The sequence below is a fragment of the Acomys minous genome, assembly GCF_964271855.1.
Source record: "Acomys minous genome assembly, chromosome: 10".
NCBI lineage: Eukaryota > Metazoa > Chordata > Mammalia > Rodentia > Muridae > Acomys > Acomys minous.
Window position 1 is genome coordinate 34,702,132 of NC_140491.1, and position 136,000 is coordinate 34,838,131.

At 48.4% G+C, this 136,000-nt stretch overlaps 4 protein-coding genes across 5 annotated transcripts in view; 2 read left to right on the top strand and 2 right to left on the bottom strand.

The window, feature by feature from the left end:
* NKX1-1 (NK1 homeobox 1) overlaps positions 1-2,238 on the top strand; it is a gene marked incomplete at its 5' end in the record, with an annotated part of 3,508 nt that extends 1,270 nt beyond the window's left edge. Inside the window, one exon of the mRNA XM_084798632.1 lies at positions 1,241-2,238. Coding sequence (XP_084654758.1) covers positions 1,241-2,097 — 857 coding nt within the window. The 3' untranslated portion in view covers positions 2,098-2,238. The remainder of the gene's footprint in view (positions 1-1,240) is intronic.
* Positions 2,239-14,126: 11,888 nt separating this feature from the next.
* Positions 14,127-14,430, top strand: LOC311607773 (small ribosomal subunit protein eS28-like). Its single transcript, XM_084799818.1, has one exon. It carries the CDS (start codon positions 14,134-14,136, stop codon positions 14,341-14,343), a length of 210 nt encoding a protein of 69 aa, XP_084655944.1. The 5' UTR covers positions 14,127-14,133; the 3' UTR covers positions 14,344-14,430.
* A 3,845-nt stretch (positions 14,431-18,275) lies between these two features.
* Positions 18,276-56,015, bottom strand: UVSSA (UV stimulated scaffold protein A). Of its 2 annotated transcripts, none has more exons than XM_084799259.1 (14): positions 55,840-56,015; positions 55,252-55,351; positions 45,766-46,096; positions 44,946-45,066; positions 43,531-43,926; positions 42,812-42,924; positions 42,470-42,598; positions 31,566-31,671; positions 24,999-25,170; positions 24,430-24,552; positions 22,751-22,934; positions 22,164-22,275; positions 19,805-19,979; positions 18,276-19,333 (listed from the first exon to the last, which is right to left on the bottom strand). In XM_084799259.1, the coding sequence occupies exons 1-14, from the start codon at positions 55,865-55,867 to the stop codon at positions 19,240-19,242; spliced, it is 2,184 nt and encodes a 727-aa protein (XP_084655385.1). In that variant the 5' UTR covers positions 55,868-56,015; the 3' UTR covers positions 18,276-19,239. The 2 variants fall into 2 exon arrangements, with proteins under 2 accessions (XP_084655385.1, XP_084655386.1); XM_084799260.1 differs by having other exon boundaries at positions 55,594-56,005.
* Positions 56,016-61,337: 5,322 nt separating this feature from the next.
* Positions 61,338-97,464, bottom strand: MAEA (macrophage erythroblast attacher, E3 ubiquitin ligase). Its single transcript, XM_084797817.1, has 9 exons — positions 97,325-97,464; positions 75,506-75,688; positions 73,382-73,585; positions 71,279-71,401; positions 69,737-69,813; positions 65,922-66,030; positions 64,092-64,225; positions 62,845-63,040; positions 61,338-62,361 (listed from the first exon to the last, which is right to left on the bottom strand). The coding sequence occupies exons 1-9, from the start codon at positions 97,391-97,393 to the stop codon at positions 62,266-62,268; spliced, it is 1,191 nt and encodes a 396-aa protein (XP_084653943.1). The 5' UTR covers positions 97,394-97,464; the 3' UTR covers positions 61,338-62,265.
* Between the last annotated feature and the right edge of the window lie 38,536 nt (positions 97,465-136,000).

Here is a 136,000-nt window from a genome sequence, read left to right on the forward strand (position 1 = left end):
AGAGCAGTTCCCCACAGGCAGCAGTTGAACCCCTCCGACTATCCGGCTATCCGACAAGGAGCTGATCTATCAGGAACCCGAGGCTGCCTGCTGGAACTGTGTAGGCAGCGAGTGAGCGCTGCACAGTTGATGAGGGCAGCCAGGCAGGGTTGGGGCTTCTTGGATGGCTACGGGTCACCTGAGGAAATAGTTGCCCTGCCTGGGAGTTGAGGACAGGACACCAGCAGTCCTCGTGTGTCCTGGGTCTTTTGAGCTGGGAGTATTCGCGAGGAGCGAATTTATGCTCTGGTATGACGGCGCCAGTTCGGCCTGAGAGCAGAACACGGGGCAGTGGGTTGGAAAACATGGAGGCCCTCCTCTGGCATGTAAAGACCACCTGTGGGTGAGGTCATGAACAGTCTTCAGATTCCTGCATAGGAGACAGACAGCCTTCCCAATTTCAGAGGCAAAACTGCAGTTCTGGAGGCAGCTTCTCTCTGGATGCTGCGGGACTGGTGCTCACACCACCTCCCAGGCTCGTGCGTAGAGGCTCACAATGCTCTTTCCCCGCCTCCAAACTCCAAGAGCTCAAGGGAAGCTGGAGTCTCGCTTAAGACGTTGTCGCGGGGGAGCTAGGTAATGGGCCCCAGCGGCCGGCAGGAAAGCCAGCATTTCACGACGCCTAGCTTTCAGGGCCTGGAGCTTTAGGTAGGGACAGCTCCAGGACAACTGATTTTGGTCTCCAGAAGTGGCCTCCTCACAGCAGGCGGACCCCACCCCAGGTCTCTAGCCCCTCCAGCTATTAAGTGTACGGTAATTGGCTGGCCCCGCGCCCGCTGTAATTGGAAGATAATATACGCCGAAATAAATTAAATGGACTTTAACTAGTTTGTACATTGCACAAAATGAGTTTAATTAAGTTTGTATCTGCCCCGTGAATCGATCGGAGCTTTTTCTCCGCTGTACACTCCGAAGGCTGCCCGCGCACCGCAGACCTAAGGGCAGAGGCGTGGACAGCGGATGGGGCAGCAAATGCAGCTGGGCACCGAGAGGGTCCTTCCGAAGGAAGGCAGAGAGGAAATGCAAGAAGCCAAAAAGAGGAAAGATGCCAGGAAGGGAAAAAAAAGAACATCTCTGGGGAAGGGGCAGACGAGGAAGAGGAGAAACCTAACGATTAAAAGAGAATCTTCCGGAGAAGGAGCGGGCAGGGTGGCTGGGCGCGGGCCTGACCTTCTGTTCTCTTCCTTTCCGCCTCCCGCAGGTGCTGGGGACTCTTACAGAGTGGAGGAGGCCGAGGCCAACGGCTACAGCAGTGGCAGTGGTCGCAGCCCGACCGCGGACAGCGAGGATGAAGCGCCCGAGGACGAGGACGAGGACGAAGCGCCCGAGGTGCAGGATGCTCAGGGCACCGAGGAGGCTCGGGGAGGCAGCGGCGGCCTCGGGGCCCGCGGGTCGGGCTGCCCCGGAGCGGCTGAGGTCGAGGCTTCCCCCGTGGACGAGGCCGCGGCCCCAGGGCCCCGCGGGAACTCGCCCGGAGCCCCGGGCCCGCCTGCAACAGCTGCGGGAGCGGGGGTCGCGGGGAGCACCCCACAGGGCACCGCCGTGACCACCAAGCCCAAGCGGAAGCGCACAGGCTCGGACTCCAAGTCCGGGAAGCCGCGGCGGGCGCGCACCGCCTTCACCTACGAGCAGCTCGTGGCTCTGGAGAACAAGTTTAAGGCCACTCGCTACCTGTCGGTGTGTGAGCGCCTCAACCTGGCGCTGTCGCTGAGCCTCACCGAGACGCAAGTGAAGATCTGGTTCCAGAACCGCCGAACCAAGTGGAAGAAGCAAAACCCAGGCGCTGACACGAGCGCGCCGACCGGCGGCGGCGGGGGCCCCGGCCCAGGAGCAGGGCCCGGCGCAGGGCTGCCAGGCGGCCTCAGTCCGCTCAGCCCCTCGCCGCCCATGGGCGCGCCGCTCGCCTTGCACGGCCCGGCGGGGTACCCGGCGCACAGTCCGGGAGGGCTGGTGTGCGCTGCGCAGCTGCCCTTCTTGTCCAGCCCCGCGGTGCTCTCGCCCTTCGTGCTGGGTTCGCAGACATACGGCGCGCCCGCCTTTTATGCGCCCCATCTCTGAACCTCGGTGCCAGGACCCAGCGGGGGCCGCACCACGCGGCCTCTCTCGGCCAGAGGACAAGACGAGGGCGGCTGTCTCTTTTCTAAGGTTTCAGTCGTTGGTCCTGTATATAGCCGGTTCCTACGGAAGAGAAATTTATAAACGAATGTGCCCTGGGGCCAAACGAAAGGCTCCCATGGCCTGCTCCAAGCACTTTGCAGAACTCTTAATAAACCACAGGAAGCCATGCGGGCGTTTTCCGAGGGTTCTGCCGCCGCAGGATGCCAATCCTGCCTTCTTGGGTTCTTATCCGTTTGTGTGTCTCCCTGAGCAGGGACTTCAAAGCTGTCAGCTCTCAGTTTTTGTTTTTGTTTTTCCTGTCAGCTTTAGTGTCTAATGGTCAGCCCTCACTCTGGTAACTTGCACCCAGGTCCCCTTCTTTCATGGCACTCGCCCTGGGAGCTAGTCCAGCATGAGTCAGTCCCCTCCCCACTCTCTCCGAAGTGAGGCCCTTTCCCTCTTTCTTGCAGCTTGGCGCTGCTGAGCTCCAAATGGAGTGGTCCACAGTTGCTCATTGTCTTCCATACCCCATCCCATCAACTGCGCCCTCCCCTTCCCCAAGTACGCTACTTGGGGAGATAGGAAAAACATCCCACTGGCTTCCCATAGGAGGAAGCTGGGCTCAGAGGGTTGAAGTTTAACCACCTGCCAGATAGTCTAATAGCCAGACTGGAAGGCCAATGACCTTTTCTGGTGTGTCACTCTTCTGGAACAATTGTATATACACACCGACCGCAAGGAGCCCCAGGGGTGGCCCAAAGCTGTGGGCTGCACATACCCAAAGCAAAGCAGACACTGAACCATCTATGGCTACAGGGAGACTCGAACTATCTATGGCTACAGACCCTGGAAAGGCAGCCTGTACCAGCTTTGGAAGATTTTGCAGACCCAGTAAGGGTGGAGACTCAGGATGGGAAAGGGATGGCATGATGGGGCACGGGGAGGGAGAAGCAATGGTGATCAGGTCTTTTCCAGGGTCCCTGACTGTGGGCCACTATGGGGCCTGGCTTCTCCTTTTGTATCCGTTTTTTTCTGAGCACAGTGAGCTCTTGGAGAAGCTTGACTGTAGTCAGCTAGCTACCTTTGGGGGTCGGGTTGATACTGAACTGCACTGGAGGAGAGTGCTCAAAATTGGCTTCCTAGGTAAGAGCAGTGCATCTGGTAATTGTCAGGGGCAGAAGCCCTCTTGCCCCTTAAAGAGACCCAGTGCCTCTAAATCCCCTCACTCACCCGCAGAGACCTGGTGCCCGACTCCAGCCAGCCTAATTTCTACTTCTGGATCTCCTGGGACAGTCCCTGGTTGAGCCGCAGCTCAGCCTTCTAACTCAGCTGGACAGCAACACGCACATGCCAACACACAGGATGCAAGGGAAAGCCCTGCATCAACTGGGATAAATGTCACTGTGAGCAGTGGTGGTTGGGGACATTGCTGGCCTTTTGCTAAGGGCTGGGCCTCACAGACATAGGTAGCTGACAGAGGAGTCCTAAAAGGCTCTGGAAGATTCCAGAAGATTCTTGGAATCAAATCAAATCATTGCAGGCTTTGCATGTGCAGGGGCTGCCCAGCCAGAAGCTACAGCCTACCTAAATAGGAGAGACCATACCAGCGGCCTGTCCCATCCAGCCCCCCCCCCCCCAAAAAAAAAAACTCATGGAGATCTCTGACATAGCAACACAAGCAGTCTTAGCCCACACAGCAAGATGCCACACGGAGCAAGGGTGGGAGTGGCCTCACTGTAAGCTTCCTCTGTGTTTGTGCTCAGGGGTCCCTGTGTAGGAGAGCTGCCAGCTGACCCTGGAAAAATACCTAAGGCCCCCCCCCCCCCCATCCTCACCGGTTTCCTTATGCCAGCCCTGCTGGGCTCAGCTGGGAATACTGAGACAGTGCAGGACTCACAAGGAGATGACTAGGTAGAGCAGGTAGCTGTACCCCCCTGGAGCCTAGCTACTCTGCAAGGTGGAAATGAATTTCGGCTGGACAGGACTCTTTAGTATCCAAGTAAGGTTCGGGAGTGGGGTCAGTTCATCTGCTGAGGCTCAGTCCCAATTAGGGAGGGCTACTTAACTCAATGGGACTTCCAACAGCTACCCCAGGCTTTGGGACTGGGTAGAGAATGTGGGTTAGGGGCTACGAGGCTGGGAAGCATTGGGCCCATCACACACAGTACCTCCCTTCTGTCTCCAGGTTCACAGTCAGCTCCTCACTGGTATAAAAGAGTAGAGGCTACTTCCTGGCATTCCCTGGGCTCCTATAGTCTTTCTTACTGGGCTCTTACTGTATATAGAACCGTTTACCTGTGATAGAACGTTGTGGGACAAAATGACATTTCTGAAGAGCTGTAACACACACATCTACTCATCCCCAGATAGAGATTCCCAAGACAAAGCAAAGTACAGGTACCACCAAAGGCCAACTTGGGTGAGCCAGTGAGCTGGTTGGTATGTGTGTTTCAACATGGGGGTTTCTCTGTGTAGCCTTGGCTGTCCTAGAATCCACTCTGTAAACCAGACTGGCCTCAAATTCCGAGATCCGGCTACCTCTGCCTCCCAAGTGCTGGAGCTAAATGCGTGCGCCACCATCGCCTGGCAAGCCAATGACTTTTATTGGGGTTACTTACAGGAATATGGGTGGGGGTTATTTACAGGAGCAGAAATCGCTCAAAGGTGGCTGCATCACCGAGGCCCACCCTGGCATAGATGGCAGCTCTCAACAACTGGGAACCTAGAACACACTGCACAGCCTGCAGACAGCTCCACAGGTCGAAGGGTATCCTTTCCAGGCGCCTTCAGTTGGTCTAAACCTCTTCCTGGAAGCTTAGCTGGTTTAGGCTTCTTCCAAGCAGCTGGACAGGTCTCAATTTCCAGCTTGGCTTCCCTGACTTCTTAGCAGCTCAGCTCCTCTGAAGAGCTTACTCTCAGCATTTATTGTCTACTCTGGGGCGGGGACGGGGGGGTTAGTGAATCTGGTCCATTTCAGGAACTTCCTGAAGCTATTTTGAGTTGTTTACCTTCTTGTTTAAATGGCTTCCTGAAGAATGGAATGGTTCAACCTGTTCAGGCTGTTACACAGCACAGAACCATGCTCATCTGTCTGTGACCGAAAAATAGGTCCAGAGGGTAGGAAGCTTCTGGGCACAGGGCTTAGGAGGAGCCAGCTAAGTTTACCCAGGTCTGGCCTCTCAGCTGGCACACAAGTGGCATCTGATTGAGTTGTGGGGTGCAGATTCCACTGGCTGTTTCTGGGGAGCTCTCCAGTTGGTCCTACAACTCTGCTTTGGGCAGGGTCATGAAAGTACACCAGTTTGCCTACTTCTTATCCAGGCCTTGGGTGCCCCGTTAGACTGGAGCCTCTGAACTTTGATCTTGCTGACCCTCAACACACCCCTTTGGTTTGGGGTTGAAAAGCTGCCTTCTCCTCCTAGGCTAGGTCTTCTACCCAGAATGTGCCCATATAATCTTTTTGCCTTAGACTGGGTCTAATTAGATAGCCCAGGGTATTCTCAAACACAAAGCAATGTTCCTGCTTCAGTCATGAAAGTGTTAGGAATACAAGTGTGTCCTGTGACACCCAACTGCCTGTCTTCCACATGTGGTAGCTTCTGGTGGCAGAGGCTTGTTAATAAGAAGGCAAGCATGAAAGCAAAGCCAAACAGGACAAGTACCCTACTTCACCCACACCCAGGCTCCCTTCCCCACAACAGTGAGGAAGATCCCAGTGAGGACACACACACACACACACACACACACACACACACACACACACACACACCTGGCACCACCAGACCTGCTTTTGTGCAGGTCATGCCACGGGCATGAGTTAAGACTGTGTGAGTTAGCGTATGAGAGAAAGTTCAAGTAAAGAGGATTTGAAAGGAGACTGCTTCTCATAAGAGAATTCTGGCCAGTGTCAGCCTTGGGCAGACACCCTCACAGATCCTGGTCAAGCTCAGCTGTACCAGCCTCTCTGTGGCTCACAAAACCAGGTGAGCTCCAACTGCCGAGTCCTTATAGGAGCAACAAAGGGCAAGAAAGGAAGGATGGCACTTCCTTATAAAACACTTTCCCACGGGGCAGTGGTGGCACATGCCTGTAGCACTTGGGGGGCAGAGGCAGGTGGAACCTTGTGAGTTCAAGGCCACCCTGGTCTACAGAGAGAGAGAGTTTGAAAGTTCAAGGATAGCCAAAGCAACACAGCAAAACCCTGCTGGGGAAGGTGGGGGGACAGGGACAGGACAATGACAACAGGACAGGACATGACACTTTCCCAGAAACCCAGGCAACACAGCTGCTTTTGCTTCATTGGCTAGAGCTTAGCCATGTGGTCACTGAGGGAGGCTGGAAAATGGGGTCTTTCCCAGGGTCAGGCCCAATATAGAGACAGATGTGGGTTTCCTGGGGCCACGGACCTGCACCTTAAACCTGCCAGCCTTGGCCTTCCTGTGTCTGCTCGCATGGCTCCTCTGTCTTGTTCACTGTCCGCACTAGTTATTTGCACTTCTCCCTCTCTTCCCTTGCATGTCCGTGTGTTCATTCTTCCTCTTCAAAGCCCCAAGGATGTTCACCTCACCTGCCTTCCTGCTCAGGGAAGCTGTGGCCTCACCCGCTGTGGCCGCACCCCACTCAAGGTGTCCCCTACGGCCAGTGGCCTTCACTGTTGATCTCAGGTGTCTACCTTGTGCCACAATCCCTAGCCCCAGAAATGTCCAGGACCCAGCACCTCCTCCAGCTGTGCCACCCGGAGCCCAGCTCTGCCTGACACCGAGCTGACCCTGATAAAGACTGCCTGTGGTTTCAATGGCCTGGTGGCCCTCCCCCACCCCCCCCCACCCCCCCACCCCCGTTTTGTGTTTTCTTTGCCATCTGAGTGCTTCCTGCCTCTGATGGCTCATTTCCTACTGGCTGTGACCAGGGCCTATGCCAAGCTCCCCAGAACTCCATTCTGGGTCACCTTGGGTCAGGTGAATCAGAGGGACCTTCCTTAGCCCAAGGATCAAGGATAACAATTGGAGGTAGGAGAGCCAGACCCAGCACACAGCACAGGGCAGAGGAGGTGTCAGCTGGGAAGCAGGGCACAGAGAAGGCAACCAGGGAGACCACAGAAGGGAACAGCCAGTGAGGGGAGGGAGCAGGATCAAGGCCTGCCCTGCCACCACAGGGTGGGGTCTATTCTGTGCCCCACCCCCAGCATGCCTCCCTGCTCCCTACCCCAGCCTCACGCAGTTCCACAAGTGCAAATCTGGTGTGTTTTGCTGTCTCCTGGGAAGTCCTGCACGGCAGCCACCTTCCAGAACAGCACTATGTGTTCCGATGGCTTGTTCTCTTCCAGGGAAGCTGGCCACACCCTGGAACGATCAGCACATCCGGTGCTGGTGAGCAAGCTCAGTCGGTAGAGTGCTTGTCCGGCAAGCATAAGGCCCTGGGTTCAATCTCCAGTACTGTTTAACCTGGACGTGGTAAGGTCACGTCTGCAACTGCAGGCCTCACAAAGCGGAGGCAAGCCAACTAAAGCTCAAGATCAGCCTTACTTAGCTACATGGTGCATTCGAGGCCAGCATGGGATATGTGAGATTCGGCCTCAAAAACGAAACAAGACTGACCCAAGTTTTGCTTCTCAGAAGGGCTGCTGGGCACTGTGGCTAAATTCTGGCCACACAGAGGTGTGCGTGTTGGACAGGGCGCCAGGAGGTGACTCATGTCAAGTCTAAGCAGATACTCCCTTTTCCGTCTGTAGACAGTGCGGTGGCTGGAGCCCAGCTCCCTCAGACTGTGAGGTAGCCCTGGAAGATGAAGCCTGCATGCTTGCCAGCTGCTCCACAACCTGGAAAGAGATAAGATCCTAACGATGTTGCGTGGCCTCCTCAAGGCCCAGTATGACCTCTGACAGAAACATCTCAAACCTTACAAGCTACTATTTAGTTTTCAAATGGATTCTGATATCTGTTTTGTAGCAGTGTCTGCCTTGCTCTTCCTGTGGCCTAGCCAGTTGGGGCTGCATCAGCCCCAGCACCTCCAGGCAGCCACTCTACTAGCAACGCCCCTATGACTGGGCAAGGCCCGGGGCTCAATGCGGCCCTTGAAGGCTGGGTCCCTTCAACTCTACGCACAGCCCTGATGGGTAGCGTCTCAGAAGCCTGCAGCTGGCACTGGCACACCTTCCCAAATGCCTGCCAGTCCTGCCTCGTCCCCTCTCTGCCATCCACCCCCAAGGCCCACAGCCTTGAGTGCTCCGAGACGCTGTTGAATCCAGCCCAGCAGCTGCCTTTCTCCCAGCTCTGAGCCTTCCCTCCCCCCACCACCCCACCTTGGACGCAGACAACTCTAACCTGTTCCTCCTGGCTCAGGGGCCTAAACCGCAGCAAGTACAGTGAGACTGGGTGCTGGGTGTTGTAGAAGCCCTGTGTTCAGGGCCCAGCTGAGCGGGACCCTTCCTTCCCCTTGTCCTACCCACTGCAGCCCTGCGCTGCCAGGCACACTGGCAGACCTTTCTGATAATAAAGTCAGAAAGATCCACTGGAAAACAGGACACTAAAGTCACCGGGCTAACTAACCAGTTAGTCTTGAGTCACACTTTGCAGACACTCTCTCCTTCTACCCCATCCCCGATGTTGCAGCTCCTCCTCAAGACTGAAATACACAGGAGGCCTTTGACCTACAATCGCATCACAAAGCTGCACAAATAAAAAAGGCTGTGTGTATCTCACTCCGCAGACAGCTCAAGTGCCAGACCAGAGCCACTGCAACTGGAGTTTTAACACATAGTGCCGGTGCTCTTTCAGACCTGAAAAAAAGGTGTGCAGGGACAACCAGCCAGCCGCCTACATTGTAAAAATGGTATTTCCTAGTTCATATGTTTTAGGTCAGTGATTTAAAGGTGAATGTAGACGCACAAAAGTAATAGGAGAAAAAAAATAGGGATAATCACTCAAACCCCTGGGCTCGGCAGCTGCGGTTCCAGGTAGGTGTGCACATGCATTAGAAATGGGAAAGACCCCAGTGCAGGGCAGAGCCTGGGAACAGCCCTGCCGTCCTGTGAAGAACAGCACGTCCATGGTCACAACAGTGTCCTGCAGGGAGATCCTTCTAGAAGGGAGAGGGAGGACTGCCGAGCACAGCAGTGACCAACAAAAACAAACTTCCAAGCCTGGAAGTTAAAAATCACAACCCTGCCTGGCAGCACACACCTGTGATTCCAGCATTCAAGAGGCGTAGAGTGTCCTCAGAATTCCAGGCCACCCTGAGGTATTTGTACCAAGACCTTGTCTCAAAAACAAAAGGAAACAAACACCAAACAAAACAAAACAAAACAAAACAAACAACAACAACAAAAATCCAAAACCCAGAAAGCGAAAGGAAGCCCCCAGCCAGTTCTGTCTGACGCCCGTGAATGCTTGGTCCTCTTTGGCTTTCATGCTCCTACTGTCTTCTTCTTCATTATATCCCTAAATTTAAGCAAAGTGGCAGGGAAAGGTGTTCTCCAGCTTAGTAGCTGAAAATGTCTAATGTGTTACTCAGTACACAGCTGCCTAAACAAAATACACTTTCCAAGGAGCTAGTTGTCAGTCACAGATGAGAAACACTGGAAGTTAAGTGTCGCACACCAGCACTGAAGAGTTACGTTGTAACTCTAGAGCCGTGGCTTGTGGTTGGAGACCATGGTACCAAGTGCTGGTTGGGGTTCCGACTCCAGGATCTTGTGGAGGCAGGGGCTTTGCACTTAGGAGAGAAACATCATCTATTTTGTTTACAGCCAAAAGAGAGGTTATAAGGAATCAAACAGTTATTTAACACAACACAGAAATACAGGAAACAGTAGGTAAAAGTTCATGCCTATCAGCGATACCAGTAAATGTAAACAAATTAGAAACTCCTGTCAGAGCAGGCCGTGGTGGCCACACCTGCAACCTGAGCACTTGGGGAGGCAGAGGCAGGCAGATCTCAGTGAGTTCCAGATCAGCCTGGTCTACAAAGTGAGTCCAGGACAGCCAGGGCTACACAGAGAAACCCTGTCCTGAAAGATAAACAAACAAACAAACAAAAACTCCTCTTAGGCTGCAGAAGTGTACACTGTGGACAGGCAGTGAAGGAGAAGGAGTGGGAAAAGGTGGAAGAGAATGCGCTCTGTGAGCAGTCATCCAGAGAGAGCCGAGTGGCTACACTGTTAGCAGAGGAGGGAGACTTGGGACCAAAGACAAGGGTCCGTCCCTTAGGAAGACATGGCAGGAGGAGAGCTTAACACAAGCCCCCAAAGACATGATGCTGACGCTAACAGAGTGAGTGTCGACAGAGACAACAGAGGAGGAGCCTCATCCCATGTCAGAGGGCAATAGGCTGGCCAGCACGCCAGGTAGGCGGAGTTAGCAGACACTACAGAGCCGGCCTGGAACTGAATAGCGGCTGGTTCCCTGACACATGGCCAGCGTGCTCAGGATGACTCGAAGTCATACAAAGAACATTCTTCAGTAAGAATAAAACGTCACTAGCACAAGGGGTGCCACATGTTTGTGGGAACGAAACATCAAACTCCTAATTGAGAAAACAGTAACTGAAAAACTAGAAAGTTGTTTGAAATTAAAAGAAAGAGTTCTGGCCGTAGTGACGCCCGGCCTTTAATCCCAGCACTCGGGAGGCAGAGGCAGGGGGATCACTGTGAGTTCGAGGCCAGCCTGGTCTACAAAAGAGTCCAGGACAGCCAAGGCTAACACAGAGAGACCCTGTCTAAAAAAAAAAAAAAGAAAAAGAAAAAAGAAAAAGAAAAAACAAAAACAAACAAACAAAAAACCCAGAAACAGAAGAGTTTCGGATTTGGAGGCACATATCTGGCATCCCAGTGCTTGAGAGAAAGAGGCAGGGTGGGCCTCCATCTAGTGAAGGCTAGCCTGGGTAATGTAAGACCCTGCCTCAAAAACAAAACAAAAAATTTAAAAGACAAAAATACAACATGAAAAGACTTAAAAGATGAATGTAAAATAATGCTTAGATCAAAACTTGTGGCTATCAATACCTCTACTAAAAATAAAGATTTTTAAATCAATAAGCTAAGCATCTAATTCAGAAAGTAGGAAAAGAGAAAATCATATCCAAGGCAACCCAAAAGAAAGTCAGAGTGGAAATATGTAAAATAATAATAAAATAAGATAAATGGAAAACTTAAACCAGGCGTGGTGGTGTACGCCTGTAATCTCAACACGCAGGGAGGTGGAGGCAGGTGGATCTTTGTGGGTTCAAGGCAAGCCTGGTCTATAAAGTGAGTTCAGAACAGCCAAGACTACACAGAGAAACCCTGTCTCCAAAAAAAGAAAAAAGCCAAACCGTAAAACACTAAAAATATCCTCCCTGACAATGGGCAAAGAGACACCAGGAACCACGTGGATGTCCAGGGACTGTGCAGAACTGGCTCCACCCCTCACTGGCTGCAGCAGTGCTACCTGAGGTAGCACTCTGGAGAGCAGGCCCTACACCTTGCCCAGGCAATGCAGTGGATGTGGCCCTGGTAGCAGGGGTATGGGTGAGTGGGGGGGGGGGCAGAGGGGGAGGGGTGCAGATATAACACCCTGTCAGGAAAGCTGACCACAGGGTCATGAGCTAAGAAGAGCTGGCCCTGTCCCTCACCAGCAGCAGCACTCAGGTGAGCGAGCTCTGCACCTCACTTGGACAGCACAGTAGTTCTGGCCCTGGTTGAGGGGATGTGGGTGAGCCACCCCAGAGGGTAAGAGTGTAGGAGAGCTGGCCTCTCAACACCTGTGGCAGTCAGGAGAGCTGCCCTCAGGGCAGGAGAGCAGGAAGGCTATCCCTGCCCTCTCACTTGGCTGTAGCACTCTGAAGAGTGGGTCCTGCACCTTGCCTGGAGAGTACAATAGAGCTGGTCCCGCAAGCTGCAGCACTTGGGAGAGGGAGGGCCTGTGCCTTGAGTTGACAACACAGTGGAGCTGGCTGTAGAGGCGTGGGTGAGGGTGAGCGAGACAGAGGGAATGAAAGCAGGAGAGCTGATCCTGTCTCCTGCTGGAGGTGGCATGAGGTGGCTTAAGAGCCGCGGTGGTACATTAGCCAGCTCCACTGCCACCCAGGCCCAAATCCAGGGCTCTGAGGTTTTCATCGTCTGTGAATAGTTGGGCCATGCCTGTCCTGCTGATCCAAAGCTGCAGCATCTCCATGACACAGGGAAGCAACAGGACAACTGGGAGGAGTCAGGATGAGGATCCAGTATTGATGGTGTCACAGAAGCCAGAGACCTCGAACCAGACCAACGACTCATTGCAATGAACATTTTCAAGTGAAGATGTGTTTGTGTGGTTTTATTTTGGGGGGAGGTTGCAAGGGCAAATGGCAGATATGAGGGGATGGGGAGCTGAGTGGGACTGGGGTGCATGATGTGAAACTCACAAATCAATAAAAAGTTTAAAGTAAACTAAAAATAAATGACAGCTCAGCTAGATGGAATGCTATCAGAAGTTCCTGAATCCCAACCTGCCTTCAGAGTCCTCCCGTCCTATTTGAGTTCCTGCCTTGATTTCCTGTGTTGATCAACTATGATATGCAAGTATAAAGCCAAATAAACCCTTTCCTCCCCAAGCTGCTTTGGAAAAAAAGGTGGTTCTAGCCATTATGACTTGGGTAGATAAAAATCTCAAAGTATTTTAAATTTGCATTTCCTTAATGGTTAAAGATAGTGAACACTTTTCAAAAAGTCATTTAAAAACCTTTTTTACTTGTTCTGAGAACTCTCTAGATCTGCATAGCTTCTCCCCCCCCACACTTTAGAAAAACTAGGTTGTTAATTTTGAGTCTTTGGGTTGTTTTTTTTTTAACGTTTGTTCTGGATATTAATCCTCTATCAGATGTGCAGCCAGCAAAGACCCTATCCCAGTCTGTGGGCTTACTCTTCCATGTTTCCTTTGATGTCCAGAAGCTTTGTGGACTTATACGGTGCTGTTTGTAAGCTGCTGGTGTAATCTGAGCAAATGGAGTCCCATCAGGAAGTCTTCCGGCGTCTCGAGCCTGGAGGACAGTGCCTACGTCTCGGGCAGTTTCAGCACTCAGGTCTTTGATCCATTGGGAGTTGATTCTTGTGGAAGGTGTAATTCTTGTACCCGTGGACATGCAGCTTTCCCTGCCCCACTTGTCTCTCTGGTGTGTATGTTTGATGTTAGATGGCTGTAGCTAGGTGCACTCATGTTGGAGTCTGTTTTGTTCCGTGCATTGCTGTCACTCTGTAAAATAGCTTGAAGTTTGGGATTTCTTCACGTTTTCCATCTAGGATGATGCTAGCTGTGGGATTATCACATATAGCTTTTATTATGATTATGATTGTTGTTGTTATTATTATTATTATTATTATTATTATTATTATTATTATTATTATTACTTTATTGCAAAGCTGGGAGGTGATGGTACATGCCTTTAAGCCCAGCACTTGGAAGAGACAGATGCAGGCAGATCTCTATGTTTAAGACCAGTCTGGTCTACAGACATCCAGGGCTGCACAAAACTAAACCAATAACAACAACGTCAAAAACAAAACAAAACAAAAAACCATTTACAAAAAAAAAAAAAATCACACAGTGAAATTAACCAGACTCAAAGTTTACCCACCCCTGTAAGCAGCTGTGGGACTTCAGGTTGGATTTTACATTTTCACTATCAAACACATTTTTATGCACTTAACTACCAACAAAAAGAGCACTAAATTAAAAAAACAACTAACTTTAATTAACTTCTTTGTGACTCGGGGCTCATTAGCTACATTCAGTCCTGCCTTGGGCGAACTTTTTGATACATGCTCACATTCAGTTCTCAGTATTTTATTGGGGAGTTTTGCATCTGTGTTCATCGGGGATATTGGTCTATAGTTTTGTTGCTGTTGTGTCTACATGGCTTTTGGTAGTAAAGTAATACTGGCTTCATAGAAAGAATTTGGAAATGTTCTTGTTTTTATTTTTTAATTTTTCTTCCTTTTAATTTAAGAAGTACTATCTGGCTCTCTGCCAGATTGCCACCATCATGGACAGGAGCCGCGTGCATCCCATAAAGCTGGCTAGGGTAACCAAAGTGCTGGGCAGGACCAGTTCCCAGGGACAGTGCACACAGGTGCATGTGGAATTTATGGATGACACCAGCCGCTCTATCATCCGAAACGTCAAAGGCCCCATTCGAGAGGGTGATGTGCTCACCCTATTGGAGTCAGAAAGAGAGGCTCGAAGGTTGCACTGACCCTGCTGCTGGGCCCTGGATATCCACCACTTAACCCATGGAATAACCTGCAACTGTTAAATAAATCATTTGTATTTTTAAAAAAAAGTACTGTCTGTAGTTCTTTGAAAGTCTTGTGTAATTTTCCTGTGAATCCATCTGGGCCTGGGCTTTTTTTATTTTTTGCCAAAAGGCTAATAATATTGATAAAGAAACTGTGGTTCATTTACACAATGAAATACTACTCAGCTATTTTTTTTGCTGTTGTTGGTTATTTTTGTTTGTTTGTTTGTTTTTTGAGACAGGGTTTCTCTGTGTAGCCTTGGCTGTCCTGGACTCACTTTGTAGACCAGGCTGGCCTTGAACTCACAGCAATCCACCTGCCTCTGCCTCCCGAGTGCTGGGATTAAAGCACTCTTGAAATTCATCCATTTCTTTTTATAAATTAAAAAAAAAAGTACGAGAGCTTTGCTTGCATGTGTGTGCAACATGTGCATGTTTTCTCTTATTTTAAAATTTCTAACTTAATGGAGAATAAGGTTTCTTTCTTTTTTTTAATATTCCTTTACAGTACTCTGAATTTCAGCAGTGTCTGTTGTGATGTTTCCCTGTTAAACTCTTAATTGTATTAACTTGAATCATGTCTTCGGGTTTCTTGTTTTTGGTTGGTTGCGCCAATGGTTTGCTGACAGCTTGTCAAAGAACAAGCTCTTAGGTTTGCTGATTCTTTGTATCATTTCTTTTGATTTCATTTATTTATGCTGTTTTTACTATTTATTCTTCTCTACTAGATTTGGGTTTTGTTTTTCAAAATCATTGAATTACATCGCTAGGCCTTTGATCTGTACTTTTTCTGAGTTTTTAATAGGTACTTGGAGCTAGGTCAGTCTTCTTAGACCCATGAAGTGCAGAGGTTTTGCTGCATTATGTTTTCAGTTTCATTTAACTTTAGGATTAAAACTTTTTCTTGATTCTTTTTGACCCACTCATTATTTAGCAATGTGTTGTTTAATTCCATGAATTTGTTTAACTGACAGAGATTTGTTTGCCGTTGATTTGAAACCTTATTGCACTGTGGTTAGAGAAGATACACAGATTTATTTCAATGTTCCTGAACCTGTTAAGATACGCTTTGTGCCCAATTATGTGATCACTTTTCTTTTCTTATTTCTATTTTTTGAGACAAGGTTTCTCTGGGTACCCCTGACTAGCCTTGAACTCACTCTGTAGACCAGGTTGGTCTCAAACTCAGAGATCTGCCTGCCTCTGCCTCCCAAGTGTTGGGATTCAAGGCGTGCGCCACCATGCCTGGCCAACATTTAAGAGAAGCATCCATGGCCTACTGAGTAGATTGTATATTCTCAGGTGTTTGGGTCAAACATCTCTGTACATATTTGCTAGGTCCATTTGATATATGGTATAACTTAATTCTAATGTTTCTGTTTATATTATTGTTGTTGTTGTTGTTGTTATTATTATTTTTCCCCCAGATGACCTGTCTACTGGAGAAAGTGGGGTACTGAAGTAATCCTCTAATACTGAGTTGGAGTAATCTGTGTCTTTAAGCTCCGTGGTATGCCAGAGTTTGGTGCATACAGAACTGTGATGTATTCTTGGTAGACTGTTCTCTTGATTAGAATGCAGTGTCCTTCTTTATCTCTTCTGATTAATTTTAGCCTGAAATCTATTTTGTCAGCCATTAAAACAGCAATACTGGCTAGGCAAGACGGCGCATCTTTAACTCCACCACCTGGAAGGCAGAAGAAGCAGGAAGATCTCTGTGAGTTCAAGGCCCACCTGGTTTATAGCAGGTCATGACTACATAGAGAGACACTGTCTTTAAAAAAAAAAAAAAAAAAAAAAAGGTAGTAACACCTAATTGCTTCCTGTTCCATCATTTGCTTAGTTTACTTTTTTCCATCCTTTCACTTGAAGGTGACCCTGATCTTTGAAGTTGAGTTCTTTTTTGTTTGGTTGGTTTTTGAGACAGGGTTTCTCTGTGTATTCTAGGCTGTCCTGGACTCGCTTTGTAGACCAGGCTAGCCTTGAGCTCACAGAGATCCACCTGCCTCTGCCTCTGCCTCCTGAGTGCTGGGATTAAAGGCATGCGACACCACACCCAGCTTGAAGCTGAGTTCCTTTTTTGTTTTGTTTTGTTTTTCAAAATAGGGTTTCTCTGTGTAGCCTTGGCTGTCCTGGACTCACTTTGTAGACCAGGCTGGCCTGGAACTCACAGTGATCCACCTGCCTCTGCCTCCTGAGTGCTGGGATTAAAGGTGTGCGCCCCCATGCCTGACCTCTTTCTAGGATTTTTATTTATCATGAAACCATATTGGATTTTGTCAGAGGCCTTTCCTGCATCTATTGAGATAATCAAGTGGTTTTTGCCTGTAAGTACATTTATATGATTTATCACCAAAGCCAGAGATTATCTAACAAAAATCCAAGTGCTTGAATGGAATTTTCCCTCAAGTTGTTAGCCAGGAGGTAAGAGACTACCAAAATAAGATAGGCTAATGCTGGTGCCCGTGGTTGCCTTTCAGAACTTGAAGGTAGGACCTCACTGCTGAAGACAACACACACTTCGGACACAGGTCTTGGAGCAATCAAAATGGGCCTGACCTAGAAGCCTCCTCCCTGAGAATTAGTTCTGGTCACATCTGAAGGTGCCACACAAGTTTGCAGAGGAGAAAGCCAGGCAGCAGCCTAGCCAGCTGTAAAGCCTACACACCACAGCAATCACCAACATGGCCAGATATCCCCAAGGATGCAACTGTATCTGGGGGTAACCAACAGTTATCTAACCGGATATAAGGGTCTCTCAGTAGGAGCAGATTCATGACTCACACTGCAGACCTTACCTCCTACTTGTGGCAGGTGAGGTCATGGGCTCTAGATAAGAACCCACAACTTCCAATTTCCTAAGCCAAAGTTTTGGTTTCTTTAAGAGCCCAGTTATGTTATGTGATCGCTTTTGTTTTAATCCCAGGAGTGGGGCAGGGGCTGCTTCAGATTGTCCACAGCAGCAGATTTTTTGCTCATGCATGTTCTGGCAGGGTGTGAGTCGGCCTGCTGAAGATACTTTAATTCTGGTATAAAAAATCCAAAAGCCCAAGAGAGGGGCGCGGCTGTTCCTCCCACTTGTTCCTGCTCCTGCTGCTGTTGCTGGTTTGTCAAGTGGTCATGAGAAAAGAGACAAGAAGAAGAAATTGGAGATATCCTGCAAGGCAAAGATTGCGCTTCCCCCAAGGCACTCAACACACCTAAATCAGCAGAAAGTAGTCTAAAAAAGATCTCAACGCCCCCTCTCCCCACTAACCTTCTGTTTCTCCTACCTGGTGTGGGGGTGTTGGAAGGGATTGGGGTGGAGAAGGTTAGTAGATATAGGAGTTCAAATAAAACAGATAAAATACGCCAGCATAAGCGAGTATCATTTCTGACTGTACCATAAATATGCATGATTGATTATATCCACAAGTGCAGCTCTACAGCCCTCAGCACACAGTCTTCTTACTGCAGCAGAGACCATTACAGAAATCCGCAGCTGGCCACAGTGCAGAGAGCAACTGACTGGACAGTGCCCACCCCCACCTGATACGTTTACAAGCCCTAAACCTAGGGCTGAGGGAACTCGAGAAGGGTGGAAAGATTTTAAGAGCGAGGGGCCCAGAACCTCTGCAGTGAGATACGATCTTATATATGACAGGGAAACTGCACCCAAGAGATCTCAATAACGTTTACCAAAACTAAACAAGGCCTGCACATCGACAACAGCAGCTGACATGCCCACGGGATGGGAAACTCTTACAAGGCCCCACCCCTTGATGAAGAACTCTAGCCAATCAATGGCTGCAGAGAGGACCAATCTGTCTTCCCCAGGCTCCATACTACTGATAGGTTATCAAATCTCAAGCAGTCAGCCCTTAACACATAGACATATGAGCAACACTAAGTGGATTCAGCAGGCTTTATTTATACATACATATGTGTGTATACATACATATATGTGTATGATGATTAAAAAAGGAGAACCTAGATTTGAAAAGGGGCATAGGAGAATTTGGAGAGAGCAGAAAAGGTGGAAATGGTGCAAATACAGTATTCTTATATAGAATTCTCAAAAAAGCAAAAGTGTTTATGCAGGCTGTGGTGGTGCACTTCTTTAATCTCAGCCCTTGAGAGGCTGAGGCAGGAGGATCTCTGTAAGTTTGAGGCCAGCCTGGTCTACATATTGTGGTGTGGTTGTATGTGGACATGTGTTTGTCTATGTAGGCACATGTCTATTGGGTTGTAACTGGGTGTTTCCCCAAATTGCTCTCCACTTTATTTACAGAGGCAGTGTCTTGCTGATGTTGGCTGGTCTCCTTACCCAGCTTGCCCCAGGGATCCTGTCTCCCCCACAAAGGCCAGGACTACAGGTAGGCTACCAAAGCACCTGGCTTTTATTTGGATGCTGGGAATCCTGACTGAGTCCTCATGATTGCACAGCAAGTGCTTTATCCACTGAGCCACCTCCCTAGTCCTCTGCTGTGATTTTTATGTGCAAAAAACAGGAATAAAGTATTGGTGTGCATCACAACATGGAAGGACTTTAAAGCAAAAGGAAAGAAGCCAGAAACAAAGGGCCACACCTTTATGCCTTTAATTTCAGAACTCAGTCCTGTTTCTGTCTCCCAAGTGCTGACACTATAGGTGTGGTGCCACATGCATGGTTACACTTGTTGGGTATCAACCCCTGACCTCACCACTGAGCTATATTCCCTGGCCTCGTGCAGGCATCATTTTCCATTGTTACATACATAAAAAACAAATTCTGACTCTACCCAGCCAGAAGCCTATCCTCCTATCCTAGTTAGCTGGTGAAAGGAAAAGAGCTGATGGCCAAAGGGCACCGCAGCACACTCAGCCCACACCCTTTCAATTCAGTGCGTAGTTAAATTGGTTTGCAAACTTCTCGTGTTTCTTCTGGTCCATCTGGTTCATGGCAGCAACTACTCTCTGCACAGCTGCCCTGTGGGGAGAGCAAAGACATGCCTGAGGACCTGACAGGACTCTGGGGGCCTAGGTTGGCCTGCTGTCCTGGGCCTCATAGAGGCTCCCAGTGGGCACTGAACGTCTCTCAGGTAGGGCTGGGACAGAGTACGGCTCACTGGTTTGAGCTGTACCCCAGCCCTGAAGGCAGGTGCAAGAGCCCGCGCTTGCTACTCTGTGGCACAACTGAACACGGGCTGCAGGGCAAGGCATAAGGGATTCATAAGGAGGGTTGTAGGACAGAGCAGGAGGCCTATGTGGCCAGTGCCACCCCACCCACGGCTGACCAGTACAAGGCTGCAGCTCTGACCCCAATGGTTCTTGCCGTGATGGCTGATCCTGGTTACCTCCCTGGCTAATTCAGTCACCAGAAGCTCCCAGCAACTCAGTTGCTCTCCCCCGACATATCCTACAACAAAGCCTGGGGCCTTGGACAGTAAAAAGCTCTTACTTGGCAAAGACCTTCTTTTCCAGGCGGGCCCGGGCGGTGTTGGCACGCTCCCGCAGGTCGGTGAGGTTGGGGTGTTTCTTCTTCCTTCCCTTGCCCTTCTTGCTATACTTGGAAGACCCGAGGTCTACCCCTGTGGCTGCCTCCACGTCCTTCATAAACTCAGGGTCCTGCCAATCTGAGAAAAACTTTAAGATTTCAAAAGGTGCCCAGCACCAGCCCGGGGTGACCCTTGTGGTTTCTCCCTGATGGAGGGCTGGAGCTTGGCTGCTGCATGCTCTGGTACCATAGTCTGAGAGGGTCTGTGCCAAGTGGCATGGCCACATGGAGCATGAGAGCCACCCAGAGCCACCTCTTTTCACAGTCCCGCCTACTCCTCCTTCAGCCATTTAGTCCTCTAGTATCCCAAGGGTCCCCACAACTTGAATAGGCTAGAAAGATCCAGGAAGGCCCAGCTCTACTACTCTTGACATTCCTGACCACTCAGGTGGACAGTACTCAAGGTCACTGTCCATGCAGTCAGTGTCTACAGGCTACTGCCCAGTCTACAGGCCTGACTACGGACAACCAGGCCAACTGTGGTGCTTTCAGACATATCTGCTACCTAATAGGCATGAGAGGCAAGGGTATCCAGAGCTGAGGTACATGGCAGGCTAGGGATGGGTTCTCTGCTTCACAGGAAATGTGGACATGGGCCTCTAAGTGCAGAGCAGAGGTGTTCCTGCTGTGAGCTGGGCACTGTCTGTTGTAGGAGCCATGAGGGTCTGTAGCACGTGAGGAGAACTGAGCAGCACCCAGTCCACCAAGCAGCCTCATCAGTTGCAGGCCAGATCCATGGCCGGATCATTGCTTATATGTAGGGCTCTGAGACTGTAAGTAAGCACTGGGCCCTTCTGGGGGCCAGAGCCTGGGACTCTTGGGTTCCCTACTCTGATGGCTCACCTCCACAGGCCACCCTGAGCTCTGCTGGGCATGACACTGGTCCAGCCTGGCTTGGGAAAGTCAGCCTAATGAAGCAGTAAAAGGCGAAGTAAAGCTAACTCTTCTAGACATGGGGGTGAGCCTAGCAGGACACTGGGCATTCCTTACTACAGAGGCACCCAAATGCCAAAGAGGTTCCATGAGCTGGGGCAGAGTGGCTGGAAACGGTGGCAGCAAAGCCAGACTGCGAGAGGGCACGTCCATTGAGGGAGAAGCAAGCACGCCAGACAGACAGATGGCGTGGCCTCTCCAAGCTGATTTTTTTTTTAAGTGAAGGAACTCAGGACTGCACGATTCAGATACAGGGACGATTAATCCAAGATTAAGGAAAACTGTCTAAACAGTTTATCTCCCAGTAATAAGAAGGCGTCACAGTTTAGGAACCTGGTGAATAGAGCAATTGTTTAAACACAACGAAAAAATGCCGGCATCCAGTGGAGATGGAATGAGCACCTCAGGAAAATGAAGGAGCAATTTAAAAGCCTTTGAAGAAAATCAATAGACGCTGGGGCTGTGCGGCCTTCCTGGGCGCTGAAGGGCCCTGGAGCACCGCGTGCATTGTCACTGAGGTTAGCACCAGGGAAAAGAAAATTGCCCCGTGTGCGAGGGAGGCGGGATCAATACTGCAGTTAGTAAAGAGATGCTATTTCACATCTGACTGGCCAGCACCGGGCTTGGCCCGTGGCCTGATACCTGTTTGTTAACAAGCCACCGAGGGCTGGAAAACTAGATACTCTTCAGGGTTGACACAAAAATAGGCACTTAATTTGCTCCTGAGTGTGAGCCACCAGGGAAGGTTTCTCCTGCAGATGACCAGGTCAGGCCCCCCCGCACTGCTATACAACCCAGACATGCCTCTGGGCACAGGATGAAACAGGCATTTGTGTCTCATGACTACAGGGCAAGAAGCCATGAAGGGGGCTGTAGACATGTCCCCTTCACAGAAAGGCCTTCCATGGGCTGACCACCCATGTAGCTAGTGAAGTGAGTTGGAGCTGACCACGGCGAGGCAGATCCGGCAAGCAGACCACCTAGACTGCAGGTGCAAGAACTAGCGTGGATGACCGTATCAGGAGAGACAGACTGCTGCAACTCCTTCATCTGCTCAGGAAGCAAGAGTAAGAACCAGAACCTGGGGGACCGCAGCGCAGTGGCCCAGTGCTTCTCTAGCACGTGGAAGACTCTGGCTCAATCCCTCTGTGCAGATGCTGACTTGGTGTATGGAGCCAGGAGCATCCACACTCGCCTTGAAGATAAACACCTCATTAGCCATGTGTACCCAAGCTTGCCCATGGAGCCCCGACCTGTTTCTCAGTTACAGATGGGGGCCACAAGCTCCAGGGCTGTGCCTGCAGCCTCTCTCCTGCTCCCACACACCTACCTGGCTGTGCCTGCTGCTGCTGAAGCTGCTGCCTTTGCTCACGGGCTCTGTCTTCTGGGTTGAGAGGCTGTCCCTTGTCATCTCTGGGGATGATCTTCCCATGGAATGGGCACTATAAAACAAACACAAAGCTGGGACATAGCACAAACAGCTCTAGGGGAGGGTGCCACAACCAAGCCCTGTGATCATGCGCCCTCCTCAAGGAGAGATCTAGGGAGAGATAGCAGTAGAGTGTGAGAACTGAAGTCTGTTTGTCCAAAGCGACTTCTCTCTATCCTGCTACCTTCTGCATGCACGTATGCACCTCCCCCGCTTCAGGCTCCAGCTGCAGAACAGCGCTCTGGCTGTTAGAGATGGTCTCTCAGAAGTTAATGTCAGGGCCCAGGGCAGAGAAGATCAAACACAAGGCTCTGAGGGCTAAGCAATTGTGACACTGCTTTAAACCCTCTTCCACGGGGCTCCCCAGAGCTCACAAGTATCCCTGGTCAGGATGGAGGAAGAGGGCCAGCACTTCCCCAGGACACTGGTGGCCTCGCCTCTCCCTGGGTAGGCACAGCTTCATGCATGACCTTGCCTACTGGCCTTACCTTCAGCCGATCCTGGCGCTCACAGAGGCTGCCATTAGGCTTCAGGGCCCGGCACTTGTGCTGCACAGGCTCAAACTTCCCTGAAAAAGTAATGTGTCGGCTGTGGAGCATCTCAGAAACATGGGCACTGTCCACCTCCTCCTCCACCTCGCTGGGTTTCCAGAAGCGGTGTTGAGAGTCAGATCTGAAAGGTAAACCAGAGACCCTCAAAAACTCTGGACTAGAAGAGGGGGGCTATCCCAATCCCATACACCACAGTTACCCCTCAGCCCTGAGGAAAGCACTGGCCCCTGGTGGCTTTCCTGGACTAGAGAACATGAACACTCCAATTGGGCTCTAATCCTGATGTTCACAAACCAGCCAAACATGGTAGGTATTACCACTGGCCCGAGGTTCAGATTCCTCTTACAAAGCAGGGCAGCAGCTCCAGGGCCCTCAGGCCATGGCTTTGAGAATAACATGAGCCCATGTCAAGGGTCTCTTTGCCATTGAGTGGGTGAATATAGGCTGACATCAACATGGCACCAATGCCCCAGAGGAAGACGTGTGTATAAACTCATACCTTCATAGTCTTTATGCAGTGCTAAGGGGTCCAAAGGATGGAGCTTTTGCTGTCTGGCTATCACCAAACCTTGTTTTCTTTTCTTCTCTTTTTTTCCTGGCAATCCTAGGGACTGAACTTAGGGCCTTATGCATGCTAGGCAAGCACTATGCCACTGAACTACAGACTCAGTGCATCACCAAAGTCTGTTAAAGCCACATTTCTCTGGATGCCAAAGAATGGGGCAGACTTTGTCACTCTGTGCCCCCTTCCATCAATACATGGCTGGATTCTTCAGGCTCTGCACATGGATGCCAGCTGCCGCAAGAGCTGGCTCCTCTATGGATTGCTCAGAGATGGTGGGGCAAATGGTGGGCAGAAGAGTGATACAGCCCAGGATCCTGACTGTTCTTGGCTGTGTTTCAGAGCAACAGCATCTGCTGACAGGAACTGCGATGGCAGCAGCAACACAGGAGAGCTATGACTTCAACTTGGGGAAGTTCCTCACTATAAGCCTAACTGCACCAATACTTAACCTCATGAAGCCTCAGAGCAAAACCCTGAAGCAGATCCCTCACATAGAGACCTGACTCCATTTCTTAGGCTTCCAGGGGTCCCAACTCCTGCCACGTAAGCTTAGCACCCAGGCAGCCCAGCCTGAGGTCCACACATCATTAGTTTTCCTGATTTTTAGACTCCCAGCTCTAGCTCTTAAGCACAGTGCCAGCAAATGCAGCCTGGGCCCTTCCCGCCACCCTGACTCCCTCTTCCTTCTAGATGAGTTTTACCTGCACTCCTAGGTGTGTCTTGCTCCCCTCACCTTCCCCTAGCCATCTGCAGCCTGGGTTCTGCTGGGGTAGTGTCACTCAGAAGGTTCTTGGGGAACAAGAATCCAGCTTCTGACCCTGTTAACACTGTGCCATCAGCCTCCAGCATCTTGAGGAGCCACACCTGTCAGGAGGATCTAGAACTGAGCTTGTTTCATTAGCTATCCCTTCACACTGAGTAATGGATGCTCTCACAGGTACCTCCTGAAGAAGCAATAATAAGGCTCAAGTCCCAGTGTCCTATGGGCCAGCGGACAGGTATATAAGGCCAGGCTGTGCTGAGTCCTGGGAACCAGATACTTTAGACTCACTTAAGGATCTTTCCAGCTCTTAGCTGCTCCTGGCCCCAGTAGCACAGGTCTACTCCGAAGGGTACAATGGGTGCTCGGTCTCGCTCTGCTTGCTTCTGGGCCTCCTCTGGCCCTAGAAGTACCCTGAAAACAGATTAGCACATGTGAGCTGTCCATTCCTTGTATGGCCACTTGCCTTTCCCTCCCACACTGCAATACAGACCTGGAGTCAGCATGAATACACAGCGTTGAGCCTGAGCTCTCAGAGTGGCTGCCAAGGTCCAGCAAACAACCTGGCCCCAATGAGTACTGGCTCTGATCTGTGATATGAACCTGCCTGGTAGGGAAGGTCACCTGACATTTCCTTCAAGAATGTGGCCTGCCTGCAGGACCTCCAGAGGGTTGCTGCAGGCTCAGCTGAGCACCATGGCCACATCAGCAGGTGCTACTTGGCTAGGGCTATACATACCCCAGGCTACCTCTCAAGGGAGGGCATTTATTTGGGCAACCTGTTCAGGCCAGCCAGTGCTCAGGACAAGTGGTGGCAGGACTAGGCAGTGGGCCCAGCGGCATGGGACATCTAAAGTCACCTGGTAGAGGAAGGTGAGGTGGGTGGCAAGCTGTCCTGGAGCCGCAACAGCTGGGCAGCTGCTGAGGTGGGGTCTAATGCCTCCTCTTCCCTTCTCATCCTTGTCCTCTCCTGTCGGCTACACACAGCTGTGCCTTTCACCAGAGTCTTCAGTGGGGCCTTTGGCTCCAGCCCTGAAATGACACATGTCCATTTCTGACATCACTCTACAACCCAGGGAAGACTAGGGGAGCACCATGTTGTCAGGCATTAGATGCACCCACACATGACAACATTCATGCCTCCAAGAGCACAAGAAATGCCTGTCACCTCAACTCCTCAGAAAGGGGCCATACTCTTATGTAGGGGATACAGGGCAGAGGATCTAGGCAGCTGTAGCCTACAGGGACTATCACCAGGAGCCTACTCCAGCTGTTCACAGTACTGACTGACAACACGATCCCCTTTGCCCACAGCTTCCCACAGAGAGAGAATGGACATCGACATATGAAACCTGTCATGCTAAAGGGAGGCCACCTACAGTGTGGACACACAGCTCCCTTGCCCCTAGCAGGGGCCCTCCCTTCACTGAGCAAGGAGCAGAGAAAACCAGCCTTTGTGTGAGCTGACAGGTGATTCAAGCGGAGCTCAATGGCACTTCTCCCCTGTGCTATCCTCAGAAGAAACACCCACCATGGCTGTTCCCAACTTCTGCCCAAACTTTAAAAGCCAGGGGGTGGCTAGGCCTGTGGGGCAGATATCAAGACCCTGACTACAGGATAACACCCTGAACCAGCTGTCCTACCTACTACCTGCTGGAGGGGGTTCTGATGCTGACACTTCACACCAGGATTCTCTAGACTGTAACAGATGGCACCAGCCTTAGCCCACTATTCATTCTCACATCTCCAACGGCACAATTCTGGCACCTGGTTTCCCTTCTTGCTCACTCTTGGGTCTGGTTCTTAACAGGCTGCATGTAGGGCCCAGTCTGACCCTTGCTGGCTCCAGAGCACAGTCTGAACTGGGAATCCAGAGGCACTACTACATGTTAGCCCACTTCTCACATTCACTGCAGGAGCAGCCTCAGCTGGACCAGCCCTGCCAGTGAGACCTGCACTGACAGCAAAGCTCTGACTTCTGAGCATCATGCCGCCCAAAGAGAGAGGGCAGACAATGCACCGCTTCTTAGACTAGGAAGACTCCACAGCTGAGACAGGACAAGAAGGAAAAGTCACTTGGGAGGACTGTAGATAGCAGAGCACCATTCTGTCAGTCAGAAGAGAAGCAGGTGTTGAAGATGAGGAGGAGCAGGGCTGGAGAGATGGCTCGCTGCTCGAGAGCACCGGCTGTTCTTTCCCAGGTTCAATTCCCAGCACCCCATGGTAGCTTACAACTGCCTGATCCTAGTTCTGGGGATCTGGTACTTTCTTCTGGCCTCCTCAAGCACTAGGCACACACATGGCACACATACAAGCTGGCAAAATACCCATGCACATAAAATACATTTTTTAAAAAATGAGGATTGGGAAACTCTAGAGGCATAATTACATGCTGGGTACCTGAAGGGCAGAGGGACCAACATGCACACGAGTGAGCTTGCAGACAGACAGGTATGCTGTCCTTGTTTCTAGAATTCCAAAGGAAAGAATATATAATTGGAATGTAGAAAACCGTTGAAGAAACAAGACAGTTTTCCTGAAATTAAAGGCAGGCTTGCTGCCTGCCAGAGGAGGTGAGGGGCACCTGGGTTAAAAGAGGAAGCGAGAGAACTAGAGAACACTAATGATAACAAAGAGAAGAGTAAAGAGCCAAAAACACCACTGCAAGTCACACTTTCAGCCACAGCAGCAGGCTCAGGGCCTTGGGAAGTCATCTTGAAGGGCAGAAGGAAGGGCTGGGGCTGCAGTGTTGTGGCAGAGCATGTGCCTAGGATGTGTAAGGCTCTGAGTCCCATCCGCAGTACCACAAAAGAGAAAAAGGACAAGATAAAGAGTGTAGGAAGAAGAACCAAGCTTACAAGCTGAGCTGTCAAGCCCACCACAGGTACAGGAGAGGAGTCCTGTGGACACAAGGCCACAAGGACTTCCCCTTGCAGATCCTTTAAAAACATACTTAGCATAAGTAATCCATCAGGAAAAAGAAAATCTAAATCCCAAGTGCAGGACAAGATAACAATGAGTAAATGACTCTGACATCAGAACAATGACTCAGTGGGTATGAGGGTGGCCCAGGCCATAGAGGTGGGATAAGAGGGGCTTTGACTGCCTGTCTTATGTAAAGGACAGTACAAAAAACATTAAAAAAAATAGTGAATGCGGAGTAAGGGCTACGCTGGTGGCAGAAAGCATGGTCATCATGTGTGAGGCCCCGAGTTCTGTCCCTAGAACCATAAAATGGAAGCAGTGAATGAGAAAATTATGTAAGTCCTAAAATTGGAGACAACTATCAGAAGGTTACAAAGATTTTTTTTTTAAAGCAGGAGAGAAAAAACAAACAAACAAACAGTAACAGTAGCAGCACAGCAAGAAAAAGTACTCAACAGACTCAGGACCACTTGCTAAATGAACTGATAAATCTATGAGGAGATCAGCTGGTCAAATCAAATATGTTTAGCTAATAAATAGCTATTGAGGCACTAAAATAAGAAGTTAATAGCTGGGCGTGGTGGCGCATGCCTTTAATCCCAGCACTCGGGAGGCAGAGGCAGGTGGATCGCTGTGAGTTCAAGGCCAGCCTGGTCTACAAAGTGAGTCCGGGACAGTCAAGGCTACACAGAGAAACCCTGTATCAAAAGACCATTAAAAAAAAAACAAAAAAACAAAAAAGAAGTTAATAAACAATCAAAAGACAGCCGAGAGCCGGGTGTGGTGGCGTACACTTTTACTCCCAGTACTGGGGAGGCAGAGGCAGGAGGATCTTTGTGAGTTCAAGGCCAGTTTGGTCTACAAAGGAAGGATACACAGAGGTAGCCTGTCTCGAAAAAACCAAAGGGGGTCGGGGTGGGGGTGGGGGGAAGACAGCTGAGAAAACATTTTAATACCGGAGAATAAATTATAAGTTTAAAAACAGTATAAAAGAAAGAGTACATGAAGATGTGACAAATGGTAACAGGCCCACAGGTAACAGTCAAAGTACATTCTGGTCCTCACTTGTCACCAGAACTTGGGGTACTCAGGTAGGAGAATCTCAAAGCCAAGGTCAGTCTAGGTTACACAGCAAGACCCTAAATCAAGAAGAAATCATTAAAAAATGGAAAGCTAAGTTTGTACATTGATTCCTAAACTCAAGGTCAATGACGGCTTAGGCATGCGGTACAGGTATGTGATTCTAGTACCCAGAAGGCCTGGGGTAGAAGGATTTCAAGTTGAAGGCATCTTGAACTCAGTGCAAGACACTGTTTCCAAAACCAGACCAAACAAAGTCTACACAACAAAGAAACATCCATCAAGGAAGGCCTATGCACTCTACCTGAGGCCCTTGGGGAAGCAAAGTCTGAAAGGCCACAGCACAAGCCACCAGGAGCTCTGGACTCATCATGGGCTTGCTGTAGCAGAGGTCAGCCTGACATGGCATAGAAATGACCAGCTGCTCTTCAGGGCTTCCTGTGGCTCTGAAGGCAATGGGCCAAATCACATTTCCTGCCTGTTTCTATAACAAAGTTTTATGGGTCCTAACTATAGCCATCTGTCTGTGCTTTGTTTGTGCTGCTTTCAGAGTGGAGCTATAGCAGAGACTTGATGCAGGCCAGAAAGCCAAAATATTTCCTGTGGCCCTTCACGGAAACTCTGGATGACCCTGTGCACAGGCGAGGGCTCCTACCTCTTGGATTCTCATGGTCTGGGAGAGATGACCTGGGTAGGGCCATGCTGAGAGGGTAGTGGAGTCACAGACAGCCACTACTATAGAGCTCTGGAGCTCTATAGTCCTAAGGTGTTGGGCCCACTGTGTATCAGAAGATGCCTGGCAGCCTCCTAGCTGATCCAACCATAGAAACAGTGTCTTATGCTGGGTGGTGGTGGCATATGATATTAATGCTAGCACTCAGGAGCCAGATCTCTGAGAGTTGAGGGCCAGCCTGATCTACAGAGTAAGTCCAGGACAGCCAGGGCTACACAGAGAAATCCTGTCTTGAAAAACAAACAAACAAACAAACAAACAAACAAACAACCCAAAACACAGTGTCTCAGATTTTGTGGCAAACGTGTGACTCTCAGTGTGTCCCACCACAACGTTACTGGCAGCAGTTAGCCCAGCCCTGCATACATACATACACAGCGGGGAGGTAAGGCTGGTAAGTGAACAATGTGACATTTAGATAGATACAATCGCAGCCAAAAGATCAATATGAGAATTCCTAAGAGTTACAAGAATGAAATATATTTTTCATTGATTTGTTGTTTTAAACCATTAAGAAGATGGGTAAGCGTGTTAGAGCAGGGTAAACACTCAGGGCACTGAACACCACTGTTTTCACACCGTCGTAGAAAATCAATCTCACTGACATATTTTCAAAGTTAAAACCCAAAAAAGCAGAGCACATTCCTCAGGCCAGAGGGTTCGTGACCCTAAGAGTGAGACATCATCCTGCTGGCTGCTGTGGCCCTGCTGCCTTGCAGGGCCTGCCTCCAGTAGTCCCTTGGCCAAAATTTACTCCCATAGTTGCTTTTAGAAAGAATCATAAAAATGTCCAAAGCTCCTTTTTTTGTTTAAATTGGCCAAGTGGCACCTATTTGCCTGAAGCACTAAAGCAGACAGTGCGGGAGAGATGGATCGATAGGAGGAAATGGAGAGGCTGGGCTCCGCACAAAGTTAGGCTGCCGTGCGCTGACATTATTGATTTTACCTAGTTCAGCTGGCCTTGTAATTAAAATGTAAATTTGAGAAAGAGATTATGTCCTGACAGAAATGGTAGGATTAAGGGGAAGATAAAAGCCCCTCAGTGAAAATTCAGAGAAAGAAATGAGAAAGAAAAAAGGGCCTGATTTCCTCAGCCGTGTGGATTTAGACCAAATCTAACACTTCAGATTCTCCTGTGTTTAATTGGAAAAACAGTGATGGACTATAAACTAGTATTATGAACTGAGCGCACTGCACACTGTCTGTCTGTCCAGACACTGCAGCCTAGGCTGCTGGCTAGTTCCCAGGACTCCCGAGGGAGTCTCCAGTTGGTAGAACGATGGAGGAGTCCCACCTTCCGCCCACGCCACAGGTCCTGCTGCCCAGGGCCAGTGCGCTTCTTGCCCATGCCCTCTCGTGAACGCTCCAGGAATTTGAGGTGTGGTGTGTCCCATCAAGCCCTGCTTGGTTCCTGTGGCCCTCAGCCCAGCGCTGGCACTGATGGTCAGATTGTATGTATTTAGTGTGGCTGCTATAGGTCTCCCTGTACACCGTGCCAGCCCCTTCAGACTCTGCCCTGTTTTCCACCTGATGCCATTCTGAAAACACAAAACAATGCCCAGCTCAGAACACACCAGCCGTCACTGCCTTCCAGGGTTAAAACACATGTTTAGAGCCTTGCCAAGAAAGGGAGGAATTACAGACCAGGGAGCAAACCTCCAGGGCCAGGTGTATGTGGAAGGCTCTGAAGGAAAGACAGTGGTGTACAGGCTGATGGGCACTGGGTGCAAGTGTAGTTATTGCTGCTGTGTAACAAGTAACCCAAAACTCAGTAGTGGCACCAGCAGAATTCTATTGAGAATCGTGGATTGGTCTACATTAGTAACACCTAGTAGGGCAGCACAACCCTGGTGAGACCTGAGCCAGGCTGGGATTACCACGAGTAGATGTGGGTTGTAACTGGCAAACCAGAGCCACTGTGACTCCCTATATGGCCTCACGGGAGGTTGCTCATGGCTGTGTCCTAGCAAGTGTCCTAGCAAGTGGCGGTAGGAGATGCTTCAAAGTGGCTTTATGACTTGGCCTCCTTTGCCAAATGGTCAACATCACCAGCCATCCAGGTACAGATGGCAGTTCAAATCCACTTGTGTACTTCCCACAGAAGCCAGGGGAGTTGTTTTATTTGCTTCTTCTTGGCATAAGTGATGGCATAACCTGAGGCTGTGACCTGGGCCCTGGATCCCTGTGAAGTCTACACTTTCTCTCTGGAGGACACAAGCTTAGGGCACAGAGTGTAGCTTTCAGAGTTTTCTTGGAAAAGAGGTAAATCCTAGATGGGCCATGCCTGTCTATCACATGGTGCTCTATGTGTGACAAGCCAATTCTTGCCAAGGGGTCCAGACCACGTCTGTGACCTCACGGACACAAGCGGGAGGCTTTTATCGTGGGATCTACCTCCTCTCCACCCTGGGGCAGGCCCTCCCCGCATCACACTGCATCCCTGCCCCACAGCCAGAGCATCAAAGGGCTCCAAAGACCTGGGCAGTGGACCCCTGCCATGTGCTGCACAGCAGGCTCGGGGCACAAAAGAAACACCCAAGCAACATTGCAGACACAAGAGCCGTGCAAAGAAAACTGAAGGCTAAGCTCCCTGGCTGATGTCACAACCTAGAGGCATTGTCCAGAGTGGAGACCTGTCTCCCCAGTTCCCTTGACGCCCAATCCTGCCCCTCATGGGCCCACAGCTCACCATATTCAGCCCGTAGGTGGTCAGGGATTCGAGGCTCATAACCCTCTTTCTCTGGGACCTCCACAAAGTCCTGATCATCTTCCTCGCTGTCCTCCAGTGCTTCTGTCTGTGGAAACATTCCCAATTACAAATAAGGTCACCAGCTCTACCCACAGCAGCTGTCCATGGCTGTGCATGGGTGCTGCTTCTGATGGGCCCATCAACAACAGATGTGGATAGTCTTTTTTTTTTTTTAAGATTGATTTATTTATTTATTTATTTATTTATTTATTTATTTATTAGTTATACAGTGTTCTGCCCACATGTATGCCTGCATGCCAGAAGAGGGCACCAGATTTCATTATAGATGGTTGTGAGCCGCTTCGTGGTTGCTGGGAATTGAACTCAGGACCTTTAGAAGAGCAGCTAGTGCTCTTAACCCCTGAGCCATCTCTCCGGCCCATGGATAGTCTTTAATTATGTCTCTAAGGCTGTTCTTATTCTTAAATCACAATGCCTTTGCTTAGTTCCCTAACCAGTACCAATCTTCCTGTGCCCGCTACAGTGGGCATCACCAAGCACCCACACAGCTGGCTCACCCCCTTTAAGCAGGCAGCAGAGCCTGAATTAATGCTGCCGCCACCCCACCTACAGCTCTGCCATGCCCAGGGCCACAGGTCATAGCATTTGCTATGCCCCAGCCCCAGTGCTTCTCCACTCTCACTGCAGAGACATCCTCTGATGAGCTTCCTCCCACTCTGCTTCCCACTGACATAATACTCTTCCTCACTCAGGATAAGAAGCCAGAAACTCAACCTTTCTGAGATCGATTCCACTGCCCACTTGTCACTTGAGGAAGCCAGGTTCAGCTCGCCAAGGCAAGGAGGTCCATACCCCTAGGGAAGTGGACCCCTCAGACTGTGGTGGCTCCTTGAGTTGTGATGCCCCTGGGATTTTGGTGCCCCCCCCCCACCTCACGCCAAGTTTCAGTGCTCTTGCACCTTCCAAAGCTCCAGGGCAATTGGCTAGGCATGGTGGCGCCCACCCTTAATCTCAGCGCTTGTCTGTGTATGAAATGAAGGGGAAGCTATAAGGGCTGAGATAGAGAAAAGATTCAATTAAAGTAACAATCCATAGAGCCCGGGTTGACCAGCAGGAGCTCTGTACTGAGTATCCATCAATGTCTGAGAGTGGACTGCGCAGTTGGGAGGCAGAGGCAGGTGCATCTCTGTGGGTTCAAGGAGGCCAGACTGGTGTAATGTAGCAAGTTCCTGGACAGTTTCATAATACAGATAATAGAGAGACCCTGTTTCAAAAAGAAGAAGAAGAAAGAAAGAAAGAAAAAAACGAAAAAACCAAACCAACCAAACAAACAAACAAAAACCGGCTCTAGGGCAGAGCCAGAGAAGGTCCCCGTCAAGTGAGTGCAAACTAGGGGGACCCTCAGAGGGTTATAAGAAAAACTTTGAAAAACTTAAACATTAATTTAAAAAACCATTCCCAACAGCAACACTTTGAATTTACATATGTTCCTCATGGACCTGACTATTTGCCAACAGGAGAAGAGACATGAAAGGAGTAGCTTCTGTTTTTCAGGACAGGAGCCACTGTGCACAGGAAGCCAAGCGAATGACAGTCACCACGGAGGAGGATCTACAGTGCATCACCTGCTTGTGGCCCAGCTCAGCACGCTGCCCACCCAGGTAGAGCTGGCTCCATGTGAGGCTGCCTGCTGCCCCTCGCCCCAGCCTGGGAGACTGCTGCCCGAGAGAGCATAATCAGATGCAAATGCACTTTGTTTTGGTGCAGCCCACAGTCGTGCATCTGGGAAGCACAGGAGACATTAATCATCGGAAACTGTAATTTTTGTTATCAGTCTAACACTGATCAAAAGGGAAGCCTGTCTCCACCGCTGACCTGTGAAACGTCCCAATTATACTCTTTGGAAATGACAGGGGCACTTAACTCCCGAGCTGAGCAAATGACGACGATCAATCACGTTTGAATAACAATGAGCCACGGACCTGAAAATTATTTTTGTATAGAATCTACCCAGGAATTTATGAAAGGTGGAAAGCAGCCCAAGGTTTTAGGGCGTCACGGGCTCAGCTAGTGCAGTGCGTATCAAACACTAAACAGAATTTATGTGTTTTAATTTTCTAAAAGGTAGATGTGGGCTGGGTGCTACAATGCATAACATATAGTGCCAGGTTTTAAATATGGGGGTCATTTTCATAAAATATTATGCTTATTGCTCACACCCTTGAATTTTGCTGGGGACTTTTTATCAAAATTTCATTTCCTAAAAAATATTCAACTGCTTAGGTAACTATTAGAATTTTATCTTCTTCCTCCCCAACTAAAACTGTTTATATTTTAGAATAAATGTGAAGCACTGGGTTCTTCCTTGTTCTTAAATTAGCACTGATAAGGCTTCCGGCTGGCTGTTCTTCTACCATATGTGCATGCCTCAAAAAAGGCCCTGGCCTTCTCTGGGGCCACGGAGAGCCACCAGGCATCCTTGTACTTTACTCTGCAACTGTCTGGAGATGAAGTACTCAAAGTGCCACAGCTAGAATTTAGAGACATCACTATTGACACTTAAGTGAAGCTAAAGAGAACTTTTAACTCACATTTGGTAAATATCAACATTGCAAATCCTTGGCGCCGAAGTTACCAAGGACAGCTGACAGATGAGCCATACCTGAGAGACAGGAAATCACTCTCATATGGAAAAGCTCTGAGCCCTAGCTGTGGGGACACTCCTGTGACCTGCTCAGGAGTCTGACCAGGAATATTATGGTCACAAGGGGCATTCTCCTGGAAAGTAGCACAACGCAGAGGGGAGAAGGCCTTCATGGGTCTTGAACCTCAGTTGGCCGGGCTCCACTCACTTATTTCCGAATCTAAATAATCAAGAGGTCATGGCCAGTGTGGTTGTAATCTGCCTATAAGGTCACCGGAGAGGCCAGACAGAGGCCAGCATCCAGAGGGGCCACATAAAGTAGCTGGGAAAGAGCGCACGCCTGGTAAAAAGGCATCGAGACTGCTAATGTCTTCAAAACGAGGCCAGACTTCTGAAATGTTCTCAAGAACAATGCACTTTTATCCTACGTTAGGGCCAGGTTTTCTACTGTGGGGAAACATCACAGAACAAACAAACTGCGTGAAACCGGAGGGGGAGGAACAACCCTTAATGAGATCTGCACATGGGACCACACACCAGCAGAGGCTGGGCATCTCGTGCATACCTTTTCTGGCAGGTGAAATCCCTGAATGCCTTTGAGAGATAAGGTAGGTGGTCCAGAAGCCCTCCCAGCCAATCAGAAGACTTCTCCTTAGCTGGCCCCAAAGCGAGAGCTACAGAGCCCTGCCTAGAGCCGACTCACCCACCCACAAGACCGACACAAGCTTTTACCCATCACTGTTGCTGCGGTAGGGGTACTGCTGGTTTTATACAAATTGATTCTCACCCACAGTTAAAAGGATTTAGAAAAATGAGTCGTCATGATCATAATTAAACAAGCAATAAAACGGCTAAAATATACAACGCAATCAGTTTACAGAAGTGGGGTGGTGAGTGCTAATTATTTGCAAAGGAATGGGAAGAGCATCTCGACATACAGAGCCCATGGCCGCCAAGCCCAGGGCCTAGAGATACAGCTGGGACCATTAAATAAATTTTGTACGATCTAATTAACTTGGTACGCAATCTCAATTACTTTTCACCCAAGAAATCACTTTTGTTCAGTTTTATGTGTGTCTATTTCCCTTTTAAAAAAAAAATGATGTAAGGCCTCGTCAGACAAGTGAGTTCCAAACTGCATTTGTCTTTCAGCGGCTTGATGGCTATGCATTTAAAAACCCATTCTATCTTATAAACTAAAAATTAAACGTGCTCAGCTGTGATGGCCGTCATTGCATCTGCTATTTATATGCTAATGCCCTCCCTGGAAGGCCGTGCAAATTGCCCGGCCAGGCCAATATCTCATGTGCATCTTGGCTGCCAGGGACGCACCTTCAGAGGACAGAGGGCGTTGTGGTGCTGACCATGTGATAACCCAGAACAGGCACCTGGTGGCCAGAAGAGCTGGCACTGAGCCAACCCTGTCCAGATGCAGGCAGGGCACCAGAGCATACACTCAAGTCCAAAAATTCTGCTGGAGCAAAACTTCATTTTCTGAAATGACTGTCTCTATAATGGCCACGTTCACAAAAGATCTCACAACAGCACTGCAGGACACACAGGGGCAGGCATTTCTCCTCCTCTCTGTCCCTTGATCTGAATCAGTGTAGAATAGCCCACAAAAACCTGCCCTTGAGAATCCCATATGGCCAGTCACCCCAGTGCCGGGGAGCTTCCTAGAACTGGGACCCAAGAGCTGAGCCTAGGCTGCTAGAGAGTATGAGGCAGGAAACCTTGGTCATATGTGCCTAGAAGTTCATTTCCAGAGTGAGCCTAAGGCTGGAAATCTCAGCTGGACCCAAACAAGCAGCTAAGCCAGATGGGTAAGGGAGTTGCATACTGTCAATCAAATCGAGGGCTGGTAGCCTAGGTGGACACAGGCCAGGCACTGTGGATTTCTAGTACTCCTAATGGGTACACTCAAACCAGGCTGTTGAGGGAACCCATACATACATACATTCTCCCAATGACAAGGCTGTGTGAGTGGTGCAGAGGCAGGAGAATTATCCTGAATGAGGTTGTGTGAACTCCACACAGGAACATCCAATGAAGTATGAAATCAGCAATCATTTCTCCTGGGAGCGTGCAGAGAAAGCCAACCCTGCAGGGGAAGTGCACCCTACTTGCTTGGGCCCACACCTAACAGTCTCTTCCTAGGATTGGAACAGGGTCCTCCCTGTGCCTTGGCTGCCATCTCAGGTGAGAGCAGGTGGCCAGCTTCTGTCAACATGAGGCCATGCTATGCTGAGTGGCCTGTCCCAAAGGTCCTGGTGCCATACTCCCCAGGCAGCCTTTCCACTGGGCACCTGGGACTCTAGAAGGGCCCAGGACTCGTACAAATTCCTCAGGATGGCTTTGTCATCTGTAAAATGGAGGAAATAATCTGATAGGGATCCTCCTGGCGCTAAAGAGATGACATATGAGCCAGTGTTGAAAACTAGCTCATTCTGGAAAGACAAATGATTGGGACGGACACGAGCCAGGGGAAACCAAGACCAGACCCATGCACTGGGCCTGGGAGAGTGTGAGCTGGTGCAGAGGCCGCTGAGAGTCCTCTCCATCCTTGTGAGCTGACCTCATAAGAACGTGTGCTCAAAGCCCTCCCCGCTCTATGCTGTTGGGGACGTGCTTGGCCTTCAGTGTGATGGAGGGAGCAGAGCACTGAGAGGGCTGTTTACGGGCCCTGCTGCTGCACAAGGTCCCCACAGGCTGATTTAGTTTCCTTGCTTTCCCTGGTGTGCCTGACGGTTCAACATTTCATTCCCTGGGTTTTCTGCCTCTGTCCTTTTCACCTACAAGAAGCAAGCCCTGCACAGCCCAGGAAGCTTTCTTAACACTCAGCAGGAGAGGAGCTGGGCCTGGGTGAGCTCCCAATATAGCACCCCTGGCCTGGGAATGAGACTGATCTGAAAGGCAGGCTGGCCAGCACCCAACACAGAAAACAAGCAAAGCTCGCAGCGTGTACCAACCAGATTGATTTCCATTCCTGTGAGAGGGCGAAGATGAGTCCACAGTTCCATCAGGGTGACTGCCACACAGCCCACGAGACTGGCTTGCACAAAGATGCATTTATAACCACATGAGCGAGTAGACCAACAGTCCAGGAAGGACAGAACAGCAGACAAGTTAGACATACTGATGTCTCAAATCACCACTCTGAACACCACTTGGTGGGAATTCGTATTTTGTTAATTACCCAATACAAACTAACCATGATCAGAGCTACATAATGAAAAGGCAGGCAATTTAAAAGTTTTCAAAGGATTTTTATCAGTTTAAATAATGAGGTCGCCATGGATTATTACAGCTCTTCTGTAACAGAGCAGGTGGAAACTAACTCTATGAAATGGCCCTCCACATTGATCGGGTCAAGATTTATCCCCAGCTTGCCTCCAAACTGAACTGAAGCGCACACACTCTGTAAAGCAAAGGCTTAGACATGTTTAAACTGGTTTAAGTATTTTTGAAGACAGACCATCTATGTCAAAAGGAAAGCAATACTGTACAGAAACCAACGGCAACGTTCAAATGGAACTGGGGCTGGACTCCACAGATGCCTGAGGAAACAGGGGACAACCAGCTCAGCCTGCATCAACCCCGCCTTCCAAAGACAGCCTGCGCCGGCCCAAAGTCTGTGCTGCTGTTTATGACTGGCAGCATTGTGTTTGTTTCAATCTCACACATTTGCTAGAAGTTCTAAAATGTTTAAATCATGCATTATTGAATTAGTGCTCCTTGCTCTGCCTGTTCTACATGAGGAGTTAACGATGCCAATCCCGCGCTAAATGGGGAAACACTAGGAAATGATTTAAACCCTCCGTAAATTTTATTTGGAAATTAGTGAACACCTCATCATGATTTCTAATTAAAACAGCTCTAATTAACATAGACATTCATTAGCCCTCTCCCTGCCCCTCCCCCACAAGACACTGTGGTGCAGCAGCCTTGCAGGGAGCTGCCCACCAGCTGCAGGAAGGGCGGGCGATGTGCAGATAGGCAGGCGCTGTATCTATTCTGGGAAGCACTGCTCACCTGAGCCTGGGCGCTGCCACTCACAGTCTCGGAGCCGCCAATCACTTCATCTACAGGCAGCGACTCGCTCGCTCTCCAGCTGCGGCAAGCAAAATCTCCAAGGACTTCAGAGCAGTGCCTTCCGTTAAAATCAGTTTGAGGAGACAGGTCTAGGAAGTGTCCATTCAAGTGACAGCAGAGCAGAGCACTATCTGCCTTCCCACTGAAGGTAGGGCACCATTGGTCCAAGGGCTACCACCTCGCTGGGCCTGGGCAGCCGTACATACCCAACGGTGGCCTGGGCTAGTGTGCTGACCTGTGTCACCAGAGGACCCTCTAACACCCTGAAAGGCCTGCCTTCACAGCAGCTCCTGTAGGCACAGGTGGAAGGAGCCAGGCTTCAGCTGTAAGGGCTACTATCCACCTGCTGAGATGCACAAGGATGCATGTACTAATGTATGATCAGGTTAACAAGAGATAGTGGAGTCAGGCCCTGGACATCACATCAATCCAAGACTGCCCACCATGCACCATAGAAAGACTGCGTTCACAGTGTTACAGTGCTGGGTCTCAGACACCCATGTCTGTGTCCCATGGCAGTTAGGAAATGGCCAGTCCTGGCAGCCCAAGTACTGACATAGCCATGCTATGACCAATGACTTCCTAACGTGAGCCCAATGTCGCCTTACAGCAAAGGCAGACCCACAACAGAAAGCTAGGACTAGGACTGCAGGAGGCAGGGCAAGCCACCCTTTTTTTTTTTTTTAACTACTAGAGATTAAATCTCCTGCCTCAAACATACTAAGCTGTGCTGGGCAGTGGTGGCGCATACCTTTAATCCCAGGACTCGGGAGGCAGAGGCAGGCGGATCTATGTGAGTTTGAGGCCAGCCTGGTTAACAGAGTGAGTTCCAGGACAGCCAATGCTATACAGAGAAACCTTACCTCAAAAAACCCCAAAAAACAAAAACAAAAACAAACAAAAACCAACCAAACAGCCAAACAAAAAATGCTAGGCTGCTCTCTACCACTGAACCAAATCTCTAGGCCTCTTTGTATTTTGAAACAAGGGCTCACTAAGTTACCTAGGCCCAAGGCAGCCCTTGAAATCACTCTGTCCCAGGCTGGTCTTTTAGTAATGATCCTCTTGCCTCAGCCTGTCAGGCAATTGGGAAGACAAGCTTTTAACTACCAGGCCCAGCTTCCACTCAGCTGTCCTGAGTGCATGATTATTACCATACAGGTAACACAGCCATGGGTACAAGCCACAACATACGGAAGATGGAGCTTCTTACTTGGGCTCTAGAGATGCAAGTTGCTGCACCTGGAGCTAGCTAAACTAAATGCAGAGTCCTGGCCCAGGAGGCTGCATGTCCTCACCACCACCCAAAGGCCTCATGAGTGGCCTGTCGGCCAAAAGAAGAATGCCCAGGTCTCCTCCACAGCCAGCCCTCAGCAGTCAGGAAATACGGAGATAAGAGATGCGGTTATAGGAATAGCATCCAACAACACCCAGCTTTATCTGCCTTACAAAGCTGCAGGACAAGGAGAATGGTCAGGCTGCTAAGACCCTCAGGGCTGGGAGTCCTGCCAGCCCACTGCTGTTGGTCCCAGCAAGAAAGTTTAGGCTGGAAAAACCCTTCTGTGCTGCTCAAGAACACTCACAGCTCTCTGGCTACTCCCTGGAGCACTAGCCATCCAAGGACGTCCCTGCACTGCCAAGGCCCATCAGCACTGTAGAACTGGCTTGGCTGAGTTCTTCAGGGATGGACTAGGGTACACAGGAGAATAGTGAGGTGGCCTCACATCACAGGTTGGTTGTTAGGTTACCCTGAAGGTAACCCACATGGTGTAGACTTGGCTAAGCCTGATGTACTGATGACTTTGAACACTGACTGTAGAGATAAAACAAACTCTTTCTAGCTGGGCATCGTGGCAGTACCTGGGAGGCAGAGGCAGGTGGATGTTTGTGAGTTCAAGGCCAGCATGGTCTATAAAGTGAGTTCAGGACAGCCAGAGCTCTGTTACATAGAGAAACCCTGCCTTGGGGAAAACAAAAAACAAAACTTCTTTCTGACTGCTGCAGTGAGGGCCGGAGCTGTCTGTCACTTTCCTCATGGCTAGAGAAGTGCTCTCCATTGTAAACATACATTGCTCAGACTTCATAAAGCTGATCTAGATAAGTGACACAACAGAACACAACTCTCATAAGATGTTAACGACATATACCAAACACTGCCAGACAACATCAATTGCAGCACAGTATTCCTGTGATTGCTATAAACTCAACGATTTCCTGACTGAAGGAGAAGCAAGGTCGCCCTCTGCTGGCCCACATCACACACACCCTCTGCAAAGCTGGGACCATCAGGCAGCTGCCAAACAGTACCCTCCCTCCTGTATCCTCAGGCTCCAGCACTTCCTACCCTTCAATGTGCCTCCTAGCAGCCACAGAGTGGTCAGCAGGGTCTCTAAGTGCCAGACATGAGGTGCTTCAGGCTGGGGCAGTGGATGGCTTCAAATTTGACCTTTTCCTCAGTAAAGACCTTTGTTTCCACCTCAATGCTACCTCCCAAAAAAACCTCACAAGCCAGACTGCCCAAGTTGGCTGGCCCACTACCCTCTAAGACAGTGCTTCTCAACCTTCTTAATGCTGCCAACCTTTAATATGGTTCCTCAAGTTGTGGAACCATATTAAATTATTTCAGCCATAAAATTATTTCATTACTTCATAACTGTAATTTTATGTATCTGATACATACCCTGTGAAAGGGTCATTTAACCCCCAAAATGGTCGTAACCCACAGGATGGAAACCGCAACTCTAAGGCTAGGTTCAGGAACTAGGCTCAGGGTCCAGGTTTGGGATTTGGGTTCAGGACAGATTTCCATGGGGCGGTGGCAGCTCTGATGCCTATTTTCTCTGTTTGGAAACCAGCTGAAGGACCCTGTGAGATGTCTCAGCAGGAAAAGGCACTTGCTAAGGACTTGAGTCTTGTCCCTGGACCTACATGGTACAGGAGAGAATTGACTCCTGCAAGTCTTGACCTACACACACACACACACACACACACACACACACACACACACTTTTTTTAAAAAATTCATTACAGCCAGGCAGAGGCAGGCGGATCACTCTGAGTTTGAGGCCAGCCTGGTCTACAAAGTGAGTCCAAGACAGCCAAGGCTACACAGAGAAACCCTGTCTCAAAAAACAAAAATTTAATTAAAACTAGCAGAGAGAAACATGGGATGATGACTTCAGTTGGTAGCTGTGAAGAGAAGTGGGTGACAGAGTTTGGACTGTGACAGTTTTGTGTCTTTCAATCAAAGTCTCACAGCCCAACTCCCCTAAGTGCAGCCATCTCCCCCAGCTCTGTGGTTCCACGCAGACCCAGGCACAGGCGCCCCACGCCCACTCCATCACCTCCATCCACAGTGATGCACTCTGCAGCGTGCCTGGCACAAATGGCCTCTGTGGCTCCTAGGACCGCAGGGCTGCATCCCTGCCCACTACTGGGCACCCAGAACACCCGTCCATACCTCTCTCTGCCCTGCCTGGGATTCCCATCACTCCAGCCCCATCCAGGGACCCATGTATCTCTGCTCTATCTCAGCACCAGGTCCTCACTCAGGGAGACGCAGTACCCTGTCAGCCCCTGAGTCCCAGGAATACCGTTTCTGCCCACAAACAACCTGGCCTATCTAACAGACAGGTGGCCTTCCGGTCTCCACCTCAAGGGACACCGTGCATGGGGCACACCTCTGACTGCACAAGAGCACCCTATAGGTTTCATTCTGTCTGGCCCGCCCAGAGACAGGGCTCCCTCTTTACTAGCAATTCCACAGAAGTCCCCTCCTACTTAACACTAAGCTAGGGCACCGCCTGACTCTTTGGACTCTCTGAAGGTGCCCTTGACACACGGGTTTTCAGTACTTTGTAAGTATCCTGGGCTATAACACAGGATGAACAGACCCCAAGAGCAGGAGTGTAGCCGCCATGGCACAACAGGCATGAGTGGCTTCACAGGAAGATTTGCTCGGGGACAGGGCAGAGTGCCCAGCCAACAGGAGCAGCTGGGTCCTCTGTTGGGAGAGGCTGACCTGGGTCTCCCACACAAGAACTTAGTGAGTAAAAAACCAGAATCTTCTGACTCTGGGGACACCTGCCAGGTAAAATGGCCAAGTGCAGACTCCTGGGACCTTTCAGCCTCAGGTCTATGAACTCACCCTGTTCCTTTGTCCTCTCTCAGACCCGACGCTCAGCTCCTCATATTTCTTCAGAGCCAGTTCCAGTTCCATTTTCAGGTCAATGGCCTTTTTTAAGTCTCCACTATAGATCCCTGCACGTGTAAACCGCTGTAAAACAAAGGATGACTCACAAAGGTCCCAGTCAGTCCCTAGAGAGGCTGGGCTGGCCAGAAGTCCCATGGCCTTGTAGGAAGGGACAAAGTGCTAGGGATGGGGAGAATGCTCATCCCCACCCAGGTCAGTGTTCCCGTCTTCCACATCCTTGCTTTTCCTGGGCATTTAGCCCAAGTTCACTGCTGAAGGCCAGATACCCTGCCTCACCTGGACCCAGGAGCACACAGTTGGCAGAAACTTGTTCTGGATGAGTTTGAGTGAGTCTCGGGCAGCTTGGAAGACAGCAAGGTTGTCTTCATTCTCCTGCACCTTCAGACCATCTACATCAAGACAAAGGAAGTCACAGAGGGATGCTGAGGCTGGCCACATAGCAGAGGCCATTATACCCACTGGAAATGGGACTCCCAGCCAGTCCCAGACACCGGTCAACCCTGAGAGAAAAACACAGTCTTAGAAACAATCCAACAAAGGTAGGTGGATGAACAAGAAAGCACCTTGTGCCCCAAGGCTGGAATGTCAGGGCCAAGCACAACTCTGCCACATCCCTGTCACTGTAAACACAGCAAGAAACCATGCTTTGATCATATTTTCCTCCTAGGAAGGTGCCCTGGTGGACCTTCAGGTGGATGCCCTTCCAGCCTGCCTGGGACTCTGTACCCTTCTCAAAGCTCATAGGGAGAGGACTAAAATGGCAGAGAATCCCATGTAGCTGGCTCATGGCAATGGAAGTCTATCATGGTGGCAGAAACCCAGAGCAGAGTTACACAGGAAAGAGGTCCTTCTACCTTTCATAGCCCAATGCAAGGAGCTGCTGGCCCCAAGTCTAAATCCTAATCCTACCATGGGATAAGCCAGTGCCAGGGAGAGAACTACAGATCTGGCTAGAGCAGTGCACGGAGGCACTGAGCAGCACCTGCAGCCATTACCTGATGAGAATTCCACATCCAGCGAGTACTTGTGGGAACCCAGCCCATGGCTCCGTAGGAAGTCCTCTGGGTCGCTGTGCTCATCCTCGTCCATGCCGGGGTCTTGCGTGGCTGTTTGGGCTAGAGCCTTCAGACCAACAACAGATCCTACATGGTATGCAGAGGCAACTAGGTCCTTGCTACAGCATGGCTGCTCTTCATCCTGGGGTCCAGGGAGACCAGACTCAGGAGGAGTTGCCATGTCCAAGCTCAAGGTGCAAGGAGCACGGCCCTCTGTTATACCAGATGTCTCACCAAAGAATTTCTCCTCTGGGTGTAGGCCAAAATCCAAGGGCACCAGCAGCCTAAAGCAGCTCTCCACTTCTGTCAAGCAGCATCCAATTTCATCAGCCATTTCTGCAGACATTGAGATACCTGCTTATTCTGTCATCTTGAGCCAAAGAACCAAGATGCTCTCAGGGCATCACAGGGTCACGATGTCTCCAAGAAAAGCCAATACCCTGGCACATGAATCATAACATTTTCAACGATTTAATAAACTGTCTAGCACAGTAGCTTGGTATGATCATGGTGTGCTTGTGTGGCAGCTCACAGGAGTCTATATGACCACTACCAAAGGCTAACCTTCCACTCAGGATGGTGTTCCCAGAGAGGCCACACTTCCTGCCAGGGCAGGGCATGGCATCACCATCACACACGTTACAGGGTGCCCCCTCCTGGAGCCTTTTAAGCCATGCATAGCACAGCTGTCTACTTGTAGCTTTATCCAATGCCCGGGCTTTCAAGGCTGACAACCAGGGCAAGCATGTGACAGAGGCTCAGGACACAGAAAGGACCCAACACTTGTATCTAAAAACAGAGCAGCTGACCCATCTCCCAAGGGCTGGCTCTCATGAAGGATGAGTATCTGTGGAAGGGAACTAGCAAGAACAGATGCTGGACAGGAGAAGAAGGGACGCGACAGCCTCTAGCTAGTGCCCAAGCACAGACCTCTTCCTGGATCCACACCAGCATCCAGCCTCTCTGCTCAGGGAGTCTTTTTTGCTTGTTTTTGGTTGTTTGTTTGTTTGGTTGGTTATTGATTTTGCTTTGTTTTTTGAGACAGGATTTCTCTGTGTAACAGCCCTGGCTGTCCTGAAACTCTCTTTGTAGACCAGGATCCGCCTGCCTCTGCCTCCCACGTGCTGGGATTGAAGGTGTGCACCACCATGCCCAGCATGTGGCTGCTCAGGGAGTCTTAAGCCAAATAGCTGCGGAGGACTAAGAGACAGGAGACACAAGAGCAGCCTGTGAAGGCTCAAGCCCGTCCTGAGCCATCGTGCTCTGCAAGCCTGCCTGCGTGGGTCTCAGACCAAACTGAAGAACAGCACAAGGGCCCCAGGGGGCAGCTGCAAGGGCTTAGCCTAGGAATTTACCTTCCATTTCCTTCTTAGCCCGTTCAGCACTTTCTCTGTGGATTTTATCCAAGTGTTTCTGTTTCTCCTCCTCTCGTTTCCTTTCTGCCACAGTCCTAACATTTATATCCCGAAAATCCACCTGGGAAATTGAGAAGGAAGTTTAGGACTGCCTACAGCAAACACAAATCCAAAGTAAAAAAGACACTGCCATCAACCCAATGCCAGGACCTCAGTGGTTGTTAGTCTACAGCACTTCAAACAGATGTGGCCTCATCTTGCCACATCTTCCGCTAGATGGCAGAGGAAAGCCATCCAGTGCCAAGTCCAACACTGTTAGGAAACAGTGTGCCCTCTAACTGCAGGTAGGGGCTGCCAGCTAGATCCAGAGGTTAAACAGCATGCAGGCTAAACTCCAGAGAGTAGGGAACCATACAAGACTCCAACCACGTAGGAAGGCCCAGCCATTTGCTTGTGCTGCTGACAGGGCCATGGCAGAATCTGGGCAGTGACAGGAGGTCTGGAAGATGTAACAGAACAGAACTTGACAGAACCAATCAGAGCCATGGCAAGAACTAAGCAGGGCTTACTGGCCAGAACAGGGTATGTTCCAGAAAGGGGAGCCCATCCTAAAGCCGAGGGCATCTAGGACTATGATTCTACAGGCTCAGCTCTGCCCTCAGGGGTCAGGAGCATTTTTCTGCCCCAAGGCTTTAGGGAGCATCCTCCAGCTGCTTTGCCTACCCAGCCTGTGCAAGCTGCCAAAGAGCTCTCTCACTCATTGGCTAGCCTGTCTCACCCACCTCGTGGACTCCAAGTGTACTGTCCGAAACCTACTGACCTTCTTGGTGTGTTTGAGGAAGTGGTAGCCTAAAGCTAGCTTCCTGTAGGCCTCCCCAAACTTCTCATTCCAGCCTTCCACAGCCTGCATGGCTGCCTGCCGCAGCCTTTGCGCTGTTTCTCGTGGGGGTGGCAGGGGACAGTCATTATCTGTGCCCAGTGTGAGCTCTAGGAACTCCTGGAAGTCAGAAACGAGCAGCAGCCTGAACTGATGAGACCTGGTGAAGAGCTCATCCATGATCTGGAAGGTGGAGAGGCGGATCTCAGCATGGTCCTGGGTCAGCTGTGTCATCAGCAGGCGGTAGGCATGGCTCAACTGCTCCTCTGAGGACCTAGGAACACAAATGCTCACTCATGAAAGACAACTAAGTGCCACTTCTGATGTGGGGACACTACATTTACAAGTGGCAAGGACTATGGCATCCAATCTTCATTCTTTCCTTCTGAAGATGAGTGGACATATCAATGTCTAAGCAGCAATGTGGCCCACTCCTGGCCTTTTCTGTACTGCCCATGAGCCAAGGACATTTTCTACATTTTCAAATGGCCAAAGAAGCTGTTGATGTAGCGTGGTGGTGACGCGCCTGACTAGGATGTGTGAGGCCCTCAGCAGGATCTCTAGCACTGCAAAGGTAGATGCACGATTGAAACACACTAAAGAATACTTCTTGACATACAAACATTACATTAAGAATCAAATGTTGGGCCTGGTGTGGTGGCACACACCTTTAATCCCAGCACTAGGGAGGCAGAGGCAGACCTGTGAGTTCGAGGCCAGCCCTGAGGACAGCCAAGGGTACACAGAGAAACCCTGTCTCAAAAACAAAAGAAAACAACAACAACAACAAAAGCCAAACAACAACAAAACAAAAAACAAAAAGAATCATATGTTAGCCAGGCGTGGTGGCGAGAAGATCGCTGTGAGTTCGAGGACATCCTGGTCTACAAAGTGAGTCCAGGACAGCCAAGATAACATAAAGAAACCTGTCTCAAAAAAGTAAAAACAAAAACAAAAATAAACCCCAAATGTTAGGAGCTAGAGAGATGGCTCAGGCTGCTCTTCTAGAGGACCTTGGTTTGATTCTTAGCACCTACATGCCAGCTCAGAAGCATCCCTATCTCTGGTTCTGGGAGACCCAGCATACTCTTTAGGCTTCCCTAGGCAGCAGGCATGAACATGGTGCACAAACATACATGCAGGCAAAACACCCATACACAGAAAATAAAATAATTTTAAAAAAGCAAATGCCAACAGGTTTTGTTGAGACACAGGTGCCCCTGGATGGTCCACCATTACTTTAACAGTTGACATCCACAGTGCGCACAGATCCTTTAAAGGATAACAGTAAGACAGGGAACAGGGCAGAGTGAGGTTCAGAAGGCCTCATACAAGAGTAACATGAAGAAAACAACTTGGCCGCTGGATGGTGGCGCGTGCCTTCAATTTCAGCATTACAGAGTGAGTCCAGGACAGCCAAGGCTACACAGAGACACCCTGTCTCAAAAAGCAAACCAAACCAACCAAACAACAACAACGAAACAGAAAAAAGAAAAAGCAAGTTGGCAAAGAAGACTGTAGCCTCAGCTAAGATCAACTACAACATGCTGGTGCTACTGGCCCAGGAAAAGAGGCACCTCAGAAGGCTGAGAGAAAGCAGTGATTCATTATAATACTAAAATATACAAGCCTGGGTGGGAATTTAAGATGTTAGTAGGTCATGAAATTGTATACAGAACTATACAGAACAGAAGATAGCCAGAAAATGTGCACTACGTAAACAAGCTCCCCCTGGAAGTATTTCCTTCCTTCATTCCCTCCCTCCCGCCTTCCTTCTTTCTTTTTAAAAAAGATGTACTACCAGTGCATGTGTGTTAGTGCAGGTGCACACATGGCATGGCGTGCATGTGGAGGTCGGAAGACAACTTTCAAGAGTTACCCTCTCGTTCCCAGAGCCAACTCAGGCTGACAAGCATAAGGTAAGTGCCTTTACCTGCTGAGCCACTAGCATGCCAGCTGCTTGAAGACGCCCATCACAGGATAATCTGGCTGGTCGCTATCAGAGGTTAGACACTACTCCTTCATGAATCAAGATATGCTGTAAAAGTCACACATCAGGTGCTGGGTGTGGTGGCACATACCTTTAATCTCAGCACTCAATGAGTCTCAGCACTCAAATGAGGCCAGCCCGGTCTACATAGTGAGTTCTAAGCCAGCCAAGGCTACATAGTAAAACATATTTAAAAAAAAAAAAAAAAAGTCACGCACCACTACGTCCAGTGGCAACTTTCTGGTAAGGACAAACAACTTTAAAGGAGCCCATCAAGCCACACCCACACACACCTCAGCCATCACTTTCCTTTGTCTCCTCTATCACTTGCCCAGGAGCTTAGGTGATAGCAGGCACAGTGTAGAAGAGGGCTCTGGCTGGATGCTCGGAGCATTCAATTACGCAAGCATCTGTCTGGGCAGAGGCATGGTGCAGGGGCTCCAGTCTGGAAGTGGCTCTGGTACTTCCCTGCACTGTGGAGGCTCTGATGTCCCTCTCCAGCTGTAGCCTTCATCCCTGCACTGTGGAGGCTCTGATGTCCCTCTCCAGCTGTAGCCTTCATCCCTGCACTGTGGAGGCTCTGATGTCCCTCTCCAGCTGCATCCTTCATTACAGAGCTTCTCACTAGATGCGCTGGACCTCTGAGTGGCTTCCCCGTGCCGCCCATGTTCTGCTCCCCTTGCCTTGCCCTCCCTGCTCACTTACAGTAGACAGTCCATCTATAAGGTCACTGATTCAGCTTCCCAGATAGTTTATATTCCCTTATACTCGAGGTCCAAAGTCAAAGAGAAAAATTGCCAGTTTCCACTTTTACCCTGGATGACAACCTGGAAAACCCCGTGCAGGCAAGCCTCTTCTCTGATTAACCTCACTGCCTGGGACTTTTTAGAAGCTCCCAGGAGAAGCCTTTTTCCACTGAGGTAGAAAGAAATGTGCCTGTAGCAGGGACTTGCATTCCATTCCCAGGAAAGTTAATGCAGGGCAAGGTCCCCGAAGAGACATCATTAGCTGGCTCCAACTCTAGCTGAGAACAGAAACAGAAAAGCTGGGGGCACAAAGCAGTGTTTTTAACCTTTGGGGGAGCCTCACTCAATTAACCCATAACCCTAGTGTGTGATGGACTGGGGGATCCCAATCTGGTAAGCCTTCTTGAGGATTCTGCATGCAAGCCAAAAGGAGGTATTTTAACAGCCTCAGAGGCTGCATGTTTTCTTTCCTCTTAGGGTACACCCTATGTTACCTTGGATGCCTGGATGCAGCGCATCCTCAAGAACTGAAATTATGCTTGCTCTTACACTGTCAAACAGCCTAGCTGGTAGATGTGCTTGCTGGGTATGTCTGGAGATCTGAGTTTGAGCCCTAGAACCGACCTAAAGGTGGAAGAAGAGAACCAGCTCCTCAAAGTGGTCCCTAACCTCCACAAGTACCTGAATACACTTGCATGCGTGCACATGTGCACTCACGTGTGTCCATGTGCACACATATACACCAAAAATGTAAGTAAAGAAATATAATTGGTATTGAGAGCCTAAAGAAGAAGAGGCTAATATTTTACAGTAACAGCTTCTGGTCTCAATATAGGCTGGCTGGTGGGAGGTCTGGCCAAAGGGTGGAAGGATCTATATTTGGTTCTCATTCTTTGTACTCCTGACAAAAAGCAGAGTATCTGGGAAGAAAGGAGGACGTATAACAACAGATCATTTACCCATACTCTCACCTCTGTCCACTCTGAATGCTCTCCCAGATCAGGAACCCACTGACTGGGACCCTGACAGCAGCAGATGTAGGCTGGTGATAGCCTCCTCGCAGGGACGAAGAGTTAAAAACCTGTTAACAATGACAAGGCCAGGAAAGCTGTTCCGTGTCCCCCTTACTTGTCTGTTGCTGTGATGAGACCATGACAAAGGCGGCTTACAGAGGAGTTTATCTGGGGTTGGAGGCTACAGTGGTGGACTGCAGCTGGGAGCGCACATCTTAACCCTCAAGCAGGAGGCAGAGAAAGCGCTATGGATGGTAGGCGGCTTTTGGAGCCTCAAAGCCTGCCGGGGCGACACACCTCTTCTAACAATAAACACCTATTGAGCTCCCTCAGGAAATTATAATGTGGTCTGGAAATGTTAATTTTATTTCCAATACTGGTTGCCTCTTTCTGTCCTGATTGTTGGGTTTGTTTTGTTTATTTTCTGGTTAACTTGACACAAGCTATAGTTATTTGGGGGGGGAAACTCAGTTGAGACTCTTTCCAGTTGCCTTTAGGCAAGCCTGTGAGGACATTTTCTTGAGTAATGTTGATGTGGGAGGGCCCAGCCTACTGAGGTATCCCCCCCCGCGGGGCAGGTAGTCCCCACTGTATGAGAAAGCAGCCTGAGGAAGCCATGGGGAGTAAGCAAATAAGCAGTACTCCTAAACTGCCTTTGCTTCAGTTCCTCCCTCCTTCAGGTTCCTACCCTGATTTCCCTCAGTGGGGAATGTGACCTGAGAGTTGCTTTTTTTTTTTAAAGGCCTTTTTTTCTGCAAGTTGCTTCTGGTCACGGTGTTTGTATGACAGCAGGAAAATAACTAGAGCACAGCCTTAAGCAACAACCCCAGATCCTCTCTAAACAAAAGTGTGCACAACTGGGCTCATGGGGATGCTCAAAAGCCAAAGGAGCTACTGTTTTCAGCCCCAACCTTTGCAATTGCCCCAACACGGTCCAACAACAAGCACACCACTGGGAGTCCTCAACTAAAAGTCAGGAGCCTTCCTACATCAGAGGTCACTTCTGCAGCTAGACTGTAATGTAGCTATCCAGGGCACTTGCAAGCTATACCAGCCTCAGCAATGCTCACACACGAACCTGTTAAAGATGTAAGTACCTTCTGTTAGTTGCTGATGACTTCTCAGGTTGGACAGAGGCCTACCCCATCCAGACTAAAAGAACTCAAGCTATTGTTGATGTCCAACAATTAACTAATGAAGAACTTAGTCTCTAGACTAAAACATGTTTTGAGTCTTCACAGTCTCAAGAATGCCTCAAAGAGAGGCTGGAGAGATGGCTCAGTGGTTGAGAGTACTTGTTCTTGCAAAAGACCTCAGTTCAATTCCCAGAACCCTTTAATGGCTCACAGTCATCTGTAACCCCAATTCCAGGGGCTCCAACGGGTACACACACAGTGCACATACATGCACATGAGAAAAGTATTCATACATACAAACTAAATAAATAAATCTCTAAAAAGTTAATAATGTCTTAAAGACAATGTTGTTTCCTGTTTTTAAAAAACACAAAATCGGCTGGGCGTGGTGGCACACACCTTTAATCCCAGCATTCAGGAGGCAGATTGCTGTGAGTTCAAGGCCAGCCTGGTCTACAAAGCAAGTCCAGGACAGCCAAGGCTACACAGAGAAACCTTATCTTGAAAACAAAAAACAAACAAAAAAAACAACAAAAAACAAAAAACAAAACAAAACAAAAAACCCCACAAAATCTCTTTTCAAACAAAAAGATGTCTTAAGTTCTTAACCATAAAGGTAAGTCCTATTTACAAATCTCTCAGTAGTTGTAACCTTGTGCTGTGTTTTAGTTTTCTTCATTACTTACGAGGGTACGTATAGATGGGTGTCCATGTCTCCATGTGTGTATAGGTGCTTGTGTGCATTTATGCACATATACACACATGAATGTATATATGCATGTGTACATGTATGTGTGTATATACATGAGTGTGTGTGTGTGTCTGTGTGTGTGTGTGTGAAGGCCAGAGATCAGTATCGGGTGTTGTTCCTCAGAGGCTGTCTACTTTGTTTTCTGACATATGGTCTTTCTCTGGGATCTGGGGCTCAATGACCAGGCTAGAAGGCCACAGCACCACGGATCGTCATGTCTCTGCCTTCCCAGCACTGCCATTACAATGTAATCCTCTCGGGTCACATTTCCCACTGAGGGAAATCAGGGCAGGAACCTGAAGGAGGGGGGAGCGGAAGCAGAGGCCGCTTAGGAGTGCTGCTTACTTGCTTACTCCCCGTTACAGTGTAACCCTGGGATTCCACCCAGCTTTCTGCATGTACGACAGGAATCAAGCTCAGGGCCTCATGTGTATTCAGAAGTATCTGACCAGTTCATCTCTCCTGCCTTCACTACATTTTTTATATGTCGGTATGACATATAGTCAATGATTGCAACCTCACACTGTTTTCCTTTTACTCTGTTCCAATACTGACTTCCTTCTTGAAATTATTCTTTTACATCTTGTCAAATTCCCAATATATAACCAGTAGCATGGTTTCTTTTTTCTTTTCCAAGCCTAAGGATCTATCTCATTCCTAAAGTCAAAAATTAAGATGAGGTCAGCTGTCCTACACGGCTTCATGCTCTTGATATGCTAACAAGAGCCCACATCACCCTATGTCATGTTCAAAGAGACATGCTGGTCTAAGGTCAACAGGTTAAGAAAAATTAAAACAGTATTTAAAACATCCGAGGAACAAGCCGCACAAAGATGGCTCTCCTGGGCAAGCGCGCGCTCGTGGTATTCCTGATTCTTGCTCTTTGAAGGCCTGTGTTGGCTAGGTTTTTGTGGGGTTTTTTTGTTTTGTTTTGTTTTTTTATTATTATTATTAACTTGACACATGTTAAGGTAATCTGGGGAAAGGGAACCTCAACTAAGAAAATGCCTCCAATAGACTGGCCTACAGGCAAGTCATGTGGGAAGGCCCAGCTCCCTGTAGGTGATGCCACGCCCGGGGAGGAGGTGCTGGCTGGATAAAGAAGCACACTGAGCTGGCCATGAAAGCAAGCTGGTAAGCAGCGTTCCTCCATGGCTTCTGCTTTAGTTCCTGCCCTGAGGGAACTGTAGTAGCCATGTTACTCTTGTTTGGACATTGAATTCTTAATTTCTTTGTCTTATAACTTTTGTCATCTAAGATATGACAATTTCAGACTGAATTGGAGAATCCAAATGCTTCTCTTCAGTTACTAGATAGCAGTTTTGTGGTCGCTCTTACATGCCTGGAGCTATCAAGGCAATAATTACAGAAGCTAGGTGGTCATTTTTTTTTAACTTGAAAAATTATTATTGTGTGTTTGACTACGTGATGTGTAGGTGTGCACTCCACAGCACATATGTGGAGACGGGCCGAGTCTATGGAGTTAGTTCTTTCTTTCCACCTTCACATGGGTTCCTGGGATTACATGCGGGTTTCCAGGCTGGCACAGGAAGCCCCTTTGCCATCTTTGCAGTTACCAGAGTGTTATTCTTTAGCTTCCCTGAAAGATTCCTAGAACTACAGACCTCAGGGTGTGTACAAAGCTTACATAATCAGAATAAAGAGAAAAGTGGGCAAAGAGGAAGACCAGAATCCTCTCAGCTCTCCTGAGTGGTGGCGTCAGCACAGGCACTCAGTGTGTCTTGAGGGTGATCTATGGTTCCATAGAATACTGAAAATGTGCACCCCCGTGAGGGGGATTTAAGATGCTAATGAGAATCCCAGCACTCAGGAGGCAGAAGCAGGTGGATCCCTGTGAGTTCCAGGCCAGCCTGCCCTACCAAGTGAGTCCAGGACAGACAGGGAGTTTTGAAAACCAAACCAAGAACAAGAACAAAACAAAAACGCTAACGAGGCATTATCTTAGTTAACCCCTCCCTCACTCTCTCTGAGACAGGGTTTCTCTGTATAACAGCCCTGGCTGTCCTAGACTTGCTTTGTAGACCAGGCTGGCCTTGAATTCACAGCAATCCATCTTCCTCTGCCTCCCCAGTTCTAGGATGAAAGGTGTGCGCCACCACGCCCGGCCCTTACTCTTCTACTGCTGTGGTAAGACACCACAATCCAGACAACGTACAGAAGAGTTCGCTGAGGCTGTGGTTTCAGAGGGTGAGTCCACAAACAGCATGGTGGGAAGCACAGCAGCAGGCAGGCAGCACAGTGCTGGAGCAATAGCTGAGCGCTCACATCTTGAGACCACATGATGCAGAAAGCTAACTAGGAATGGAGCGGGCTTTTAAAGCCTCAAAGCCTACCCGGAGTGACACACCTCAACAAGGCGATCCCTCCTAATCCCTCCCAAACCATTCCACCATTTGGGGGCCAAACACTCAAATATGTGAGCTGTTCTCATTCAAACCACACAGACATGGAAGGCATGAGGTGGTAATGCAGAAATACAATAGGCAGAGCTAGAGAAGCTCACAATAAGACACATAAGGCCCCAACTCTTCATAGAGCAGAGATGTTTGCGATATTTAACGTTCTCCCTGCTCTAGCCAGACCCTCCCTTGGAAGGGTGTTCACTCTTAATATATTTTCGTGCTTTACCTGCTACCATGCCCACACCTCTGTTCTGAGACACAAGAGCCTAGAACTCCTCCTGAGGTGCCCTCGGAACCGCAGTGTCAGCAGGGCAGGCAGGCCCAGGTGCACAGCCCCACCCTCCTCTACAGGAAACAGAGTGAAAAGTTCTCCAAGTGCCCTGAGTGGCTCCTCTTTCCCTCTACGACACCCTGTGTAAACCAGAGTTAGGAGTTTTTCTGGGGTGTGCAGTTACACCAGGTCTAGATAAGAATTCTTACTGAAATGTAAATACTCTGCCACTTCATAAAGAATCACTTAAGTTCTCTCCCTTTGTAAACAAAGGACCATTAGTGACCAAGCCAGTGAAGAAACCGTGCTTCCTAACTAAGTCTGACTGCCTCACGCGGCAAGGCGGGGACCACCAGCGCACTTTCTTTGGAGGGATTAGTAAAAATGAGAATAACTACCTTAAAAACAGGGAGAGTGCTGATGGCGCATGCGCACGAGCCCAATCATGCACTTGGTACGCAGAGGCTGGAAGATCAGAAATTCACAGCCAGCCTCAGCTACATAGTAAGAGGTCAATCTGGGCCACATGAGACTCTGCCTCAAACAAAACAAAAAAAAGAAAGGGAGAGCAGAGGTAGAAATCGCTCAAAGGCATGGTTTGCCTAGCATGCTTGAGGCTCCTGATCTCATTTCCAGCCAGGAAAGAAAAAAAGAAAAAAGAAAAAAGGCCAGGGCCACTCACCCAGCATGAGCTCCTTACTCCAACATTACAGATGATATACTTTTACTGACATAGTGACTGCTTTATAATATACAGGAATGGTCGGAGGCATCAAGCTCAGAGCCTGTGCTACTCTCTGGACCCATGCGCACTGGGATTACAGCCCCACAACTCTTTTAGGGGTTCTTCCGTTTCTGAGAAGTTCTCCCTGGGTAGCCCACCTTGGCCTGGAACTCAGGATCCTCCTGTCTCCACCTCCCAACACGTAAGTGCCACCTTGCCCCGGTAGTCAGCTAATTCCTTCCCAGGTGATGAAGGCAGGAGGTGGCAGAGACGTACAAGAGGGCAGAGGGCTGGACTTGACGCGAACCCCACAATCTCTATAGTGTGGGTGCTCCGTGGGCCAGTTACTATGGTAGGTTTACCCTAAATACATACTTGCAAATTTTCTTCAGTTCCTTCATTTTCTGAGCATTCAGTTGAGACTCTCCTGATGTTGTGAGCTCCTCTATCAATTGTGAAAGTTTCTGATCCATATCTAGAAACAAGGGACGCGGAGATGCCGGGTTAACATCCAGTACCTTGACAGTCTTAGTTTTATCAACAAAGTTTATTGTGGGGCATCTAAGAACTGGGGACTGTGGTAAGGGCTTTAAGACCTCAAGACCTTCGGTTAGCAAAGGTTTTGTAGATGAACCTAACGCCGGTGGTCTACAGTCAGCTGTGTGGGAGACCGCCGCGGATACAGGGGAAATGTCACTAAATTATACTCAAACTGGCCTTCGCAAGTGGCCGCACAGGATACTCGCTCTCCGCAAGCGTCAGCTTCTAGACAACCGGAGGGGCGACAGATCCAATCCTGCGGGCGGAGAACCTGATGGACCACGACCCCTCAGTACACCACCGCACTCGCTGATGCATCCACCTCGGGACACTTGGCACCAACATTCCGCTGCCCCTGGGACACAGACCGCCGGAAGGAGCAGCGAGTTTCGTCCACCCTTTCCGGTGTAGGCAGAACCCTACTAAAGGGCCCCGAGAGAAGCAGGCACATATTCGCGAAGACCCGCAGCGCAGGAGCGGAAGTCACCGCGACGCTCCGGTCCTCGTCCAGTTCCTTTCAGTTTTCGCCCCCGCCCATCATTTGCCGGGGGTGGATCCACAGCGCACGCGCGATGACGTACAACGCGATGACGCAACACGCTGCCAGGGGGCGGGGTAGTTCTAGAAGAACTACGCGCGAGAAAAAAGAGGCGGGAGGGCTCAGCAAGTTCTTAAAGGGGAGGTAGCTTTGGGTCAGGAGTCTGAAAGCGAGGAACAGAAAGGAATTTTGATCTGGGCATCAGTTCCTTGGCCACCAGGAGGCTCGCGGCCTACGTACAATTCCTGTACATCCGCTAAGAAAGCTCCGGAAGGGAGTCTGGGCGCAAGTCCGGTTGGGAGGGGTCGGCCCGCCTCCCTGACCGGGTCAGCTGTCCATCCTGAGGCCAGGCCATCGTGGGAGGTGATTGCACCGACTGGATATTTTAATGTGTCTGTCTCAACGTAGAATGGCTTTAAAAGATATGGCGGCTCACGGCTAGAACTGCTTGCTTCCTTCGCTACAGCGTCACCATGTCTAGGACTCTGGCTCTTGCCTACCACATTGCCTCAACCCACCGGCCAGCTCTCGGTGGTGACCCTAGCCACTGTCACCTCAGTCCTCTCACTGCACGCTCTGCTTCCTAGAGTCAGCCTTTCCTGTGTCAGCTCCTGCTTCACCCAGCAAAGGAGAGGCAAACACCGGGCGTCCCTGGGTACCTTGCTTGCTTCGGGCCGCGGTTCTACACGCAGAGAACAGGCGTTCAGCAAGTCTGTGTGTCCGGCATTGCGGTCTTGCTTTTCTCAACCGGACTGCCTACTGCCCCACCCACCTACCCACCCGTCCCCGAATCTCGGCCAGTGGCCCTGGACTTTTTCCTCATTTGTGTTCAGTGTGTGAGGTTCTGGCAGCCCAACTTCTGAATTTGTTCAGGATCTGAGCTCTTCCCACACCCTCGTGGCCACTGCCAGGTCGCAGTCCCTATGCACTCTTGGGTCACGGTCCTGCTGTTTCCCACTTCACATGCACACACAAAGATAAGCCACATATTTGTTCTGAAAATAAATAAATAAACAAATCCTAAAGCTAAAAGAAAATTAAATGTGTTTACAATATTTTTATTACATTTATTTATTGGGGGAGTTAGGAGGTGTGATCAGGACGACAGGAGAGTTCTCTCCAGTGTGGGTTACATCCCTCAAACTGAGGTTGCCAGGCTTAGCAGCTCTATAATGTCTTAAAGAAGTAAAAGAAAAGAGCTTCCCTCCTTTCTCTCCCCCCAGCCCCCGTGAAGCCAGACTTGTGTGTATGTGCAGCAAGGCATCCTTCAAAAGCTGAGCTTGCTGCAAGCGGGAGCAAACATGCCAGCATGGCACGGGGAGTCCCTTCCGTGAAGGAAATGATATCAGGTGCAGAAGCTGAGCAACTGAAGAACTGTAAATGATAAAGCTGATGGAATAATTTCAAATTCCTTTTATAAGCTACAGTTCAATGGATTATGAAGTTTAATATTCAGGAAAAAAATTATGACAAGTTACTCAAGTGATATGGAGGGGAAAATCGTAGTATATGTCCCAAGAGTTGTTTTCTTACAGAATTTGGCATGCTACTTGAGGGTGCACTGGGATAAACAGTCACACAGAATATAGTGGCATTTCAGTTGATGACAGACCAAATACAATACCTAATGCCACAGCAGACTTTTAAATCCTATGTTAGCATTCTATGTGGCATTCTACGATCACATAACAGTGATCCATTTCTCACAACATACCCCTCCCGTCAAGAGAACCCCTAAAGTAACAAAATGAATTAGACACAGCAAGACTGGGAGTTTGGCTTACTGACCAAGCGTTTACTCAGTATGTATGAGGCCCTAGATTTGATTCCATGGGGGGGAGAAAAAGTGGGACATGACTCATAAGTCTGCAGAGACAAGATGGAATTATTAAACAAAATGGACACAGGTGGCATGGAAAAGAGAACAAAGCGCTGAGGAGACAAAGCCTGTGTTATACAAGGGGCTTCATTAGCCCCCAGGCCAACAAGGCACAGGGAGGTGGCACTGAGATTCTTCCTGGCTCTGGGATTTTCTCTCAATAACCTGTTTGTTCTTGGACTATCTGACACAACCTTCATTCAAAGTCTTTAAATGCTGCTTTTGCTGTTCTTCCAGATGCTTTGCCAAACTTGAAAGACAGTTTGAGGCTAGTGGTACATAATGGGACCTTTATACAAAGGGCGGGCAGGATCTCTGAAGGTTTGCTGCCTTCCACTCAAAGCAAGTGAGAATTGTTCTTGGGGCTATGAGGAAACCAAACAAGCCAACAAGGTCTAATATAACAATAATAATAGTTATATCATCATCATCATCATTATTATTATTACTGATGCCGATGCTAGATCCCATCACTTGCATCAGTTGTTCTGTCAAAAGAGCAACGCCGTGTACCCAGCATGGGTTGGATCTGTCCCTCCACGATCCATCTAGCCTCTCCAATCACACTTTCATGTCAAAAGGCCTGGCTGGGGGACGGGGATGGCCGGAGAGACCACTCAGCAGTTAAGCGCATTTGCTTCTCTTATGGAGAACTTGGGTTCAATTAGAACCCAACACCCACATGGGAGTCTCGCTCACAAGTATCTAACTCCAGTTCCAAGGGATCTGATCCTCCCCCCAACCCCCGCCTCAGCCTCTGTGGCCACTGTATACATGCGGCACACACACATCTATATACACGTATACAGGCAAACACTCATATATGTTATTTTTTTTTCTAAAAACGTCTTGGGGTGACACAGTAATCTATCAACTTTATAAGCTCCAATTTACCCAAGCATCCCTCATGTATAATTCTCCAAATGTTGTATGCATAGTGTATTCCAGCAGTACACTCCTCCCTATTTAAAAAAATTTTTAAAAAATATCTATGCATCTTGTTACATGCAAGTACGTGTAATGTGCATGTGTTAGAAGGCATTGAATTCCCTGGAACTGGTATCACAGATGGTTATAAATGACCATGTGGGTGCTGGGGATCAAACTTGGGTGCTCTGCAGGAAGTGCTCTTAATCCCCGAGCCATCTCTTCAGCCCCCAACCCCACATTGTATTTTCTTATAGGGAGAAATATACAGTGTACTAATGGGGGGGTAGTGACTCACCCATAGAATAAGCTGTCTTTTGCTGGCACTGCTCTACCTGCATGCCCATCTGCTGCTGAGCCCTGTCCCTGGTGCTTTGGGGTGTTAAACATGAACTATCAGTACAGTTGGCCACATATTCACTAAAGCCCAAGCTTTGCTTATTAGAAGGGAGTGACAAGCATGTAACTCAGTGTGGAGCCTCTGACTGCCCTGCGAAGTCCTCAGTTGCAGGCACCACACTGTGGGTGCAGCTGAGATGTCCATCTCAAGAGAGCTCCCACCTCCGCAGTGGTGGGAATACACCTGGAGAGTGATGTCCAAAGTTAGCCTGTAACCTCCATGAGCGCGCACACACCCATACAGACACAAGACTGGTGGTCTGAATGAGAACAGCCCTCATGTGCTCATGCTTGAATGCTTGGTCCCCACTCGGTATAACTGGAAAGATGAAGAGGTGTGGTGTGCCGGGCGGGTATGGTACATGCCTTTAATCCCAGCACTGGGGAGGCAGAGGTAGGTGGATCGCTGTGAGTTCGAGGCCAGCCTGGTCTACAAAGTGAGTCCAGGACAGCCAAAGCTACACACACACACACACACAAAAAACCACTGCCTGGCTGTGGTGGAGTGAAGGGGGCTGGGAAAGAGGTGTGGCTTTCCTGGAAGGGGTGTGTCACTGGGGGTGGGATTTGTTTTAAAAGCCTACATCATCCTTGGTTCCCTCTCTTCTCCCTCTCCCCCTCAGTTGTTACCTCAATGTCATGCCTTCCACCATGATGGTTATGGACTCTAATGCTCTGGATCCGTGTGCCCTCGAATTAAATGCTTTCTTCTATAGGTTACATTTTATCACGGCAATAAAAATGCAACCAAGACTAAAGCCTTCCACGTCAGTGTCTTATCTATTTCTTGCTAAATTAGAAGCGACTCTGGAAAAATGGCGCCTGCATGTCCTTTCCCCGCTTCGTGCAGGCAGCTTCCCTCAAGGCAGAGCTCAACTCCAGCTGTATGTTTTATCACCCAAAGCAGAAAGCCTGCCAGCGCTCCTGCAGCACAGGGGCACGCCAGCTCACACCACAGAGCCAAGGCACCAGCAGACCAGAGAAAGGGTTCCATTCAAGTCCAGCTTGATGAACCCATGAGTGTATTTGGATTACTTACAGGAGCACGGGAGACTTGAAGGTAGCTACAGTACCAAGAAGTTCCCGTTATCTTTTTTGTTTTGTTTTTTGCTTTTTGAGACAGGGTTTCTCTGTGTTGTCTTGGATGTCCTGGACTCACTTTGTAGGCAAGACTGGCCTCAAATTCACAGAGATCTGCTTGCCTCTGCCTCCCGAGTGCTGGGATTAATGGCATGTACTACTACCACTTGGCCCCATGTAATTTATAAACAGCTACAACACTCCCATTCCCTATCTGTTTTCCTTGTATAGTCTTGGTGAGCGGAGAAGCCTCCTGGCCCTTCCCTAGCCCTAAGAGAACATGACTCTCCTTAATCACATGAGGCTCACGCGCAGGCGATTGCAGCTACTGACTTGAGATGGTAAGAGTCATATCCAACCAAAAGACCAAAGGACAGCCACACTGCGTGAAGGCCACCAAAGAAGTTGAGATCACCCTGCTGCCCCCCTCTCACTGGTACCATGGGTAGAAGGGAAAGGGCCCAGAGAGGCTGTGGCTACAGCAGTGTCAACTGGTGCTAGGCCAGAGTCCCCAAAATAGAGCATAAGGTGGCTCCAGAGAGCCTGGGAAGCAGGGGGTATCATAGGCAAAGGCTACCCCCACCAGTTTAAACTAGGGAACAAGCGCTTGGTTTCACTGGCAGAACTGGGTGGTGTGGCCAATGCAGCTGTCACAGAGGAAGAGTCAGACCACAGAGTTCAACAACAGAAGAGCAGAGAATGAGCGGGTGGGTGTGATGGTGTGAGCACCTGCTTGCTGGAGTCTACAGCCTGAACCCTTGCTCCCGAGAGTGGCTCCTCAGATCCCAAGAGCAGCTATCCACATCCATTCGGTCCTCCAAAAACCTGCAGTGTTCCAGCTCCACGTGGGCACTGGCTAGCCAGCAGAAGCCAAGTGCCATCTTAGGATTCTATATAATTATGTCCTCTTCCTTCAGAAGAGCCCCTTGGAGGTGAGCAGGCTATGCTGTGTATACCGGGCCAAAATAGGTGTGCTGAGTCCCCTTTGCTGTAGTGACAGGACAAACCCAGGTCCCATGTAGGTGCTGCATGGCCTACTGGTTGGCAGGGTCAACAGAAGAGACCTGATGAGGTCTTAGAAAACACCTCACACAAAAATGAGAAATAGAAAGCTATTTTATTAACACGCTTTACATTTACAGTTCATTAGCTAATCAACATCAACATGCAAAAATAAGCGCTAAATACAAACCTCTACAATATGGTCTTGTGTGAATTACAATGGTTCATTTGCTTTGAAAACCCGTCAGTACTTATTTTAGCTGAACTATCAGTTTCTGTAATGAAAAGCATTTACACTCTAGACTACGGAACCACCTGGCAAGGCCTCTGCACAAACTCAGTCCAGTGGCTTTCCCGTGAATACATTCTCAAAGCAGGAGATAAGGCGGTGCTGGAAGGTGAGATACGGAACCTGTGCACAGACACAGCCCCAGACACCCTGGCCATGTGGGCAGAGCCTCCTCAAGCAGCAGCCCAGGCGCGGCGGTGCATGGTGCTTTGGCAGCAGCTAGACAGTGAAGTCAGGAAAGGCCTCGGCACCACGTCACAAGTCACTGCAGCCAACCTGGTGTGGCCAGCACCTTGCCCAGGCTGTGGCCAACAGGAGTTGGCAAAGGACCAGCCTGCTCCTCAAGCTCCCCTGAGTCCCATCACTAGCAAAAGGAAGGAAACGGAGAAACACAGGGACATAACCGATGAACCAATTCCTACTTCTGAGATGCTCTGGATTTCCTTGGTGTTCAGGTCACACTGTAGAGAAAGTTTCCTTTGAGAGGTGCAAGTACTTGCAGAGGCATCAGTCGACTTATGTTACAAAACCCTACCAATCAAACGCTGTTCTCAAGCACAGACTTGTTAAATCTCACTTCCTCTTTTCTAAGAGTGTTGTTGCTCACTGATCTTTGGTCGCAAGAAACAAATGCCGAGGCAGGCTGGGGTCTGGGGCAGGGGTCAGGGCAGGAGGGTATGGCACCCACCCACCACACAGCCTCTGGCCGAGGGCGTGCTCATGGCAACGCAGGGCCTACATGATGTATACTTTCTCAGCTTGGGAGAAGTGGAAGACTTCTTTGGTTCTTGGGCAAACAACTTTATCATCTTGACGAATAGAAAGCAGAGACTGAAAAACAAGACCAGAGTTATGCATTAAATGAGAAAATCCCACACAAAGTAAAGATCTGAATTAAGGTTCATTCCACAAAACATGCTATCACAGAATACACTATCTAATATTATTTTAAAAATTTTTTTAGATTTATGTGTATGTGCATTTCACCTGTATGTATGTACGTATGTGTGCCTGATACATGTGAGATTCAGAAGAGGATGTCAGGTCCCACGGAACTCAAGTTACAGATGGCTGTGAGCCACAATGTAGATGTTGAAACCAAACCCAGGTGCTCTGTAAGACCAACAAATGCTCTTAACTACGGAGCCATCTCTTCAGTCCCAAGGCATCTAAGCTTATGAAGTCACTTCCTGAAGGCATACCTAGCAAAGAAGCCTGAGGTTGTTCAAATGTGGCACTACCCCACATGGTGCCCCTTTACCCTCCTGCAGCTGCCCTGCCCAGCCCACAGCCCTGACCGTCTGGGCCCCTCACATTGTAGCCGTAGACGTAGCCATTAGGCAGCATCATGGGTGGGTTGTTCTCATTCATCACGTCACCAGAGATCTTGCAGACCAGGCGGGAGTTGGCACAGTGAGCCATGGGCAGGGGCTGCGCCAGTTTGTTCAGAGAGCGGCTGCACACAGGGCAGTCAGGGCTCTTGGAGCTGCCATCCTCCTTGTAGCACTGTCTGTACACAGGGTTAAGGAAAGGCTGTGCCAACAGGATCAGCAACAAGGCAGGCACGCTGTGACCGCTACAGTCTAGACACAGGGCATCCTTACGGCCACAAGGATGACACGCAGAAAATAAACAGGGCTAACATGCAGGTTAAAAGAATGCGACAGCTGTTCAGTAACTGGCCACAGAGACCTGACTCTAGACCAGCATTGCCACCCGGTGGGACAACAGCACCCTTGCAGGCACCTCCAACTCAAATTTCTAGGTAGAACAGGCAAAAGTGTGAGACAGGGGTGTTCTGGTGGACTGTCAGACTGCCATGTCCACTAGAGATGGTGACGAGGGTGGGCCTTGAGCCCCAGCTTAGAGCACAGCACAACAGGTGCCAGCTGTGATCCCAGAACAGTCACTACCTTGTGGGGCAGCCAGTCCCACACAGAATAGGGTTGGCTACACGTAGCAATCAAGGCCAGGCACACACGGGACAGGTTCAGCCAGAGAGGGGTTTAGCCACACAGTGGATATAATGGATACACATGGGAGAGACATCCACGTGAGAAAGGGGATCAGACCCACAAGAGATGAGGTCACCTGACTTCTCACTACAGGAAGTACACAAGGGATGAGAGTCAAACACGGGAGGGAAGATCCACCATAGAAGGAACACGATCAGCCACACCAGAGATGAAAATCTACCATGGGGGAAGAGGGTGTCCATCACAGGAAGGAACAGGTCAGCCATCCAAGGGGGACTCATACAAGGGCTGGGTCAGTTATCTTCAGGATGCCAAATATAAACAAGGAAGGATCAGCCTTTCTTGTCTTTCCTGAGAAGGGAGGCTGCCTTCTTGCCAGAGCCACAACCATTATGAGTCAAGCTGAGAAGTTAAACTGACTAGACAGTTAGGGCTCAAGTCTCAAGGACTCTTAAGAAGATAGTATTATCAGATGCATGACAACGTTTGAAATGGGAAAGCCACACAGACCAAGGAATGCCCAAGCTGCTGGTCCCAGGCCCTCTCAGCCTTCACCCGGAGGGCAAGGCAGAGCAAGGAGGATACGGTGTCTTTATTGCCGAGAGCCCAGCCTGCAGGGTGAGGGTAAAGACGGAGCTGTTTCCCAGCTGGTGCAGTCGGTAGTTGTCATATCGGAACTGCTGGATCAGCATTCGCCACCGGGCTGGGTCCAGGAGGTCCTGAAAGACAGTGCAGAGGAGCTGGGACCCTCCCCTGGTAGTTACTGCAAGGCCCAGCCAGTAGAGATGTCCCAGCGGCCATTACAAGACACATGCTGCCTTACTGTTCCAGAACACTCCCTGCTGTGTATCCTGTGTTCTTGCAACAATGAAACAATTGCAGAGAATTAAAGGCGAAAAAGAGGACACTCCAGTGAAGAATGAGACGGCCAATAACAGATGACCTCAGCTCAGAGCTATCCTGGTTATGTTGTGACTTAGAGATAAGGAATGCACAGGTACAAGAGCAAAAGAGGTGGAACCTCAGCAGCATTAGGGAAACAACATACTTCGCTCCACCTCTTTAAAAACACACTTTTCAGGATGACTTCTATAGAAGAAGTCCTCAGAGGACTGCCCAGTCTGGGAGGCTCTCACAGAAGGGGCAGCACCAGCCTTCAGGGCCCTTCCTCTGAGGCCAGGCCTCTTTCCTCTGAAGGAAGCTTCCTCTCTGCCTTCCTCACCAATGCCCTGGTTCTTTCCTCCTTAATTACAAAAGCCATTCTTTCAGTTCTCCTTTTTAGTTCTTTGGGCCCTAAATTGCATGTTTGTACCTAAAAGGGTTTCTGGTGCAATCCTGGTCTTTCTCTTTCAGGTCATCAAATATCCATCACTGACAGGACTTGAGATATGCCTGTTACTCTGCTGACCCTGACCCCATGAGTAGGCTTCTCCCTGTGCTAACTTTCCTCTCTGTACTAATGAGACCCTGCAACTGAGAGATGATTCATCTTCTAACTAAATGCCTCAGGCCCAAGCCAAACCTTCTCAAACGCAGTGAAGAGGAATTTAAGACATTAGTTTAAAATATAAATTTAGACATTCCTGACACTCTCTGGCTTGATGGCATTTCAATACAAGATGTCCCACACCTCAAAGTTGCATGGGTTTACTAGGGCCCAGTAAATCCAGGAGCTTTAAAAAGGTACTAACTGGCTCTACTCAGGCATGCTGGCACTGTGGATGGGTCCACAGGGCAGACACAAAAGCTTTTCAGAGACCAGGCTCAGGGTTCAGGGAACAAAGTATGTAACTCTATGAGCAAAGCCTGTACCTAATGTCTCTGAGGTTTTGGCTTGGTGAGGCTATACTGGGCAAGGGTTAAAAGCTATTGGCTGCTCATTCAGGGCCAGGAACAGATACTCCAAAGTGGGCCTGAGGTTTGTACAAAGCTGTCTGAGCAGTGGAGCGTGACCACACCCTCTCCCACCACAGGCCAGAGAACAGGGGGCTGAAAGCAATAAACCTAAACCAAGGAAAGAGACCAGGAGCAGCCAAAGAAGGGCAAGATCACCACCATGACCATGCAGTGCCCTTTAGAGCTCAAACTGTGGCCTTATAAAAAAAGCAAGGAGGCCAGGGAAAGTAGCGCAGGGGACCAACTGCTGACATGACAAGAGAACGCCAAGGAGGGAGGGCAGGGTGTGGAGACCCAGAGCCTTCCAGGTTGAAGTCTCCTGACCTTTGCCTCAATCTTCTCATCAGCTAGATGGGAATCCAGCAGATAAACACAGCTGAGTAGAACAAGCTGGGAGGGTTGAGGAAGTGCCAGCACAAGGGCCCTCAGGAGCTGGCAGCGCCCTCTAACTCCACCCCACAGGGACCCCTGACTCCAAGGACCAGCAGGCACTTAAGTAAACAGAAACAGGAACATTACCTTGTATGGGGAGATGTGTGTGTCTGGCGGGAAGGCCAGCATACCCATGACCTGGCGGACCTCATCCAGCTGGCTCCCCTCAGCCTGACTGAAGTGCTTTCTTGCATGTCTGAAAAATGACATTTTGGCACATTTAAGTCTGTATTCCCAACTTTTCAATAACTGATTACTTAAACAAGTCAGAGATCAGAAGATGACTTAGATCTCTCTTTCCATCATGTGGGCCCCAAAGGTTAAATTCAGGTTGCCAGGCCCGAATCTCCAATTTTACGGACTAACACCTTCAGAATCTGGCACAAAGGAATTCCATCCCAGAAGATACACTGGGTGGGGCCTGAGGGGTCAAGATACCAGCAAATGGGTTCAGCCAGGGCTAGAAGAGCTACTGCCCAAGCCTTGAGAAACTCCAACTGCCCTGGGTGCTTACCCTTCAGCCTCAGGGACTTTTAGTCCTGCATTTTTCAACAGAAAGCTGTTGGGAGCAACTCAGGCCCACAGATGGACTCCAGGGCTTGTCGGACCCACCGGCACCCGCACCCACACCCGCACCCGCACACACACACACACAGTCTTTCACACAATACATATGGCTAGCTCCCGGCCACACACACACACACAGTCTTTCACACAATACACACGGCTAGCTCCCGGCCAGTTCCCAAGCAGCTCCTTACCGAGAAGGGCTGGGCAGCCGGAAGGAGGAACACGGAACTCTCCTCTGCTGGCCCCTAGCCATGAGTTCCTTAGGCTTCACACTTCCCACAGGCCTCATCCACTATCATGCTCTAAACCGGAGCGCCCCCCCCCCTCCTCCAACCAGTCCACCTAACCAGCTCCCAGGGATGCAGCAGAGCCCACAGAACCAAATCTCAGTGTAGTTCAGCCCTGTGCTGGCTAAGTCAAGAAAAAAGAGCTAAAAGGTCCTGGGAGCCCGAGGCTGCCCTGAGGTGAGTAATGGGTATGCATGCTTTGACAGAGAATAAGGCTGGCAGAAGATGTTCCCCAGGGAATAGCAAGATGGCCACAAAGCCAGAGGAAGTGGGAGGTGGCAGTGAGAATTCTGGAATTTTGGTTTCTTGAAAAATACAGAACTAGGCTGGGTGTGGTGGTGCACATCTTTAATCCCAGCACTCAGGAGGTACAGGCAAGCAGATCACTGTGAGTTCGAGGCCAGCCTGGTCTACAAAGAGAGTCCAGGACAGCCATGGCTACACAGAGAAACCCTGTCTCGGGGAAAACAAAACAAAACCCGAAACTATTGTAAGAATATGCTTTCGTTTTAACACCAGGTGTAGAGATATAGGGCTGCTTTGAGGAGCTATGATTTGCCTCATGCTCTAGCAGAGGCGTGGTTTTGTCAGGGGCAGATAGTTTCTGTGATTCTGTGACATCTGGAATTCTGGGAAGTTTTCAGACGGTATATAAAAGATAGAGCCCAATAGGTGGGTGGGTAGTTGTTGGTTGTTCAGGGGAGGTTGGCTGTAGTTTGTTAGTAGTTGTGCTCAAAGAAGAAATAGGAAGAAAGAAATTAGAATCAGAGATCTCCTCCATCCTCCTAGTGTTAGGGGGTGAAACTGGGAGTGGGGTGGGGGTGAGGGTGGAGGTGGAGGTGATATAAAGGGTGGGGAAAGAACCCACAAAGTAGTAAAGACAAGCTACCAGGTAAATTCTGGCTTAGGACACACCTGTTGGTTTACACAGCTTCCCACCCAACAGAAAGAGCAAGCAGAGACTCGTACCAGGCCTTGGACTCTGATATCATAGTTCAAGGGTAAAAGAACTGATCTTGTTTTAAGGATCATCACAGACAGTATAAAATAAAAACAAAAGAAAACATACTGTTTGGCTCTTCACTGTCTCTCAAGGGCTATAGGTTGAAGGCCTGGCTGCCCACCTATGGCATGATTCAAGGTACCAGAAAGTTTAGTAGGCAGAGCCCACTGCAGTTAAGTTAGGTCACTTGGGTGTGCTCTGGAAGGGATGGTGGTACCCTGGCCTCTTCCACTCTGTTTCCTACCCGCTGTGAACTGAGCGGCTGTGCTTCATATGTGCTTCTGCCTTCATGTTCTTTCTCATCATAGGTGCCATGCAATGGGACCAAGTGGCCATGGACAGAACACACAAACCAAAATGAGCCTGTTTGCCTATGAAGTTGTGTGCCTCAGGTAAGCACCACAGTGGTAAAGCTGACAACTGACATACAGTGATGTCAAACTTTTCTTTGAAATCCAAAGTGTGAGACACCCAGAGACTGATATGCCTGAACAACTAGCCAGGCAGCCCCCATAGCTCTGAGGAGAGTGGTGATTCCCTCTAAGACTGTAGAGCCATGGTCGGGTCTCAGGCATCATGCACAGTGCCCCTTCCAAAACTGCTTGTTGTTCAGGAGACTGAGGAAAGGGCAGCTCAGGAGTTTGAAGACTGGGCACAACAATGTGACTCCCACCCCCTTTTTTGGAGGACTGGAACTTGCTATGTAGCCCAGGCTGTCCCCAAATTCACAATGATCCACTTGCTTCTGCCTTCTAAGTGCTAGGATTAGAGGCATGCACCACCACTCCAGGCATAACCAAGTCTCTTAAAAAAAGACATGAGAGAGTATCAACTCAGTGGTGGAGCACTTGTCTGCCATGCTCAAAGCCTAGAGAGAAGGGTGGTCAAGGGAGGACATACGCTCGCACGGGCAGCTCATGTTCTTCCATTCACAAACGCATGAGGCTCGGTGAAGTGATGGCAGCCAGTGAGGCCCACACGCAGCTCTAGCCTGTTCTCCCCCTCCCCTCCCTTGTTCCCAGGAAAGAGCAGTACTGGGTCACTAAAGGCTAAGCCTGGGCCGGGTCTGCTCTGCTCCCCTCCTAGGCTCCTCTGGTGGGACACGTCACTGCTGAGTCTCAGCCATTGCAGACATCGCACCATCTGGAAGATACATTCCTTCAGTGCCTGTGCTGGGAGATGCCACCAGCTCAGCACATGTCCAGAGAGCAGCAGGTCATGGTTTCACTGGTCTACCACATGACCCTGGCCACAATGCTCTTTACCACTCACACTCCGGGACTAACGGCAGGAGCCTTGGCCAAGCTGGAAGTGGAGAACCCCCGACAGAAGCCACTGCTCCAGCTTTGGCTTGCAGACCAGACCATGACAGGCAGATGTCATACAGCTGCCTGAAGGCAAGCGGTCAGGTGAAGGAGTGGAAGCTAAAGCATGGTACCCTGGGACATTCCAGAAAACAAGGGTGAGCAGGTATGACGGCTGGCCTTTCCACTCTTATGCTTGACGGCTAGAGGCCCACTAGGGACCTGCCAGGTAGAGGCCATGTGGCCATCCAGCCACTGTTCCGTGGATCCTTAGGGCAAAAACAGACCTCAGAAGCCCAGCTAAGCCTGCAGAAAGCCCTCAAGTATTCTTCCTCAAATAAGCACGATAGCAGATGCCATGAAGAAAACATGAGACCAAGAAACCTTGAACTGACCAGTTCAGTTTCCCGTGGAGCATAACTGTTACTTAAAGCTGATGACTATTTCCCAAGTGGGAAAGATGGCGCCCAGAGCCCTAATCACAGGCTTACTTGGGTGGCTAGAATGCCAGCCTAGCTCACTTGACAGCTATGAGGGTCTGGACTGCCACATCAAACTGTCCAATGAGCAGGGGACCTCCGTCTCTGGCCTGGGAGCGCAGAGAGGCAGTGGGCATGTAGGATTGAGGCCATCAGACCGGAAGCACCCCATGCACCCCGTCATGTGTGTTTTCCTCTCCAGCGCTCCAACCATGAGGAAGAAAGGGCAATGGCAGCCAAGTGTCCTACCACAACCTACCTCACAGCATCCAGGCGTTTGTTCTGCCGGACAAGTTCAATGAACTCCTGAATCCTGAGGCTGAACTCCAGGCAGCTCTGAGGACAAAGACAGACAAGAGTTAGAAGGTGCCACCTGTCAGCAGTGCCATGGCCTAGGCACCTACCTGGGCATCAGGATCCACAGGACCCACAAATCTGACAAAACCAAGAACAACAACAAAACCAACAAAACAACCAATCCCCCCAAAAAATAACCCCAAATACCTCACCCATATACAGAAGTGCCTTTTGTCATACAAATAAACTCTGCAGACCTAAACCTACCACATGATGTAGTGGGATGACTGGCACCCAGTCCACTCTGCAGCAGCTGAGCCTCCACGTTTCCCACTGTGTGTGACCTCTAGACACAAGGCCTCCAGGCTGCTCTTTCAGTGTCCTGCTGAGTCTAGGGTCCTAAGCTAAACTACAGACCTCAACTTGGTGCTCTGTTATATGGTATTCCCAACTTAGTGAACTGGGTCTGAGATGCTTCTCTTCCCATTCAATCAGTGTCTGGTCTGTGAGGCGTTGGGGTAGTGCGGCCCCACTTCCCTGACGGGAGAGGAGAGCACGCGTGCAGTGCACATTGTGAACATGCAGCCAGCCTGTCGCCAGGCACCATCACGGAGGGTTTCTGGACAACCCTCCCTTCTCTCTCACTTTTTAGACACCAAAGCTATGCTCACCCTCTCAGCATTCATCCAGCACCTTAACTTCTCGAGCTCTGCCTTCCCAGGGTGCCTACCCCCAGCCCACATGAATACCCCTGTAAGTTCAGGAAGCCTGCAGACACACTCACTGTCTGGAGAGGTCAAAGCTTGGGAGATCTCCTTATAGAAGAGAAAAAACACCCAGTGTTCCTTCTCTGGGAGGGAGGAAGGGCGGGTGGGCTGAACTGAGTAGGCCAGACTGTTACACACCAGTTCCGGCTTTCCTTTTACGAGTTCTACAGCAAGCTCCTTTCTTTAAGGGGAGTGAGTACTGTGCTCTATTCGTTTGTCCCATCTTCATCCCGTCCTCACTTGGTGGCCCTGAGTGGCAGAGCGTCATTCTTGGTCAGTGACTACATGTACCCTAACAAGCTCAACCAGCTGGGTTAAAGCAACACTGTTTAGAAAACAAAACCCATAGCCCCTCTGGTGGAGGCGGGACTGCTAATGAAGCTAATACGTCTCTGCCACAAAGCAGAGAGCGGCTTTAAGATCTGTGGTCTGTGTTACTTTTAAGAACGGGGTGGGGACCCCCAGGCTGCCTCAACTCTAAGTGCAGGGGGCGTGAATGCTGCACGTGCAATGGGGCTCCACAAGAGGACTCCTCAGAGTTTTTACCTGAATGTGAAGCACCATCACCCAAACGCCCTGAACCCCACCCTCCCCAAGCCCCAAAACTCTACCTCATAAACCAAAACCAACCCAAAAGTCAGCCAGCGGGTGAGGGCGTGGTCCTGAGTAGGTGGCACAGGCCCCACCCCGCCTTGGCCCCTCCTCCCACCGGAGCCCAGCCCAGGAAGCTCACCCACCTTCATCTTCCGGAGCCGAGACTTGTTGTCATGGCACCAGGCAAGGCAGGTGGCTGTCTCGCGCCTCTCCAAGGACTCCTCCACTTCTTTGGCTGTCAGGAACATCTCGATATTCACAAGGTCCTTAGAGGAAGGGGCAGCTCAGGTCACAACATGCCTGTGGCCTATAAGCAGGGGCAACTGGTTTCTACCCTCTTCACCCCAGCCTCCCAGCTAGAGCTTAGGCTTGGCCCTAGTGCACCCCCGTCTCCACTCCAACCTGTCTAGAGCACTGTGCATAGACAAGTACCAGGGAGTAAGATTCCAGGGAACACAAACTCCCCAGTGACTGGGAAGCTGACACGTGTCAGATGCACTACACACACCTGGGCTGGCTCCCGGCTCGGAAGATTTAGAATCACCATGGGAATTAATCTGAGTACAGCTGTAAGGAATTACCTAGATTAGGTAAACTGAGGTGGGACAACTCATCTTAAAATGTGGGTTACACTATTCCAAGGGCTGGGGATGTGGGGGTGTGGGGGAGAACTGAGCACCAGTGATCCTCTCCTATTTCCCGACCATGTATACACATAAGCAGCTGCGCCCTGCCTCTGCGGCCATGCCTCTCTGGCACTCACAACAAATGAGACCTTCCTTCCTTAAGCTGCTTTTGTTAGGCATTTTGCTGCAGCAAGAACAAAGTAAACAATATCCCCACCAAATCCCCAGCAGAGGGCAAACCCCTCCTAAGCTCTCAGCTCAGGGCCAACGCCCCACACCTACACCCTAAAGTTCTGCTTTGTCTGTTTTGAGCACATTTGAAAGTGTGTGTGTGTGTGTGTGTGAGAGAGAGAGAGAGAGAGAGAGAGAGAGAGCACACACACACACACGCAATACAACACTCTCCCCAGTGCCTGTTGAGAAGGGCCAAAGACAGATCATCTGCTGAGCTCTACAAGGTTCACACAGGTTAGGCCCTTCCACATCAAAGGGTCGAGCAAGATTAGCAAGAATGAGTGGCCAGGACAACGAGATATATGCACATTATGAGAAAAGCAGGGCAGCTACCTCAAGAAAATGAAAATGCCTTCAGATTTTTAAAAATCACACTGATTTAAATATTAATAAGTAGATACATGGAAGTAGATAACTTGCAGGAGTCCGTTCTCTCTTTCCACCAGGTATTCACCGGGACCAAAAATCAGGAAACTTTTGGCAACAAGTGTCTTTACCTGCTGAACCATCTCACCAGCCTCAAAACATAATTTCAAAAGCAAAATTTCTTTCCTTTGTGAGATGTACTTCAACAAAAGCACACTTATTAAAACAGTTTCTCAACTAACAAGAACACCAGCACAAAACTATCTTCCTAGGTGAGCTTCCCGCACCGTACGCTCTGGCCAGGGTCTACAGCTCTTCCTGTCATCGGCCAGGGTCCTCGTTAGCACCACATGCCAAGCACAGGGCACTACACATGCAGGCCATGGCCAGCGGAGGGAAGGGAACTAATACCAATGCACTGAACCCCAACGGCTGGGATGGTGTGAGATAGCTCAGTTGGGTAAAGATGCTACCAAGCCTGACGACCTGAGCTCAAGCTCTACGACTCACATGGTAGAAGGAGAAAACTAGTTCCCAAAAGTTGTCCTCTGACTTCCACATATGTGACACTATAAGCCATGCATGCTCCCCCATGATAAACTTAATAAAAATTTAAAAAACAATAATGGCTTACAAGAAAACTAACAAGAAAAAAAATGGGGTAACCTATAGGTTCAGTGATGCACTCCTGGTGGCCAGGCACAGCGTGGATATTCAGTGTCTAGCGGCAGTGGCCATAACCAGTGGTTACTGGTCAGGGGCAGGAAGGCAGCAATACCCTTCCCTGGCTATATGGCCATGTTGGTGACTCCAGGGAGCTCCTGTCAAGAATACCAAGCTTCTGACCTCCTTAGGCACAAGGCTAACAAATTCAAGTGCAAATATAAGCTCAAGTTGGCCAAAAGCAAGTTACTTGTATCCTGTGATCTTCAGCAGCTGCTGAGGCACAACAGGTGAGGACAGAAGGGAACGCAATGGTGCTCACACCCAGGCAGGGGACCAAGAGTTCAGACAGCTCACCTCAATGCCACTCTGGCGAGCCAGCTTCACGGCCGTGTTGTAGTAGCCACAGCGCAGCAGATGCTCCACCATCATGCGGTCCATGCGCTTCCGCTTCCACATGCTGGCTGCGGCTGGCTGGTCACTGCTGTGCTCCTTGAGGTGCTCGATCCTACGTTTGCAGAGCTTGGCGCTCTCATCCTCAGCCTGGATGGACTCTACCGCCTAAGTCACAGCAGACACACTTTAGATGGTTTGTCCCATGACCCTCGGACCCTCACCACCAGCCATGAAAATATACGTAAATGTTTCTCTTCTGAACATTCACGAAAAGACAAGCAACAAAAAGCACAAGCTCGGGATGCTAAACGACAGAAGCAAAACAAATTGGGTTCTACACTTGTTTGGGGTGAGTTTGTATGGCACAGTGATTACTGAGACAAGCATGCACACTACCGCCACTTCACCTGCGTGCTGAGCACAGCTGAGGCCTACGCCCCTCAAGATGCCATGCATGTGTATCTTGTTCAAACTGCATGGTTAGATGCTTAAAATCTGAAATCTGCTGTACTTTCTTTGTCTTACTATTTACTACAAAGTGACTATTCATTTATTCGCTCATTTTGAGATAGGGTCTAACTGTGTAGCCCTAGCTGGCCTAGAACTTGCTATGTAAACCAGGCTGTCCACAAACCCACAAAAATCCTTCTGGCTCTGTCTCCTGAATGCTAGGATTAAAAGCATGTGCCAACATGCCTGATTTTTAAATCTCTTTCTCCCCACTTCCTACCCTATGTGTATAAACACACACACACACACACACACACACACACACACACACACACACACACACACATCAATTTTGTTCAATGTTAAATCCTAGGTAGAAATGTTCTCAACCTGAACTGCCCAACATGGCTGCCACACCCTGAGTTTAATTGAATTCCTGGAAGGCCAGTGCCACAGAGGAGCCAGGTTTCATGTCCTTTCATAGTCATGGAGCTAACAGCTAAAAACAAGATACCAGAAGTCAGGCCCCTGCTGGCTTTTTCTTCTCAAGCACCAGCATTACTTTCTGTCACTGCTACCAAAGATGGCTGCTAGGCTACAGTTCTATTGGGAGTGGGCTTTTCCCTGGCTGCTGTTAGGGTTGATCTCCTTCTGAGCTCTTCAGTCTCACTGTGTAATGCAGTAAGTGAGTCAATGACTTCAGCAGCCACTGTCCTGTCTCTGCCCTTCTGTGGGCTCTGGGCAACCATGTCACAAGTCCATGATCGCTAATGCACTTGCCCTTCTGTTTACACTGCATTCTGGACAATCTCTTTAGAACCACTTTCTAGTCTTAGTACTCTACCTGGTTATTATTTGTTTGTGACGGATTCTCACTATGTGGCCCTCTCCAGCCTGGAGCTGAGTATGTAACCAGGGCAGCCTTGAACTCAAATGGATTGTCTGTCTCTTCTTCCCAAGTGCTGGGGTTAAAGGTATATGCCACCAGTGTTCAGCCCTTGTGTTTTGTTTCTTTTTAAACCTGTCATTTTCTGATTATTTTATTTTTAAAACTCTAAATAAAATTTTTATACATCCTGTTCCCTACAGATTTTCTTTATCTCTCTTTTTTTTTCAAGACAAAGTTTCTCTGTGAAGCCTTGGCTGGTCTTGACTGATTTCTAGACAAGGCTGGCCTTGAACTCACAACTGCTGCCTGCCTCTGCTTCCCTGAGTGTTGGGATTAAAGGCATCCACCATTACTCCCGGCTCCTACAGGTTTTCAAGTTGTTTTCTAGCCCCAGAGTCATCTGGCATGTGACCTCTCATGCTTAGACACCGTTCCAGGACAGCTGCAGTCCTCTGGCCTTTTCTTCTACCTGACCCCTGTCTGTGACCGGGCCTGCTGATTCTCTTCTGCTGCCTGAAGGTGTTTTAAAGGACTAGTCAAGTCTTTAAAGGGGCATCCTCAGTGGCTAGGTCATTCTGACAGTCCCGGAAGTTGTGGGTGACACATCAGTCTCTGGCAGCCCTAGCTTCCTCATAGTCAGGCTTAGGACGCTTCTCTTTCTGTTTCTAGCAGCACGAGGCCTGGACATCCTGCGCAGTTGGCCTCTTTCTCAATCTTCCAGCCAGGGCCCACTCCAGGGGACAAACCTTCCTCTTGAGGACACTCAGCTTCTCCACCACACCATCCAGGAGGCTGACCACAGAGTCCACGGCCGGGCAACTACTCAAGGTCTTCTCAAGCTCTGCTACCACCATGGTGACGTGGCTGGTCTCTCGGTCAATATTTTTCTGAGCAGCTCGGAAGCGTTTATTCAGGGTCTCATATGGCACCTAGACAGGGAAAGGCAGAAAAAAATCTCAGCCCTGACCTTTAATGCACGATAAAGCTCAGACACGGCACATGGGCCTCTTTCACACTTGGCACAGCCACCCTAAGGCTCTCAGCCCTCAAAAACCATCTCCCAGTACCAGGGGCCCACAGAGTTATGATCACTAGAGCAGTCCAGCGCCTGGAAGGGAAACTGACACTAAGACACATGTTGCCCTAGTCTCTGAACAGCGCCGAGCCACAATCTCTTCACTAAAACAAACAAATAAGTCAGTGTATGTGGACAAAACAGCACAAAGTTCATCTATAAAAACAAAACAGTGACCAAAAAGGAGATGAGGGGAAGGGGCTTCCCCTGTAGCCTGTAGGAAACTGGGGGTGAGGACCACCCTGGTCAGGGCAGTCAAAACGGGTCCAAAAGCTTCACATTATGCAGGTATCGTGTTTCATGTGGAATTATAAATGCACACTAACATTTCTGTTTCATGAAAAAATATTTTACCTCAATTGTAAAAAACAAAACAAAAATCACACACACACACAAACCAACCAGCCAACAAACAAGAAAACAGAAAACTATTTTCCATAGAAAAGTTAGAAAGTAAAGAATATGTAAAGAATTGTCAAGTCACTATGATTTTCTGCTTGTCCGGAGAATCACTGTCACACTTCTCCCTCACTCGTGGCCCCTGACTGTGAGCACAAGATGTAAGCTGCGCCTGAGCACCGTGCCCCACCTCCTGTCTCTACTGTCAAGTACTGCCAGTATCAACTGTGCTGTCTCAGCAAACTCACCTGCACTTTTTTCTTTTCTTTTTTGAGCACAAGGTTTCTCTATGTAGCCCTTAGAGTCCTAAAACTCTGTAGTCCAAGCTAGCCTGGAACTCACAGAGTTCCACAGGTTCTGCCTCCATAGGGCAGGGATGAAAGGTGTGCACCACCACACTCAAGCTCACCTGTGACCTGAAACCCACTCAGCAACATGTGCAGACCCACGGGGGCTCTGTACCCCGCAGCAAGAGGCAGGCACAGACCTGCACCAGGCCCAAATGCAGACAGACAGACCTAGGGCCTGCGTCCAAAGCTTCTTGAGAGTAGGGACTGTAAAGACAATGACAGTCAGGAGAAAAGGACTAGCTTTACTCCCCCAGACCCTAAACCTGCTTTCTCCAGCGCTGTGTTGGCTGTTCCTACCCAGTCAGCTTTGGGCAGAGACAGCAGCATGCAATGTGTCTAGTCCTAAGGCTTCACTGGTATGAGAGGCAAAATGCCGCTAAACGAGCCATGTTTGTCGTGAGGAGGTGCAGCAAAATGGCAGCATGCGAAAAAATGCACTGAGCTCTTGGCTGCTGGTAAGCAAGTAAATCTTGCGGTGCTGGGAATGAAGACGAGGAAGCTGGCAAACAGCAGCAGCTTAATATCCCTCAGCAGGGTAATAAGAAACGAGAGACTAGTGTAGCCAGTGTAGGTCCTGGGCCAGGCAGGCATGGTGGGATCCTCTCTGGGGGCTCTGTGACCCTCTTTTAAGTGGTCAGCCTGCCTGAAGCAGCATGGCTGGCCAAGGCAACCTACATTTCCCTGTTGAGCCACCACCACCTGCCTTCATGGATATGTTCTCCTGGGGATTCAGCACTTCTTCTTCTAAGGGGGAAAAATAGGGTGCGTGCATGAGTGGGCACAAAAGAGATTCTTCCTTTCCTGTCTATCCAATGAATAAAGATGCACCCAAAACAGCTTTTGCCCCATGCCTTCATCTGGATCTAATAGGAGAGTAGCTTTAAGACATAAGACAATGAGACTCTGGCAGACACTGAGTCCCTGAGTTACCATAGCACCTGGCACCTTTCTCAGGTCCAACTCTCCCAACACTACTCGTTAAGGTACCCAAATCCTGCTAGGAGGTAGAATGCTGGAAGGCAGATCAAACATATTCTTCAACCACAATGCAACCCAGCCACCAAACAGTTCAAACTTAGCAAATAAACAGTATGCAAAGGTCTCTAATAATACTACACAAGTATATAAGGGATGTGGTGTGTGTGGAGAGATGGCTCACTCCATTCCCAGAACCCACATCAAGCAGCTCAGAACAGCTTCTGCTCCAGCTCCAGGAGACCCAACACCCTCTTATCATGAGTTAGTGGAGAAATGCAAATAAAAGATACAATGAAGCATCACCTTACATCTGTTAGGATGGCTCTTACCAAATCAAAATATGACCAGGCATGGTGGCACATGCCGTTAGTCCCAGCACTCGGAAGGGGGAGCAACAGGTTAATATCTGTGAGTTCAAGGCCAATCTGGTCGACACAGGACGTTCCAGACACTGACCCTGTCTCAAAACAGCAATAACAAAATCACACCCAAACCACAAAATGTATCAGCGAAGAGTCTTGCTGGTGAGGATGGAATGGTGTTGCTGCTGTGAACTATCAGAGTGGATTGCTATGAACAGACAAGCACATTTGGTAGCAGGCCCATGTCTAGGCATGCACCTGAAAGAGCAGGATCTCTGTAAGATGTGTGCATGCGTGTTTACTGCAGCATCCCCAACAGCAGCCACCTGCGTGTTCATCAACAAACCAATGCAGCATGCACATATTAACTCAGCTTTGCAATGGAAATCCTGCCATACACCGTGACACAGAAACCAGAGGACATGTTATATAAGATGAGCTGACCACGAAAGAACAAACTGTTTCAGTCTACTGAACAAGACTCTCAGAAAAAACAAACTCTCAGAGAACAAAAGTAGGATGCATGGTGAATCTCTAATGGCAGAAGCAGGCAGATCTCCGAGTTTGAGGCCAGCCTGGTCTACAAAGCGAGTCCAGAACAGCCAAGGCTACACAGAGAAACTCTGTCTCAAAAACAAAACAAACAAATAAAAATAAAGCCCCAGGCTGGAATGTGGTCCAGTTGGTACAGACAGTGTTTGCCCAGCACATCTGCAGCCCTGACTTTCATCTCATCATTGCATGAAGAGAACGTGCACAGTGGTAATCCTAGCACTCAGGTGGTGGAGGTTGGAGGATCAAAAGTTAAGATCAGAACCTCTTTGATTACGTAGTAAGTCTGAGACAAAAGAAACCAACTAATAAGTGATGGGCAATGGTACCTGACATCAAGACTGACTGCTACAGCTGAGTATGGTGGCCCGGCTGTGAGCCCAACACTCAGGAACCCAAGGCGGGAGGATAGCGAGACTGAGCTTGGGCTGCACAAAAAGATCCCACTATAACACCATCACCGCCCCAAACCAAACCACAACAAAAAGAAGTAATTAACCTGTGTGATCCCCTTAGCAAAGGTGGTGGTCTGAGATTAGCTGTGGACCAAATGAAGGTGAAGAACCCCCAAACAGCCCCACACCCACCCTTGTATGTCCAGCTACAAGGCCAAGGGAAATAGCAGTCAAGCTGTCAAGACTACAACTCACCTGAAAGCAGTGAAAATCAAGCCATGCCTCACACACCTACCAAGAACACCCTGAAACAGATCACACATCCAAACACAAATGCTGACACTCCCTGTAAATCATCTGAGGAGGAAACAAGACATTGTCATGACTTGAAGAGGACACAGCTCTGTAAATGGCACTGAACACACGGACTATGAAAGGAAACTCGTCATTGGCTCTCTACCAAAGCCAAACTTGTGCCCTGCAGACAAGCACCTAAGCAAAGAGAACAGATGCCAGACTGGAAGGAGCCACTGGAAATGGACACATCCTGTAGGACCCCTGCAGGGAAAATCGGACTGCCTACAAACATTTAAATTAACGACAGCAACAGCCCCGTTCTCAAAACAGGTCAGAGAGCTCAGCAGAAATGCCATCCAAATGACACATGGAGGACCTGCAATGCTGCTTGTCACCAGCAAATAGAAATGAAAATGGAAAATGGTTATTCCTAGGCAGCACCTTCATCTGGCCACAGGGTCTCAGACTTTCTGTCAAAGATGGAGCGTCTGTGAGCACATTTCTCAATCCTCAGTAAAGCTAATGGCCTCTTTGTCCAACCAGTTGAAGAGCTGCACAGAACACACGTCTGCATCCAGCTGGGATGCGGCTGCCTCTGTCTTCTGTCTTCTGTAGGCAACGGCTGTCTCAGGTCTCAGATCTGCTCGTCTCTGCATTAGAACTCTCCCATGGACCACCTTTGCTCTGAGAATGAAGCACACCCCAGTTTGCTTGGTATCCTGGGATATCCCTGCCTTCAGACGTCCAGGCAATTCCCTGTTTTTAGTATTTCTATAAACACATCCTATCGATTCTGTTTCTCTAGAGAACTCTGTGCAAAGAACAATTCAGGATAGGGCTGATAAAGCTGAGGAACAGTTGACCCCTGCTGGTATTTGAACAATTCTCTGGAAAGTTCGGGAGTTTCTCCTGGAAAGAGACTCCCAGCCGATGCAATAATCCCATCCTTCGAGAAAGGAAGAGACTGCCCAGTTCAATGCTCACCACAGGGATGAGACGCAAAGAAGCCACGATGCCCTTCCACAGGAGTCAAGGGCATAGCCTACTGCTGTGTAAAGGGCACTGCACACCCAGCTGCACCTGGCAATGTGTAAGGCATTCATTTCTCTCCATGTGGGTGTGGCTATCAACTGCAGTTCCTGTAAGGGGAAAAATCCTACCAACCTACCAAAAGGGAAGGAATGAAGGGAAAACAAAAAGCAAAGAAAGTCACAGGAAACATGCGACAGGAAGACAGGAAGGCAAGTCCATGCCATCACATTATAAAGCCACAGGAAAAGAGGAACTTGAGAACAAGTACCTACTTGCTCTTTTTTGAGACAGGATTTCGTGCAGCCCAACCTGCCCTTCAACTCACAATCCTTGTTTGTGCCTCGGCGTCTTAAGCGCTAGAATTATAGGATAAACTATCGCAACTGCAGGACCACCACTTTCTATAACAACGCAGAAAAACACAAGTGAGAAAACAGCTCAGTAGTTAGTTACCACGCTCTAGGCCATCACACACCAAGCTCCAGGTCTGACTCCCAGTATCATCAAGTACAAAGTCAGTAAGCGGCAAAGCAGCAGGGGACCACACTACGTGACCTTCCAGGTTGTCACAGCAAAACGTTACACGAAGCCAGGCATGGCAATAGATGATCATCATCCCAGCTACTCAGCACTCAGGCAGGAAGACCGTCAAGCCTGAGGCTACCCTGGGCTACACAACAAGACTCTTACTGCAGAAAGGAAAGTGAACCCCTTTTCCAGACAGGGTTTCTCTGTGTGGATCTGCCCACCTCAGAACTTGATCTGTAGACCTCCAACTCAGAGACCAGCCTAACTCTGCCCCCTGAGTGATTAAAGGTGAGCACCACCACCTGGTGGGGAAGTGAAATTTGTTCTTTTTTTTTTTTTCTTTCGGTTTTTCGAGACAGGGTCTCTCTATGTAGCCTTGGCCATCCTGGACTCACTTTGTAGACCAGGCTGGCCTCGAACTCACAGCGATCCGCCTACCTCTGCCTCCCGAGTGCTGGGATTAAAGGCGCGCACCACCACGCCCGGCTTAGTGAAATTTGTTCTTAATATATTTTCACTCAATGCAACCCAGATATTTTAATTTAGATATACAATCAAATTGTGTGTCCCCCCCCCCACTCTTTGCACTAAATCTTTAAAAGCAGAGGCCTCTTAACTCAGAGCACATAGCCTAACATTCCCAGCGCTCCTTAGGTATGCACTCACAGCTGCCCTGACAGGATAGCACACATCACTGACGTGCAAGGGCCATAGGTGGAGCTGATGTGATGTGAGCCACAGACCATGCCTGGCTTCTAGACCGGGCCACTCTACAGACCTATCCTGAAAACAACTGCTCATGTACGCAGAGCTGTGTATCCCCGCCAAACAACAGACCCAGCCATGCTGTGCCCTTTACAGTTGTCAGTCAAGCAAGCTAACCCTTGGGGGGGGGGGTGTTTATATAATTCACAAACTCTAAGCCCCGCCCCCCTTTAAAAGGTACTATTTAAAATGTTTTAGTATAATTTAGTATAATACAAGGCTGTGAAACCATTACCACCATCTACTTGGAGAGTTTTCGTAATCATGCCATGGCCATCCCTCAAGACACAGGCACCCAGCCATGGCTCCCTGTCTCCGTTCCTGAAGTTTCACACAAACGAAACCATAGGTTATAGGGACTTTCCCCCGACCTTTCGGCTTAATGTTGTTTCTGAAACCGATCCATGCTGTAGTGTATCAGTGCTCTGCTCTCTTTCTGGATGAGTAGCCCTGTGCTAATAACTCAGTTTATGCACACAAATTAACACCACATGTACTTTGGGGCCATTTTGAGTAAGGCTGTCAAGGTTTCTGGACCTTGTAAGGACAGCAACTACCTAATGATGGCCACGCTGTGTTTCGTTCCCATCACATCTCCTGAGGTTTTACCATCATTCCCGCAGCCGTTCTAGCAGAGGGGAGCAGTATGTCCCGGCGGCTTTGGTTTGCATTTCCTTGATGACTAAGGATGCTGCGCACTGCCTGTGTGCTCTTACTGGCTATCTGTGTGTCTTCTCTGGAGAAAGCCTTCCAACTGTTCTGGGTTTTGGAATGCTTGTAAGTACACAGAGGCTAGCGTGTATACAGACGTGACGCTGACATGAATGGCGTTGTCTTCTTAATCACTCTCTACTGTATTTATTGGGCAGGGTCTCTTGCCCAATCTAGACTTTAAGTCAATTTGGCTAGTCAACATAGCCAGCTACCTTGAGATATCCGTTCTCAGCCTCCCAATGCCAGGATTATAGGTGGGCTACAGGTAAGCTACCACATCATGGCTTTATGTGGGAGCTGGGGATCTGAACTCAGGTCCTGAAGCTTGCATGGTGAGAACTTTGCTTTATCCACTGTTTGCTTGTTTTAACATTCTAAATTATTACTCAACAGTAAGACTTCCTCAGACTGTAAGCAACCGCTCTATTAGAGAGGTGATCTGCAAATGTTTCTTCCTTTTTGTGAGCAGCTGTCTTGGCCATGTTAGGAAGCTTACACATACAATTTTTACCTCATAAAGTTAAAAAGGCTGCATGTCTCAGAGCAAGGTACTGACAGAGCTGAGTCTGGCAAAGACCCCCTTACTGGTTATGACCTCACATTTTCTTTTAGTAGTCTTTGGAAGACGGCTCTGTAGTAAAAAGGACTTTCCCAAGCCTGATCACCTGAGTTCAATGCCTGGAACCCATATTATATAAAGAGAACTGAGTCCAGCAAGCTGTTCTGATCTCTCCTCACGCATGCCCACACATGTGCACGCAAAATAAATAAATGCAAACAAAACCCCACATTAATCCAGGCTGGGCTCCTGTGCTCAGGTGTTGAGAAACTACAGGCTAATCCAAGGCCAGAGTTACCTTTTGTACTGTTCTCGATTTCTAGAAGCTTTATAATTTTAGATCTTTCATTTAGTACTCTGATTTATCTTTAGTTTTTGTGTATGATGGGATATGGGGAGGCAACTTCATTTTGAATGTGAAATCTAGTTGGCTCAGTACTTGCGGAAACACTACTCGAGCTAATTCCCCTTGAGTTCATTACTATAGAGGTATGGGTTCAACACTGGGTACAGTGCAGAAGCAGTGCAGTGCACGGCTTGCACGTGTAAGGTGTTGGGTTCAATCTTAAGCAATGCAAAATCAAGTAAATAAATGCCCACCCTCAATTTTGATAGATATGTCCATTCTTCCACTAATAACAGGTGTGTTTTGAAATCTAAAACTCCAAGTTCTGTAAGTGCTGTTCATCATGTTGTCTTGCCTAGTCTGGGCTCCTGACTTACTCTGTGGATTTATGATCAACTTGCCAATTTTTGCACAAAAAAGCCAACTGAAATTTTGATGCAGCTCCCACTAGCCCTGCCCATTAGTGCAGGAGTAATGCTAGACTAACAGTCCTGTCTTAGTCCTACATGTTGTATTATTTGTGCTATAGTAAATAAAAATTTCTCAACTTCCTCTTAGGCTGTTCATCTCTATGGTACAGAAACACAATTTATTTTTATATACTGCTTTTGTATTCTGCAACACCGGTGAACTAATTTATTAAGTCTAATAGTTTGTATATTGATGTGCACTCAGCTCACAGGATCATGTCATCTGCAAATAATTTCCCTTCTTCCTTTCTAATCCAGAAGCCTTGGCTTTCTTGTCTGTGATGGCTACAACTTCTAGGCCAAGGGTAAATCTAAGCAGTGAGGAGTGGTGTCTGTGTTGTTGCTGACCACTAGCTAGTATGTTTATATGCTTTTTTTTTTTTAAGAAGCCTAGCTGGTTGAGGAAGTTGGTACTTTTTATGTTGAAGAGGTGTTTGTTACTTTGTCAAACACTTTATTCCAAGAATATGTGCATTATACTCATTTCCACAAGTTGATCTTTACATTTCCGGGTAACTCTCATTTGGTCATGATGTGTGTGATTCTATTGTATTGAGGAGTGTCAGCCCAAACTAAGTGCAGACTCTCCCTGATCTGATTTTCCTGCTTCTACTTCCCAAGTGCTGGGATTTCCAGCCTGCCTCGCTTAGGTTCAGATGCTGCAGAGGACTTCAGGGTGTGGTTGTTCATAAAGAACACTGGTCTATTTTTTTCATGTGTTACTTTCTGGTTTTGCTATGGATAATACTGAGTTCACAAAAATGAGGTGAAAAGTGGCTTTTCTTCCTTGTTTCTTGGAAGAGTTTGTGGAGAGTTGATATAAAACAAGAGTTCACGAGGACAGCCATCTAGTGCCAGGCCTTTTCGGGCATCTGGGAAGCTTTTAACAACTGTCTTTGCATGCTGCAAGGCCATTAAGTTATTTTTTAACCCTATAAAAACACACTTTGTATATAGATCAACTCAATACACCTTCCCTTTGACACACTGTTGGTGCTCCATCAGCTCTCTACAAAAAGAAATGATCCTGCTCTTTCTTATGCACTGAACCAACTCTCCTTAGTTTTTATTTGGAGGATTTTTTAGAAGACTATATTTGATTTTCAATTTAGTCTTACTTTATCTGGTTGTACTAAATATTTAAAAGTTTACACTTAATAGACCTATCTGATATCTTCCCATGTGTCTGGCCAGCAGCAAGAGTCAGTGACAGGTTTTTGTTTTGTTTTGTTTTTAAGATTTATTTATTCTGCTAGGCGTGGTGGCACAGGCCTCTAATCCCAGCACTTGGGAGGCAGAGGCAGGCAGATCTCTGTGAGTTCGAGGCCAGCCTGGTCTAAAGAGTGATTCCAAGACAGCCAAGGCTACACAGAGAGAAACTCTGTCTCCAAGAACTACGTCCCCCCAAAATCTAAGCCAGGTGTGGGAGGCAGCACTCAGGAAACAAAGGCAGATGGATCTCTGAGTTTGAGCTAGCATGGTCTACAGAGCGAGTTCCAGGGCAGCCAGGGTTACACTGAGAAACCCTGCTTGAAAACACAAAACCAGTCAAACAAACAAAAGATCTATATGTGTGTATTAGTGTTCTGCCTGCATATATGTACACACACCACATACATGCCTACCGATGGTATGAGCCAACATGTGGGTGCTGGAAACGAACTCTGGAAACAACTGTTCTTAACCTCTGAGCGGTCACTCCAGCCCTAGTGTGACAATTCTTAAAGTCAGGCTCTCTCTAGTTAGCTGTTGTGGGTGTTTTCTTCAGCACAGCTTTCCCCAGCAGTGACTCACCAAAATACTTGTTTCCAGCAGTGAAACCCAGTCAGGTGCACATGATTTGCTGAGACCTGAAAGAAACAGCTGCACTCCACCTGCCAGGCAGCACTCTCTCACATGGTGCCATCTACTCAGGACCTCTTTCCTCAAGCTTTCTCTCATACTTGCTTTGAGTATTGACAGTATTTCCTGGCCCCCTCCCCAAAGAGTGCTTTAGATTGTCACTGTGTGTCTAGCCATTTCCACCAGTATAGGAAGGGTTTGCTGTTGATGATGATGAGGAGGAGGAGGAGGAGGAAGAGGAGAAGGAGGCGGCAAGAACTGACACCTCTTCCAGAGGACCTAAGTTCAGTTCCCAGCACTCATTTGGTGGCTCACAACCATCTCTAACACCAGTTCCATGGGACCCCATACCCTTTTCTGACCTCCACGGGCATATATATGCATGAAAACACTCATTCACATAAAATTAATAAATTCCTTTTTTTAAAAGCCTCAGGAGTAGGCATCTAAGTGCTAAAAAGCCAATCGTACCTTCTGAAGAGGGGGCTGTGCCCTAGAGAAGCAAACCACAGCATCTCTAGCAAATCATGGAGGCTAGTGCTGCCCAGTGCTTACACCCCAGGGATGTCTGCATAGCAGCCTAGGACCATACTTTAAGTGTGCTTTAAAAAACAAGCAAACAAACAGCAATAACAAAAACATGTTTCTGGTTAAGTTCTAGGAAGCTGTAGGACGCGACTGACGAAGATGGAGGTAGAAGGAGAGCCATCGGCATCGCTGCTCCTTTTACCTAGGTCCTTCCAAGCTCTACCATCACATCCATCTTTAACCCACAGGGCACATGCGGACTGCTTTATGCCAGCAGTCCATTTGAGAAAACCCAAGCAAAGCAAGACACAGACAGTACACAATGCAATATGCCACCTTCTGCTAAAGCTGGCACTGCATGGCATGGCACCAAAAGGTACCACAGCCAGTCTCATGCAAGCAGGTCTTCATCCTTAATACAGCTCAGTGACCCAACCCAAGCCTTAATGGCAGTGCATACCTCCTCACAAGAGGCCCATCCTCACTCTGTTGGTAACCCAGACCCAGCACAGTTCTGAGTGCCTGGGCTTGGGTCAGTAGGGTCCTGTTCTTCTTGGTGCTCCCCTTGTTCTAAGCAAAGAGCACTGTGCGACGCACAGAACGTACCAGGCATCATTACCATCACCGCAGAGAGGCAAGTGAGTCACTCACCGCTAGTGCCTGTCTTCCAGCAGCCGTGTCCTTCTCAGGCCCCTTCAGTGCAGCACTGCCAGCCAAGGCTCACCTGGCCACTTCTTCCCATTGGCAAGCATTGGACAGACTCGCCTCAGGGATGGACACAACTGGCCACTGGCTGTACAGAGGGCAGTGGCTAATCTTGGTGGGGATTACATGGCCAGCAGCCCACTAAACCTTATTTTTAAAGTTTTTTCTTTCTTTTTTAAATGTGTATGGGTGTTTGCCTACCTGTATGTGTTCCTGGTGCCTACCCTTAGAGGTCAGAGGAGAGCATCAGATTGCCTGGAACTGGAGCACAGATGGATTTTAGCAGCCATGTGGGTGCTGCGATCCAATCCAGTCCTCTACAAGAGCAAGCACTCCTGTTAAACCATCTCTCCAGCTCCCCACTGAACTTTCTTAACAGTAGTACCTAATTTCTACTTCATATTCTTTTGCGTTCAACTTTACTGAGGCGTTTATTATTCATGCTTCAAAGTTCATTCATCTATTTGCTTCTTCAGCCTTTTGTGTGTTTACAGATTGCTGCATGTATTACATACACCACAATCTCGCAAAGACATTGCTGCAATTCTACCTTTTCTAGTCTGGTCAACCACTGATGTACTTTCTGTCTTTATAACTACTGGTTGTTTTCCTCATTTGCATAAAAGGTCTGTAAAGCCTGATATCCTAGCAGGCCTTTGAGAATTATACCTTTGGAGGCCCTGGCCCTGGAAATGAGACTGTGATGGAAGTTTTGGTTTCTTTGTAAGCTCAGTTATGTTATGTAAATTTGTTTCTGTTTTAATCCCAAGTATGGGATTTTTAGTTTGTTCACAGCTGAAAACTGTCTCGTGTGGGTGTGGTCTTTGTCAGCTCCTGCAGCATGGAGAGGGGCGTGGTCTAGGAGTCTAAGGAAGACAAATAGGAGAGACCAGAGAGAAGTGTGTCATGTGGTGGTGGCAGCTAGAGAGAGATGGAGAGAAACGTTTCAACCCAGCAGCTCGGAGGAGACTGCTTGCTGCATTTGCTGTTGACAGAGATTGGCATTGCCCCCAAAAGAACCCAACTGACCCTAAACAGCCAGGAGAAGTAAAGGGGTCTGCAGCCCCTCTCCCCACTAACATTCTTTCTTCCACCCAGGATTAAGGGGTGGGTGGAAGGGAGGTAGAGGCTTCAATACCCCAAATAAAATTAGAGTTTTAAAACAAGCATCCAGATAAGACTTGACTCCAAGTTCCAGCACACTGGCCAGAACCTGACACAGGGCCCCGCCCAGCTATGCGGCAAGGAGCTTTGTCTTTATCTGGAGAGAGGATGAGGACTGGCAGCACTGATGAGCATCTGCATCTCTGAGGTTATGGGCTCCTATATGGAATGCAGCACCTAGGCGGAGCATCCCTGAAGGGCCCTTCCCAGCTGTTTACCTCACTAGCTTTCTTGCCTTCCTCTTCTCCAGTTGCTTTTTGTTCAACTCATATTGAACATATTTCAAAAGACCATATACACTCATCTTTCAGCATATGTTCATACTCTACCTGGAATACTTTTTAAAAATTATTCTTACAGAATTTCTTACATGTATACATGAAATATGATATTTACCTTCCATTTTCTTCTTCAAACTTACCCCAAATCTCACCACACTCCTCCCAATGTTATCATTTTTCCTTCTTTTTTCCCTCATAACCCAAAGTCCAATTAGTGCACCCACAAGTGCATGGGTGTGGGGCCATCCAATGAGTGTGGGGAACCTACTAGGGGAATGACTCAACCTCCCCACCAGCTGGGACTCGAGAGTTTCTCCCCTATCCATGCTGGAAGTTTGGATCTGGGCAGGTAAGCATGGCTGTTGTGAGCTCATGTCATAGCCTCTTTCCTGATATTCCCTGAGCACTGTGCCAGGGCGTCGATTTCAACTCTCACTGCACTGGAGGAACGGCCAGAATAACACTTAAAATTACCTTTACCCTTCAGCACAGCCTCCCTGCTCAACACAGTGCAGCGTACGAAGTGCTGGCTGGAGAAGGAAAAGGCAGGAGGGAGCAGAACTGCCTATGTCATTAGGTGGCGTGAGTGAGAAGCCAGGGGATAGAGGGAGGGACATCTGCAAGAAAAGAGGCTGTTGTGGCAATAGAGGAAGGGCATCATGAAGAGCGGGACTGACTCCTCGTAACACTCTTGACCTTTACCTAAGAAACCACCAGACAAGCTGGACGTGGTGGTGAACGCCTGTATTCCCAGCACTGAGAGGCAGAGGCAGGCAGATCTATGTGAGTTCGAGGCCAGCCAAGAACACACAGAGAAACTCTGTGGGGGGAGGGGGAGAAAAAGGAAGAAAAGAAACCACCAGGCAGAACCATATGGCCTATGAACTGTTAACTATCTGCAAATGGGTAGAGACAGACCGGGCCACCTGGGAGGCCACAGGCACTGGCAGAAATGAAACCACACCCACCCATGGCAGCAGCCACAGAAAGGGTAGGAGGCTCCCACTCAGATGTTCTCAAATTACAGTGACAAACAGGTATGGGATAGGATGTAAATTTAGGGTTAGGGTCAATGCTTCCTCCAAATGTCTGGCCTTAGTAGCTGTCTTTTACTGTAGGAGGAAGGTGGGAGTTGATTTTGGAGAAAGCAATTAAGATGAAGCTTAAACCAAGGTGAAAACTTGCTAAAACCTCAGCACTCAGATGGTCAAGGCAGTAAGACTGACAGTTCAAGGCCAGGCTCGGGTACCAGTGACCACACCTATAAAGAAGACTGATTCTTCCTCCCTAGCAGCTGTCAGCTGCCAACAGCTCCTCAGTAAGGGATTGCATCTCAAAAGTTTTTCCCCTGCCCATGCTGCAAGACCCTGTTCCAAAAGTAACAACACAGAGAGATTAGAAAGTTCCGCTTTAATATGCTAACAAGCACCTTACAGAGATGAAGGGCATGCTTTTTAGGCTCCTGGAGCAGGGTTCTAGGGCACATCAGCAGTGTAGACAGAGAATCCTCTAAGTCCGCAAGACTCATGTGATCACCAAGATCCCAACTACCAGCGTCAAGCTTGGGTGCTGTTCCAGTATTCTGCAAATAGCTCAATAAAAAAGAATGAGAGCTGGCCATGAGCCTGGCAAAGCCATGCAAATGGCTACTGTGGAAGCCAAACAGGACTATAGCTCAAGACTATAGAGGAGTCACTAGCTTTGAAAGGTCAGGTTGCTATGGATGGACACAAAGGTAAAGGGTCTGAGCAGCACTATAAAGCTGCCTAGGAGCCCTGGCTATGGCATGCCTATGGGCAATATGGGCAAATGCAGAGGGGAGGCTACTCCAGAAGTAGTAAACAAGACAAGCTCAGAGAGAGAATGTGACACTTTGCTCACTCACGGGTTAACCAGAAGACAGCCATTATCTGCCCATCTTTTAATCTTGAGGGATGGAGAGGGGCAGGCATAGGGAACAGGTGACTTACTTCCAGTCACCAGAACAAAGCAACCAGTATAGGCAGGCAGGTCACAAAGGGACACACGCCATGAGCACAACCCATGAGGTATGGCACAAGCGTAGAAATTTAAGGTGAAAAGAACAACATATAAAACAACATTTGGGTGCAAGAGGCCCTCCAAGTGAGCTGCCAGGGCCCTCAGAAGTGGGAGCAACTACTGGGCCAATGCAGAATCCACACAGATGGCTGACTCTGGGCTGGAATTTATCAGGAAGAATGCTGGACATCTATGTGTAGGAGGCTGATGCTGCAACTCCAGGGTCTGAGTTAGAGGACGGAAGCACAGGGAAACAAGGAGGGATGTGCTTGCGCAGAAAAGCATTCTGGAATTCAAAAGGCAAGCACAAGTGGCAAAGTTTTAAGGAATTTTCCAACCAGACAGCAGAGAAATTCACTTGGCCAATGGTTGTTTGTCGTGACTCTGTGCCAGGTACTCTTGGATGTGCTAGGCTACGGCAGTGACCAAGACATATTCTAAAGGAGATGCCGAACAGAAAGAGAGGGCGTGATCATAGACATAGATAATTCTGTTGAACTGTGATTAATATTATAAAGAAACCAAAACAGGGAACAGGGTTGGGGACTGAAAAGATGTCTCAAGTGTTTATTAAAAAAGAAAAAGAAAGAAATAAAAAGAAAAAAAGCACTTGATGCCCCAGAGGACCTGCGGTTTGGTTCCCAGCATCTACCCACACCAGGCAGCTGGAAAGGGCAACTCCAGAGGAGGACACCTCTGGCGTTCCCAGGGAACCTGAGCTCACTTGCATATACCCACATGCACACACACCTAACATAATTAAAAATAAGTCTTTAAAAATTAATAAGACAGGTATGGTGGTGTTGGCCCTTAATACTGGTACTCAGGAGGCAGAGATAGGCGGATCTCTGAGTTTGAAGCCAGCCTGGTTTAAATAGTGACTTCCATCCAGCACAGCTACACAGAGAAACTGACTCAAAACAACAACAAAACCCACAAAAACAAAGATGAATTAAAAACAAAACAAAAACAACATAGGAAACAACCACAACCTTCATTTTACTTAGGCAACAATAAGCTACAAATGGGCTATGTATTTCTAGGTTCTGTAAGTCTGGATGTGGCTAATCTATGTTTATAAATGTTCCACAGGGATTCTGGAAAGGCCCCTGCAGGAAGCTGGTCCACGTGGGGCAGCAGTTTTCTCCTCAGCCTTCCCAGCTAGACATGAAACATGTCTCCCAACAGCTCCTATTACCTAAGGATCCTAAAGATAAAGGAGGCAGGAGACTTGGAGCTGTAACTCCAAATGTTTAGAGGGTGAGGAGACAGCCTAGGGGTCGTAGCCTGCGATGGAACAAGTCAGGAAGACATGGTCTTCAAGTGGGGTGGTAAGGAGCAGGTCTGCGGTGTCAAGGCCAGGATCTATTGTTCCATTTTGCAAGGTCTTGACCCACCCCACAGACAACTAAAGAAACACACCGGTTGGCTGCTGCATTAGTGGGAGCTTGAGATGCCTACAGGGAGGTCAACACCGGAGGTACAAGCATCAAGGCCACCTCCCAGGGTTAGCTGGTGACACCAAAAAGCTAGCAAAGGACTCAAGGTTGTGGAGAAATAGTGAGGTACCTCTAGACTGCCCAGAAAGAATGAAGAAAGGTGTGGCAGGACAGCATTTCAGGAAGGGAGGAGGCAGTGAGAGCTGCCTTAGCTGCTGTCTGCATACTGACAGACCAACCACCAAGGGAGAGCTGGGCAAGCGCAAGAGAAAACAGAAGAACACAAGTAGATGCCCTCAAGAGTTTAAGTGGGGCATGTGGGACCCACAACTGCCACGGCAGGCGTGGGCAACTGAGCTGGGGAAGGTCTGAGAGGACAGCTGGGTAGGAAGGAGTATCTAAGGGACAGCAGGAGGAGGCTGGGCCCGGTGGTGCGTGCTTTTAATCCCACCACTTGGGAGGCACAAGTAGGTAGATTTCTTAAAGTCAAGGCCAGCCTGGTCTACATAGCAGTTTGCAGGACAGCTAGGACCACAGAGACAAAGAGGACAGGAGGGAGGCTAACCTGGGAAGGAGGGAGGTGCTGGGTAGGTAGCACCAAGAGGTTTACAGTCAGAAAGTAAAGCGCCAGACCTAGGGCTTCAACAAATCAGTGGTTTGGTTTGGTTTTCCCATTCAGCCACATTCTAACAGTTGCTAGTTATTACAACAGTAAATAACTCTTTTCAAATGGTTCCTATGTCTAAAGATTCTACAACAGTGCACACTAGCTCTGGCAGAGCCTGAACTCTGTGACACTGAACCCTATGAGACTAGTGTTAGTCATGGGATTTCCACAGACGGATACATACACTGACTATAAACGCTGGTCAGTCTCCTTTCTTCTAGGCCAGCAGGCCTCACACTACTGACTAGGTCATTCCCAGCCATCCCGCCTTCTGGGGCAATATCAGCCAAGCCTTTACACAGTCCACAAAGCTACACGGCATCAGCTATTATTTCCATAATCACAGCGGAGGCTGTCAGTCACAGCAGCCCAGCCCCCTTCCACTACTCCACATCACTTTGACTTCATTAATATCTTTTTAAGCCAGGCGGTGGTGGCGCACACCTTTAATCCCAGCACTCGGGAGGCAGAGGCAGAGGCAGGTGGATCTCTGTGAGTTCGAGGCCAGCCTTGTCTACTGAATGAGTCCAGGACAGCCAAGGCTACACAGAGAAAGCCTGTCTCGGGAAAAAGAAATCTTTTTAAAAATTATTCTTTATGTGTGTACATATATAGGAAGACATGAGTGCCACAGAGTGTATGCAGAGTCACATTACAACTTTTGGGGATCAGGTTTCTTCTACCACAAGGGTTCCAAACCTATGAACCACATCGCCTGCCCTGGTTATCCTCAACAGACGTATATAGCAGACACCCACTGGTTACCTGCTTGCCTGGGGCAGGGTATGGTTACCAGAGGACATGCACAAGTGCTTCTCATAACACCTGAGGGTCCGCACAGGGCCTAACAAGAAATTCATCAACAGCTGCTATCACAGCAAGGGCAGAGGCCTTAGCTCTAAGGCCTGGGCTGCACAATGGTGGTGCAGTCTCCTGGATATGCCCTGCTCACATCCCTTGCCACTCTGAGCCCCTACTTAGAAGTGCCTCTATCGTGGTCCTCAACCACAGAAAACCAGTACTTTTTCTAACTCAAAGTCTGTTTGATGATTAACACTGAAAAAACAGAACTCAGCAGCTCTGTAGGAACTCAAGCCTGCACTGTCTAATCTCAGTAGGCAGTCACCTTTCAGAAAGATAAGAGGTACACCAATTGGACACACATCTGAAACTCAAATGTCCAACAAATGAAAGACAAGGTGACTGAAAGGGGGCAGGACATGAACATCAGGACACAGCTCTTCAAGAACAGAAGGAATTCAGGTGGCCACCCATGGATGGCAGACCCTAAAGGGAGAAGAGAGGAGGCTGTTTCAGACTACAACAGACAGCGTGTTGAAAATTGGCACGCTTTGGGAAAGGAGTAACGTACAATCTACTGAGTACCCAAGAGGGCAGAGTGGACCAAGTATCCTTAGCATCACACAGCCAACCCACTGAGAACAGCAGGCTCAAATTTGCATATCAAAAGATCTGGCCCACTGTAGGACTATTCAGCCTTAGCCACCCCCTAGTACAGTGTGTGCTTGTCTCAAGTCAAACTTTTATGGTGGTCATGCTATCATACATACAGTTGCCACCTGACTTAGGAAGTGAGCAGACAAGGTGGCACAACACTAGGCTTCCACTATCTGAATGGGACGGAGTAGAAATATTAATGGAATGATCTCATCAGTAGACTAATTTGAAGAAAAAAAATTCCTTTTGTAACAAAAAAAAAAAAAAAGCTTAAAAAATAATTCAAACAAAGGATCTGAGTTTAAGATCTTGGGCCATGAACCCCAGTTACCCCTTGCTTCAAAGGGCTGTCACTTTCAGTCTGGCACCAAACAAACAGACTCAGCAGTCAGAACATGGGAGGATCTCTAATGAACCACATTCCCAGAGCTTTTGAAGACATAGAAACTGGTCCCCAAAAGCAACGTTCAGTCCAGAGGTCTTCATGCTGGTGACTTTGTACCCAGGGCATCCTGGCAATGTCTGGAGGCACTCTGGAGATGCTCCTGCACCTGACAGGCAGAGGCCAGGGCTGCTACTGGGATAATGAAGCTGCAAGGTTCCAAGTACTATAAAGAAGCCTGTGCCAGTCCACCACTATGGAGAAAATACAGGATCAGAAAAGAGCCATGCCCAGGGTCAGGGGATGCCAGCAATGGGCCCTCACAGGAAAATGAAGAGAAAATGAAGAAATGAAGTGCTTGCCAGGTGCCTGAGACTGAAAGGAAAAAAAAAAAAAAGACATCTTGATGCACCGCTTAGGTCCACCTGCTGGTTCCCAAGCCTGCACAGCTGAGGGGGCCTTGCTTGATAGGTAAAGAATCTGCCAATAATCAAAATATGTTAAGTTATAACTTTTTAATGCATAAGTAACATTTAATGGTCTTTCCAGTATACACCCTAGATTCCCACCACTTTTGAGGAGCCCTTCAGCTCCCTGGGGAGACCCCAACCCACATGCCAAACCTGCATCTGGACCCTCTTAAGGACTGGCCACTCATACGTCTCTCCTGGTGTTCAGATTGGTTCTGTGTCAACAAACACTTCTGACTCAAAGCTACGAAGCTTCCCAGTGCCCATCATTAATGGCTCTTGAAAGTATACAGGAAATGGAGCTAAGCATGCAGCTCAAGGGTGGCAGAATGCTTGCCAACCATGCAGAAAGTCCTGGATTTGATATCCACCACTGCATAAAGTGGGTGTGGTAACACATGCCTGAAATCCCAGCGCAGGAGATAGAGGCAGGAGGATCAAAAACTCAAGGTCATCCTTAGCTATCCAATGAGCTGCAGGCTAGCCAAGGCTACACATGAGACCCTGTCTCAAAAAACAAAGAACAAAACCAAACAAGTAACAGTAACTTATAGGAGAAACATCAACAAAGCAAAGGCACACTGTCAACAAAAAAGAAAAATTGTAAGACTAGGATCAGAAGGCCCTGGAGGGAGTAGCATTTCTACTCATGAAAACTTTGCTTACCGTTCTTTTAAAAGACCATTCTTTTAAAAAGAAAAAGAAGCCGGGCTTGGTGGCCCATGCCTTTAATACCAGCACTTGGGAGGCAGAGGCAGAGGGATCTCTGTGAGTTGGAAGCCAGTCTGCTCCTCAAATCAAGTCCAGGACACTCAAGGCTACACAGAGAAATCCTGTCTCAAGGGGGGAGGGGGTGAAGAGAGATGGCAGTCCTGCTCAAATGACACCTCACCTCTTGTACTTGCACGAAGACCCAAACCATTTCATCAGACGCTGTGCAATGGCTTTGGAATGCAAAGTACACTCACGGTCACCTGAAGACGGACTCTGGAGCAACCTCTTCCTGACCACTCAGACCATCCATTTCACTGCCTAAAGCATTCAGTAAGCCAAGGACGGAGCTCTGGAAACCCCTCCCGTCAGTGAGTCCCCAATTCACCAGGCAGACCAAAAAACCATGCTCTCCCACAGCAACTTCCTTCTAACAGGCCTGGAGGTCCTGGGTAGGCCCAAAAGTCAGTGATTACAGGGCCACTGATAGCAGTTCCCGGGAACAGACCACTGTGAGCTGTAGGGTTTCCATCTGTCAATCAACAGAAACCCAACATCAGGGAACTACAGGAATGGTAAGCGTCACCTGTAGTCCCAGCACTCCAGAGGAAGCAGAAAGGGAATTCAGAGTTCGTGGCCAACAGAAGCCTGTCTTTTAGAAAAAAAACAAAAAAACAAAAAAACAAAAAAAAAAAACAAGGCCCGAGGGTGTTGCTCAGTAGCAGAGCATTAGACTAACACGCACAGGACCAAGGTTTGTCACAAGTACCTCCCCCCAAAAGCCCTACGTTTTGACGGTGTGGCAAGGAGACTGGTGATGCCAGCATTCTTTGCTTCCTTCCCTGGTCAAATAAAGCACGGGATACAAAACAGCCATCAAATATGGCTGCTCACCTATTACCAAAGAGGAGCAGCAGGCCTTGCTCTGGCCTCCTGTGAAGACAAACTACACCAGAGCAGTCAGATGTCACAAGGACAATGACAAGAGATACCTTCCAGGGAATGCCAAGGCCTCCATGTACAATATGCCATCACTCACTTCAACCTAGGGAAAAAGAACTGCTCCCTAGGGCTTCCATCTGACGAGGGCACGGCACGGCAGCAGTCAGGTGCCTCTCATACACGAGCCGGGTCTCCCTCCCTAAGCACAGAATGAGGCAGCCTAGCTTAGAACCTGTACTCTTCAACCTTGGTTAAACTACCCACCCACTAAGCCACGCAGCAACCACTCAGTCACCACAGAGATGGACGAGGTGCCAAGCGCTCCGGAAGAAAAGCTACCCAGCTCTCAGGAAAGGAATGTAGAACCCCCAACGCTCAGCTTGGCCTTCCTCGGAACGACCGAATTTGTTTCTCTGTAGGATTTCCTCCCAGGTGCTTTACCGCAGTCCACCCGGCACCATCAAACCCTCTTGTAATTGAGGAGCCAGTCTTCTGTCGGGGATGAACATTTGTCCTAAAGGAACGCACTGGCGCGGCGACCACCCAAGGTCACGCCCCGGAAACCAAGGGCAGGGAGCCGCGCTAGAGTTATGGGGACGCCCAGCGAGGGAGGGTGCCACCGGGTCGCCGGTGCTCCCCACTGGCCCCCTAATTAGCACCAGAGGCATGCCCGCCACGCCCCAGGCCGGGCTTCCGGAAGAACGCCCGGTGCCGCCGCGACCCACGCCCGCGACCAGGGTCCCCAACTCTCTAGTGCCCGCAGCGGGGGCCGTGGCCTCGCTAGCCACCCGCAATCGGACGGCCCGCAGCCTCTGGGCTGGGAGGGCTGGGCGGAAGGCGGGGCTCAGCCCCCGCCGCCCGGACCTCGGAGGACCTCGGAGCCTGCAACCCCGCGCCATCCAGGCCCCGGTACGCCGAGAGTCCCCCATGGACCCCACCGAGAGACCCCCGATCCATGCCCACCGCCCTGGAGAGCAGCAGCCCCACCGCCCCCGACCCCGCCCCCATCCGTGCAGCCCCCTCCAGAAGCGGCTCCGGCCCGGACCCAGCCCCCGCGCTCCGCCACAACCCCTCCGAAGGTGCAGCAGCGGCCCTAGCCGCGCCCAGGACGCACCTTGAGGGTCGGGTACTCCTGCACCTTCAGGGTCATGGACAGCTGGGCCGCCGACTCCTGCACCGCCATCTTGGGCCGGCCGAGCGGAGGAGGCGGGTACGCGACACGCCGGATAGTGACGTGCGACGCGCGGGAGCAGGCGGAGCGGCTGTGCGTCTGCACCAATCGCGTCACCCGGTCGCCCGAGCGAAAGAAGTCCTGGGCTAATCATCTTCCACGGACTCGACCAATCGCCGACAGCTCTAAGAGCGGCTTCCTCATTGAATTGTCTGCCGGCGTAGGCCACAGATGCAGAGTTTAAGAGTAGAGCAAAAACGCCGACGCCATATACATACCTGGGGTTGGGGCTGAGGTACGCGAGTTGGGTTGCTCGCTTTGGGATCGCACGCCGCCCCCTCTTCCAAGTGGTCACAGGCCCTGCCTCAGTGCTCGGTGGCCGTCATCTCTTGGTGATCACTTAGGGGTGCGGTTTTTGCTATCCGGGAACTATTTTCCTTCGTCTCCATTCGCTGGAGTCCTAGCACTGGCTTCCTAATGAAAGATAAGGGTGGATGTTTACATTAGTGTAGGTCAGAAGCCGTAGAGCAGGTTATACAGTAAGGAACACTCAGGAACTGCTTTTGCGAAAAAGCGATAGCCCTTGATTTGGGTACAAAAGGTACCTGGCGGTGCCCAGTCCCTCACCTACACTTGTAGTCAAGTTGTATTCCTGGAGCTCTGGTACTGATCAGTTAACATCTTTCCAACAAGGAACTGAAACTAAGCAATGTTGACCTTCCAGGGCCCCAAGTAATGTAGGCTGCACCCTAAAGCACAAGTAATGTGGACCTGAGAATCAGCTTGTCCCCTCAGGCAATAAGGGCTTCTTTGAACCACCTCTCAGAAACAACTGAAATAATAATGATCAACCAGACCACATCTCGACTAAGATGGCTGAGTTGTCATACCTCTTACTTCTGCTCCAGTTCTTCCTTTATATAAACTAAAGTTGGTAGTCGGTAGACAGACTTGAAGGTCACTGAACCCCTTTAACTGGACTGAAGGTGGCCAAGGGCTTTTTGGTTTTTTGTTTGTTTGTTTGTTTTGGTGAATTAAAACTATTTCATATTTGCTTGATTTCTGCAGAAGCCACAAGAGAGCATTAGATCCCCTGGAACTGGAGTTAACAGATTGTTGTGAGCCAAGCACATGGGTGCCAAGAACGGAACATGGGTCCTGGACAAGACCAGCAAGTGCTCTTAAGCCAGGAGCCATCCTTCCAGCTCCCTCACCTGCTTTGACAATTAAAAATGAAATTGGGGGGTCCTAGAAACCTACAAGAAGAACATTATGATAGGCAGATTTGGGCCCAGGGGTCCTGCTCAAACTATGGCACCAGCCAAGGACAATACATGCAGTAAACTTCAAACCCCTACCCAGATCTAGCCAATGGACAGGATGTTCTTCACAGTTGAGTGGACAGTGGGGTCTGACTTTCACACGAACTCTGGTGCCTGATATTTGACCACATCTCCTGCATTGGGGAGACTTGGTGGCACTCAGAGGAAGGATAGCAGGCTACCAAGAAGAGACTTGATATCCTATGTGCATATACAGGGGGAGGAGGTCCCCCTCAATCACAGGGGAGGGGAGTAAGGGGAAAATGGGAGGGAGGAATGGGAGGATACAAGGGAGGGGATAACCATTGAGATGTAATATGAATAAACTAATAAAATAAATTTTTTAAATGAAATTGGGTTTCGTTCATTAGAAGATGACTTCTGCATTAAATTGTCTTGTATTTTTACAGAACTCAATTCTTTGTTTTGTTTTGTTTTTGTTCTTTTGAGACACGGTCTCTCCGTGTAGTCCTGGCGATCTTGGAACTCACTGTGTAGACCAGGCTGCCCTAAAACTCAACAGGGATCCTCCTGCTTCTGAGATCCTCTGTGTTTCTTTCCAGATGGTGTCACCTCCCCTCCGGGTTCCATGTGCAGCTCTTCCCCCCCCCACCCCCCACCCCCCACCCCCCCACCCCCCACAATTAATCTTTAGTCTTAGAATTACATACTCTATTCTGTAGCCCTCCTGTCTGCCTCTTCTGTAGTCACATTTATGCTCGGTGCTGTAATATTTGTTGCCTTCAGGCATTCAAAAACAACCCAAAGAGAGAACCATACAGCTGTTCTCTGATGCTGTCAGGATGAAGTGTCTAGGGTTGTAGAAATGAATTTTTATTCTATTGATTTAAAGAATAAAAAGGCCGGAAAAGCAAGGCCTCAGCACTCAACTAAGTTTTGTTGAAAGTGGAAGCACATACCCCAAAACATGGTAAATTAATAAAAGGCAAAGCTCTCCACAGAAGGGAGGGAACCAAAAGATGGCGCCAGAGTCTGCTCAGCTGCTAGGGGGACTTTATATTTGGGGATGGGCTGAGGCCCCTTTCTCCTTTGGCTGCTTTGGGCTATGGCAGGGGAGTGTATGATCTGAACACAGGGAAGCTAATTGGTTCCCACCATAGGAGCCCATCGGTTGGGGATTAGAAAATCTCACCCAAGGGTTCCTTCTGTGGGAGTCTCTTCATGGTGCCAAGCCCCAGCTTCACTCTATTACTCCTTTAATCCTGGGACTTCAGCACCTACTGAGGGTACCTTTTTCAGTGGCCTCTCCTGGCCTCTCCCAGGGCCAGGACTCTGCATGTGTTCAAAACCAGCACCATCTGAGTGACTCTTATACATGATCAAGTTTGGCTCACAGTGTGAGGTAAGCCACCTATGCAACACACAGCTCCTGTGTGCTGACTCTGAGGAAACACTGCCCAGAAAATTTCACCTCTGTGATGCTGGGCTTTTTTGTTTGTTTGTTTGTTTGTTTGTTTTTTGAGACAGGGTTTCTCTGTGTATCCCTGGCTGTCCTGGACTTGCTTTGTAGACCAGGCTGGCCTCAAACTCACGGTGATCCGCCTGCCTCTGCCTCCCCAGTGCTGGGATTAAAGGCGTGCGCCACCACGCCCGGGCTGGTCTCTTCTTGATCACTGCTAATTTCTTACAACCAGCCAACTAGCATCCATTGTCTCAGCAAAGCAAGGTTTTACTTTAATGTTCCTGGACTCTTTGTTAATCACAGCCAAATCTTCGGCTCTGCCTAACCAGAACCATGGATCCCAGACACGGATGCCCTGACAGGCTTTGCTTTCCTCTGAAACGTCACAAGCCAGGCCTCCACAGTATGTGCTGCTCTCCGCATTTCATCTTCCAAGCTCCCACAGAGCAGCCCACTGAGCTCTCAGCACTCAATGGCTCTTCCAGCCCAGAGTTCCAAAGTCCTTCCTCAGTCCTCCCCAAAACAATATGGTGATATCTGTCACAGAAATACCCCTTTCCTGGTATCAGTTTGCCCTGGGGCTACTACTGCTGTGATGAAACATCATATCCAAAAGCAACTTCGGGAGAAAAGGGTTTATATCACCCATAGATCCGTATAAAAGCTCCTTATCAAAAACAGTGAGGGCAGGAACTCAAACAGGGCAGAAACCTGGAGGCAGGAGCTGATGCAGAGGCCATGGAGGGGTGCTGCTTACTGGCTTGTTCCTCATGGCTTGTTCTACCTGCTTTATCACAGAGTTCAGGACCACTAGCCCAGGGATGACACCACCCACAATGGACTAGGCCGTCCTCCATTAATCACCAATTAAGAAAATATCCGGACAACAGGATGTCTGAGAAGAGTCCCAGGGAAGATACAGTAATAATAGTGTGGCAGAAGCCAAGGTCTTGAACCAGACCAATGACGCATTCCAATGACCATTTACAAGTTAAGCTGTATGGGCAAAAGGGTGTACTGTATGACACACCGTGAAAGGGTGTACTGTATGACACACCGTGAAAGGGTGTACTATATGACACACCGTGAAAGGGCGTAGTGTATGACACACCGTGAAAGGGTGTAGTGTATGACACACCGTGAAAGGGTGTAGTGTATGACACACTGTGAAAGGGTGTACTGTACGACACACCGTGAAAGGGTGTACTGTACGACACACCGTGAAAGGGTGTACTGTACGACACACCGTGAAAGGGTGTACTGTATGACACACCGTGAAAGGGGGTAGTGTATGACATACCGTGAAAGGGTGTACTGTACGACACACCGTGAAAGGGCGTACTGTATGACACACCGTGAAAGGGTGTACTGTACGACACACCGTGAAAGGGTGTACTGTACGACACACCGTGAAAGGGTGTACTGTATGACACACCGTGAAAGGGCGTACTGTACGACACACCGTGAAAGGGCGTACTGTACGACACACTGTGAAAGGGCGTACTGTATGACACACCGTGAAAGGGTGTAGTGTATGACACACCGTGAAAGGGTGTAGTGTATGACACACCGTGAAAGGGTGTAGTGTATGACACACCGTGAAAGGGTGTACTGTACGACACACCGTGAAAGGGTGTACTGTATGACACACCGTGAAAGGGCGTAGTGTATGACACACCGTGAAAGGGTGTACTGTATGACACACCGTGAAAGGGTGTACTGTATGACACACCGTGAAAGGGGGTAGTGTATGACATACCGTGAAAGGGTGTACTGTACGACACACCGTGAAAGGGCGTACTGTATGACACACCGTGAAAGGGTGTACTGTATGACACACCGTGAAAGGGTGTACTGTACGACACACCGTGAAAGGGTGTACTGTACGACACACCGTGAAAGGGTGTACTGTATGACACACCGTGAAAGGGCGTACTGTACGACACACCGTGAAAGGGCGTACTGTACGACACACTGTGAAAGGGTGTACTGTATGACACACCGTGAAAGGGTGTAGTGTATGACACACCGTGAAAGGGTGTACTGTATGACACACCGTGAAAGGGTGTACTGTATGACACACCGTGAAAGGGTGTACTGTACGACACACCGTGAAAGGGTGTACTGTATGACACACCGTGAAAGGGCGTAGTGTATGACACACCGTGAAAGGGCGTACTGTATGACACACCGTGAACGGGTGTACTGTACGACACACCGTGAAAGGGTGTACTGTACGACACACCGTGAAAGGGTGTACTGTATGACACACCGTGAAAGGGCGTACTGTACGACACACCGTGAAAGGGTGTACTGTATGACACACTGTGACACATTACAGATTCCACAGTGATTTTCATTTGTTTGTTTGTTTTCTTTGTGGGGGAGGTTACTAGGGGGACAGAGAGATGAGTAGGATCAGGATGCGTGTCACAAAATTCACACATACACACAAAAATTTTTCAAAAAGGAAATGCCCTGGTGTAGGTGTCTTTATTTTTCTCTGTTTTAGTTGGGGTTCCTTAATGCCTCTACCTCCCTTCCAACTGCCCCCGCCCCCCACTGCCAGGTAGGAGAAAAAGAAGATTAGAAGGGACAGGGGATGTAGACCTCTTTAGACTTAGTTCCAGCTGGTTAGCATCATTGGGTTCTTTGGGAAAATATCAAACTCAGTCATCAGGATGTCCAGCAAAGCAACAGCAAATGGCAAACACAGCAGGACGATCAAGCAGCCTTCCTCTCCCTCCATCCTTCCTCTCTCTGGGCTATGGTACTTACACTATCCCACAGTCCTCAGAATTCCACTAACTTCATCTGACAAAGACCACACCCCTTGGCATGTCGCATGAGGTTGTCACCAGCTGGCACAGACCATGCCCCGCACAAGGCAATGATCAGCTGGGGACAAACTAAAGGCAACTCCATATACCACACTTGGGACTAAAACAAACAATTGTTTACATAACATAATTGAGGTTTGGTTTTGTTTTTGAAGATTTATTTTTTTAGACAGTGTTCTGCCTGCATGTGTGCCTACACTCCAGAAGGGGGCACCAGATCTCATTATAGATGGTTGTGAGCCACCATGTGGTTGTTGGGAATTGAACTCAAGACCTTTGGAAGAGCAGGCAGTGCTCTTAACCTCGAAGCCATCTCTCCAGCCCCTATAACTGAGTTTTTAAAGAAAGAAAAACTTCTACTGCACCCTGGGGCTGGAGAGATGGCTCCGTGGTTAAGAGCACTGGCTGCTCTTCCAGGAGACCCAGGTTCAATTCCCAGCGCCATGGGGCGGCTCCCAACCATCTGTAACTCTAGTTCTAGCAACCCCCTTACAGGTAGGCTTGCAAGGTAAAACACCGGTGCACGTAAAATAATAAATCAGACAGACAGATAGACAGACAGACACACACACACACACACAAAACACACACACACACACACACACACACACACACACACACACACACACTCCAGAGGCTTGCTTATAGGCTAATCTCATGGAGGTTCTTTTTTCCCCACCCTGGGCCCCATGAGACAGGGTTTCTCTCTATAGCTCTGGCCATCTTGGAACTCTCTCTGTAGACCAGGCTGACCTCAATCTCAGAGATCTGACTGTTTCTGTCCCCCGAGTGCTGGGATTACCAACTATGGAGGTATTTTTTCTTTCTTTCTTTCTTTCTTTCTTTCTTTCTTTCTTTCTTTCTTTCTTTCTTTCAAGACAAGGTTTCTCTGTTTAACATCCCTGGCTGTCCTGGAACTCACTCTGTATACCAGGCTAGCCTCGAAGTCACAGAGATCCTCCTGCCTCTGCCTCCCTTACTGCTGGGATTAAAGGTGTGCGCCACTAAAGCAGCTTGTGTCAAATTGACATAAAACCGCCCCGTTCTTCAGAATGCACCATCTCTCATGATGTACATTTTCCAGCACCCACAGCCTCCACTGACACTGTAATTGCTTCTGTGTTTCTCCCTATTCAAGAATTTTTACATCTGTTTCCTCTCCTGGCCCTCTTTGAGGGAGAAGGCCAGGTGGGAAGGGACAAGAACTCCCCCACTAACCAAGGATTTTCCCAACAGCCAGTTAGCATCTCTTGGTGTCTACCTGGAGCCGCCTTGAGCCCCATTTAGCTTAAACTCAGGTGGAGTGGGAAGGTCACTGCTGTCACTTCTGAAATTCCTGTCCCTCCAAGGACTTCAGGGCCTGCTGGGGGTGAGGGATAATCTCAGAGTCACACAAAGGAATACAGTAACAGTAACTCAGCAGGGCAATTTCTCTTTTGTAAAAAGGACAAGCCAAAACCCAAATGGGATGTGTGCGCTTGCATGGGTAGTTTGACCTCCGCCTTTTATCCCTAAGGAAGGTGGTACCTGTGGAAAAGGGAGGCTAGGAAATGTGGGCCCTTATCAGGCTAACTACCTGTTATTTAAAACAAAATAACAGGAGCTGGAGAGATGGCTCAGCGGTTAAAAGCACTGACTGCTCTTCTAAAAGACCCGGGTTCAATTCCCAGCGCCCACATGGCAGCTCACAACTGTCTGTAACTCTGAGATCTGACACCCTCACCCAGACATACGTGCAGGCAAAACACCAATGCTACATACAATAAAAATAAATAAATTATTTAAAAAAACAAAATAACAACAAAACAAAAACAACAACAACAAAAAAAAAACAAGCAAAAATCATCACATTGAAAACAAACGCCTTTTTTTTTTTTATTCTAGCTCAGCACCTGGAATGACACAACTTCCCTGGCTCTAGGTCCAAACTTCCAAAACCTTAAGCACTGAGCTCTAAATGGCCCAGCACGGAGTAACTGTCTAGTCTTACTGATGGCCCGGCCAGGAGATGAGCTGCACAAAAGCCTTCTGGAAGCCCCTTCTGAAGGCAGGTCGGGAAGCCAGAGAAGAGGGACCAGGCACTTGCTGTCCCAGAGTGCTTGGAATCTGCACACCCAGCAGGCTCTTGTTTGTTTCAGAGTGCCCGGGACTGGCTCACTGCCAGCACACAAAGAAGTAAATTTGATGGCATTGGATTTCGCAGAAAGGAAAGGCACCACTGTGTGTTTTTTGTTTCCTTCTCAAAGTAGTGTCTTGCTGTGTTACCCAGGAAGGTTCAAATCCTTCATCCTCCTCCTGGGAAAGACTTTATTGCAAGGTGACCGTAGATGTACGAACTGCCTTCTGTGCACGTCTTTGCTTGTTTTCAAAGTGTTCCTGAGTGGCTTCTGCAAAACCAATTTAAGCATTTTGTTATTCAGGGGATCTGTGTCCAGGTGAGCCCAGGCCCCTGCAGATGTTTTCTAGATCTGTGGGTCAGCTGCTTCCTCTCACCCACCTGGCCCTGAAACTGATGACAATGGATTTACTTCTTGGTGAGTGCACAGCCAAAGAAAGCTAAGCCAAGACACAAAAGAGCGGAGAAGGATCTATCACAAGGGAAGCAACGCTCTTCTTCAGAAGAGAAAACAAACAAACAAAAAACCGCATGGGACTGTATTTAGCATACTCATATGGGGATTGGACTATTCCTAAGCATACCTTAACTGAGCATGCTCAGTTAAGGAGCTATTCCTAAGAGTCCTGGAGGAGTATGGGGAAGGGATATAAGTGAGATATATCGCATACATGTGTGACATCTCAAAGAGTAAATAAAAATATATTTCAAAAATGAAATAAAGAGCTGGAGAGATGGCTTAGTGGTTAAGAGCTCCTATTCGCTCTTCCAGAGGAACCAGGTTCAATTCTCAACACCCAGATGGTAGCTCACGACTGTCTGTTAACTCCAGTTCCAGGAATCTGACTCCCTTTTCTGGCCTCCTTGGGGACTGGACTGAACGCACATGGTGCAAAGACGTGTTTTGGCAATACAAAAACCTAAAATAAAAGTTTCAAAAATATGCTTAACCACAACAACAACCAAAAAAGAAGTATACTCCTGAGTATTCTATGTTTAAGAGAAATTAAGAAAAGATAGACTTGTTGGGCTGCAGAGATGGCTCCACAGTTAAGAGCACTGGCTGCTCTTCCAAAAGGACCCAGGTTCAACTCCCAGCACCCACATGGCAGCTCAGAACTCCGTTCTCTAAGATCCGACACTCTCATACAGACATACATGCAGGCAAGACACCAACGCATATTAAAAAAAAAAAAAAAGATAGACCATGGATCAATAGTTGAGCATCACAGCAGCACATGCCTTTAAACCAGGTGGTCCAGAGGCAGAGGCAGGCATTGTCTCTGTAAGCTGGAGATGACGACCATTACGGTTTAAGTTTAAGTGACTGTACTTAAGGTATGTATAATGAGAAGTAATGTGCATGCCTTTCATTCCAGCACTTGGGGGGGGGGGGAGGCAGAGGCAGTCAGATCTCTGTGAGTTCAAGGCCAGCATGGTCTACAGCCAGGACAGTCAGGGCTACACACACACACACACACACACACACACACACAAAACCTGTCTCAATGAGAGAGAGAGACAGACAGAGAGAGAGAGAGAGAGAGAGAGAGAGAGAGAGAGAGAGAGAGAGAGAGAGAACTGGCTGGAGAGCTGGCTTAGCAGTTAAGAACACTCACTAGTTGCTCTTCCAGAGGACCAGGGTTCAATTCCCAGCACCCACTGCCAGCTCACAACTGTCCGTAACTCCAGTTCTAGGGAATGTGAAACCCTCACACAGACATACATGCAGGCAAAACACCAATGCATATAAAATTAAAAAAACATTCTATTAAAGAGAGAGAATGAAAAACCTGGGTAATAGTGGCTCACACCTTTAGAGCCAGAACTTGGGAGGCAAACGACAGCCAGGGCTACACAGAGAAACTTTGTCTCAAAAACAAAACAATCCAACCAACAAAAACCCCAAGAGATCTATAAAACAAAAATACCTCTAACTGTAAGTCCCACTTGTCCAAGGACGGATAACTTCCTGGGATGCTGAGAGCTGTTCTTGTAATTGCCTGGTTTTGTATAGTCTTAACAAAACTATTGTCCATGTAAGATAACAAACCGAGTGCTTTCCCATCTGTAAACAAGCTTGCTTGCCCCTAATCGCACATACACAGGATGTGCGCTTGATCACAAATAAGCAGAAAGCACATCAGGATGTGTGCTTGACCCTAATTGTATGAAGGCAGGAAGTACGTGTAGTCTCTTGAATCTTACCTTTAGAAACCTTTGGCTAACATAATTTGGTGCTACACCTTGAGAATCTCAAATCTCAGGTCTAGACCCAGTGCCAGTATCTGAATAAAGCCTCTTTAAAATGTACCATGGTCCGAGCTGGGCGTGGTGGCACATGCCTTTAATCCCAGCACTCAGGAACCAGAGGCAGGCAGATTGCTGTGAGTTCGAAGCCAGCCTGATCTACAAAGCAAGTCCAGGACAGTCAAGGCTAACAGAGAAAGACTCTGTCTTGAAAAAAGCAAAAACAAAACCAAAAATGTATTATGGTCAGACTGGTGAATCTCTTAAGAACCACCATCCCCACAACAAATTCAAGGCCAGCCTGGTCTATATTGTGAACTCCTGGCCAGCCAGGGAGCCATAGTGAAACCTTGTCTCAAAAATATTTTTGTTAGCTGGGCGTTGTAGCACATGCCTGCAATCCCAGCACTCGGGAGGCAGAGGCAGGTGGACCTATGTGAATTTGAGGCCAGCCTGGAATACAAAGTGAGTCCAGGACAGCCAAGGCTACACAGGGTAACCCTGTCTCAAACAACAACAACAAACCAAAAAAATGTTTTTGTTCTTGTTTTGGGTAGAAATGCCTCTGGGCATGCTCAGCTCACACCGTAATGTTTCAGCTCAAAATAAAGGCATTGCAAAGGTGAAATAATAGAGAACTCTGCCTTGTTTAGCAGCTCACAGGATTTCTTTTCTTTTATCATTTGTGAAGAGTATGATGTGGGGTGGGAGGGCGAGGAGCACAGCATGCATGTGGAGGTCAGAGGATAACCTTTTGGACTTGGTTTTCTCCTTCTACCTTTATGTGGGTTCCGGGGATCGAACTCAAGTTGCCAGGCGTGTTTGGCAAGCGCCTTCGCCCAGCAGGTCCTTTTGCTAGCTTCAGACTGGTTTCTACGTTCTAAACTGACGTTGCTCCTGTGGTTATTTTGAACCACATGTCTTCTCCCAGGCAGCGGACACCTGCCAATTCTGTTTTAAAACTTAATTCTTGCATAAATCACACACACTTCGCATCAAATGGTAAGACTACAGAGCTGGGTGACTCATTGGCAAGAAAATGACATGGCTTGATTTTTTTTTCCCCCTTGAAATTATTTAGTAATACAACCTATAATTAGCTTCTATGATTAGCTAGAGATTGGATCTGGCCAAACCACATAATTGTTATTTTCTTTCTTATAAATATCTCCCAGGAAATGGCTTCTGGTTGCCTCCAGAGGTGGGAGGGGAGGGGGGCTCGGTGGATTCCACCAGGGGTGGATGCTTAGATATGAACTTGCTTGACTGCCGCTGAGATGGTGGTAGGTATCAGCCCTAAGTTACAAGGCTAGGTAAAGACAAAGTTCAGTGTCTTGGATCCAGAAAGAGCCATTCAGTGTCTTTAGCAGAGGCCAGCCCAGGTAGCTCTGGTGACCAAGAAGAGCTACAGTGAGTTGCCCCCCATGATGTGTTTCTGTAGCCTGGCTACAGATTAGCAGAACAAATTCAGTTTCCTTCACTCTGAGCATTTAAACCAAGCAGGTCATTAGAGGGCATGCTCCTGATAGTCACTAAAATTGCCTATCTATGAGGTCACAATGAAAATGGTACAAGATAATATGGGTGTCCTTGGTTGCAATGTCTCAAAGAAGATGCTAAGAGAGGTGGTCCTTTAACCATCTTGGCAGAAATGAAGATATTCTAAAAAGAGACTATAGCTCTGTGTCCTTCCCTTTGGCTATCACACTTCTGAAAACACGGTCTCCCAGGAACTGGAGTTTTCCCAGGAATCTCAAGCTTGAGGAAGAGAAAGCTGAAACACACTAGCCAGGGGAGGAACTTGTCCCCTGGAAAGATGTTTCACAAAGTTCTGACAATTGATTTAACTGCTTTTCAGGACAAGATAATGATGGGTCAGTGATGGGTAGGACAACACCCATGCCGGCTTAGTTATGCATAGCTAACTTTTTTTGTTTTTGTTTTTCGAGACAGGGTTTCTCTGTGTAGCCTTGGCTGTCCTGGACCCGCATTGTAGACCAGGCTGGCCTCGAACTCACAGCGATCCACCTGCCTCTGGCTCTCGAGTGCTGGGATTATAGGCGTGCGCCACCACGCCCAGCTGCATTTGTCCTATTTAAACCTACTCGTCATGCTAGGGCACTGAAGACGGGACTTGGAGATCACTGACCTCTTTTGTTATTCCTCTTCCCGCTGCAGCTACAGCGAGTAAATCTGCTTTCACCTCTTTTCACGATTGCTTGTCTCTTTAATTGACTTCATGAAAATGGGTGGTTGAGTCTAGATTAATTGAGCTCTGGAGTTCAGGCTTTGATCCTAAAGCCTCCTGTAAAACTCCCACCAGAAACACCAAGGCCTCTCCAGCACCACGGAGGAGGCAGGCATTGACGATAGTTGCCAGAAGAAGCAATCAAAGAATTGCACTTTGCCGGACCGCAGGGGAAAGCCATAGCTTTTAAGACCTGTGTTAGTTACAAAGCCAGAAATAAAAATGTAGCGTGCATGATACTAAAAGACATGGGCTAGTATGTGACAACGTGGTAGAGCATTTGCGTAGCGCAGGCAAGACCCTGGGTTCAGGCCTCAGCACCACTTGAAAACAATAGAGGCTCAGTAGAGGCTGGAAAGACGTCTCAGTGGCTGAGAGCACTTGCTGTTCTTCTCAAGGACCCAAGATCAGATCCCAGCACCTGTATCAGGTAGCTTGAAACTGCCTGTAACTTCAGCTCTAGGGGATCTGACATCCTCTTCTTACTTCAGTGAGTACCAAGATACACACACACAGACACACACACACACACACACACACACACACACACACAAACAAACAAACAAATCTTTAAGAAGAAAAAGCAAGCAGTAATAAGAGCAAAGACAAAATTAGAAATGAGACTAAACATTTTAAAGATGATAGAATCCCATAGAAAATATGGAATATAATTGTTTAAAAATTAGTAGGCAGGTTGGGCATGGTTGAGCATGCCTTTAATCCCAGCATTTAGGAGGCAGAGGCAAGTGGATCACTGTGAGTTCGAGGCCAGCCTGGTCTATAAAGCAAGTCCAGTACAGGCAAAGCTACACAGAGAAACCCTGTTTCAGAAACACTAAAACTAAAACAAAACAAAAATGAGTAGACAGCCAGGCACAGTGGCCCATGCCTGTAATCCCAGTACTCAGGGAGGCAGAGGCAGGCAGATCTCTGTTACAATAAAATGTATCTGTTTAGCCTAGGAAGGCAATAACTGACACAAAGAGACTGAAACGTAATTCAAGCTGCTAGCACTATACCTGGCAGAATCTAAACTGCTACTAACCTAACAATAAACTACTCTAATCTTCATAACCTACATATATCCCAAGCACTTGTCAATCTGATCCTTCTCCCAGCTTCTCTCCTCCAACGCTGCGTCAACTGTCAACTGTCAACAGTCAACTCTGTCAGCTGTCGGCTCCTACCCTTCTCCAGGAAGTCCCATTTTCCACTTCCTGTCCTTCTGCCCAACTGATTGGCTAAACAGTGCTTTATTGACCGTTGTTACATCCACGCAAGACATTCCTCCACAATTCCCCTTTTTAGTCTAATAAAAAAACTTTTTACCTATATACATTTATATTATTACACCAATATACATACACAAGAACCACAAAACAATTGTTATATTCATGTTATACTCATAATGTTTTGCTGTATTCAACCCCATCACAGACTTGAGTAAACAGGAAGTGCAGGTTAACAGCTTCCAAAATGAAAAAATGACAGGAACACTTTGCTGCCTGATCAGTCACTCAAAACTCTTTAACACGTTGGAGCATCATCTTCAGCTTTCTGGCTCTATATATCTGACAGATATATTTGTGAAGCAGGGGCTATTGAGGACTTCCCTACCCTGTCTTGGCAGAGTTTGGCTGTCAACTCCACATGCATCCCAGCTTGCCCATTTCAGGCAGAATTCTGTCTGTGGCAGAAAACAAGGATATTTTTGCCCAGTGGCTGGTTTGCCACACCTGAAGCCATCTCCATAAGGAGGTTCCTCAATGCTCATTACCTTATTTGATGTAGGCTGGGTGTTGCCAGGAGTCAACCTGTCTCATTTTCAAAGAATCCTCAAAACAAAACAAAAAAAGTCTTTAAATGCCGCATTCTGTAAGTCTCTGAGGTTTTTGAAGACCTTATCTAAATATTTTACCTTACCTATTTATTGAACCTAGGATGTATATTCTTGTGATAAAATTGAATAGTACAATGAATTAAAAATAAACTTATTTTACATCAATATATAATATTCTATACCAATGAATTAAAAATAGCCTTGTGAATAACAATTAAGGCCTTAAGTTGAAGAGTAGATTCAATAATCTACCTTTTGTCCTATCATCCCTATATATTTCTATATTCTCAGAGAAAAATCCCTGAGTTCAACCTTGTTCTCTCTCTGAATAAGACCAATAATAGCATAACCAATTCCCAATGAAAATAAACATCCATAGCCCAAAACCTTACCCAATCCTCCTTAAGGGAAATGGAACGATGGAACATATGTCTCTCTTTCTCCCTTCCTCCCTCTCTCTCTCTCTCTCTCTCTCTCTCTCTCTTTATTTTTGTTTTTTTTTTGTTTTGTTTTTTTTTTTTGAGACAGGGTTTCTCTGTGTAGCCTTGGCTGTCCTACACTCACTTTGTAGACCTTTGTAGACCAGGCTGTCCTTGAACTCACAGCGATCCACCTGCTTCTGCCTCCCGAATGCTGAGATTAAAGGCGTGCACCACCACGCCTGGCATCTTTCTCTTTTTAAGGCTACTTCTGGCTGATTTGGGGTGAATAATACCTATGTAGGGGCCCAAATAAAAATGGGAAAATGGTTAAACAAACTAGAGATAGCATTTGTGGTCCAGTCTCTAAATATTGAAAAATTCCAGGCTTAATCAGGAGCTTTCTGCGAAGCTGTCCTGAGAGCTGTTCTGTTCTGATGACGAACACAGGATGTCAGCATCTCAGCATGCTAGAGGACCTGAGTCCTGTCAGGTCTGATCCAGCATCAGTGTCTGGTTCTTTTGTTCTGAAAATATATTACATCCACTCAAGACATCCCTCCACAGATCTCTGTCAGTTAGAGGCCAGCCTAGTCCAGAGAAACTGTCTTAAATCCCACCCCCCAAGTGATAGACAGTCCCACCACTATCTGAGTTGCTTAAAAACAAGATGTCATGAATATGGAAAGTCAAAAATAACAAAGGGAACCTGCCACAGGCATGAAAGGAATGAAAGGCATCCAGAGCGCTCTGTTGCAATGCACGCCTGAAGAAAGCCCCCCCCCCCCCCCCGGATTCATGCCCCCCGCATGGCTGCCGGCTAGGGTGACTGAAGTGTGCAGTGAGCTCTGCAAGCCGCCACTCAGGACCAGGCTTTTCTGGAAAGTAGATGAAGTATAGAGTGGTATTGATCTGTGGCTCGCCAGAGTGGCAGCAGCACCTGGTTTCTGTCTTTCTCTGCTTAAAGCACTGCATCGAGCTGGCCGGAGCGGTGAATGCATGCGCCTGTGCTCCCAGCACAGCGCAGGCTGAGGCAGGAAAATCACTCGAGTCTAGAAGGATGGACTCCAGCTTGGACCAGTGAGGTGAGGAGGGGTAGGAGTTAGGGGCCCAAGGGAGACCACAGAGTTTTGAGGTAAGGGCCTCCAGAGAGCACACACAGACACTTCAAGCTGAATAGAAAGTGTGTATTGCATGCAGGGTGTGGTGGCACACACCTTTAATCCCAGCACTCAGGAGACAGAGGCAGGCAGATAATTGTGAGTTCGAGGCCAGCCTGGTCTACAAAGTGAGTCCAGGACAGCCAAGGCTAACACAGAGGACCCTTGTCTTGAAAAAAGAAAGAAAGAAAGAAAGAAAGAAAGAAAGAAAGAAAGAAAGAGTGTATTGCCAGGCAGCAGCTGCAGGGGGAACTTGGCCAAATCACGCAGCTCCAGATCTCACCACTCTTTTCATGCACAAAACCCACATACTGGGTGTCACACTTCAGTTAGTAAGAACAATCGGTGAGAAGCAAAAGTACAGAAGCCAAAAAGCAAGGCTAGTACATTTAGGGACTTCCCTGGATGCTGGGACTATGGAACTAAACTTTGATAGATTAAGTCTTTGCTCCTGTTTTGACGGGCGCTGGGTTCTAAGGTGAGACTGGCACCTTTAACATGGTGTCTGTTGTGCTAAGGTCTCAGGCCTGTTACAACGGGAGATTCTTGGGGTTGGCTCCTGGAGGCTGTAGTTAGTAAGCCAGTTCTCTTTCACTTGGCAGGACTGGTCCACATCAGCTTTCGGCAAGTCCAGGGATCAGTGGCCCCCACAGGACCACTGTGTTAGCAGCAAGCTGAGCCATTTTGGAGCAGTTGCAGGGCCACTGTTGCTTCCTGGATGATGTGTGCCAGCTGGATGGCTAGCTACTGAGATAGATACAGACTAAGGACAGAAGGCAAAGCTAAGGAACTTGGGGGGGTCTTTACTTGCTACTTCCAGTTCTTTCTCTTTGCCTGGGAGGATGAGAAGACAGAGAGCACGCACCCAACAGGAGGGGGAAGGAAGGGTCCATTTGACCGGTGACAGATGGATACAAGTCACTGTATCTGCTCTCTGGACCAGCCATAAACTCCTATACAGAATGTGTCCCTGACCTAAAGGTTATGGGAACCACTGCTGGCTCTCTGCTCTGTAAACAACACTTTGCTTGCCGCAGATGTCTAGAGCTGCCTTTCTGAATATGTCACAGTTGCAGTTTTTGCCTCTATAAACGCAACCAAATTGGAAGTTGGGGGTGTTTCCCATTACTCTGCCTGGGCCAGGCCCTCGTCGGTAAATAAAGATTTCACATGACTCATTCAGGCATCTCCGGAGTTTTTCTCTTCAGGTATCCCATACAGTCTTGGCTCCCTAAAGGTTGGCATGAGTCCTTTAAAGTTGACAAAGGAGATAAAAGTTTTAGATATATTAGTATGTGCACTGTCTGTTCTGCACCAAAATCCTCACTGTAGAGAAAGCAGCTCGAAAGTGGCTATAAACAGCTGGAGCAGATTGAGTTGTTTGATCCACAGCCAGACAAAGCCCGAAACGTTATCAACACAACAGAAGCACAAGAATTCATTTGTGACAAGGCAGACGCTTCTTGGCAAGAAAGAGTAGAAAGGGGAAGAAGAGCTTGAGGACCTAGAAAAGACGGTTATAAAAGCAAACGTTCTTTCCTCTGTCCAGAGGGCAGGACCTACATAGATTGTACGGAGATATTTTCAGTACAGTCAGAAGCAGTTTTAAGTCTGTACTTAGAAAATAACCAAAGGCAATTTAAAAATTGAATCTGTAACTATGGTAATATAACTATTACCAAGGCTAGTTTAGTAATATATCAAAATTCTATTGAGTTTTGAAGTCTTTTTATTTTTTTAAACCTTTATTTATTATTATGTATACAGTGCTCTGCTTGCATGTATACCTGCAGGGCAGAAGGGGGCATCAGATCACAGTAATAGATGATTGTGAGCCACCATATGGTTGCTGGGAATTGAACTCAGGACCTCTGGAAGAGCAACTAGTGCTCTTAACCTCTGAGCCATCTCTCCAGCCTGAGCTTGGAAGTCTTAGCTTTAAAGTTTTGTTTTGTTTTGTTTTGTTTTTTTAAGCATTTGTCACTCACCGTGAGACATAGGTGTTTGGTAACTGAGAACAGTCACTGAAAAGCAAGCTCTTTTAAATAAAGGAATAGTAAAAAGTAATTTTTAGTCAATAACAGCAGCATGGTAGCTTGAGTTTGTCTTTGCATTAAAATCTGTCTATGGGTCTGTCTTTCTCAGTAGGAGACCCAGTAGCTCTAGGAAGAGCAAGGCCATAGCTTTACATACGAAACTAACTGAGGCTAGCAGGTAATGGCCTCAACCTCAAAACCCTTTTCATTTAAGACAGTTAGGCAATTTAAACTTTAAAAGGTTTTTTATTTGTTTTGTTTTTGCTTTTTTGAGACAGGGTTTCTCTGTATCTTTGGCTGTCCTGAAATTTGATCTGTAGCCTAGGCTGGCCTTGAAATCTCAGAGATCCACCTGCTTCTGCCTTCCAAGTGCTGAGATTAAAGGCATGCACCACCACCACCTTTTTTTTTTTTTTTTTTTTTTTTAAGACAAGGTTTCTCTGTGTAGCCTTGGCTGTCCTGGACTCACTTTGTAGACGAGGCTGGCCTTGAACTCACTGTGCTCCACCTGCCTCTGCCTCCCGAGTGCTGGGATTAAAGGTGTGTGCCACCACGCCTGGATTCAAGCCAAATGTTTTAAGGTGAAAGCTATGAATGAGCTGACTGGCAGCTGCAGCCTGGGAGGGGCAGCTGGCTGAGTTGGGCTTGCTGCTGCTAAACTGATGAAGCTGGGGCCTGCCATTAATACCATCACAGGGAACTGAGGAGGATAAATTTGATCAGGAAGTATAAACCAAGTGACCTTTGTATCAGTTAAAGTGACAGAGACTGTAACTAAGCTCCCCGACCTTAGCACAGCTGGCTGTGTCGAAAGGCACCATTCTGACATTATAACCCCGTACATAGATCCCTACAAGTGCCAAAAAAGGAACAAAGACCTAATGCGTATGTCTCAGGTAGGGCTCCTACTGCTGTAAAGAGACACCATGACCACAGAAACTCTATAAAGGAAGACATTTAATTGGGACTGGCTTATAGTTTAAGCCATTATCAGCATGGCAGGAGGCACAGTGGCGTGCAGGCTGGAGAGATAGCTGAGAATTCTACATCTGGATTCACAGGCAGCAGGAAGAGACAGTTTGCACTAGGTCTGACTTGAACATCTGAGGCATCAAAGCCCGCCCCCAGTGCCACATTTCCTCCAATAAGGCCACACCTACTCCAGCAAGGCCACGCCTCCCAACAGTCCAACAGTCCCAGTCCCTATGAACCAATGGGAACATTTTCATTCAAACCACCACACTACAGTTCCAGGATCCAGGAAACTCCCCTAAATGTCTAACCTTGATTTTTGGCTTCTGTAGCTTTGCTAAATGTTCTTACTAATTCAAGTGTGCTAACCAGGATGTGGTTTCCCCATCTCTGTTTCATAGTCTCCTTTTCAACCAATGGTATGTGTAATTGGAAAACTCAGAAGCCACAATTCTCCAAACACCCTCAGGCTCTCTCTCATTAGTTTCCTTGAGTCTGTCTTCCACACCCCCCAGCTGACCTGGCATGACTGCCAACAGTTCTTGGCCACCTCCTTCATGGCCGAGGAGCAGAACAGAATCTGGCTTGAGAATAGGAAAGCCACCTTGGGCCAGCACTCAGGAGTTGCTGCTGGGTGGTGTAAGCCACCAAGCATCTATCTTCAATCTTTCTAAAAGGGCCTGGCAAAAATTGCCTAGAGCCTCCTTACCTTGGTCAGTGTTGGGGTCCCAGTCCGCCAGGGGGAACCCACTGTATCTGGTGTATGCCACCATGCCCGGCTGGAATCATTTTCTTAATTGAGGTTCTCCCCTCTCAAATGGCTTTAGCTTGTGTCAAGTTGAGACAAAACTACCCAGTACATGTACCCAGGAGGCAGCCTGAGAGCCAGTGGGGCGTCTCCTTATCTTGGTTACCCTGCCCAAACTCAAATTGTAACACAGGAAGGAACGAAGTGGGCAAAAGGGAAAATACCAAACAGGAGACAATTGTGTGGTGGTTCTTGCTGCACAGGAGACCTGACTCCCTGCTGCTAGACAGTTTTACTGAAGACATTGTGTCCAGGTGTACCACTTGTGCACAAAGGAGGAAGAAAAGCCCTGGAAGGAATTCGTGCCCAAGGGAGCACTCCCAGGGGACACTAGGAAGTGGACTTTACAGAACCCCACCGCTCTTGGCCACAAACATTTGTTAGTTTTCTTAGATGCCTTCTCTGGGTGAGTGGAAGCCTGTCCCACGTATCTTAGTCACTGTTCTGTTGCTGTGAATAGACACGATGAAGACAATTCTTTTTTTTTTTTTCTTTCAAGACAGGGTTTCTTTATGTTATTTTGGCTGTCCTGGACTCTCTTTGTAGACCAGACTGGCCTCGAACTCACAGCGATCCGCCTGCCTCTGCCTCCCGAGTGCTGGGATTAAAGGCGTGCGCCACCGTGCCCGGCTTAGGAGGCAATTCTTATAAAGGAAAGCCTATAGGTCACAGAGCTCAGGTCAGGTAGGATGAATAGGACCTTAAAGGAGTCTTTAAATAAATGTGTTCTTGCCACTGGTAAAAACTGGCCTAACCTTCTTTTTGCCCTCCTAAGAGCTATGTGCACCCCATATCAAGAAAGTTTCACCCTATTTGAAATTACCTCCACCGCATCGTAAGTTCAGAGATGTTTATAAAGTAGAGATCCCTAACCACTCCCTCCTCAAGACCCTACAGGCCCTTTAGCAGACCCAGAGGACTGGTCACCAGATGGTTCGAGAGGCTGCGCTCTTGCCTGTATCTGAGCAACTTTGTGCATGTAGAGAGGATCCCAACCCAGAGCCTGGAGTCGATGTGGAAAGTCCATACTCTGCAGTGAAAACTGCCGGTGCTCTTAACCTCTGAGCCATCTCTCCAGCCCCCAATAGTTCTCTCTCTCTCTCTCTCTCTCTCTCTCTCTCTCTCTCTCTCTCTCTCTCTTGTTTCTCTGTGTAGTTGTGGCTGACCCGGACTTACTTTGTAGACCAGGCTGGCCTCGAACTCACAAAGACCCGCCTGCCTCTGCCTTTCAAGTGCTGGGATTAAAGGTGTGCGCCACCATGCCTGGCCATATATTGTTTCTTATCTACAAAAAAAATTTTTTTAGAAGCCCTAGTGTTGAACACAGCAAAACCATAAATCGTTAGACATACATCTCTATGTCCGTTCCTGTTAACCTGAGTAGACCATTATAAACTTAAGAATTTATAATCCTTCATCATCAAACACATGCTACCTCCAGTCCTGTTTTGCTGCCATTCTCATTCTCCTGATGGTGGAGCAGGTATGACTGCAGACTGGGACTGAGCTCTCAGTTACTGCACCAGCACCGTGAATGCTGCCGTGCTTTCAGCTATGATGATAACGGACTACACCTCCGAACCTGTAAGCCAGCCCCTAACTGAATGTGTTGGTCATGGTGTGCACAGCAATAGAGCAGTGACTAAGGTAGGCAGATCCCTGGCAGTGAGGGAGGCATGGGGCAATTCTTTGCCCAGTGACCAGCATCACCACATTTGAAAGCAGGTCCAGGTGGAATCTGCTTTGGAGATAGCCACAGGGCTGCCAGAAGCTGGTATTTCTGTCTATCAGGGAAAGACTTTTTCATTAAACACCTAAACGCCATGTTCAGCAGATATCTAAGGGGTTTGAGAGCCACTATCTAATCTGTAGTTTCATCCCTGTTAAGTTTAAGCCTTAAAATTTGAATGAAGATTTAATTAAAGATCCTTTAGCATAGCTGGCCTTGATGCTGCACACCTTTCATCACAGCGCTCGGGAGGCAGAGACAGGAGAATCTCTGTGAGTTTGAGGCAAGTCTGGTCTACAAAGAGAGCTCCAGGACAGCCGAGGCTACCCAGAGAAACTCTGTCTTGAAAAAAACCAAGAAAAAAGAAAAAATATCCCTTAGCATCAAAATAAAGCTTTAAATCATGAGTGCAGTCCACAGAGAGACTGGAAACACTATTTTCCTGACTCTTTCATGGTGTACTTTTACAGAATATCACATTTCTTGTATGACTTAGTGTGTCCAAATAGCTAAAATATAACAAAATTGGCAAAGAAGAGGCTAGATACACATCTTCAACTCAGTTTTGCTAGTCTAAATTGACCATAGGAATTCATAAATTCTATTCATCAAACATGTAGTTTCATTAAAAAAAAGATTTATTTATTTATTATGTATATAATGTTTTGCATGTAATGCCTGCACACTGGAAGAGGGCACCCAGATCTCATTGTAGATGATTGTGAGACACCATGTGGTTTCTGGGAATTGAACTCAGGACCTTTGGAAGAGAGAGTAGACCATGCTCTTAACCTCTGAGCCATGTCTCCAGCCACCCCTTCCCATATTTTCTTTCTTTCTTTCTTTCTTTCTTTCTTTCTTTCTTCCTTCCTTCCTTCCTTCCTTCCTTCCTTTTTTTCGAAACTCTTAGATTTCTCTGTGTAGCCCTGGCTGTCCTGGACTCACTCTGTAGACCAGGCTGGCTTCGAACTCACAGCGATCCACCTGCCTCTGCCTCCCAAGTGCTGGGATTAAAGGTGTGCACCAACATGCCTGGCCATATATTGTTTCTTATCTACAAAAAAATTTTTTAGAAGCCTAGTGTTGAACACAGCAAAGCCATAAATCGTTAGACATACATCTATCTCTAAGTCTGTTTCTGTTAACCTGAGTAGACCATTATAAGTTTAAGAATTTATAATCCTTAATCATCAAACATATGCTATTTTCAGTCCTATTTTCCACAAACTTTGCTCATGGTTTTGTAGTCAATTTTACTCCTTGCTCTCAGGACAAAAATCATCACACAAAAATCCATCTTAACTCAGAATGTCTTGGAGGCCTGTTGTTGCCTCCTTAGTCTGAAAAAGGAGATACAATGGAAGGCAGAGGGCTCAATAGGACTAGCTGTTCTGTGGGTGCCACCGTAGGTCGTTTATACCGGGTAGTCGCGTTAACCGAGATGGTGATGAAGTCATACGGTATGCTCCATTTTTTACCTTAGTAAAGATGTCTGTTAGCCGCTTTGTTGCTATTTTATTCCAAGGTGAGATCTTTGGACACATACCCTTTAAAGGCAATCTAAGAGTTGAATCCAAGTTCCATAAAAATATGCTGTAGCAAATTAAGATTACATAGGTATAGACTTTTAAACTATCAACTCTTTCTGTTACAAGTTTTTTTTTTAATTTTATTTGTTATATGAGGGCTTTATCTGCAGAAGAGGGCATCAGATCACATTGTAGATGGCTGTGAGCCACCATGTGGTTGCTGGGAATTGAACTCAGGACCTCTGGAAGAGCAGGTGGCGCTCTTAACCACTGAGCCATCTCTCCAGCCCCTCTGTTACAAGTTTTAAAATAACTTTTTGTTACAGATTTTACAGACCCTTTAAATCACCCACAATGAATTTACAAATCCTAAAATACATAGTTTATAGGATGGCCTTATAAATCCTGAAATAAAAGAAAGTTTACACTTTAGCAGTAGTTTTCAGAGCTATAATAGGGAGCTATTCAGAGAGTTAAAACATCTGTGATTATACTTTGTCATTTAAAAAAGACATTTAAAGCTGGGCGTGGTGGTGCACGCCTTTAATCCCAGCACTCGGGAGGCAGAGGCATGCGGATCACTGTGAGTTCGAGGCCAGCCTGGTCTACAAAGTGAGTCCAGGACAGTCAAGGCTACACAGAGAAACCCTGTCTCGAAAAACTAAAAAACAAAAACAAAAACAAAACAAAAACAAAAAAGACATTTAAAAAGAAAAGAAAAGAGGTGAGATTAAATATCAGTAATCCCAACTGGGAAGCATTTACTTTTTAGCTGTTTTTAAGCACATAGTATTGTTTCCTGACCTGGTCTGTTTTGCTCTTCTTTCTGTCAAAGTTAGGTGTAGCTTTGGCTGTCCTGGAATTAACTCTGCCTCCCAGGTGCTTGGAATTTAAGGCTTGTACCACCACTTTTAAACAAGGCTTTTAAACAAGCATGCTTGAGTCTGGAAAGGGAAGGCCAGAGTCAGCCTTGTTCCACTTTGTTTTGTTTTGAGACAGGGTTTCTTTGTAGAGCCTTGGCTACCCTGGAACTAGGCTGGCCTCAAACTTACAGAGATATGTCTTCCTCTGTCTCCTAAACGCTGGGATTAAAGGCATGTGCTGCCACCACCAGGTCAGAGTCAGCCTTTTTAATAGACTAGAACAGCATGTGACAATAGTTAGTATTATCCATTCCCAAAAGACATACAAATCTGCAAAGCTGAATTTAGTCATCAGAAGCAGGAACTAGAGCAATTGGAGAGCAAAGAAGATTTAGGGATATGAGATTTTCAAGAAGAATGTAGAGAAATCTTGGAGATAAAGGGATTATTATTTTTTTTTCATCATCTTATGCGGTGGCAAAAACTGTCACAATCTGTGAGAATTTGGAAATTGGGTATGCCATTTTCTTGCCGGTGAGACTGATTACCTGGTTTGTACTGAGGCCAGGCTGTTTGCAGTAAGACAGTGTGCTTTAATGGAGTCTGAGTCTGAGGAGGGAAAGAGATTGCAGAAGACAGGTGAGGAGTCACATGTCTAATTCTAAATGGGGAGAGCCCATGGTTAGAGAGAAATCAGGCTCCAGACAGAGGAAGAAGGAAGGGAGACGTGAGGAATTTCCAAGAGAGCAAAGAGGAGATGGCAGAGACTTAGAAAGGGGCCCTATGTGTCTAGTAGTGTAGAGATGGAGGCGTAGAAAAGGCAAGTGTCATGGTGACAAGTCTGGATCCGAGGGTGTCCCCAAAAGGTTAAAGACTTATCAGAGAGATGCCCAGGATCAGTGGAGAGGCATCCCTTCTCCGTGTGATGAGTCACCCAGGAAAGCATAGAGAGGCTGTCTGTGGAGACTTTTATAGCAGTAGGAGTAGGGACAGAGACAAGCTCCAGTGAGCCAAAGAGAGGGACTGAGCAGGTAGCTCTGAGGTGGCACTTACCAGAGTAGATGAGAGACAAATGATTAGCGCAGGAGGAGGCAGAACTGTTAAAGAGACAGACTTTAAGATTTGGAGTTAAATATGTTGGGTTGGGTTGGGTGGGTGGGTGGGGTCTGGAGAGATGGCTCAGAGGTTAAGAGCACTGACCGCTATTCCAGAGGTCCTGAGTTCAATTCCCAGCAACCACATGGTGGCTCATAAACATCTATAATGTGCTCTGTTACTCTCTTCTGGCCTGCAGATGTACATGCAGGTAGAGCACTGTGTATATAATAATAAATAAATAACTCTTTAAAAAATATGCTGGGTGGAAGGAGCCAGCAGGAGCCAGTTATCTGCACCCAAGAGAGTAAAAAATCTACATTTTGGTTTGATTAGGAGGGGCTAGGCCTTTGGGGAAACCCAGTGTTTCTCCTGGCTTTCAGGCACCAAATATAAAAAAGGCACAAGAAAGCTACCTAACAGAGTGCTCCATGGGTAGAAAGGTTTACTGGGGATCAAACTACCAAGGCCATCTCTCCTGGGTGGAGGCAGCAAAATGGTGGAAGAGCAAGCATGTGTGCATGTGTGTGTGTGTGTGTGTGTGTGTGTGTGTGCGCATATATATATATTTCTACAGTGTTCTGCTTGCATGTACACCTGCACACCAGAAGAGGGCACCAGATCTCATTATAGATGGTTGTGAGCCACCATCTGGTTGTTGGGAATTAAACTCAGGACCTTTGGAAGAGCAGCCAGTGCTCTTAACCTCCAAGCCATCCCACCAGCCCAAGCAAGCATATTTTATATGACGATCATCAGGCTGGGGATCTGAGCTGATCCTGGCTGCCAGGATTGACTGGAAGCTAGATGTTCTTACCCAAAGCAGTTGACTTTTGGGGAAGCTTAAGTGAGGTTTCTTTGAGGACCAAGGGTGGTTCTGGTAAACAGGAACCTGCTTTAGGAGATGTGCATTTCTGGTACAAAGACAGCCCATTTTCAGGCTTATTTACCCAACAACAATCCTTCAGTTTACCCAGCCAAAGCCCTTCTGCTTGAGCAGTGTCACCAACATCTTTTTTTTTTTTTTTTTTTTTTTTTTTGGTTGGGAGGAGGCTTTTTGTTTTGTTTTGTTTTGGTTTTGGTTTTTTTTGAGACAGGGTCTCTCTGTGTATCCTTGACTGTCCTGGAATTGCTTTGTGGACCAGGCTGGCTTCAAACTCACAGCAATCCGCCTGCCTCTGCCTCCCCAGTGCTGGGATTAAAGGTATGTACCATAATCTCCCGGCCGGGGGAGATTTTTTTGAACCTAACCATTTTTAGGCCTCTTTTCTGCTCCACATATCTGTCTTTCTGACCTTGCTTCAGACAACCTTGTCCTGATGACCACAGCTTTAGAGGACATTTCAAATTCAACTTTGAGAAATGAGTCATAGGTCCAGCCCATGCTTGGGAGAGGGGAACTAGTTTCTGCCCATTTAAAAAAAAAAGTAAAATTATGTTTTAATCATGTGTATGTGTGCTCCTGCGTATTGGTGTGTGCATATGAATGTATGTCCCTGAGGAGACCCGCGGCGTTGCATCCCTTGGAACTGTGAGCCACCTGACGTGGGTGCTGGCAACTTGACTCTAGAAGAGCAGCAAGTGTTCCCACCCCCACCCCTCTCAGTTTTTCGAAACAGGGCTTCTCTGTGTAGCCTTCATTTTGTAGACCAGGCTGGCCTCAAACTCATAGAGATCCGCCTGCCTCTGGCTCCCTGAGTGCTGGGATTACAGACGCGAGCCACTGCGCCTGGCTCAGCAAGTGCTCTCTTTGTTATTATTATCATTGTTGTTGTTGTTGTTATATTTATTCACTTTACTTCCTGGTTGTAGCCCCATCCCTCCTCACTCCCAGTGCCATTCTCCCTCCCTCTCCCTCTCCCCATCCCCTAGTCCTCAGAGACGGGGAACCCCACTTCCAACCCACCCCAGGTCATCAAGTTGCATCACGACTGAGTGCGTTCTCTTCCCCTGTGGCCTGGCAAGGCAGACCTGCCCGGGGCGGGGGGGGGGGGGGGAAGTGCTCAAAAAGCTGGCAAGAGAGTCCATGTCAGAGAGCCCCCGTTCCTCTCACCAGAGGACCCACAGGAAGCTTGAGCTACACTGAGCTACCCCTTCAGCCCCTGGCATCCTTTTCTCAAAACGAGGAATTTAAACAATTTTGAAGCTTTTTTTACTTTTTTTTTTTTTTTTTTTTTTTTTTAAAGAAAAGAACCTTCTTTAGTTATTTAGATAGTCCCTGTAGGGTCTATCCTCTTGGACTCAGAGGCATTAGAATTTCTTATTTTAATTTTTAAAACATATTTTGTTATTTTTTATGTGTACAGGCATTTTGCCTGCATGTAGGTCTGTGCATCACATGTGCCCCTAGTGCCCAAGGAGGGAAGAAGAGGGTTTTGGATCCTCTGGAACTAGGGTTGCAGAGAGTTGTCAACTCCCAGCCGTGTGAGTGCTGGGAATTGAAACCTGGGTTCCCTGGAAGAGCAGCCTGTGCTCTTAACCACGGAGCCATCTTTCCAGCTGTTGTTTACTTATTTTATTCATCTATTTTTACTTTATGAGTATGAATGTTTTGCTAGCCTGTATATGTATACCAAGTGCATTGCACTGACCAGAGAGGGTATCGAATCACCTGCGAATGGAGCTCAGGTCTTCTGCAAGGGCAGCAAGCATTAAGTACCATGCCGGCTCTCCAGGACCAGGTGTTCAAATCCATATTCCTCAGTGCTCTTTCCATCCTGAGAAATGAGCCCCTGACACCACTCTCTCTGAAGGAGCTTCTGCCTCAGGAGGGGCACGCAGATAACAGACCACTCTGGTGTCCATGAATGATTTGGACAGGACCGGACATGGCCAGTTGCTGTCTTCCTTGGCCCTGGACTTGAGCATTATGGAATCCTGTTGCTGTCACCCAGATCTCCTTCTCTGCTACTGGGGCAGCTGGCCGGCCTTTTCCAGGGGAGAGCCAGGCTGCCGTGGAGGTGGCAGGACAGGGAGGAGGGAGGTGAGGTCTTGGTCCTCAGTGTGCTCAGACTCTTCCAAACTCTCAGCCACTCCTTCCTTCCAGCTCTCCAGCTCTGTTGTCGCCCAGGGTGGGGGGTCAGCTCAGAGGCACAAGCAGCCCCGCCTCCATGCGGGTTTCTTGGTGGCATCTTGGCTCCTGGTGGGGAGGAATAGCCCTTACTGTCCTTAGCAGGATGGAGACGGACACAAAGCCTTGTGAATGCTGCCGTAGGCTTCCTTTCTTAGGAGCTCCTAACAGAGGAATCCAGCCATTCCTAAAGCCCTGTAACCCAGCAGTACCCACCGGCACCCATCACTCTGCAAGGCTCCCGGCCCCATCGCCATGTGGGTGCTGCGGATTGAACCCAGGTCCTGTAGAAGAGCGGCTGGGGCTCTTAACCACTGAGCCATCTCTCAGGCCCCAGCCATATCACAGGCTGAGCCTTGAGAATTCCATCTAGTGGGACACCAATTACAGAACACTAGAGCAGTGCCTTGCAGGGCTCCCTGTCCCAGCTTTGGGGTGACCCCAGAGCCAAGCTGAGGCAGCACGAGACACATTCTGAATGGTTATTCTCCTCCACTATTTTTAGTTGTGTGTTTGTTTTTGCTTTATTTGAGATGTCTTATTATGTAGTTCTAGAACTCGTTATGCAGACCAGGCTGGCCTTGAACTCACAGAGATCTACTTACCTGGGCCTCCAAAGTTCTGAGGTTAAAGATGTGCGCCACCCTGCCTGCCTCTTCTCTAAACAACCTAGATTTTCCAAACTGTTTCTTTAAATAGGTCTCCCTGTTTTGCTCAGCTGGTCTCATGGTCTCACATTTGAGAGTTCAAGCAATCCTCCTGCCTCAGCCTTCTGAGCATCTGAGAGCAGCTTTATCTATGGTGACTGTTATCTTCAATAATTTATGTCTTGTGCTGGATATTTTTATGTCAACTTGACACAGGTGAAATCATCTGAGAGGAGGGAACCTCAATTGAGGAAATGTGTCCACAAGATAGGGCTGTAGGCAGGCCTGGAGGGCATTTTCTTAATGAGTGATTGACTGGGGAGGGCCCAGTGTTGTAACATTGGTAAAGACAGAGATGCCACGCAACAGCCCTGGTTAAAAGAGGCCTACTGTATGAAAGGGGGGAGCAGGAGAATTAGTGGGAGAGTACAGGTGGAGAGAGGCAGAGAGATAAAGAGACAGAGACAGAGGGAGGGAGAGACAGACAGGGAGAGGGAGAAACAGAGCAAAGTAAGAGAGCTCTTGGGATGGCTGGCCAGTCTTTTATCCCACCCCCTGGCAGAGGCAAGTGATGACATTAGGTTGCTAGGCAACCTAGAAGCAAGCTATTAGGATTAGCCTGTGAACTAATACCCAGTCTATAGTGAGTGGGGCCACCTCTGGCCTGGTGGTCGTGTGTTCTATTAAGAAAACAGGTGAATAAACCAAGGAGAAAAAAAAAGGCAGTAAGTGTAGGTGCTGTTTTTAAACTCTGCTTTATTTGGAGTTTCTTAAGCCTCTACCTCCCTTCTCCACCCAATCCCTTCCAATACTCCAACACCATGTAGGAGAGAAAGAAGGTTAGTGGGGAGAAAGGAAGTAGTTCTCTTTAGCTACTTCCTGCTGGCTAGGGTCTTTGGGTTCCTTGGGGCAAGTCCAATCTTCATTGCAAGATATCTCTGACTTCTTGTCAAACTGCATCAACAGCAACCAGGAGCAGCAGCCTTCTTTCTCAGAACCCCAGAACCTCCCCCCCACAAATACTTCCTGGCCTCTGGCATGTATACCCTCTCCAGAGTCCTTAGAATTAAACTTTCTGCTGCTGGCAAAGCGCCCTTCTTAGAGCCTGCAAGAGGCAAAAAGTCTGCTGCTGTGGACAATCTGAATCAGCCCTGTACCCCACACCTGGGATTAAAACAAAACCATGTTTTACATAACATAACTGAGTTGTTAATGACCCCTAAACTTCCACTACAAGTAAGTATAGTAAAAATAATTTGGGGGGGTTTGCTATGCCCCCCTTTTGCTTCTAATTAACTGTTAGGGGTTTCCACACCACTCGAGACCATGTAGTTCCTGAATAAAAGACACAGAAACCTTTTAGACTTATAATAAGCTTTAAAGCACAACAGCTTGGCAGGTATCAACCCTCTAAGCTATTTTGCTGTTTCCCAGCTACACGCCCCAAGTTACTTGTCATAATTGTCCCTGCCGGGGCTGCTTCTGTTCCATCAGGCCAGCCTTCGTGGCCACGGGCTCATGGTCCATATTGCCCCATGGTGACTTCCTTCTCCCCGACTTCCTCTCCTGCTCCTCTCTCCCACCTCGTGGTCTCCATCTGAGACCCCAAGCCAGGGAACCTAAAGCTCCACTTATTTCTCTTCTGCCCAGTTACAGGCTTCTAGCTGTTTTTTATTAGCCAGTCAACTTTAAATTGGGGAGCAAGGTTTGCACTACGTCACTTGGTGGATGTGAGAATTTACTCTGGACTGAAACAAGATCTCAGGGGCAGTATTTGTCATTTGAATACAAAGCGCCAGATCAACCCCCAACAAGTAAGCCGCATCCCTCCATGGCCTCTGCATCAGCTCCTGCCTCCAGGTTCCTGCCTTGTTTGAGTTCCTGTCCTGACTTCCTTTGATGATTAACAGTGATATGGAAGTGTAAGCCAGAGAAGCTCTTTTCTCCTTGTGTTACTTTGGCCACAGTGTTTCATCATGGCAATAGAAACCCCAACTAAGACACATTCTGAGACGCCTGCTCCTTGATGATCATTCTACAGAGACACCACAAGTTGTAGAGAAATGCTGACAGGTGGGTTGATTACAGCCTTGCCCATCAGACATGAACAGAAGGCAGTCCAGTAAGGAACAGTGTATAGTAAGTGGTATGGTGGTGCCACCTACATTCAGGGTTAGTCTTCCGGCTGCAATTTACCCAATTTACTGCGTCACGGACATGCCCAGAAGTTGGTGACCCTAGATCCTGTCAGATTAGTAGTATTAACCATCAGACTAAGAAAATACAATTTCATTCTTTAAAACAACAACAAAGCCGGGCGTGGTGGCTCATGCCATAATCTCAGCACTCAGGAGGCAGAGGCAGGTGGATCGCTGTGAGTTTGAGGGCAGCCTGGTCTACAAAGTGGGTCCAGGACAGCCAAGGCTGCACAAAGAGACCCTGTTTATGCAGGAAGAGATGGCCTGTGCAAGTTCATGAAGGTCTTGGGAGGAATGCTACCCTCACTTTAGGTCATTTTGCTGGATAGAGGTGTTGGGGTTTTGCTGTGGATGTTTCGGTTTATGATATGTAAACATGTTTTTGTTTTAATCCCAGGTGTGGGATATGGGGCCTGCTGCTTCAGTTTGCCCACAGCTGATAACTGCCTCATGAGAGGGATCATGGTCTTTGTCAGCTGGGAACTGCCTCGTGCGGGGGCGTGGTCTTTTTGCCAGTTGGAATAAATATGAAAGCAGAGAGAGAGAGAGAGAGAGAGAGAGAGAGAGAGAGAGAGAGAGACAGACAGAGAGAGAGACAGAGAGAGAGAGAGAGAGAGAGAGAGAGAGAGAGAGAGAAGGGTTATGAGAGGAACACTTGGAGGAGATGGTTACAGAAGGAAGAGAAGGCTGCTGTTGAGTTTGTTATTGCAGGCTGAAAATACTGACAACAGACATTGGTGTTGCCCCCCAAAACCCTACAAACCTAAACAGCAGGAAGTAGCCAAAGAGAATTGTGCCCCTTCTTCCTCCTGACCCTTTTTCTCTCCTACCTGGTGTTGGGGTGTTGGAAAGGATTGGGGTGGAGAAGGGAGAAAGAGATTTGAGGAACCCCAAATAAAGCAGGTTTGAAAAAAAATCAGAGCCTACAGAGTTTTGGTGAAGGGAAAGCAGATTTATGCTCCCTGCTTAATCCAGGCTTCACCACGGGGCAGGGATAGAGGCAGGCAGTGGGGGGATGGGGCTGTCTATGGCTGTATCCTCTCAGTACTGTGACCACAGACAACAAAAGAAGGCGAAGACCTCCCTCCAGGAAGAGCCTGCGCTCCAGAAGCTGAGGCTTCCTGTGCCAGCAGGCAGACTCTCCCAAGACATCTTCAGGTCCTGCCGCCCTGGATCCCCTCACAACTGCCTTCCCTGGCCCAGATGTTTAAACAGGGACTGAGAAGGTGTCTCTCAAGCAATAGCCAAGCTGTGAACTTTCCTGTTGGGGAGGGTAGGGAAAGTGAAAACACTGGCTTTCCCCTCCCCTGTGGGCAGGGAGGAGCAGATGGGGCCAAGCCAGTTAAGGGCAGGTCTACAGTACCCCAGAGAAGAGCTAGCATTCAAATTCTTTTTACAAAGGCTGGAAGGACTGCACACGCTGAGCCAGTTTAAAAGGCAAATAACTACCACATAGGTGCAGCAGTGATCAGCTAGAGGAAAATAGTTTCATTACCACAGAGAACGCAGAAGGTAGCCAACCCTGTAATCTTGACTTAAGAAAAATCAAAATAGGAATTTAATCTCTAGTGTAGTAATTCTGCTTGATAGGGGCAATAATAAAAATGATGTAGCTTTAATATCAAGAGCAGAGGTGTTAGTGGGAATGATTTCTTGCAGAAGACTGTGTTAGACAAGTCATTACTCTGGGCAGAGCCCACATCCCAGCAGCCGCTCCATTGCTTTGTTCCGTCAGCTGCTTTGTAAAGCATGTTTATAGACACTGTCCACTTCCCTCTCCAGCCGCCGGAGAAAGTCTGATTTTGCAGTTTATCACAAAATGCCAGATTTTCCCCAGCATGTAATTTAATCTCTTGCTTGGAGGCCTCCACATTACGTGGTTATCACAAAATTATTCTTTAATAAAAATGCATGCTTTGCGGTTCCTATTTTATTAATTTGGCATGTCATTTCATCCATCACCATAGATGCCAGGAATTCCATTTGTCACAGTTATTGGCGGCCTAGGAGCATGCGCTCATGCTGCGTCACAACTCCCCACTCCCAGGCTTCGTGGAAATAAGTGTCTTGTTCTGCAAAGGACAGTGCTGGAATGGCAGCTGTTAGCGGTCCTGGCGCTGCTGCAGTTTCAGGGCCAAACAGTCATAATGGGATTTTTTTTTTTTTCTTACGGAAACATTTTCTGTCCTCCTGGAAATAGGCATCCTAGGATAGTCTACATTAGCTGCACCTGTGGAAGGCAGGGCAGCAAGTCCTGAGCAAAGAGCCACCTCCCAGGGAGAGCTAGGGCCCCTCTCATGATACCAGGACCTCCAGGAGAGCAAGCTGGGGGCTGGGAGAGCCACTGGCTGTTAGCAGAGCTGCCCCTAATTCTTATCAGTCCAAATAGAAGGTGGATTTGACAGTGCGACTCTGTGTTAGCATTTCACACTTTATCTACTTAAATAGGATAAACGAGAGAGAGAGAGAGAGAGAGAGAGAGAGAGAGAGAGAGAGAGAGAGAGAGAGAGCTACAATTGATTGCATCAGTGAGGCGATTCTTTTATTATTCATTTTGGTGGAGCTAGAGACCTAAGATCTGGGCCTCACAGATGTAGGTGAGCTTTCGGCCGCTGAGCAGCCACATGCATTGGAGCGTGTGCCTCCAGAGTGTGGAGGACCTAAGTTTCATGATCCTGGAAGGTCTGTGATGAGTGGGCTCATGGTGGGATCTTAGAGGTGGGGAGCATAAGTCCCTATGCCCTCCTCTGTACCCAGGAGTGGGGCCAGGCCAGGCCACCACCCCTCCTTTCTCTATGCCCTTTTCAATGGAGGAGGGGCTCTGGACACCAGGTGACACCCACGAGGAGGCAGGCAGTAAGAAGCGGTTGGGCTGCTGCCCTCACCGTGTCTCTCAAATGGGCCTGCTGCACCCACACGGGAGCCTCACAGCTGTCCCTCACCAACCCCAAAGTGAGCCTCGGCAGAATCAGGCAAGACTGCAAACCAGGAAACAAAACTTTATTGAGAGATTAAATAAGACCTAAATAAAGGGAGACGCAGGCCCGCTTGGGTGCTTGTGTTCGGATTTTAGTGTCCCTTGTGCCTCCTTTGACAACTGTCCAGTGGGCCCTGTCCAGTGCTGATTTTGAGGTGTGGCTCTAGAAATTACTGTGTGCACCTTTAACACATCACGATTTGCTCCTAGTGATTTGCTTGTACGCTGCATCCATAAAACAAGAACCCCATCAGTGCAATTTTATTTAACATCCTCCCTCCTTGGGGCTCCTGTGTGCTTTAGCTTTTGTGTGCTAAAACCCCAGTAGTAGAACGTGGATGGTTTTTCGGTCAACAGTTTAGAGCAACAGTTCTCAACCTGGGAGTCACGGCCCCTTTGGCAAACCTCTGTCTCAAGAAATACTTACATTATGGTTCATAACGGCAGCAAAATTACAGTCATGAAGTCACAACGAAAATAATTTTGTGGTTGCGGGTCACCACAACGTGAGGAGCTGTATTAAGGGTCACAGCATTAGAAGGTTTGAGAGCCACTGGCTTAGAGAAAGAATCTCTTTCCAAATAGACAGTAAATAGGCCCTCTTCACTTCCTCTCTCCCCTCCCAACATGTGTATCATAAGGAGATACAGAGGTGCACAGTCACTTATGTAGTTAGCCTTCTGCTTCCCACTCCTCCATTTCCCCATCCTTCAGGGATCTGCTCGCACCTCCTAACACAGGCCTTCTAGAAACGAGCTTTCCCAGCTTTCCCCTGCCTTTAGTCTTGTTCTATGGAGGTCAGACCATGCCCTGCCCTATGGCACTCCATATTGCCTGGAACGGCAGCTTTCAGGCTGTGTCTTGCCCAAGGTGACTTCATTTTATCCCCTCCCACCCCCACCCCCCACCCCGCACTCAGGCCCCCTTTGAGAGCAAATGTAGGGGCAGGATGATTTCGCACCTTTTCCTGGATGTAGAGGACGCCGCATGCCCAACACTACCACGAGGCACAGGCTAATGCACAAGTCAAAGTCTGTCACCTAGAAACTTATCAAAGTAGGTCAGAAAAATACAAGCACATGGAGGTAGCAAAATCATATCAGAGGGGCTGGAGAGAGGGCGCAGAAGTGAAGAGTCATTGCTGTTCTTGCAGAGGACCCAAGTTCATTGCCAGCATCCAAGTTAGGTGACTCACAGTGGGCTGTAACTCCAGCTCCAGGGCACCTGATGCTTCTGGCTTCTGTGGGCATCTGCACGCACATGCACATATTTATTCAGAGGCACATTCACATGCAGTATTTATACAGAGACACACTCACATGTAGATACATAATAAATAGATGTTAAATTAACATTTCAGATGAGCTAGGCTCAAGAGCTTATGAAGTATACTGTAACAAGGAAAGACACAATGCTGTCCTGGAGCCCATAAAGAGGAAGACATGTAACACTGTAATGGCTGTGACAGCCCCTCTAACCTGTTATCCAGACAGCCTGTGTGTGGGTGAAGGGACCAACAGACAGAGAATTCCTGACTTGGGATTTCAACTCAATTGGTCCCCAGGGCTTTACATGGTCCAGTTGAATTTCAATTGTCTGTAAATCCATCTATCCATCCCATCCCACCCCATCCCATCCCATCCCACCCCATCCCATCCCATCCCACCCCATCCCATCCCACCCCATCCCATCCCATCCCATCCCACCCCATCCCATCCCACCCCATCCCATCCCATCCCATCCCACCCCATCCCATCCCATCCCATCCCACCCCATCCCATCCCACCCCATCCCATCCCATCCCATCCCATCCCATCCCACCCCATCCCATCCCATCCCATCCCATCCCATCCCACCCCATCCCATCCCATCCCACCCCATCCCATCCCACCCCATCCCATCCCACCCCATCCCATCCCATCCCATCCCATCCCATCCCACCCCATCCCATCCCATCCCATCCCACCCCATCCCATCCCACCCCATCCCATCCCATCCCATCCCATCCCATCCCATCCCACCCCATCCCATCCCATCCCATCCCACCCCATCCCATCCCATCCCACCCCATCCCATCCCATCCCACCCCATCCCATCCCATCCCCCTATCTTTTTAGACAGGTCCTACGTCTTACCTTGATGGTCCTGTGCGTGCATGTCTCCAGCAGACCCTACAGCTTGGTTTTGCCTCCAGCGGCAATGTTTCTGCTACTGGTCTCAGCTTTCTGTCTACAGTATGGGCTTTGGGAATCTTTTGGCTTCTTTAACCCTTTAGTAGCTATTGTGTACTGTGAGTGTGTGGGTACTGGTGCATGTGGGGGTAAGACCTGAGATTTAATATTAGTAATTAAGACCGTAATAAAAGAACATATTTGCTAACAGTCGGCTGTCGAGGGCAACCAGAAGTACTTGGTAAATTGCAAGCCACCAGAACAAGGTGGCTTATGAATTGATTATTATGTATTCTGACATCACGGAATGGGCGTGAACATGCCTGTCATGTTCCTGGCACAAGGTGCTCACAATACTCTCATTAGCATTGGATATAAGGTGGAGCTGGCATTGGGTTATCTCCTAACACTCCACTGTTCTCTGGTAGCAGATGGTGATGAGGATGAGGATGGTGATGAGGATGAGGATGGTGATGAGGATGAGGATGGTGATGAGGATGAGGATGGTGATGAGGAGGAGGATGGTGATGAGGAGGATGGTGATGATGATGAGGATGGTGATGATGATGATGATGAGGAGAAGGAGGAGGAGGGCACATGCATGGTTGAGGGTGCCACAGAGTAAATGTATAGGCCAGAGGACAGTTTTGTGGAGTTGGCGCCCTCCTTTCTGGCTTTCTTGGGTCCCAGGGATGACATGCAGATTGCCTTGCTTGTTCAGGAAGCACCTCTACCCACCTGGCCATTGTTCTGTCCCAAACTCTCCATTTTTAATGATGAGATTCTATCTTTTGCTTTTCTATGGCTGCTTTTATGACTATCATATCTTTTTGTCAGGTGACTTGCCAGGGAGTAGTTTTCCTTGAGTTTATCTCCTTTGGGGTTTGGTGAAATCTTTGGTGTGTGGTTGAACTTTTCTACAGCTTTGAGGAAGTCCTTGACTGTTCCTCTCTCCCTGGGCCGTTCCGTTCTTTCCCTTCCCACTGGAATGTCACGTTGTGCACCCACTAAACCCCTTGGTCTTGTCCCATAGATCTCAGGTCTCTCTCTCCATCTCTTGTAAATCAGAGTATAATATTGGAGTTTTTTTCTTCCTATACCACGTGGATTCTTGGACTCTGAGATTGAACTGGAGTTGTTAAGCCTCTAAACCCAATAATATTAATATTAGCTTTCTGGCCAGTCGTCTTTTGTTTTGTTTTGTTTTTTTGATATTGTTTTCTTTTTAGACTTCAATTTTCTATTATTAATATTAATTTGTGTGTATTGGTGGGTGTGCCACGCTAGCCTATGAAGATCAGACGACAACGTTGCAGAGTCACTTGTCCCCTTCCAGCTTTGTGTAGGTCCCATGGATGGAACTCAGTTTATCAGGTATGCGGGATGCTCACCTTCTGAGCCATCTTATCATCCCTTTTCTTTTCTTTTCTTTTCTTTTCTTTTTTTTGGTTTTTCCGAGACAGGGTTTCTCTGTGTAGCCTTGGCTGTCCTGGACTCGCTTTGTAGACCAGGCTGGCCTCGAACTCACAGTGATCCACCTGCCTCTGCCTCCCGAGTGCTGGGATTATCATCCCTTTTCAAGGGATGGCAGTCAAGGAGGCAGCCTCTCCCTATGTAGCCCAGGATGCCCTCAAACATGTGGTCTTCCTGACTTCTCAGGATACCATCGTACATGAGTCACATGTCTTTTAAAAAACCGCATTTCCCCGTTGGATTTGGGTAATTAATAGTCTTTTTTTTTTCTTCACATTTCTGTGTCCACTGTGTGTGTGTGTGTGTGTGTGTGTGTGTGTGTGTGTATGCATGTGAGTGCGTGAGTGCCACAGCCTGCGTGTGGAAGTCAGAGCAAGTTCTCTCCTTCATCTGTGTGAGTCCTGTGGCTCCAAGGCGGGTCGTCAGACTTGCTAAAATGCCTTCGCCAGATGAGCTATCCTGCAGGCCCTAATTAACATTTTCTTATCCTCCAGGTCACCGATTCCTTTTTCCAATTAGTTCATTGCCAATGCCATATTTTCAGTTTTAGAATCTCCTTTTGCGGCTCTCACTATCTGCTGAAGTATCCTGCTGTTTATGCACGTTGCCTGCCTTTTTCTGCCCCTTCTCTGATGCACACTCATGGCTAAAGTCCCTTCTGATCACAGCATCAATGCAACTTCTCTAAGTCACTGTCAACGTATCTTCCTCATGTGTCTGGTCATTTTTTTTTTCTGAGGCAGGTTTTTTTTCTGTGTAGCCCTGGCTGTCCCAGACTAACTGGGTAGATCAGACTGGCCTTGATCGTCCAGAGATTCACCTGCCTCTGCCTCCCGAGTGCTGGAACTAAAGATTGCGCCACCACACTGGGCTTTCTTTCTTTCTTTCTTTTTTAGGTTTATTTAATATTTATACAGTATTCTGTCTGCATTTATACCTGACCTGCACACTGGAAAGAGCACCAGAGCTCACTATAGATGGTTGGGAGCCATCATGTGGTTGCTGGGAATTGAACTCAGGACCTTTGGAAGAACAGCCAGTGCTCTTCACCTCTGAGCCATCTCTCCAGCCTTTTTTTTTTTAAATAGGTGTTTCACTTGCATGCTTGGTGCACATGCAGGCCAAGAGAGGACATCGCAGACACAGGAACTAGACTCATAGGGCTGTTAGCTGCCAGGTGGGTGCTGGGAATCAAACCTAAGTCTTCTGGAAGAACAGCCAGAGTTCTTAACCATCTCCAGGGTACTATGGTAACTTTTAACTTTACGCTGTTCATTATGAATAAAGACTTGTTGGGACACAAGGAAATAGTATCTATCTAGGAAGGACAGGGCTTCCTCCCGGATTAGAGCAGTCATGTGATGGGATGAACCAATTTATTTGAAGTTGAGCCCTTGAGTCCAGGTTGTGCTGTGGCTTTAATGAGGTTCAGT

What these genes read in the sequence shown, in the direction of transcription:
- UVSSA (XM_084799259.1), bottom strand. Translation starts at nt 55,867, where the DNA reads ATGTGCCTGCTTCTCTCGGGGCCCTTTA. An exon ending in GGATGTGGAATTCTCATCAG is followed by an intron (nt 42,925 to 43,530) that starts GTAATGGCTGCA and finishes GTCTTGATGTAG; the next exon opens with ATGGTCTGAAGGTGCAGGAG. An exon ending in AGAGAGGACAAAGGAACAGG is followed by an intron (nt 31,672 to 42,469) that starts GTGAGTTCATAG and finishes ATGTTTCCACAG; the next exon opens with ACAGAAGCACTGGAGGACAG.
- MAEA (XM_084797817.1), bottom strand. Translation starts at nt 97,393, where the DNA reads ATGGCGGTGCAGGAGTCGGCGGCCCAGCTGTCCATGACCCTGAAGGTG. An exon ending in AAACGCCTGGATGCTGTGAG is followed by an intron (nt 66,031 to 69,736) that starts GTAGGTTGTGGT and finishes GTCATTTTTCAG; the next exon opens with ACATGCAAGAAAGCACTTCA. An exon ending in GCTACGTCTACGGCTACAAT is followed by an intron (nt 62,362 to 62,844) that starts GTGAGGGGCCCA and finishes CTTGTTTTTCAG; the next exon opens with TCTCTGCTTTCTATTCGTCA.
- LOC311607773 (XM_084799818.1), top strand. Translation starts at nt 14,134, where the DNA reads ATGGACAGGAGCCGCGTGCATCCCATAAAGCTGGCTAGGGTAACCAAA.